General features: G+C 42.0%; 2 protein-coding genes across 2 annotated transcripts; one reads left to right on the top strand and one right to left on the bottom strand.

Annotated features, from left to right (window-relative positions):
* Nucleotides 1–71,880: 71,880 nt before the first annotated feature.
* On the bottom strand, nucleotides 71,881–81,248 carry CCDC122 (coiled-coil domain containing 122). Its single transcript, XM_009491127.2, has 4 exons — nucleotides 81,135–81,248; nucleotides 78,427–78,825; nucleotides 77,171–77,287; nucleotides 71,881–72,045 (listed from the first exon to the last, which is right to left on the bottom strand). Exons 1-4 carry the CDS (start codon nucleotides 81,246–81,248, stop codon nucleotides 71,881–71,883), a joined length of 795 nt encoding a protein of 264 aa, XP_009489402.2.
* A 6,557-nt stretch (nucleotides 81,249–87,805) lies between these two features.
* LACC1 (laccase domain containing 1) lies at nucleotides 87,806–93,276 on the top strand. Its single transcript, XM_009489074.2, has 5 exons — nucleotides 87,806–88,373; nucleotides 89,632–89,813; nucleotides 90,298–90,463; nucleotides 92,347–92,572; nucleotides 93,068–93,276. The coding sequence occupies exons 1-5, from the start codon at nucleotides 87,806–87,808 to the stop codon at nucleotides 93,240–93,242; spliced, it is 1,317 nt and encodes a 438-aa protein (XP_009487349.1). The 3' UTR covers nucleotides 93,243–93,276.
* The last annotated feature ends 50,903 nt before the right edge of the window (nucleotides 93,277–144,179 follow it).

Consider the following 144,179-nt stretch of genomic DNA (forward strand, 5'->3'; position numbering starts at 1 on the left):
GTGGGATCTCCATCCTTGGAGGTGCTCAAAATCCAACTGGACAATGCCCTGAGCTACTTGATCTAGCTGGTCCTGCTTTGTGCAGAGGTTGGACCAGATGGCCTCCAGATACCCATTCCAGCCTAAAATAGTTCTGATTCTATGATTCTGTGAGCAGAAAAAAAGAACCTTGTAGAAAAAAGGCCTGATCTTTTGTGGTATCTCTTTTTATCACTGAAGAAAAATTAATGTAAAAATAAAGCAGTGTACTGCTGCTAATATCTTTCTGCATCTAATATAATAGAAATGCACCTCTATTGCATAAATCATACATGACAGAACATTAGGTCTTTAAATAACATAGTGAACACCAGAGATCACGCAGCAAAGTCATCCTTCAAGCTGTTATTAATAGGAATCAAAGCCACAGTGTCCATCCTCCCACTAATTCCATTTGATTAGACATGTCATAAGCATACACAGCCCCTTTGAGCCGTGAAAAGGGGAAGGCCCCACTTTGTACATCCCTAAGCAGTTCAAAGAGAAAAATGACACAATTTCACAACTTGAGACTCCCAAGTGATGGCCAACACCCAAGACTGAGATGAAGCCTTTGGAGCTAAAAGCCGGTGTGTTACAAAGGAGCTAAAGGGCTGGACTTTATACATATAAGAAAGGAGATAAAAGTAGTTTATAATTATTTGGGGATCAGGTCCAGAAGAGAACATGAAACATATATTTGCCCACGGTTTACAATTTCACTTCTGTTTTATGCCACTTTCAAGAACCATGCTCCACCTAAAGTAACTTGGCACTATACAAAGGGCCTGAACGCCTCTGAGTCTGACTGTGGTCTCACTTTGCCATCATGTAGGTCCATGATCAAGGCCCTACTCCCCTCTTTAGACAGTAACATCAGAGAAGTAACTCCAGCTGTTTTCAATGTCAGCACTGTTAACTATTACACTGCTGTTCACAATAGATCCTGTGGTATTTCTCATATGTCTGCTGGCAGGCCAAAAGCCACAGTTGCCAAAACCGCAACGTTCAAACCCTCCCAGTGCAGTGGAATTTCTTTAGCATAACACCCACTTCTCCTAAGATCAAGCAAACCTAAAGTCTGGCACTGTGACCTCATCAGAACGATGTAAAATCAATTTATTCAAACGGAAAATAAATACTCAGAGATCAAGTATCCTAGCTGTAACACCACATCTTATATTTATGAAACCCTGGTATCATAAAATTCTAAAATGAGACACAATTCTCAGTCTGCCACATCAACGCATGGCTGATTTCTAAACCCTTGATAAGGAAACCAGTTTGAGCACAAGGAGTCCAGGTTAAGAGTTACAGGGCTCTTATTTGTGCTGTCACAAGTGCTGACTGGAATTACATGTGCTGAAATGGAACCGAAAGATCAAAGAAATAAGTTTTACAATGAAATCTGAAAGACAGCATTCCAGTCCTGTGCAATACATAAAGTTGCTGGGAAAGTCTCATCTCCAACACAAACAGGCTCCAGCATAGGAGCACTAAGGAGCAGAAACACATGATGCCAACTTACCATTACCACAACTGCTGTCAGTACCACCACTGCAGCAAACAGTGAAAGAAATTGCTAGGTCTATAAACAACAAGTTTTTTAACTCTTCGTATTTCCAGTAAGACATCTTTCTATTTTACACTTTGAAGATGCTAAAGAATTTGGCTTCCTTAGCAAGTGGGCAGCACTGTGTAAACAAGCTGATAGGAGTGGAGCTTATCTAATGAACAAGGGGAAAACATCTTTACACACTGATTGATTACATTAACTGAATTTAAGTCAGGATTAGTGTGGGTCAGAAAGAAATAACAAAATCCTGTGGGGATGTATGAAGAGGAGTGACGTTGAGAAGGGTCTAAAAGCTACTTGAAATAAACTAATTTAGAAGAACGTCTACCAAAGTTCTATGCACCTACAATATAGTATTGGAAACAAACTGGAGAAGCCAGATATCTAAAGAAACTACTATTTAATTACAGTAACAGAGACTTGGATAACCCATGTGTCTGAAATATGAATGTAAAGACGTACTGCTCTTTTGAAAGGACTGGCAGTGGGAAAAGGGTACTGCATTGTGCATCAAGAACATACACAATTGATGTAGTTCCAGGCCATAAGGAAATTCGGATCTTGGGGAAACTTCCATGTAATGATTACAAAGTTAGAGAAGAAAAAAGCAGGAATGCTCCCATGATGGGGATCTATTGCAAACCACCAAGCCAGGGAAATTAGGGAGAAAAGAGTTTTTGAAATGACTGGCAGAATCATCCAGAGTACAGGACTGGAATAACAGGTATTTTAACTACTCCCACATCTGGGAGTTACTGAAAAAGAAATACATCAGGACATTTTGTTCAGCAAAAATTCAGAGTAAACTGAAGTCAGCTTTTGATATAGAAGGTAAAGAGAGCAGCTAGTTAAGGGAGGAGGGGAACAGAATGGCTCTTCTAATGTCACTGTAAAGTAACAGAGTTCATAATCCTGAGCATGCAAAACCACAAAACAGCAAAGCATTTTTCAACAGCAGGCTTAAATAAATTATTAAAATACTAACATGGGTGCTGTCTAGTTGAAGAAACACTCAGAAAACAATTGCTGCAATCACAAAGGAGCAACATATTGAGTAGGGCTCCACAGGGTTGTGTTTCAGGTCCAATGCCATTCAATATTTATAACAATGGCTTCAACAGTGAATAGGAGGTATGTTTATGAAATTCACAGATGATACTCAGCTCTAAGAGACTGCAAGTATCTTGGAAGGCAGGATTAGAATTTAAAATTATATGGGTAAATTAGAGAGATGGAATGGGATTCAGGTCCAGATTGTAAACAAATTATTTTTATAGTTAATGGAGGACAAATCAATACAGTCATTAGTGTTTGGGGACTCTAAGAAGACTCTTAAGCTGACCCTTAGAAAGACATGTCCAATTGGCCAGGCTCCATTGACTATTTGGGAATTTAGTGACCCCGCTAACATACAACGTACATTTAGGCACCTACATTCAGATGTTTATAACCTGAAGCTGGATCCAATCTACCTTTTGAGGGCAGCATACGAATCAATTAGTAGGAACACGTGAGATACTTGGGTATCTTGATAATTAACTAATGAACCACTTTTTCAGTTGCATTTCTGCAGGAGTGGATCTCGAGTAAAGAATACCTATCTTACCGTTGCATACATATAAAACACTGTGACAGAATTATGGCATTATAGGCAGTGAGACATGTGAAGGAATCCTCTCTAAACAGAGCAGTCTTACATTCAGTTTTGGGCATCACACTCCAAGAAAGATGCAGAACAACTGGAGAGACAGATTTCTAGAAAAAATAACCTATGAGGAAACATGGATAGAGTGAGGATTGTTTAATGTATGAAAAAGGACACCAAGAAGTACCTCTATAAAAGTTGTCATCTACCAAAATAGCTGCTGAAAAATAAGAGGAGACATCCATGGAAGACAGGATGATAAGTAATTTGTTCAAATTGCAGCAGGGGAAATTTTTACTTTCTAACAGTAAGAACAGTGCAACACTGGAATAGAAGGGGTTTAAGAACAAACAAGAGATTTACCAGAGTACAACTGATTTACCAGGCTTGGGACACCAGGATAGCCTAGGAGACCTCTGAATGTGTTTTCCATGAGTGCTCTCACAGGCCAACAAAATTCAGAGTTACTCATTGCTGGGTCAGATGCACGTTCATGTGTGCCAATGACGTTCACTAATTCCCAGGGCCAGTTCACAGAGGAACATCTGTCAGATTGTTTTTTTTCCCAGCAATACGTAAGGGTTAGAACTTGCGGCAGACACATGGTGACAGCCATATCTCCACCTAGTATGCCCTCTTGGTGTCCCAACACAGACCTCCAGAGCCATTAGCAACAGCAAAGGAGATGGGTAGGGTTCCCCTGAGCTCCCTTATGCCTTCTTGCAAAGGTAGAGAAGAAATGAGATCATCACTGGTCAAAACCATACCCACATGGCAGGTACTTTCTTCTTACTCATGAGTATCTCTGAAGTGAGACCATAACAATTGAATAGTGAGATTCTGGACCAAGTACCTTGCTGGTGCAGTTCACTTCTTTCACTAAAGCTGCACTGATTGAATAATCTAGCTCCCCTTAAAAGGCAGACACTGTTATTAATTCAGTGGTAATGGTTACCTCTCTCATAACTTTTATTAGAGGGATGCACAAGAAAGACTGAAGTATCAAATCTAACTCAAGCATTGCACCAATGTACATTACACTTAATTTTCCCATGATTTTCACAGTTAAATATCTTGGTCTACTGCTGTCAGGTGATGCATGAGAGACAAGTGAGACATGAGAAAACTTACAGAATTCTCACAATAACCACACTTTATTGACAAACAACAGCTGTCAAAATATGAAGTTTGTCTAAGTGTTTTCATGATTACTAATACACTTACAAAAAAAAAAAGGCAAATTATCTTTTTTGTGGTATCCATTATATGTACTTTAAATTTTATTGCAGTGTCCACACTATGCTTGCATGGGCAATAAAGATTTCAGAAATTAATCGAGTCCAATTAGACAGAGTTGCTATATTTGCCAATATCTGCCCTGAAGTAAAACTGTAGAACTCACCCATTTAATAGCAGAGAATGCAAATATCACCATAAAAATTTTACCTATTCCTAAAGCCAAGGGCAATTCTGGAACAGGAAATAATAGCTTTAATAATGTTTTTAAAAGAAGTCATATTTTACACAGACTGCTTCTGAGGAAACCATCCTAACAAACCTCATCTGGTCTTCATAAACCCTCTTGGATGCACTTTCAAGAACATTTGAAAAAAATAATCAGTTAAATTTTCACACAGTAAAGACAGATGACCATACATTGAAAGATCTAGATCAAACAGAGCGCTGAGGTAACCGAACTTGTCCTTACCCCAACTGTTTATAAAATGCAGGACCTAATGATTTACTCTCTTTTTTTCTCTGTATGAGCAAAAAATTTAAAGGGTCTTCAAAATTTACATTTGAGACTGGCAAACAGGGTCTTCTTCATTAACCTTATTTATTTTAAATTATTCACCACACTTCAAACGCTCCAGGATATTCCTGCTAAAGTTAAGTGGCTGAAATTTATACGGCTCCATATAAAGACACTGAAATGCCTCATTAACTCTTTTTCCTCCCCAGGAATGTTCTCTCCAACAGCTATATACATATCTATACATATCTCTCTATCTATATATAGCTGAGACTTTATTTTCAGTTTTCTTAGAATTAATTCAGTTCATTAACTTCTGAACAGCTCACACAAGCCCCTGCAAGCCACATAAGTCCTGCTTAGCCAGTTTGATGAAATTCATGCACTAAGGGCACAGCAGGAGGTCACTGTGTTTCAGGTGAATTTCATCATCTTATCATAGTAGTAAGATCTGGCCATGAAAATGTGAAGTAACAATTCAATCTCAATCAGCTATCCAGTGTAGTTTCTTCTTCCTTCCTTAGTCCCATGTTTCCAGACTGGAGATATTGAATAATTTCAGATGAAGGTCCCAATAAAAGATAAAAAGTCCTAAGAACTAAGAGGAGAAGATGGACTTCACATGATAAGGAGAGGGAGAATATCTTTGCACACAGGCTTTCTACTAAGTGGAGAAAGCTTTAAATTAGGTTCACGAGGGGATGGTACCTAAATACAGAAGTAAGTGAGGAAGCAGTGCAGATAAAGGGCAAGTGTATGTTGGAGGAGGCCATGAAATGGAGGGCGTTCAGACTTCTCAAAACCGCTGTACACCACTGCACAGAGCTTGAGCAATAAACAGACAGAACTGGAAGCCTGTGTGTGGTAGCAGAGCTATGGCATGATCAGAATCACAGACCCGGACTAGCATACATGGCCAGAGTATGGGCACAGATGCAGGCTGTTTGAGAAGAAAAGGCAGAGACGAAGAGGGAGCTGTGTTTTCTGTACAAAAGTTCCTTGACTGCACAACACTCCAGTGTATGAAACCATCTCATCAATGTACGTCAATGAAAGCTTGGGTGACCTGAAGTAGTGTTAGTAATAGTCCTGCTTTGAGCAGGAAATTTGACTAAAAACCTCCGGAGTTCCCCTACGGATAGCATTTCTATGAAGCTATGGGGAAACTCAGTCTGTTGATTTTGCCAGCAAGATCCATGGATTTTAAGCTTTCTTCTTCTCTTTTCGGGTTTGTTTTTTTTCTTTTTTGGCTCTTTGTTTCCTTCTTTTTACATATTGCCCAACCTCCGAATGTATGATTGACTCGTTTTGGCTGTACTGCAGGTGAGTTCAGTCAGTGGAGCAGAGAGAAGGAAATACAGGATGCTAAGCCACCTGCAGACCCCTCCTTTTCCAACCCTGAGGTTAGCCACACAGAGGGAAAGCTCTCGCAGAAAGCTAGAAATGCCAGCTTTAGCCTACTGATGGTCCCCTGCAGACTGTAAGTTTTCAGCTCTCCTTTCAGACCATATTCAAAAGGGCCCTTTTACACTGTTCTGCAATACTGACCAGGGTCTGGCCCTTCACAACATTCACTAATAATTCAAAATCCCTGGTACAAAAAATGAGACACAAAGCAAATACATACAATAAAATAAATGTGTCTGCATAACTCTTCTGACTCAAAGACTCCAGTTATTCACCTTTTTTTAATTAAAAATTACACTACTATTAAAGCAGAACTTATCAAAACAAATAAAAGAACAGCTGCATAAAGAACGTGGAATCTTATATTCTTTATCAAAGACATGGGTTTTTTTCTACTTACTAACTCAAAAAAGTTACCTTATCTTCCACAAATTACTAAGATTCAGCATAAATTCTGTTTTGGGTTTGGGCTTGTTCTTTTTCGAAGGTTTGATGCTTTTATTCTTATTTATTGTCAAAAATTATTTTAAAAGCATCATTGGAAACAACACTTAGGATTTTCTCAACACACTGAGCTGCCATTTTACAAATTAGAGTACTGAACAGAATTTACTTCCCTAGTCTATCCGTAATCAAGTCTCGGACTACAACAAATTGCAGATCTTATGCTCTAAGTTATTATTCCATGTATTTGTTTTCAGATGTCACTTGGGACCTTCTACACAATAATAAAAAAAAAAAAAAAAGATCTCTTAGATTTAAGTCTCACACAGCAAAAGAAATGCTCTGAGCAACCGCAACAGTAATTAGTTTGTTTTTTAACATAAATTGTGCTCCAAACACACTTTTTTATGTACATTGTCAGTTCTTCTCCACTCCATTTCAACAGCTTTGTGCCAGTTTACATAAACTGACAATCTAGATCCTAGAAATTAGTGAAATCTAAAAAAATAAAGTGAATTCTAATGTACTCCTTGTCTTCCTGAATACAGCTGAAATCCCAGAGGAGGCTGTGCTCTCTTCCCTATTCTTTGAAGTCTGCATCGCAGAAATCACCATTCAAGAGAGGAAAGAATAAGCGCTCATCACCTCTAAGAAAACTAATATATTTACTTAGCTACCAGTACGATTTACACAAAAGTTCTGATCTACAGTTATCTACAGTACAAGATGATCTGGAGAGAATTTCATTTTTTTGGCTTTCATGGTTGTCTTCAAAAGGTTAGAGCTTATTCTCATCTAAAATACAGCACCCCAAGTTTGTAATCTTCTGATATAATCATCATTGTTCCCTAAAGCACATGCTACTGCAAATCAGTTTTCAGCAGTCTTTTAAAAGTTGTCCCAACCCAAATGTTTTTGGTGATAAAGTCAGCTGTATTTGAAATTGTCTCCAGATATACTATATCCTAGGGTATCACATTGTAGATATGTGATAAAAAATATGTGAAACCTTCATGGTTATTTTATCCTGAAAGTCCTTCTTAATCCAACAAATGTCAAATATCAGGTGGTCTCCTCCTTCTCCCCCAGCTTCCTGTGGGGAACTCAAAGCAGATCTGTCCTTAATCTCCTTCCACCCATGTCTTATCTCTGCACATCAGCAATCAGAAATTCCCAGTGGATGATCCATAAGTCTACCATTTCTGCTCTTGGCTTGCCTTCTACTGTCCCCATTAAACCCTCTTCCTCCAACGCTAACATCCCCTTTGTAGTCCTTCTTCTTCGTCCCCCATGAGATGTCTTGCTCAAGAGCAGAATGAGTAAAATAAAGCAGGTAACATCTTCCTCTATCTCAGCTCTCCATATCCTCCCTCTAATCACTCTGGACAGTATCACTGTCTTGCCTGTCACACAAACCACAACATGGATGACATTTTCAACTCAGATATAATTGGGATTTGAGAGACTATGTCAGTTCAGTGGATTCATTCTACATAACCTCTCTGTGATATAGTTTTTCCTATCCATTCACACAGCTCATGTTCCTGGCCAAAGCTCTCATCATTACATCATTACAGGCATCCTCTTCTCTATACTTCTCTATACACACAGAGTCTTGCCTGCTGCAAAGGTTGTTTTCCTTTGTCATTCACTTTAACCACGCTGCTCCTCTTTGCTTTTGATGCATCCAATATAATTTGTTCTCACTTTTAAGGCTCTTTGCTGCTCATCTCACACCTGATGTATTTTCTTACTTTTTACGGCAATGTCAGCTCTTCCAATAATGCCAGCTTCCACTGTCTACTAGCTAAACATTTCCAAGCAGAGTCCACTAAAATATGTTTTGTCAAGATACCTCCAATGCCTCCAAAGTACTTTTTTTCTCAACGTGCTGAAAACTATTGCTTATCATGCTGGTCAATACTGTCTCATCATTCCCTTGTACTGCGCCAATCTGTCCATAGCCATCTGTTACCTCTTACCTCATACTCCTTTGGTTGCTTTCCTGAATGGCTTACATACATCTCTGTTTTGTGTCCACATAAAGAGAGGGCCGTCAGTCACAATTCAGGTTCCTAGACACTAAGGCCAGTAAATACTCTTGACAGTCTATAAGATTTCATACATAGGAATAAGGAAATGAGGATTACTATGTTTGAGACACCGAGAAGCAACCAGATGATAATGGTGGCAAAAGGCAAAACTGGTTTTGTTGATGATCTTCTCAAAGTCAACCAAATAGTTTTCTTGGTGACATGAAAAGAAACACATCCCTGAAATTCAGACCAGAGCAAGGAAGGTACATAATAGCTATACTGTACATGTAAAGTATTTTATAAAATACATATACTGTACACATATATACATATATTTTTGTGGCTACATACACATATGTAATCTCAGAAAAACAAAACCTAATTTATTTAAAGTATACTCTTGCTTTACATTTCAGCGTGTAACTTCTAAAGATGGCAACACATTTTCAAATCTCAGAAAGTGCAAAATCATCTCTACATTTAGTACCATTTCAGATAAGCTCAGTTCCAGCTCAAGCATAGACCGGCTTGTCTGGTAATGCACCACTTATGAACCAGTAGAAATTGTAGGGAGGTGAAAGAAATTTATACCACAATTTCATACATGACTAATTTTAAAACATTCTTAACCAGATTAAGTCTCATTAATTGCCAACTTGGCAGGTCTGTCTTAAGGCAAGTAGTTTAATGACTGGTCAAGGACCTTGCAAGAATTACCAGACCTGATTTTTATCTGCTCGCAGATGACAAGCAGACAATATGATCTTTAACTTCACCTTACTATCTCAGTTTTAACAATCCTGTCTTACACCTGCGTGCATATGTAGGTCTTCTTCCCTCACTGTCAGGCTGCAGTGAACGTGTCACAGTCTGAGCCCAGGTCACTAAGCAAGAATGGCATAAGCTACCAACATAAATTACATTTAACTGCACAAGAGCATGCATGCATAGTAAAAGACAGCATAGATTTAATTGGCTGTGTAAGACAGCCTGAGTTTAACTCTTTGCTTCATGAAGTAAATTCTCCCTCTACAAGGTACTAGGAAGCCTTCCCATCTCCCCTTGTTAGTTCCTTCTAAACCACTATTTTATATACAAGGCGGAAGAAGGCGGCAAAATGGCAAGCATCTAAGGGAAATGCAAAGTCTGGAACAATAATGGAAATTAAAAGAGTGAGAATAGGAACAAAATGCTGGCAGGTTTTTGTTCTCCCTGGAGAACATTCAGCACAGAGCAAGAGTATTTGAAATACTAAGCTAAATCCTGCACTAAAAGCCTTTAATGTTGTAGAGGTTACCTGTCACTTTCTGCCATGATATGCACTGTATGCCCACACCTAACACATGTATGCCCAAATGAACTACTATGAAATATTCAAAACACTGCTCAAAAAATACATAACCACCACATATAAGTGCCTCTGGTCAGACACATGCATCCTCAGCATTTACAGACTTCCTCAAACATGCAGGTAGTTGTTTTACTTTCCTATGTTTTATTGGAATCCCAAGAGAACGCCAGAAGGCGAACGGCTTTCGGGCATAAAGTGTTTCTTTTTGTTAAATCATTGCCATTGTGTTAAGCACTGTTTTTTTGGTATAAAGAACATCAGCCACATTTATAAACAGAAAACAGGGATCATCTATATGTATTCTCAAAATTGGCTGACGATATCAAGGTAGCAAGGTACAGGCAGATGAAGAAGAATACTGAAGTTCAATTTATTTTGAATTAAATTACTTTCCCAATCTCCAAAACTCATTTAGCAAAGTGCTCTGCTCCACCAAGTATATATCTAGATATGAAGTGGTTAAACATATTGAAAAGCATGACATTTAAGATTACTGTCTGGTAAAAAGATGACCTTTATGGAACAGTTACACAACAGAAGGTAGAGTTACTGAAGAGAAAAAAAAATATTTTTTACCATACAGTAGCAATGTAATTAATAACACACATTACCAGCATTTACAAGAGAGAAGCAAACAGTTGAATTTGTACATTCATTTTAACATGCTGTTTTCTTTAAAGAAGAATCAAAACTGGACACAAGCAGCATTTAACAGCAAACATTTCTGCTGTTGAAAATGACAGTGAAATAAAGCATGCCAAGAAGTTTTTTTTTTTAAAAAAAAGTCACTGAGTCAGAGAAAAATCTACATTCAAGTATTAATAGTTCGACACAAATCCACAACAGCATGCAACTAGGCAAATCAAAGGTAATGACAAATACTACATCTGACACTCTATCCTCAACTAACCCTATTATGCCTAAGGAAGTATATCATGCGTAATATGTAAGATCACACATTTTCTTGGACACTAATGTAATCACCACCAACAAAATAAGCTGAATAGTTAATTATAAGACACAATTTTCAATTTTAACTTCTGCTTTGCTTTTCTGAGTTTAGCCAAAGCTGCAATGTTGGTTATAACTGCTTTTTTTTGGAGGACAGAATAAAAGAAAAAAAAAAAAGATAAAAACAACACTGTACACATGAAAGAAAAAAGTGCTCTGTTGGAATCAGCTGTGGGCTTTCTGGACTCTCAATTAATATTGAGCAAATTCACAATAAAGAGATGTACAGAAAAGAGAACAAGGTGCAAAGATGGATGTATTTTGGAGGAGGTTTCTGGAAGACATGCAAATCTACTCAGTAGACATCCGGGGCACAACAATTTGGTTTTGGAACCCTTCTGACTCCTTATTCTCCACTTTAAGCACAGGACTGTTTCTGTACAGAGTACCATTTGCTATAAAAAGGGACAGAAAGCCTACCAGCGAGGACTGAGGAAATCGCCATCCTAAGCAGGAAGAAATGTTTGTGGTAGAGACTGGAACTGCTTGTGCCCACACTCCTGCCAGCTGAACTACAGAAGCATCAGGTTGCTCTACGCAAGGTCTTCAATAAACCCACATCTCTGAGACATCATGAAAATAGTCAGCTGCTGGCTGAAAAACTTTCTAAAGTGCAACTTCATGTGAAGTTCATTCAGGCCAAAAGATTGTCTGTTTAAATAATGGCCTAAAATCTCTAACAGGACCTTATGATATATACTTGAGGTAGTCTGCAACCTGAGGTACATCAGTGAGAGTGTCTAGAACCAGCAATATACCTATATGTTTGCTGAACTGAGCTCCAAGTCATACCCAGCCCATACACAAAAGAAGAAATATGACCTTATTAATCCTTTGAACTTCTCACAAATGCAGGTTTGAGCTTTGGTCTTGCCAGAAAACCAACCAAAAAAATTAAGACATCCCAATCCACTGTTTATATAGACACATTTCCTCCTGAACCTTCATTACAAAGGCCCTAGCAAGTGCATGAGGTATCTTTTGTAAGGTAATATGGAGACAAGCCCTGAGAATCTTAGATTCAGAAGGCCAGAAATGAGAATCTGGGGGGGTTCCTGGACTTGTCTACAGGCGAGGTCTGCTGGGCTTGCTCGCCCCTCATCCCTCCTTCTCATGCTCTAGCTGTGGTAGTAGAAACATTTCTAAATAACTGGATCCACACATCTGGCTTTCGCGAACTTCCCACTGAACCCACAGCTATGAACCACATTGCTAAAGTAGATAATTCCCTAGATTCTTTCCTAACATTTCATGGACAGTTTTTTCTTTCTCTTTGTGCATCACAGCAGCATTTTCAAACTTACACCAACTAATGTGGAAGAAGTACTATGTTCACCTCCCCTGGCAGTCACTAATACATGACATTTGCAATCAGTCACATAGCAGTTACAGAAGTGGCAAGGTTTCTTAGCTCCTCTAGACAAAGGAGCACGAGAAGAGGGCAAGATGAACTTTCCCTGGCACAACGTCTTTCAGGAAACTGCTGCTTCCAGGTTGAGGAAACCTAAGCTGAGTGTTGAGAAACAACACAGCTTGCATTTAACTTCTCCCTCAGCAGCTGTATATTGAGGCCAAAAAGAATTTGGAAGGCTGGGAGGTAAACGATGGAGATGAGAGACACACTGCAGAATAACCGCTTCTAGATATCTGTGCAGATTTTAACTGCGGTGGGAGGGAGGAAATCTTTTTTCAACATGGAGAAATGTATTCCTCTAAAAGCTTTTTACTCTCCCCTCTGGCAGTCACACCCAGTAGCTACCCAGCCTGGTGCTGGAACTGTTGAGATCATTTGCAGTAAAAAAAAAACCAGTCACTGCCACCAGGCTCAAAACTGGCAAAAATTTTAAGTTCCTACAGGATCAGTGGTGAGAGGACAGGGAGAGATTTCTGATTCTCCTGAGATCACTGATGTGCCATGAGATGGTTCTTGTGACCAACACCACGACTCACTGTTCATAAACATAAATTGTTTCTCAACAGCATGCTTACCACACCAGGTTCTCTCATATGTACACAGGCTGGACACACCCATGAGTGCTAGGATTGGGGGCTACCTCCCCCCCAAAAAAAACCCCCAAACTCACAACAGTTATCCTTTTATCAGGACTGCTATATATACAACTTTTAGACTACTTAATTTATCCTTCCAAATTTTAGTGCAACCATTGGCTAGGCTTTTGGATACAAGAAAAAAAAAACCAATATTCTGGATTCTATTTGATATACACATCTACCCTGGGCAGCCACAGAATGACATATGAACATGTCTACAAAGCTGAGAAGGAAATAGTGCAGCCTTGTAAAATTAGCAGCTGCTGACCCGTAACTAATTTGCAATAGCAGTATTTTTTCAACCTCATTAATGATGTAGGATATAGAAATACAAGATACTGCACAATAAAATGTTAAATACAGCAAAGGCAGCTTGCTAAGCAAATTATCAGGGCCCTGTTATGGATGCCCTGCCTAGAAACTTTGCAACAGACTGAAAGAACAGAAATGAAAACTTGTGTTATGAAGCCTGGTAGATTTTCATTACTTTCTGTGTACATCCTTTCAGCAGTAACTTACTAAAAGGGCATTTTATTATAAGTTGATGGGTCATTTTGTGAAACTGTGGCACATTAGTCAAAAATAACTCACTGAAGAAACAGCATGAGTAATAGAGCCACTTACCACACAAATAAATAGATGCAGATTTTTCCTGCAGTACCTAACCGTATCACAGAATACTTCAAACTTCATTCCACATATATACAGTATCACATCTTAAAATGTTGCTCATGTTTGTGCTGTTTGATCAGAAGTATCTATAACCGTAGGACTTTTGATTGACTCTTCTTTAGAGTGGTGAACAGTACTGTCAGGAACCATCATTATTAATTGCAAGAATTTAAGTCTTTGAATTTACGATCATTACTAGCTCTGGGCATCAAAAGTTCAAAGTGTTGCACATCTGCTGAAAACCTTGAACAGTGATTGACTTCTTAGAAAAAGTGCTTTGTGAAGACCGCAGGACATGGCTATGCTGGATTGCGCTCACGTACTCACCGCCAGTACTGTCCTCTACACAACTCCACAAGCTGCTTCTGTACACGATGTCTCTTCAGTACCGTTCCTGCTATTTTCTATCTCTGCAAGGACAGCTTCTCTGTCCTTTTGTCTCTCCAGGGAAGGATTTCTTTCCTTTCTTTCTTGAGTCTGGCTGGGCTGGAGTTAACTCTCCCCATAGCAGCCCTCATAGTGCTGTGCTTTGCACTTGTGCCTAGGAGGGTGTTGGTAACACACCCACGCGTTGGCTGCTGCCGAGCAGCGCCCGCACAGCATCAAGGCTGCCCCTCCAACACCCCCTACCCAAAGGCTGGTAGGCTGGGGGTGGGCAAGAGGCTGGGAGGGGACCCAGCCAGGACAGCTGACCAAAGGGATATCCCATATCATATGATGTCGTGCTCAGCAATAAAAGTTAAAGAGAAAGAAGGACAAGCAGGGGCATTCATTATTAAGGCATTTGCCTTCTGAAGCAGCCACTATGCGTACTGGGGTTCTGCTTCCCCTGAAGTGGCTGGACATCGCCTGCTGATGGGAAGTAGAGAATACATCTTTTGGCTTTGCTTCCACATGTAGCTTTTGCCTTTCTTCATTAGACTGCCTTTACCTCAACCCACAATTTTTGCATCTTATTTTTTTCCCTTTGTCCTGCTGAGAAGGCGGGGGGGGGTGAGAGAGCAGATGGGTGGGCACCTGGGTGCCAGCCAAGTTCAAACCACCACAACTTTCCTTTCCTCCGTCTTTACAGAGGAGATTACAGGCCAGGAAGGTTCCTCCTGTAATGCCACCAAGAGACCACTAAACATTTAATTGTTGGAGCTTCTCCACTTGTCCCAGAGATATGTCACACATTTTACAGTTGATACTGTTCTCTCCCCTGTGTGCTCTGGATGTTAAGTGTAAAGGCTGAGGAAAAGGGCAAACAGCTGCTGTACTGATGCCAGCGGTAGTGCTGATAAAGCACTGCTTTTCTAAACAGTGCTGGAAGACTCATTACTTCATTCTCCATGTTGCATACACTTGGAGATCCTAAGGCATGGCCTACTTTACCTCTGTGTTGCATACAGTCTGTTTTAATCCTAGGATGTTAGTGACAAACAGGTAGGCTAATATCTCGTGTACTTTTACGACAGTTCTCCAGCAGCACATTACCAAGAAACAAGGAACTTGCTCAACGGATTTACCAAACAGACCAGATATGTATCTATTGATCTACTTCCATAGAGATTATGAAAGTATTGATGGCTGAATACAGGTTGTTTGGAGAAAGCTTCTGCACATTGCAACATTCATGCTGGATTTATGCCAGGAGTATATTACTGCTTATTAATAATATGCCTTATTATCTCAATGTATTTTTTTTAAAAAAAAAAGCATATAATACTGGAAAATGTCCCCCACAATCAGATGATCAAATTTGCTCTGCTTTCCCCCCACTTTCTTGATGATTCAAAATCCTGTTTTTTAACAATTTTGAACATAATCACACTCCCTTCAAAGCAAAAATAGGCAACTGCAGTACCATAGTCTGACCTTGTGAAATAAGAGGGACAAGTTTCTCAGCAGGGAGAGGGTTGGGATGCAAAACAAGATTAAAAAGAGGAAGTTGCAATGGTTCTTTCATGGAAAGGATCTGAAATTTGCAAGGAAACAATTGTCACTGTGCTGAAATTGCCTGGCACCGATGAGTCACTTGGAGAACATAGAGGGTGGGAAGAGTAGAATGGCCCCACAAAAAAAAAAAAAATCCCAAACAAAATGACAAAAAAACCCCTTGTCATTTCTTTCTGTGGAAAAGGCAGTTGCCCCTGGGTATTTGAAACAAAATTTTGTTAGTCCTCTCCACACAGTCCTACTGCATTATCATGTATAAGGGCTTTTACTTGCAGTAGTGCCCTTTACAGCGCTGCTGTATTGTGTTCCCACTGGGTATCAGCATCTCTCTGTTCCCCAAAGTGGAGCCAGAGGAACTCTTGGCTTTTTCATGACACAAGGATCTCATCTTCTGTTTGATGGTGCTCAGGGACCATTGCATCTATAGTGCTTTCCCAGTGTGAACGACATACTGACCTTTACCAGTGCCTCCTTAGTAAAAGTTCTTGCTAGCTCCCCAAACAAGGTAAGTTTGGGGGGTTTTAGCAGGGACTACAAAGCTTCTGCTCTACTCAATGTGGATATTACAATGCTAACATAAGTATGCAATACCAGCTGCATCATTTTTACTTCTCCAATGAAAGAAACTTGTTGCAAGAAATAGATCTTCCCCTGCATGAACATGGAATTCCTGAGTAGAAGTCTTGTAGAAAAGAAAAATCCTTGGTAAACTGTGTTTTTCAATTGTAAGAAAAGTCAAAACCAACAAAAATAAAACAAAAATGCCCTAAATTCCATCACAAGATGTAGAAAACATTGCTTTTGCAGACATTACTTAGGGCTCTTTGTATAAATTCCTGGGCGCTGCACAGCAGTTTGCTTCGTTTTGTTATTTTCTTTCTCTTCCCTTTTCATTGTGGTCTTTTCTTTTTTTCTCCTACCTCATATATGGATATTTTTATTCCCTGAGCTCTATTAAACATTCACCTTGATTTTCAATGTTCCTATTTCGTTTCTTCTCTTTTCTCCTTGAACAACCCAACTCTTCTTTATTTTTTAATGTCTTTGCTTCCCGAAACACCCAGAGCCCCTACTAAAAGGAGCTCCAACCTATCTGTAAAATGGAAGGAACATCACCAGCAATTCTCTGTTGAAATTAATAAAGCTTCCCTAGGGACAAAAGGAGAAGGGGGTGGGGAATCACCTTTTCAGAAGAAAAATTTCCAGTAATTAGTAAGAAAGTTTAACGGGCAATATTATAATTTAATGGTTACCCCAGCTAGCTATTAAAATATAGTATCATATATTAAAACCTCTTATTAGCTAGTGCGATTTACTAACCAAAAAAAGCTGATTGCTATAGATGAACCATCACATCTAAGCAGCAGGATTTTGTTGTTCTGCTGCTGCTGCTGTCAGCTGTGGACAGAAGGGGCATCAGCTGTAAAATGGACCACACGCAGCATCTTTCAAACTGTCAGTTTCATGCTGCCAGGAGACCTTGTTTCCCTCTAACTTTTTTCCTATTAGTTCAGTTGAAAGAAAATACACCCCTACTTTAGTAAGCCACACTCTGGAAATAAGGAATTTCAGAGACAAGTGAGGGTCTGTGCACTTACTGTGTAGAAACTCCTATTCATTCCTCTAACTTTGAAAACAGACTCATCAAATTTAGCAGAATTGCCTCCGTGCTTTAAATATTTGTACATGTGTTTATAGATCTAAACTGTGTAGTGCTTTCAGGATAATCAAGATTGATGTACAGCAAATCTTTTCTACACCTATCTAACGTTCTGATTTCCCAGAAAAAGTGTTAAGTGAAATGGCAAAGCCCAAGCTGCAACAAGAACAAATTCACCACTATAAAATGATACAAATTATTACAATAAAACAGTTCAATTAAGGGCATATGAAATAGCGAACTCATAAAAACAAATGAGGAAAGAATCACCCTGGAAACAAAGTTATTTCAATTACAGTTTATTTTGATCCTTTTATGATGCATATACATTGTAAATTAAAAAACCAACAACAACAACAACAAAAAAAAACCAACCTTGCAAATTGCCAGCTGAAGAAAGTTATATCAAAGGCTTTTTTTCCATCCCTACTAAGTGACCAGAACCACATGTTTATAACACAGCACCGTTCTGTTAATTTAAAAGAAAAACGTCATTAAAATAATAGTGATAATATTCTAATTGCAGTTTATTAGAGAATCTTTTTAACTATAAAGTGAGTATCAAATAGTCTCCTACTAAAACAATAAACACGTTTGTAAGTATATTCTGTACACAAAACTGAAAGCCCACTTCAAGGTCCATTTCCTATTCATTTTCCAGTATTCATAAGTGTTCATTCTGGGCTGAATCCAAGATGGCAAGAGCTGTCAATGGGCACATTTTAACTAAGTTTGTGGCACTTTAAATGAGATTCTGTGCCTCTTGGTGCATGTTCAAATTCATATCCCTATGCTTGGACACTTCACTTGCGAATAATGGCCAGAAATATCTTTTCTTCATTACTACCTGGCAGAATTTCACCTGCTCCACCCAAATGCAGACCTGACCACAGTGATCCATCCCACTGACACTTCCATAATGTTTCCTACTTATGGCTGACAATGGAAGGTACAGCTTGTAAATACATGCAGCCGTATGTCTCCAAATTGGAGCTAGTGGTCATGGCGTGAGTAAAAATATATGTATTATATATATTCTTATATATATATTAAAAAATCACCTCTGTGTTGCATGCGTTAATATTCTTCTGTAACTAGTAGAGAATTAGGGTCTGACTATCCTATAAGAAATTGTCTTCACGCAACACTCAACCCAATGTTGATCACACTGATAAAACAGCTTAGAATACCTAACCTCAAGCTATTTTGCTGTGGCACTTCTACCGAAGACAACCAGAAAATCTGAGTACAAAATTCCCTTCTTTAAGAAGCAACACAAGATACTTACTTGCCATAACAGAAACCATAATCTCATAATTAGAAAGTTCATTTCCTTCTGCAACTAATCTCTCCACAAGGAAACATGATCAGTGCATGATGGTTTCTGCATAGGGAGCGGAAAGCATGGCCCTAAAGCAGAGCGCCTTGTGTATGCACCGTCTAGACTATTGTGCTAAAGACATACGTATAGACAGACCTCATCTGTTATGAATGCACGTGAGGAAGCTGCAGTCTGAAATCCAGCCATAAATTGCATGTAAAGCTACACTATTCTATGTAAAGCCCCTTGAATCTAAGCCAGCAGAGAAAAGAAATCTAGAGCTCGCTTTTAACCACAGACATAAATGTGTTCGTGCCAGCCAGCCAGCCCAAATCAGTAACTGGCAGTCAATAGCCTACAACAGCTGACATTTCTTTCTCTCTCTCAAGTGGTTTGCAAAGATATACTTGTGGGCAAGCCACTGCAATAAGCCACTCTGCAACAAATGGAAATATGTACAATGGTAGTAAGATCCAGCTTCACAAGAAACACTTGTAATCATGAAAAAAAACCAATGGAAATGGGCATTCATGACCAGTGCCCATGAGGACTCCAAAGAGCACCCACAAAATGAACACTCTCTGGAAGAACAGCGGGCGAAGTTGGAAAGCGGAGGGGAGGGGTGAGATGAGATAGAAAGAAACTCCCTCTCTCTCTGCCAAGCCCTCTACTTGTTTTAACAAACGAGCCATTAGCATCTCCAAATTATCTGGCCCAAGCTACAGCCAGCTCCCTTTCATCTAATCCCAGGCCCCAGCCAAACATTAGGAAATTACCAGCTGGGTCCAGTGCGAAGGCAGCAGGCCTGCATATCATCAGCACCACAGCATCAATGAATCCCAAGCTGCACTCTCCTTCACTCCCTTTGTCTATACATTAAATGCATGTGGCCATGGAAAGGAGCCTACTTACCCAAACCACTCACTACAAAGCCTGAAGGTAAATGATTACCCTCTAGGATTTCTCTGAAGGAACTGGGGAGCAGAAAGAAATAGAGATTCTTAACTATAATTGTAGGTACCCTTGCAAGAATTGTACATGCACATTGAAGGAGAGATCTGCATTACCCTGTGAATTAGTGTGAACATTAGCGTGGTCTTTTCTGAGAAGTCCACAAAATAGGCAAGAATGGTCTCTGTGGTTGCTCTGCAGACAGGTATGAATTTATCTAACACAGAACAAAGAAATGAAGCTTCCCAAATGCTGACAAATATTTCACTGTCACTTCTTAATCTCTTTGTCCCAGAAAGATAAAGTAGAGACAGGACAATTAATTCTAACGGTACATTAGTTTACCTGTTAACTAAGTGATGGTAATAACCAACCAGGCATGTAAGAAATTCTTTTTCCAAAGACCAAAGAAACTGAATATGAAAGTAGACATTTTTGCACTTCTTAAGCTTCTGCTCACTAAGACAGTCTCTTAGTTAGACATCTTGGTAAGACCTCATAGACATTAAATGTGGTGACTTCCTACATTTCGGGAAAGTAAGAGAAAAAAATGGACATATTCATATGCAGCGCAGTATTCCAGCTGAGAACCTCAGATTTTCTAAGTTACAAGGCCGTCGACATTACTTAGCTGTAAAGTGGTATACCTTTTATGACACCGCAGACTACATAGGACCCAGGGCAAAAGAAGCCCTCACATTAAAAACAATCAGATTAGCATAATAAGAGCAGAAAGCAAAGCTGCGGGAACATTTGGGGAGCTTTTAATTTTTTTTTTTTCTTTAAAGCATTTCAACTCCTCCAGCCAAAGTAAACATATCACAGATTAGTTCTCAGAAGCGCCCTCAGCCAAAAAGTACATTATTGTAATATGGGGAATGATACTGGGAGCTAAGCTAAGCTTTAATAGCCTCCATGGCATATAATAGATGTGGGGGGCTCAGAACACAGACTGAAACAAGCACATGTTAAAGTTTTCAGACCTAATGAAGACATTCAAAATACAGTAAGCTAGCTAGAATACCTATAATGCATACACCTCTTACTGCCATTGTGGAATTAAGAACGTATTTTGCTAGTTTTCACTCACACAATTCCTGTTGTAGAAAAGACCCCACACAAAACACAGCCCCCCTTGAACCCACTCAGCTCTCTCCCTGTTGCTGAACCTACATGGAACTGCAACATGTCAGCATCTTGGGATACTCATCACAGCCACGCAATGTCCTGTCATCTACAGATGATCAAAAAATTACAAGCCCCAGCCACTGAAAAATAGTGGTTTCTTTACAGAGATTTACAGGAGAGGAAAACAGGAAAAAGTGCTCTCAAATTCATTTTAGTTTGGAACAGACTTTAATATTTCATTCCTTAATATTGATTCTTAAAGAGATTTTCCAATTCTGCATCTTAACAACGCACCAGAATTGCTGTGCGGGACTAGACCAATATCCCACGGCCAGAAGTCAAACAACAAAGGAAAATACACAGATGAAGCTGTTAAAGAATAATCCGTCTACTTCAAGATAAGAGGAAGCTCCTCTTAGATGTTACACCCTCAGGCACAGTCCAAGCCTGATCCTGGTGGCTCTCTGATCTCAGGGCACCCCTGTCCCCCAGCCCATGCCTCCTGGGTCCTGGACCTCACCCGAGCGAGCTACCCCTGAGCACGGGGCAGGTTGACAGCATCAACCCCATCAACCTCTTTCAGACTTCTACACTTCTCCCAGGCCAGTGGAAAAGATGAGCCTGATTTCCAGAAAGGTCCTGCTCTGCCTGTGACTAGGACAGCAGAAACTCCTATCAGATATAAAGTAAATGATAGAAAAAGTGCTCACTCAGCTCCGATTATGTGAGAACGGCCTTCAAAGTCATTCCTAAATGTCACTGTGAGATGTATCCCAGAGGCAATTTTCTGCCCCTTGAATTAAGACAGTTGAACCTATACCCACCTCCTAGCTGCTTACATTCATCAGAGTTCTGGACCAGCAGTGTTTGTTTTCTGACCAATTTATTTTCCTTATGGTTTTCTCTAATGAACTCTAAATTACTCAAAAAAAACCTTGAGTTAACACCTGCTAATAAATACAAAGGAGGCCAGACACTTTAAAGGAAAGAGCTAGCAGAGAGTCTGAACTTGTGGACACAAGCTGTTTGGAGTCTGTTTCAGGGAGGTCCTCCAGAGACACTGGGCCCTACAAACGTTGCTAACTTGTAGTTAAACAATCTCCAGTTCCCATACCTGGTATTACTTCAGAGGAACAGAAAGATAGGAGAGAAGCATGGAAGGCATGTGCTTTGATCACACACCAATAGCATTATGCTCAGTGAACTTCATGCACTAAAGTAATGGTTATTCTGTGTTTTATGCAGTGATTATATGAATTAATTGTTAATCATATATGACTACTGCCCAGTGCATTTCTATTTAGTGAATAATGTTCTTCAATAAAATATTAGTAGTTAAATGATCAAAAGTATAATTTGCTGAACTTATAATAAAGTTGCTAATGAGCTGCTTTTAAAAAAATTCCAACTCGCTGCTATATGAAATATATGCACAGTACTGATCCCTCTGTAGAGTTACACCCAAATGCTTAACTGTATACCAAGCAAAGGTACCCCCTTTTATTCCACTTATTACCCTCCACAGTGCACCTTTGAGTGCACTCAAGAGGTTAAGTTACCTCTCTGGACTGTAACAAATCAGTGACATGTCTTTCCTTATTCTTCCTCAAAATGGAGTCATCATTTCTTCCAATGGAATTGGGCAGACCTAAAGCACCTGAACAAGCATATTGTTCTTCAGCCCTTAAAGTAACTCTCCAAAGTCACCTAATAAGTTTACAGGGAAGTAGTCACTTCACTGCTTGGGTCTCAGCTGTCTGCCCTGTACCTTCAAAGATTGACAGAAAAAGCATGAATTAGTTGCAGCCACTTCCTTTTCTTTCTTGTTTCTACTTGCAAAAGGCCCTTGGACAGTCAGCATTTCTTCTAGACCCCCACCTGTTCCTTTTGTCAACACAGCTGAAGGTTGATAATTAGCTACCTCGGTTGTGTAGGTAGTCCATCTATTTTCAAATTATTGCATGACAGTATATAGTTGGTGAAGAAAGGCTGGAAAAAAGCTGCTGTTCACCCCTCTCACAGTATCAAAAAGAGATTGCACTTAAATGTTGTTCCCAGCTTAAGGACCTGAACTGAGTATGTAACCACCCTAGATTCTTTGCCCAGTCAATGCAGAGAAATAGTTGTCTTCAGAAGATCTCAGCCATGCTAAGACCAAAATCTATACCTACAGATATAGACCTATAAAGGTATCTGCCTCTCTTCATTCAAAGGAAACTTGGGTGACATATGTTTCTAGAATAGACAGCCTTGTTAAACACTTTAAAAACCCAGGATGAATTCAGGCTACCCTTTCTCAAGATCCAAACTACCTCCTCATTTTCTCAGCAACATCAAAGACATCAACAGTATCTAGGATGCATGGTCATGTAGTTTACTAGACGTCTTAGGAACTGACACATATGACAGTTTAAAAAAAAAAAAAAAAAAACCAAGAAAAATATGAAGGCTGCAATGACATCCTCACACAGAGAGGCTCTCAGAAAATACACTGCCTCTTTTGCTACCCCCTCTAGTTCCAAAAAATGGCAATCTAGATTTTCATGCCCTGCTGCACACTGCACATATACAAGCAGATGATTGATGGGTTTTACACTATGGAAGCCCTCCTTGTTGGCAAATGCACACTTGAGAAAGAATTCCAGATCTCTGAGCCACAGCAGGAACTAACAGGGTCTGTAGACCATTTGTTTCAGATTCACATTTAGTATATGACAAACACAAATACCCTTTTATCTGGTTCTTAGTCAGAAGAATAGCTTTGGGTTACCCATAAAGAAAGTGCTTATCCTAATTCTTGGTGAAGTGGGTATTCAGGACTAGGTAGTATGAGTATAGAGTCTCCATCTGTATCATTAAAGACAGAATTTGCAGTAAAAATCCCTGCCTTTTTCTAAGGGAATTGATCTGCATTGGACAGCATATTTTCCCACATTTTCAAAAAGCTCGGGCAGAGTTTCCCAGCTAGACATTCAGTAAGCTGACTGTATTCAGGTCCCAATGCATTCAGCCAGGGTGTCCCTAAGCAACTTTTAGTAGGCAGTGTTTACTCTTTATCTGGCCCATGTGGCACACATTTTTGGGATAGCCCTCTTGTCCTTTAGCTCTTCGAAGAAATGTGATCTGGGCACACAAAGATACTAAAGACCCCATGCTATTGTCTTTCCCAGGGCTATGTTCTTATAGGCACTCAGGATTTATAGTTCAGCGCTAACACAATCAGTTTTACCTTACCTAGACCTGTATTTCTCTGCTTCCCGTTCCTAAAGTATGTTTACACTGAAACCAGAAACCTAACAGGAATACGGGATTGGCTTTTTTTCCCCACATAGGACTCCTCTACTGAAGCACATCATGTTGCCCTATCATCCACATAGGGCATTTCCTTCCTCCTAGGCTGGACAGTCAAGCAAAGCAAACTTCTTTCCTGCTGAAGCTCAGCAAGTTCCTCAGGGTCTTATTTACAAGCTTTCTTTGTTCTGCTTCTGGAAAAATACTGCATGTTCCCACTGCTTTCCCTGCAGAGTAATTTGGCTGAAGCCTCTTTTCCTAAGACTCCAGCACCAGTTGTTCCCACTTCAGTGGGCACCATTGAGGCTAATGGTCATCTACCACTCCTGCTCTGGGCTCCAACAACGTATCACCTGAGGTATCCCATGATAAAGCAACTGAACTAGAACTCATAAACTGGATGCTGAGATTCCATAAGTACAACAGTTTTCAAACCAACTCTCACTCCTTGCTCAAGGAGTTTCTGAAAAATCAAGCAAGTCCATCAGTCAATACAGAAATCAGCAAGTGGAGCCAGCAGTGTGCCCAGGTGGCCAAGAAGGCCAACAGCATCCTGGCTTGGATCAGGAATGGTGTGGCCAGCAGGAGCAGGGAGGTGATTGTGCCCCTGTACTCAGCACTGGTGAGGCTGCACCTCGAATACTGTGTCCAGTTTTGGGCCCCTCAATACAAGAAGGACATTGAGGTGCTGGAGCGTGTCCAGAGATGGGCAACAAAGCTGGTGAAGGGTCTGGAGCACAGGCATTATGAGGAGCAGCTGAGGGAACTGGGGTTGTTTAGCTTAGAGAAGAGGAGGCTGAGGGGAGACCTTATCGCTCTCTACAACTACCTGAAAGGTTGTAGTGAGGTGGGTGTTGGTCTCTTCTCCCAAGTAGTTAGTGATAGGACAAGAGGAAATGGGCTCAAGCTGTGCCAGGGGAGGTTTAGATTGGATATTAGAAAAAATTTCTTCATGGAAAGAGTGGTCAAGCATTGGAACAGGCTGCCCAGAGAGGTGGTGGAGTCACCATCCCTGAAAGTGTTCAAAAAACGGGTAGATGTGGCACTTCGGGACATGGTTTAGTGGGCACGGTGGTGTTGGGTTGATAATTGGAATGATGATCTTAGAGGTCCTTTCCAATCTTAATGATTCCTAGTTTTTACTTTCACTATAAACGATCGAGCTACCAAGCCAGGAGGTGTGGGGTTGCTACTCTACCCTTAATTGGTTTAGTGGTGGACTTGGTAGTGTAGGTTAATGGTTGGACTGGATGATCTTAAAGGTCTTTTCCAACCTAAACGATTCTATGATTCTATGATTCTAACTCCAAAGTGAAAAAAGTCTTGTGTTTGTGGCCTGTAATTATATCAACAGGAGAGTGAGCTAGCATCAAAAACACTCGTTTTCTTGTAACAGGAGAATCATTCTGGCGTTTTTCCACCCTGGATGAAGGTGTGTTGAACAGTTAATAGTCAAATAAAAGCAGAACAGCAGGAGTAATCTAATAATTAGATCACCAGGTCTTTTTGTCTGCATGGAAAAAGATTCCGTCTAACTCAGCTATCAGTAGTTTGGTTTAACCTTGAAATCAAACACAACCAGAGCTTGTCCTTCCTTCAGTTCTTTCTAAATCCTGCCAAATTAAGAGACCGAATTCCATTTTCAAATTTCCTGCATACAATCCCAATGGCATTCATGACGGATGTTCTTCATGAAGGATTTTTTTACCTCTTACTCTAGCGTGGTCTAAAATTCCTGTCAGATGCCACAGTAGGATCTACACTTCATTCTGGGAAGAAATTTCCCTGCACTAAGGCGCAATAATCTTCTGTGATATGTATACGACATGCAAGTTTGTGCAGCCAAACAAATGAGATTGGAAATCAAACCTTAGTCAGAATGATACTCTTATCACAATATAGCAGCAGTCTGAAGATACAAACTATACATTTTTTTTCCTCCCCTTGGATATATTTTTCTAAGAGCTTGTAAAAACAAACACCAACTTTTTTGATGTAAAGAACATTGAAAATTCAGTCAAAACACCTAAACACTGACAACAAAAATTTTAAACAGGAAAAAATAAGTACTCTACTGCACACTAAAGAAAATACTTAGACTGCAAAGTTCTTATGAATGCTATCAAACTTTCCTCAGCTTTCACCACGTGAAAGGTTCTCTTGTCCCTGACCTGGACTGGGGGAACGGAGGGACGAAAATGGAGGTTTTGAGGCAGGAATTAAAGAGCTGAAGTTGGGAAAAGCATCATGAAAAAGGACTTTCCCTCTTCTTTCCTTCTTTCACTTATGAAATACTGAAAATTGCTTTTGTGCAAACAGTTATTTTCTACTGTGCATTCTTTTTGTTGTCACTTTTAAGTCCCCTAGACACAAATCTATGGAAAATGAATACTCAAGATATATTTGAACAAATTCTCTCCAAAATGATAAATAGCAATTATCAATGACCTTTCCAGAGAGAAAGATCATAACAGACATCCACTGGGATAATTCTCCCATTCATATCATTTAAGGGAACGACACCACACACAGCACATAGAAGTGAAGTTTCACTATACATCTCTTTTCTGTCATTGTAATGACAACCCAGAGGAGTGTGTTGATCCTGTGAATGTTCTTGTCCTGATCTTGTTATTTCTGAAATGGAAGCTCAAACGTAGGGAAAGTAAGAACATTTTTTCAACACTAACTCCAACGCTACCATATTTGTAGCTTTAAAAAAAAAAAAAAAAAAAAAAAAAAAAAGAAAAGAAATTCTGCGGCCTAAGCAGAAAAACAAAAACATGAAACAAGGTTTAATAACCTAAATAGCAAAGCTAAACAAAGACAGCTTCACTATCCCCACACAAGCTTCTTTGCAAGGAAAATGCTATATATTTTAGCACCTGAGACTGTATTCTGACTTACACTCAAAAACGGCAGAAGGTACTATATCACACAAAATTAAGTACTACCCATCATGAAAACTACAAAGCTGTTCTGGTTAGATAGGTAGAGTGAACATTTTAGGACCTTTTATATGGGAATATTTGGTGTGACCCTCAGACTGGCTGAGGGCTCCTCAAAGACCAATCTTTTCTGCAATCACACCAGACCTGTCCTCTGCTAGGAGCATAGGCTTGGCTTAAAGCAGCTTCACGGTTATTCTGAACTTGCTCACTCTTTGCAAAGAGCAGTCTGATGGTTCCCCTACAGCAGAGAAGTTCTTGCTACATCTTTTCTCCTCATGCCAGGTCCTGACTTAGTTTTTCTTGTTCCAGAAGCTCCCTACAATGGAAATTCTCAGCTGGTCAGTTAACCTACTTTAGGTCCTTTTACACTGCCCTTGGGCCAGGCTCTAGCTTACGCAGGTTGTATACATCATGTATTATTTTGTGTATGAATACTAATGTTTGTTAGAAGCCCCAACACAAGATTACAGTTAGAGTTTAAAAAAAATTATGGAACTATTTCAAATACAGTAGAAGGCTTTATGGCATCCACTGGACAAAAAGCAGATACAGTTGCAGCCAAAGTCACTGCTTTGCCAGAAAATTACAGATCAAACTGAAACAGAGATCCTTGCCTGACAAATGGAGGAAAGCGCACACACATACAAACCCTGCCTTTTCTTCTCCTTCCACCTGAGCCCCTGTTGCTGCTAAGAGCCTAACAAGCATTGGTAGGGATAGTCCCTAACAAAGTCTCAGAATTGGTAAGGCAGTACACATGCCTTTTTGCAGAAAGGCCAGAGACCAAGCAATAAGCTTTTATAATTTCTCTTTTCAGTTATGAATGGAGGCAGATATGATGACAAATACATGTTTCAGCAAGCTGAATGTGTTGTTAGCGCAGAATACCATGGGATACCAAACATTTCTCTTTCCACCTCAGATTACATAAAAATACCAATACTCAGGATTTCCCACATAAATGGTCTGTTTCATTTTTAAAAGTCTGATTTTTTTATTCTTTTTGTGCTTTTTGTATTTTTTTTCCCCCTTATTGATCTTAACTGTTTCATCCCAGCGTTCTGTCTATGCTGGGATACATTCAGGTTTTTTCACCTTGGGGGTATGGTACAAAGACCATCTCTCTGAACAATCCCTGGCAGGGGATTGAAGCAAAGGAGGGTAAAATCTGTGCCATGAGAAAGTAGAAGGAGGATTTTAAGATGGATTGGACACATGGCTGGCAGTCAAATGACATATGGCAAAAGCCATGCCACTGCGCTCATTCTTGACTCCTTGCTTACGCACTTATACAGCAACAACCACTCCCACCTCAAACCATGAAATAAGGACATAAAGGACATATTACAATAATTTCCAATTGGGGGAAGCTACATACAAGTTCTCACTGAGCCAAGTCAAGCCTTCCTCACCCATTCCCCGCCCCCCCCCCCCCCCCAAGGAACAGACTGAAAAGCCTTTCTCGTCACAGTAAATAGTGGCAAGGCTTTCATTAGCTGGCAATTCTCACCGAGTACATGCAGAGATGGTGGATTCATAGCACACCTTGATGCAGACATCCCCATTTGGCGTGTACCTGTGTGAGAGCTACAGACACTGCACACTTCAGGAACCTGTCTCCACAGACCAAACAAAAACTTACATATGTGCTTTAAAAATCGAGCTGTTATTATTAGGAGCAAATGTGTTAGGTGCAGTGATGTTTTGGAAATTGTTTTTGTACAGTTAAATGATGAGAGTTGAGGGGTTTATATCCATCTTACAGAGATTTTCCAAGTCGTATTCTATTATCTCCTGATATGCAAAAAAATCCCCAGCCACATCCCCCCAAAAAATGCATTTATAAATTTCCAGAAACACATAGGTGATACATGTGAATTGATGTTAAGGTAGAAATAAAGCTTCCAGTCCAAAACTACAAATAATTTCTACTATTGTGCAAACCAAAGCAAGACAATGCTTGCATAAATCTTCCTACTATGCTCATCAATTTGCTTCAGTTACATGCATCCTGGTCTTAACATTATTGGGATTTAGAATTAATGACCCACTGAGATTTATAGGGCCAATTACACCTCTCAGCATTACCACTTCGGAGGCCTCTACAGCCTTAAACAGACATTAGAAGGTCACTCAGAAAACTCCCATTAAGTTCAACAGACTTCAAATGAGGCCCTTTGCCTTAAAAAAAAAAAACCCAAACCAAAAAAAACAACCCCAACAAAACTCTGATTAGGAGACGCTTTAAAAAAAGACTCCCACCTTTATCAGTATTTCCATAAAACTCACTGTGCATTTTTATTGACGGAACTGCTCAGTAGCATTTGCTAGTTGAGTCCAGTTGAGTCCCTTTGGGTTTCTTCCATCTCTTCCAAAAATATGGAATAAATACAACTGGATCTAGCACTGGTCCTCATGCAGTGGGAAACGACAGAATAGTTTATGTGTATTAATGCAAGCATGACAGATGTGACTATTGAGTGACGTCTAGAGGGATTTCTCAGTGTTTGTGGAACGGTGAGGAATTCACTTGGCAATGTCCCTAGTAAGCGAGACGTCCCTAAATTAATATTGCCCAGTTGCAGTAACTGAGGCAACTGAAATCATCTTTGCTCACAGACAGCATTGCGCACAGATTGCTCAACATAGACAATTCCATATGTTCTTGTGTTTCCTTTCCCCCTTTTCACAGGCATGGCTTTCTTTGAGCAACCCAAAGCGCTGAGAGTGATGCAAGTCATTGAACAGTAACCACATATGTTGCACAACAGAAGAAAGTTTTGAAATGAAGGAAAAGCATAGCATTTTTTTGTATGAAACAGACTGACATAGAAACAGATATGATCAAAGAAATTCAGAACTCAGAACTGGATTCTTCACTTAAGGATTTTTAATGAAGGGGAAAAAAATGCCTAAGTAGATAGCTGGTCAAACTTCTGGCTGGCATGAATTAAGCTATTCAAGTACACACAATTTGTAACAGAAACCCAACAAGCACCTTTAACTGCAGCACCACTGCCAAATACCACCATAATTAGGCTAGAAATGCTGGGCTTTGAGTCATGAATAGGATGTGTTCGGCCTTATTTGCTGTATAGGATCATGCCATCCAAGCGCAGGCAGCAACATTTATTGAGAAATTCACTAAAAGATAACAACTGATTTAAAAGGGGTTCATGTAAGTTTAGTTAAGGACCAACTTCAGAGATTATTTTCAATTACTGAGATAAAATCACGGCTTCTCTCAGGAGAAAAAAAGGAAAGGGTTTTTTTTTTTCCCCCATATACTACATAGAGCATATGAAAGCTTTAAGAATAGTCTGGTTTCACAAACAATATCAGCCTCCTACTAATATTCCTTAACTCTGCTTTTCCCTCCCTCAAGTCATTTTTCCAATTATTTTCAACATTTTCTTTGATCGATTAATAAAAAACAGCTTTCCTGCTGCAGATAACAGGTTACAGAATTCCCTTTTACATTGAATAGGTTTACCCTGCTCTCAAGAATACTAACTGATGGTTTTATTTTCTTTCACCAAATCTGCAGGGCTCTGGCCAAGCATTGACTTTTTCTGCACAGAACTCCTCATTGATTTCAGAGAGCATGAGGATGACAGCAAGGCAGAAGCACTAAGTTCCAGTCCTTTTAAACTGGCATCAGGAGCTGCAGTTAATAAAACCAGAAAGCCTCTGTTAACTTGCATTAAAAAAATAGTTTTACCAGCTTGTCTTGAAAGGCTGCAGATCTGGAAAAGAAGGCCCATCTTCAACTCCTCCAAATTCACTATCAAACAGGTCAGCATGCCTATTTAAGAAGTAACACACGGCATCCTCATCTGATGCAGAGGGGTCACATCTACACTGTCTACTTTAGACATGTAACTTTGCTATGACTTAACTTTGTAATTGTAGGGTTCCTGTACACTCGGCAGAGATATTCAGACACCTGGAGCAGGCAATCCAGAGCCCAAGGGGCTGCACTACATATACTATGCAAGTTCTTAATTCAGGCACTTGTGTTGCATGCCCAGAGTGAGTCTGTGCGGTCCCTGCACACATTTCAGCATGGTACCATGCTTCATGCACACTGTACGTATGAACCTGAGTCCCTTTGCTATTTCAGCCTCGCCGCATCACTTCACTACCTGCATCTCCATGAGTAAGAAGAAGAAATCTACATATGCAATATGCCTCTTCTACATATGCAATATGCCTCTTTGGGCAACAGAAAACCTCAGGAGTTAAAGGGCAGAATGTACACAGGAAAAAAAAAAAAAGAAATGAGATTTATTTTCTTTAGCAGTGAAACCTGGAGACATGTCATGGACATATATTAGCCCTCTTAAGACAACTACTCAAGATATTGATGGAGTTGACAGTGCAATCTCATCACACTCCCATCAGACCGCCATCGGACTCATGCACAGCAGACCTGCAGCACCAGAGCAGTTTAGCCCTTCTAATACGTCATCCGTCTTACAAAGCATATTTTATTAGTTGAAGAAAAAAACAATAATCCATACTCCAAATAGCAGAGTCACTGACAAGACGCAGATCTTTTGGAGGTAAATGTGAAAGCATATATGGCAGAATATTTAAGGCCTTACTAGACTGGGGAAAAAGCCCACCTCTGTAGAGAAAGTACTGCCATCCGTATGCCTTTAAAGACAAAAACAAATGTTTTCTAGTCATAAGCCATCACAAAATTATTGGTTGATCACCTGCTGTCTTGCATGTGCATCAAGCTGTTTTTCCAGCAAGATTTCTTCACTTACATTGCTCAAATGAATGTCTCTCAAAACAAAAAAAATAAAAAAAATTAGCCCATTGAAAATAACTCCCTAATCTGCCATCCTTTCAATAGAACTGAAGTGCTCTTCACACACATAGTACACAAGCATCTTGAATTAGCAGGGAACTATTTTTAAATACATGAAGGATAAGATACGAAATTAGTTTCATGGGGAATGAGAACCTTAGAGATTATTTACTTTCCCTTAATTACTTTGACTCACCACTCATTTAGCTTTCCAAGAGTACTACCTATTTCACACTCAAATTTTGATACTAAAGATGTGTGAGTGTGTTTTTTGAACATTTAAGATTATAGACCTCAATGACACATAACCACATTTCTCAAATTTACTTACCCCTATAAAAGCTAGATAAAGATACCATACGGTACAAATATTACTTTCCTTGGAACAACTGCCTCAAAGTAAGGATCTCCATGTAAAAGCAAACACCTTTCTTCATGCAAAACCATGGAAATTCTGACAACTGTACAAAACTATTACACTAGGCACAGGTAGCCTCTTATACTACTGATTTTATATAATGTAAGGAGTAAAACAAAGGTTGTCATTTAAAAATTATTTTTTGAGAGCAAGGAACTCAGGTGACAGGACAGCCTACCCGAGTCCTGAGCCTCAGAGAGAAGCTTGAGTTTCTAAGCCTCCAAACAAGAAGAAATTAAGCGTGGCCATACAGCACTGCTGGGCTATATCCACTACCCATCTTTACTTTGTATGACACAGGCACATTCCTGTCACTTGCAGAAGATACAAAAAAAAAAAAAAAAAAAAAAAAAAAAAGAAAAGTTAGAGAGATTAAATGGTATTCCAGAAAGAGAGCGCTTGTGGCAAATCTCAAATATACAATTACAGAAAAATAGTAATAAAAAAATAAGGTCTACAATCTTATCCCTGCAGACATAAATTAATTAGGATCTTTATGACAGAGCCTCATAATACAAAATAAAGTGGGAAAAGTAAATGGAAAGGATGAAGGGAGCAAAGAAAAGGAAAGTAATAAAGAAGACTGAATTAAACAGAAAATAGCAAGTCTGAAATATAAAAGAAATGGAGGCCACAGTAAAAAGACATGGGACAGACGGACACAAAGAGAAGGAGAAAGGAAGTTTATAAAAATGAGAGGAGAGAAGGCAAGACAAAAAGGGCTGGAGAGACAGACATACAGAAGGGACAGCTTAAAATTTTAAAAAAAACCAAATACACACCAAAAAAGAAAAACCAACCAACCAACCAAAAAACCCTACAAACAACCACAGCTCTACATTCCTTCCTAAAAATGACTCTAGAAACCAGAGCTGGAAGGAAAGTAAGTGAAATTCATTTCATTGGCTAACAAAGCTTCATTTGATGCTGACAGCTCGGGGCTCAGTCCTGTCTCTGTCAAGCAGTGCGACTTTTTGCCAGAACTTCTCAGCTCCCATGGGATTAAGGCTGAGCTGAAGCAATGCCTGAATGGTTTTCTGCACTTAAACACCTGAGACACTGCATACCATAGCATCAGCTCTGGATTTTTTTGGATGATTCGTCTTTACTAAGTAAGAGCATTAAGAGGTACAAAAATGATCACGGTGCTACACATAGCAGCACATACTACTGCCACCATGCATCTGAAATTATGAGTTTTCTCATTAAGCAGACTTATCAAACCATTTATTATGTTATAAAGTACTAATAATTATTCTATCAGCTGTCAATGACTAATTTATCAGAAAAAAAAAATTACGGGCTGTTAAAGCAATCAGAAAAGGAATCACTAGGAAATAAAGCAGATTTTCTGAAAATTTCCAGAGAGAGGGTGAGAAAGAAGCTTTGGGTTCTACTTTCCACCAGTGAATATCGCACTGTTCCAACAAAACAACCATTGCAGTTGAGTGAAAGAAGGAGGAGAGACCCTGAAAAGAATTTCTCAAATCACCTACTAGAATATAATGAATATTAACAATAGAGAGTACAAATTCTCTTGAGAATTGAGTATTGCTGGGTTTTGGATCCCTTCTTCTAGGCTGTTAAGGTTGCTAGGGAATTTCACAGTTAATGGTGTATTTCCATATGAATGTTTGAAGAAGGGGGAAGGGTTTGAAAAACTGAATCTTAAGCATGGAGTTTTGTTTGTGGTTCGGAGAGAAAAATCTGATATCCTTGTAAAACTGAAATAAGACACTTTCAAACTTAACTATACATTATCAAAGATTTTTAGAAAAAAAAAAAATTACACAGAAAATGTTCAAAGAGGCATTGTGAGGAAGAACTTGCTTCTCTTACTACGGTCTGTAACAATGCACCAGAGTTGTCATTATACACACTCTAAAGGCAACAAGCAGTCTACAAACCATACAAGCTTTGTTTTGCTTTAACAGATAAAAGCAACAAGTTTATTTTGTTTTAAACAGATTGTATGTCCATTTTTCATAGACCATTTAGAAAGCACATTGCTGTGGGCTTCCCAATGACAAATACACTGAGGCACCAGCAAGTGACAACACACTTTGTACTCCTTGACATGGATGAAAGAATTCAATTCAACTTTTCTTCTTTCTATCTGGAAAGAGAAATGCCAGAACAAAATATTTTTTAGCCCTACTGCCTGAAAACGAAGTGTAAATGATGCTCTGTCTGCATCTTCATCCGTTTCTCCTCCCTTCTTTTCACTAACTTTGGCTGACATTGGTCAAGAGTGACCAAAATTGACAGAAGGCAGTCCCTTCATTTTCATGAAAATCAGGGGCTGAATAAAGGAGAAAATTAATAAACATCCCATGGTTTGAACGGTAGGTACTCAACCTTGCATCAGAAAATCCACAGAGCAATCACCACCGAAGGAGAACCTGCGGAAAACAAGGCAAGGTTGGCTCCATGCTCACACCACCACCATTTATCTGGTTATTCTCCCCATCCTTTAGTATTCAAAGCATCCCAGCTCAGGCATCTCTTATTTACTGCAAGTATACAGTAAATACAGACATGTTTTCATTGGGAAATGCTGTGACAGTTGATCTTCACACCACAGTATTATCTTAATAAACTGTCTCTCAGCCCCAGGGTCTTTGTTCTCATGTAAGTGACCTACAGTTGGTCACCCTGGATCTTATACAAAGCATGACAAGCACAGAGGTTATATGAGTTAATTGCATAGTGGCTGCAAAAATAGTGTGCTTTCTTCCTTTCAGCAACGTGGTCTTTCTCTGCTGCAAACAATTGGAGTTACACTGTAATTCAAGTTAATGATAGAACTGCATATCTGGATAACTCTATCATTAGTTAATGTTACCACCACACAAGCTTGTCTGTATGTATTTGACAATGAAATTCAAGTTAAACAGCCTCCTCCAGATGAAGACAATATTGGATTAATTAGGTAACTTGCTACACATTTAGAAAATGAAGATGAATATCCCTTTTACAACCATATTAAAATCCTACAGAATAAGAACCAGATTGTAATCTGTTACTGTAGTGTAACTCATGAATATCTCTTGAATTACTCAACATTTAAATCACTGGAGATCAGAATCTGCTCCATACATCTTAAAAGAACATTTGACTCATTACTCACGTAAAAAGGACGCAATCTCCATCAACACATAATGCACAGGAACCAATTTGTTTCCTAGGAGAGTTCAAAATTCTCTGCCAAAAGAGCTCATATGCTGATACTCCTAACATGTTGATTGGTCTACATGCTAGTTTTGCTACCATCTATGGAGTTAACATTTGGAGAAAAGCAGAAACTGGGGTCCATTACTCAGTCTTTTCCTCACACACTTCCCAGAACTCAGGCAACTTTCTTCCTCTGACTGAAGACAGCCACTGGAAATACTATAAGAAGTCCGTAAAGCTTTTACTAGCTAAAACACAAACCACAGACTACCACATTAATTTTGTAACATGATCATTCCTCCAACATGGTCCAAAACTGAACGCATACAACTAAACAAAATACACGAAAATGTCATAGCTGAGTCACAAGTCTCTAAACAAGTCTACCATTCTTTTAGTCTATTTTTAGTTGTGCTTTAACAACTTGGGATATGTCTACATAAGCTTTTTGAAGACAGATGAGTTTTCTCTCTGCCTATGGTTTATGATGCTTCTGCACCAGCCAGGGCTTAACCACAAGTTGTGTTAGCAAGGCATCATGCGTGAAAAAGTGAATTTATCAAAATGTTTCAAGCCTTACAGTGCAACATGGCAAAATGCTCCATGTTGAGCTGGGCAGGGAAGAAAGTATTTTCAAGCCTGAAACATCTATGTTCAACTATGTTCAACTGCCCATGTCTCCTGTAACTCAACTAATACATATTCCAATATTCTGGCAGCTACAGGGATAACAGACTGATAATCTGGGTTTCAGTTTGAGTTATGAAACCACGCTCCTTCTGACTGTCCCACTTCCTTTCATCCCACTCACTTGTAAGGCTTGGCAAGAACCACAGACAAATAGAGCTGGAAACAACTATGCAATAGTGTCAGTTGCATCCTTGAAAGACTGCAACAGTATCAGTGGTATCCTTTAAAGACAACACAGTCATGGCTAACATGTTCTTGAAGACTTCAACCAGTAAAGGCCCCACAATGTTCACGCAATCCACTCCAGGACCCCTCTGTATCCTTACCACTAGAAAAATTTTTCTAAGCTTGTTATTTCTTGCGATGTATTCAGCCTATTACTTTTAGTCTACTCACTGTGGGAACTGCAGATTTTTTTGTCCTCGTATGTCAGACTTCTTCATTTTCTCCATCTTCATTCAAACCATTAATCTTGTCATTCAGTTTCTACAGCCGCTGAGGCCTCCTTCAATACTTTTCTCAAATATTTGGTGTTATTTGCAAGTTAGAGGAAGAAAGTTTCCACTTGAACTGGTGCATCATCAGGCTGTAGCTGGTCAAAATCCTTCTGAAACAATCATTAGTTGCCTTCCTAAGATTACCAATTCTCTGGGGAGTATAAAATTTTTTTACAAAAGTCACGTTCAATTTCAGTTCAAATAAACTTGCATTATTGAGGACCACAGAGTAGAAGCAAAAATAAAGCTAAGATCTTCCTCAGAGGATGTCCAAGAGTAACTGAAGGAAGGGAGCATAAATACTCTTTTTTCCAGCCAACTCCTAATTACACAGATGGTTCTTTCTCACAGAGATGAACTCAGCATCAGGACAAACCTACTTCAGAAGTTCTCATTTCAATTTGTTTCTGCCACTACTATGCTACGCTTGCTCCTCAGGCACTTACAGAACACCTCCTTGTCGTACACTCATCCCATGGCATCCCTTAGAGACATGGCTGAGAGCATTACAAAGGTCTGCATTTTTTGTTGCACAGATGCTTATAGCCACTCTCTGAACACTTCTCATATTCACTGAACCACCTTGCATTAATAGAAGTGCTGTTTATTTTAGGTTTGGGTTTTTAGTTCTGCTTTTCCCTTTTCCTTCATCCATTTAACAGCGAACTAGTGAATATAAATGTCTTTAAAAGGGCAGTACACACAGACTTACATCTCACCCTATACTGCTCATTCTGTGTTATGTTGACAGCAGTGTTAGCATGAAAGCAAGTTTCTCACCAAGTTCGAAGTCTTCATTTTCCTAGTGTTTAAAATAGGAGTGGCTATTGCTCTTTGTCTTCCCTGATAACAAAGACAGCACGATTCCTCTAAAACGAAACGACATTGAAGAGCCACTGAAACAGCTAGAACAGTGACTTCAGTGATCATCACAGATATATTTCAATGATGACAGGGTTGTCAAAGCATCTCATCTTCAGGATTATCAAATTCAATCTTCTGCTTTCAATTCAATATCCAGTTTCATCTGACACTGAAGAACCAAAAAAAAATGGATTTTTTGCATGATTTCAAGGTGACCACTAGTCTTTTCTGTCTAGCTCCTCGTGCAACATTTATACTTTAGGTATAGAAGACTGTTTGATTACAGTGGGTTGACTGAGTTGCTTCACACTACCCCCTTTATTCTCAGGCAAGATGAGCCTGAAAATTATTACTTTTATCATTTCTATGTTATTTGTAGTATATAGTACCAAACACAATCAACTTTATTATTATGGAAAAGGTAAATCTAGGTGCGAGACTGGCAAGCTGGCCTTATACAAAGCTGCCCTGTCAGATATGCTGCCTACTTCCAGATTTGAACAATTGAAGCCTGCTCTGACTGCGCAGTTCTCCATTCTCTTCCTTCTCATCACTATCCATGGAGAGTGGATTACATTAACCAGCTACTCCCTTCTTTCGTTATCAGCGAGCCTTCTCTTTCCTTTTCCCCAGAGACTTTATGCAGTTACAAAATCTCTCTTCATTTTTTCCAAGAAACTTAAAAAGAAATTCCAATTTTCAGCCTTTCTCTTCTACTTAAAAAATGTTAATAGTTTCCTTCCCAGGCTGAAATTACAGCCGCCTTCTATTTTGCAAGGAAAACAATAGAAACTACACATTACGCAAGTTCTGCAAAATGATACAGAAGTTAAACAAATGCATCACGAAATATAAAACCACAAAACCCAACTAATGACATACGCGCCGCACCTGGTTGCACATGTTTTTCTGTAATAGTATTAACCTTAGCTATCCAGTTTCTTGCTAATTCTCTAAGTAGATTGGCAACAGTACGCTCCAGGTGAAAGCCTTGGTGTATCAGCTCAAGTTTAGCCCAGCTCCCTCTAGGAGCTGAAAACACATGCTCTTTCACAGGCTGTTGATGAAATAAAATGGTAATGGCTATCTGGTTCATACAGAATGGGAGATTACATTGCAGAAAAAGAGTTATCAGCATAAACAGTATTTCCTCTTACTGTTAAGATATGAGTAACGTTGAACCAAAAAAATGGCCAAGGGTGCCTTCATTCGCTAAAATGAAATTAACCTAAGAGATGCTCATTTTAGGCCAGCTAATGAAAAGGCAACATAAAGAAGATTCTAAATCAAACGTATTTTCCAGCACCTTTAAGTCTTCGGCTTTCAGATGTAACAGCCTGCCACCAACACCTCCATTTATGCTCTATGTGAAGAGGGTGGAAGCCAGATGTGTGCGTGCAGAGGAGGCATGAAGATACATGAATAGACCACCCATTTACAGCTAGTGAATCCATGCAGAGTGCTTGTTCACATCCAAGTGCCTGTCAAACTTATCTGCCAGCAGAGGACCATAAACACACACTTTTTTCAATGTGTCTATAACCATACTATCCTGGGCTGTGATGTCAGCAGATTTCACTGCTAAGCGAGGGTCACACTTCCGAGGATAGTTCTCAATAAACTAAAAGTGGATCACTTACTCTGTAAATGCAACTCTTTCTTCTGAGTCAGTGTTGAAGTAATGCCAACATCCATCCATAAGTCATCAGAACAGATTAATCCATGGATCTTTGCCACCAAAATACAGGCCTCTACCTCTGCAGAATGAGAGGGAACTGCTTCACTTGGTAGAAAATAGCAAGCTCTTATTCTATATGCAGAGGAGCCACTGAATTAGGATATAACATAATTTCACAGAATGTCACACCAGCAAAATATTAGGAAGCAATCTGCTCCTTTCAGATGAAACAAACTTATTTGTCATTGCTGAAATACTTCTTAGAAGGGCATGAGTACCAGCGCCCGTTCTAAGAGTATGCTCTCATTCTGGTTATTGCATTCCACCTCCCTAAATTCATCCCATGCCTTTATCAGTTACTTCTGTTTCATTTCTTCTTTGCTCCCCTGTCAAAATGCTTCCTAACAAGGATGCGTAAGTCTAAACAGAGTTGTAAAAAATACTGTTAAACCCTCCCCTCATTGTATTCTACCCCAGGCAGAGCCGTTACATCCCGAGGCATTTTTACGCTCTGTGTAGGGCACAGACACCTTTAAAATCTACATAAAGCCAACCTGTCATACCAAAATAATTGTATGTTATCCACTCTGGCCATGGAGGGACTATTCGTCCTCATGTATTGACGAGATCTAGTATACCAAACCCCACATCCTAAATGCTGACATTATGTTAAAAGTACCTGTATAAAAATGCTTTAAAGTCTCATTTAACGTAACTCTAAAAATAAAGATCTATTAACAGAAACAAATTGCGATTAAGATTGTTGTTGACCTAGCTTCTCCCTGCAAAGGCAACAGAATAATAATCTGATATTTATACAGTAGCTTTCAGTCTAAAGGATTCCATCCAACAAGTCTGATCTTAGACATACTTACACAGAAGAGCATTATTAACATAAACGAGTAATCCTAAGTAAACCAATCTACCCAGTTTCATTACCAGCAACTACCTAGCTTGATCCACTCAATTGTACAGGTTCTTTTTATCTACCTTATCCATCCGTCAATAAATTATTCACCCATCAAAAAAACCTGTCCCTCTAACATCAGCAATGCATTGGCAACAACTTCAGTCTTAATCCTTATGTTCTGCCTAAAAAAACCCTTCCTCCAGCTTCATTCAACCTCTTCTCAGACCTCCATCACCAACATTATCAACCAACACCCTAGAGACAAACTCCAGCAAGGGCTGAACGTGGCTTACCTGTCAGAGGATTTGTTTTTAAGCAGTCGCCTGTGGTATATTGAGAGTGTACTGCTTTTTAACAGATAGACCAACTTTTTCCATCTTATTCTGCACACAGAAGACCTAAACCTGACTTCCACAACTTCAAAACACCTCTTTCTTGCACAATCAAGTACTTAAACCAAAGGTCAGTCTCACCAACCAGCTCTACCCCAGATCAGGTTTCACTTGTGTGTGGTACTCCTGCAAGATCGCAGTTTTAATCATTATCACGCAACAAAGGGTTATTCCGAATCATTTGTTTTTACCTTATGGTTATCAAAATAGGCCTTGTTTGAACAGTTGGCTGTCAGGTATCCACAAAGCATGGCAAAGGGAAATCCACCTCCTCCTCTGCAATTGGCATGGCTGTTGGAAAACATTCCCTGATGATACCAGGCTGCACAATGATTTTTTTTTTTTTCCTGAATACTTGCTTTGAGTGAAATGAATTGCAAAAAAAGAGTGTAATAACATCATTCCAGGCAAGGGTTCCTCAAGCAAACTGCCACTACACCTTGAACCTGCATCTTCCCTGGCTGACTTGTCTCCCAGTCTGAACAGATGAGGGAGCAATGGACCTTGGGCAAGGTCATCCATATGTGTCTCCTCCTCTCTCAGCCTCTTCCAGAAAACATGCCACTGATGGCAGTAGTCATCAGGACTTGCACTACACACAGACTAGCCACATCACAGAAGGCAGCTGTTATGAGCCCACAGCATCTGATGGGGGCACAAAAAGGAAGCAGTAGTATCTACTATCCATCATTGCTACCTGATGGCAGTAAGCTTCCTTAGAGGATCAAACGAAATGCTGCAGAAACTGTCAACAAACAAGAAGCTGTCACCTCTGTGTCCTCTACACTACCCCAGCATGCCCATTTTTTTTCAAAAGGGAAAACAAACAAATGAATAATCCAGAGCCGTTTACTAAGAAAAAAAACTACTGTAGCCGATCCTTGCACATCCACCATCCCAGCATTGACTCAACCTGAGCCCATATGATGACCCTGTTCTGAGTCATGAATTTATAAAAAGCGTAAAACCCAACTGCCTTGGCACTGGAAACTGCTTGGCCAAAGTACGAACGCTCCAGTTTGAGAAAAATAAAGTCAAGGATGGTTGGCCCAGTATCTGACCTAGTTTCTCTCATAACGTTCAGCTAAAACTAGAGTGAAACAGAGACATGAAAAAGGGCTGTTAGATCTTGTACTCCATCTCCTTGAAAATGCAGAATTGCTTCCTCCAGTACATTTGCTAGTGACTTACCTACTCTTATTTTAAACGTCTGAAGAGGGATGGGGGGTTCTCACTGCACCTGGACTAATATAGGCTCTGATACATTTTTCTGTCACGAAGTTTTCGCCCAGAATTCATCTTAAACTTTTATTTCCTCAACTTCTCCATTTATTCCCAGGTATTTTCCCACATAATGCACAAAAAAAAATCAGATTCCTTTGACTACAATACATTTCAAATATCTACATGTAGTTAACCTATCTCCCCATATTCAGTGCCAGCCTAGAAATATCTCTATTCTTTAATATCTGCCCTCATCAAATTCCTCCAGACCCTCAAGTATTTTGTTGCTCTTCTCTAAGCTTCGTTCAAATTGTTCAAATCTTCCTGTTGATACAATATTCAGAGTTTTCAGATGTGTTCACAACAGATTCTTATAAAAAGGGAATCCCACCTCTTCATTTGCAGACATGGTACCTTTTTCTTGTCAGCTCAATCACAAACTGTGCTGTTCTATAATCAAGTCACACTGCAGACTCATGTATTAATTCCTGCTTGGTCTTAATTCCAGATCCCTTCCAGCATCGCTATTACCCGTTAGTACGTTCCCCATTTGAGACCCCTGTGAATTTGCCTTTTCCCCAAACTTGTTCCCTTCACTCTACTATCCTGTAGGAATTCTCCTTAGGTCCTGTTTACTCAAAAGCAAAGATGTTAGTTTCAAAGGTTATAGGTTTTGCCCGAGGCCCCTATTCAACAAAGCATTTAATTACATGCCTAACTTTAACCATATGCTTAAATCCAGTTGATCTCAGCAAGTAGAGATGAGCTTAAGCATACATTTAAAAAAAAAAAAAAAAAAAGTTAGGCATGCAAGTCAGTGCTTTGCTGAACCAAATCTTCAGTTTCTGTAATCACTTGGATGGTTTATTTTCCATATTTGGCAAGAATTGACAGCTCAATGCTTTTATCTTACAGGATTTAAAAATGAAGCTTCAAGAGAGTCCAAAACTGACAGCATGCTTTTGTTTCTTTCTTAAAATAAGAATAGGAAATAAATACCTAAGTAAATATGCAACAGTACAGTAATCATTAAGTCTATAGGATTTAAACATGCAGCAAGTAACTACATTCTTGTTACTGCAATTCCCTCTTGGACAACAAAAAAAGCCCTGTGAAAAATTTGAAAAAGCACATGTATCTCGGTAAGATATGCAGCACGTTCCCCATTAGCTCATCAGCCACTACCATCATTGCGCAGTTAAATGGAGGGAACAAAGCTGTCCATTTCTTACTTCATGTCTACTGAATACCTTTAAATGCAATGGACTTAACTCACTGTGCCATGAAAGATGGATTTTTAGGGGGGAGAAGTGGGAAGAAGGTACTAGTCTTTGGTTTTGGTCATGAGTTGACTATTTCCATCAGTCGCCAACCCACATGACAGCAGATGTAAGATTTTACATTCATCACCAGCAACAAATGCAGTTGGCATAATGGGAATTTCATGGAGAATATTTAAAATCACTTCCAAATGTTGTCCATTGTTTACAGGCAGAATACTTCACGACCTTTCTCTCCCCCTTGTTTTTTGTTTGTACTTTTTGTTTTCTTTGCCTGCCTTCGTTCTGCTGCCTGGTAAACACAGGCAGAGGCTAAGCGGGGACTGCAATTAGGCAGCCACACCAAGCCTAATCTGCGGACTACCTAATTGTAAGATTCGAGGTTTGGGAGGAGTGCCATCTGAGAAAGAAATGGAGAAGAAAAATTGGAAAATGACTACTTCCTCCCAAGCCGTAAAGCCTTCCAAAATTCAATTAACATGTTCTAAACGAAACCATACACACATGCTATGGCACTAAAATGTGTGATTTCAAATACAGACAAGAAAGTAGCTGCTCATTGATATTTATCAGAATTCTAATAGTCTCTGACCATTCCACTTCCACCTTTTCTGTTGAAGTGGCATCTGTTGTAACACTTCTGTACCTCAGTACCTGAGATGAACCAGAAAAATACCTATAGGCAATATAAATAAATTGTACATGACTGCATATTGGATCTGTTAAATAACGCTGTGAACCCCAAAGTCACTCAGAGAACGCCGTTCCCGCGCCTAGCACAAATAATGTTGTTTAATAATGCATACATGATTAAGTTCGCTGTCTTCCCCACAGCAAATTTTTCTTGTGATCTGATAGTTTCCCAGATGGAAATACTACCTTCACTGTCGCAGATTCACTGGTGCAACCAATAGGAAAACTACCACTGTGTTTACTTACAGCGTGACCGCTGCAAATACCGCCGGACAGCGAAGACCTGTAGGTAACTCTGTGAACAACTTCTTGCCACTTTCTCCGATAAAGGAAGGAAAGGTGGCACGGAGGCAAAAGCATAGAAACTCCTCTGCTGCATTATCCGTACAAGTACTCATCTGTGCCTACTCACCTCCTTTCCCTACTGCAGCTCAGCATCTCCAGCAGCCTTCTAAGCACTAACACCTGCTGGAAGGCTGAAACCCGACAGGCAGCAAGCACCGATACCAGCTTAGATCCACAGCTTGCACTAATGGATTTTTTCAGATAGATGGCAGTGCATAAAGTGCATCCGAGATTGGTCCAGGGTCGAGATGCCATTTCAATGCTCAGTCACTTTAACTAAGGGAATTACTGCATTATCAAAAGCACTTTTAGAAAGATCATGGCTTAGGACCCGATCCTGCTGCACTGTGATAGCTCTAGCTCTTTTGAAGGGGTGAACTTGGTGCCAAGAACGTAAACATGGCAAAGCAGCACTTAGGATTTTACTTCCCATTCCTGTGAGCGCAAAGGATTTTTCTTTCAATACATTCTGCCAAACATAGTTTTAAAACACAAAGATAAAGGATATCTAACGAGACAAAGTCCAAAAAGATATTGCATACCGGACATAGGGGATGATAATTCTGATTTTCAAGGGTCTGTAATAGCATAGATTTAGAAATAGTCCAGCAATAAGAACAGGTCATTTCAAATCACTCTTATTGGCAAGAATTCTACAGCTACTACTTAATTTTGTGCCCTCTTCATTCTAACAGACATTGTTATCAAGCTAGGAGAGCAGAGTGAAATTTTAACCATTTAACTGCACTTACCCCAGCAAATCCCTTTCTCACAAAAGGAAAATACTAACAAAGCAGCTGAAACAAATAGGAGCAAATCTCACTGCACAGTTAGTTGTTCTGTACCTACTACTTGGGGGTTTCGACATACAGCTATCATGATGTGGACGCATCCACCATCGTTTTGTTTTCTGTTCGCAGCAGGGGGTTGCTAGGAAACAAAATACTATTGTCTGATTTCATGATCTATTGCCTGGTTTGCCTGGCAATAGAGTCTTCTAAATCTATTAACAGATTATTTTATATTTTACAGCGAGATTAAGACTAACATTAAAACACATGCACGCAGAGAGGAACAGTAAATAAATGCTTCAAAATTCAGGGAAAAGGATGTATATATTCCAGGTCGAGGAAGAGAAACTATCCTGAGGAAAAATGAACTTAAGCAGCCTGGTGATATTTATATACACACGCGCTCACACGTGTATCAAGCGTTCCACGACTGTATCTGTAGTTTTGCCGACTTGTCAAAGACTCTTGCTTCTGAGGATACAAAACGTTCTCTTACTACTGGAGAGCTACTGTACGCTGCAAGTTCTGTAAATACCACATGCTGCAGAACGCCTGGTGTGGGCGAGCACACACGCTGGAGTCATTTTTGTTCTTGGGATTCAGCTCAGGGTTGTTTCGGTGCCTTAATTTCTTTATGTAATCATTTGTTTGCACATTCAGACAGATAGAAGAGTCGGAAACAATCCCCTACTTTCCTCCTCCCCCCTTCGGTTGTGACATAAATAAATAAATAAACAAATAAACAGATAGATAGATAGATAGATAAAAGCACCAGGAAAAGAGATCTAAAATTGAAAGCCACAATAGCGATTTTCATCTATTTTTACAGTGACAAGTCTTTGTAAAGTGAGAGATTACAAGATTATTAAAACCAGACAAATGTGGGTGCCTATCAAGGCATCCCCACAACACGACAGGAGACCTCAACAGCAAAAAACAATCACACTTGAAAGCCAAGAGACAGATGAAGAGAGTTCGGCACAAAGCCATAGAGAAAAAGGTTTTAAATAAAACCTGCAGAGTAGTTATTACTCTTTTATGTATATCTACAATTTCACACCATGCACAACATGCACTATTTCAAAGTCCTTTCAACTTATTTATTAACGTCTATGCATTTTATCACTCCACTTTAAATTTGAAGAAAAAAAAAAAAATGAGGTACATTGCAAAAGACATCAAAGCTTTTGACAGCTTACAGCAGAACTTCCAGGGATTTTAAAAAAAAAAAAAAAAAAAGTAATAACATGCAACATAGAAAATACACAATTCACGGGAAGGATGTGAGAGCTTCTTGTCTCTCCTGCCCAGAGATGGATTTATTCAGCCTCTAACCTTCCTTTCCGAATCCAGGAGCCCTCACCAAACCCACATTCAGAATTAAAGAACAAAAGAGCAAAACGCAAGAGAGCTTCTTCCACCCCAGACAACAGCAAGCTACTTCTAGCGATTAGATCAAAGCAACGAGAGATGGACACGACCCAGGAGCAATCCCACGCCTCGCCAGGGCAGGATTCGGCTGTTCCCCAGCTGATAACCCACGACAGCAGCATTGCTAGTTCCAAAACGGTCCGCAGCGGTTCCCCTGTCCCTCACCGGTCGCACAGGGAGATCCCGTCACCTACAGCTCCACTGAAATCTGTTTCACAGCACTCGCTCAAGGAACAGGCAGAAAGAGGAGAGGGATGGGACAGTCACCTCCTGAGCTGCCACCAAAAACTGTTCTGCAAACTGCAGGGGGGCTGCTGCCGGGGTCCTGGCAGCCGCAGCCACCTAACTCTCGGGGGGGGGGGGGGGGGGAAGAGCGGGGTGTGCAAGCGGGAGGGACCCCGCCGCCCGACCCCGGCTGCCCGGGGCGCGCTGCCCGCCGGCCCACGCGTGTGCCCCGGGGGAGGCTGCCCGGCGCGGCGGGGCTCTCCCCGGCGGGGGCAAGGGCGGGCGTGGGGGCCCCGTGTCGTCGTCGTCCCCCCCCCCCCCCCCGCCGCCGCTGCAGCAGCAACTGCAATTAAAAAAAAAAAAGGGGGGGGGGGGGGAGAAAATAAAAATAAATAAATAAATAAATAAATAGCCCGCTAGCGGCAATGGGAAAATAAAAACCCACCCCAGGCAGGCGGACCCCAAACAACAACAAAACCCCGGCACCCACGAGAGCAAACTTTCCGACTCACCGGGGAGAGCCAGCGCCCGGGGGTGCGGCGGGCAGGGGCGGCCCCGCGGCGCCCGGGGAGCGGAGCCGGAGCCAGGAGCGGGGCGAGGCGGGGGCTGCGGCGGGGCCGGGGCAGCCGCCTCTCGCCCTGCTCCCGCCGCCCTCCCTCCCTCCCTCCTCCTCCCTCCCCGCCCGCCCCGTCCCTCCGCAGCGCCTCCCCCGCACCGGGAGCCGCCCGGGGCGGGCCGCCGCGGGTCCGCCGTACCTACCGGCTGCCGGTGCGGGGCCGCGGAGCAGCGGGAGCCGCCGCCGCCGCCCCGCCCCCCGGCCTTCGGCGGCTCCGGGTCCGGCGGCGCTGCAGCGGGCGGAGGACGCCCCGCGGCGGCGGGGAGCGCGGGGCCGGCGGCGCGGGGTGCGGAGAGGCGGCGGCGGCCGATGCGCAGGCAGCGCGGTGCCTCCGCCTGTGCGTGCGTGTGCGTGTGCCAGCGAGTGTGTGCGAGTGAGTGTGAGTGTGAGTGTGTGTGTGTGTGCGCCGGGGAGGGATGCTGCAAGGGACCGAGGGAAAATTCTCCCCTCCTAGCAAAGCCGCCGACAAATGGCAAGGCAGGTGTGCAGGGGAGGCAAGGCTCCCGGAGGAGGAGGAGGAGGAGGAGGAGGAGGAGGAAGGGGAAGAGGGCGGGGAGCGCGCAGCAGGGCGGCGGGAGCAGCCGCGGGGCCTCACGGCGTCCCGGCGGCAGCGGCCCCGCAGAGAAGGCGGCAGCCGGGCCGGCCCCCGCTCCCTCCCGGGTGCGGCCCCCGGAGCGGGACGCCCCGCGAGCCGGGGGGGAAGCTCCAGGCACCCCCGGCAGAGCCTCCTGCACCCACGTTTTCCCCGAGGCCTCCCCTCAAACGCACCCGGCCGCTGTTCCCAGCACTCTGGGCAGGTTTGGGGGCTGCGCCCCACCCGATGGGACTGGTGCTTCCTCTGCAAACACTCCCGTGAGAAGTAGTTGCATACCTTACCTGTGGAGGCTCACACCTCCCGGGCAGCCGTAACTTAAAAGCAGCACCTCTCAGATGAAACCCTTGCTTACGGGGTCTAGGGTTTTGGGGTGGTTTTGTTTTTTTGTTTTTTTGGTTTTTTTTGCTTATTCATCTCCCTGGCAGCAGACACCCCTCAAGTGTGGCAAGAACACCTGACCTCACCTTTCCTGCTCACTGCAGGGGGGTTGGGCTCGATGATCTCCCAAGGTCCCTTCCAACCCAAAGCATTCTATGATTCCATGATTCCTCCGCGAAGCCGTGGGGTGGGCGCCCAAGAACAGCTCTTCGCAGGACAAGGCGCTGGGCCCGCGGGGGCCGGCGGCAACAAGTGCTTCCCCAAAGCCAAGCGCTGCTCCTAGAGATGCCGCCGAACACCTCGGCTGAGCAGGGAGTTAAAGGCGGCTTTTGTGGCTGCATCTCAGGTCCCGCAGAAGGTGCTTGCTAATCTGAACTCTTCCTGCTATTTGAATGGGAAAAGCCTGCTCTTCTCCTGGCCTGAATTACCATGCAGGGCCGCTGTAAGAGGCGGTTGTGATTTAGTGCCGGAGAAAGCCTTTGTATGCCCATTTATAATACATTTCGGCACGCTTTTAGGTGACGATTAGTTGGTAAGTGAAAAGTGGCTGTGGCTGAAAGGTGGAAACTAACATCGGATATTAAATATTGCACGCAGCAGCTATGATTTCTAGTGGTAGGAAGAAAATCTGATAGAAAAATCTCCTGCCTCTCTTTTTCCACAGTACCTCTCTCACCAAAGCGGTACTGAATTACATCCACAGGTGTTGGGCTAGTTGTATACGCTCACCAGCCCATCCGTTTGGGTTTACCAGCAAGCACACTTACGCAACAGAAGCAATTTCCACACCACTGGGCTCATCTGATTTAAACAATACTGGCTTGCGTTGCCTCTGTGTGTAGCTTTTTTCCCTTGGCTGGCAGGGTTAGTGTCACAGCTTCAGTTTGAGAAGTGACAACAAATAATACTGACACAAATTATACCGAGTAATACAAGGACACACATGTGGAGGACAAAACAGGGAAATTAATGCACTTGTTTAGGTAAGTGTTGGTTACCTCTGCTGAAGAGCAGGAGCCACTCTTGGCCCAGCTGTGCGAGCGTGGATTACTTATTTCCTGACTGGTTCTTTGCTTTTTAGTGGCAATACGGGTAGCTGAATAAAGAAAAAGTTGCTGGAGGCATTTCTCTTAAATGTAGCCCTGATGAAAGCAAGGCGTAATTATAACTTGGGCATCCTCTTCCAGATTATTTACAGTAAAACACATCTTTTCAGTCTTTTAAAGCACAGGCCCTAAGCCTGTTCTTAAGCGAGCACCTTTTAAAAAGCACGCAGAAAATTTGCAGGGAAGTTCATGCACAACTCATACTTTGCCTACAGTGTAAATTAGCTTGAGAAATCAAGGACTAGTTAAAAAAAAAGAATCGCACAAACACCAGTGTCTGAATATATTTCTTAAGTTTGCTGCCTTTCTTTGCGTTGACTTCGCTCCTCCATCTCTTTCTCCTAACACTGAATGCAATTGCACTTAGAAACACACACACACATACAACACCACAGACAATTTACACACACTCCTCCTGGCTGTTGCATAAGCCTTGGTTGATATAAAACAGAGGTAAAAGAAAATATCTCTGCCAATATTGGTCTTGTTTAACGTAACTGACTGAAGCGTGAAAACACTTATTTAGGTTATTTCATTATGGCAATTTAGGGTTGTCCCCTCCTTCCCTCCAACAGACCTGCCTGGACAAGTGCATGCACACAAACACGCATGCACAAATCTGCAGAAGAAGGTGTTACCTCCTTTGCGTGATTTTCACAACACTTTCAGCATTTATTTGCTATTTGTAGGTCAGTACAGCGCCCGGTTCCAGCCAAGACCTCACTTTGTTATGTTCTGAATAGGTCTTGGGAAGTTGCTGGCTTGACCCTGAAGACTTTACATTCTAATTTTTTAATAACTGAAGGATTTTTTTTAATTTAAAATGGACTCATTTTAGCTGTCACATAAGCATGCATTATATCCCAAGACTTCAATTGGAGCTGCAGAGGCATATCTGAGAGCACAATTAGGCCCTCTGGACCTTTTAAATCTTCAAAAATAGTCATGTGTAATTCCTTCTTCTGTGGATCCTGCAAGCTTTAAGAGAATTTCTGAAAGCTGGAAATTCCTATTTATCCACTAAGAGGCTCACAGGCAATCTTCCCCTAATGGAAATAGAACTGTAAAGCCGAAACATTAATATACACAATATGATACGTTATGCAGAGACAGACTCGTCGGAGCCAACAAGAGGGCACAGCGGCCGCGCCGCTACAGAGCCAGAGCCAAGCAGGTTTGCTCCGCTTACCCGGCTTCCTGCACACGGGTTTCACTCTCTGATTTATATTAGCACTGTACGGTTCTCTCTTAAAAAAAAAAACAAAACCCACAACCCAACAAAAAAACCCATCTGACCTTTGAATCCCTCATCTGCATTGGCTGGCAGCCGGTATTGGCGAATCGGAGGGCACAGTTTGGTCTAATTACGAGACAGCTATTCTTCAATAACTGTGCTGTTAATATGCAAATCTCAGTCCTCCGTCGACTGTAATCTCCCGCCTCTGATTGGCTTTGGTGATGAAAAAAATTCAGGTTATTCGTTAGCAGGCAAAATACGCTCTTCAGGTTCCCCCTTAAGACGAAGCGTTATAAAGCCTTGACAACGTACATGCTAGAGACAAACAACAACAAAGCAAGACAGAAGCCAAGAAAATGGGATTAGAAACATGATGAAAGGGGAAATTGTGCATTTAAAAATTCTCCTGATTCCCTTTCTTCTTCCTGGCTTTCTCTCGGGAGTTTTGCCAGCGACTGCAGATGGGCCATTTTTTTTTATTCCTTTCTTTTTCAACCCTTGCCTTCTACATACGATGGTGTGCTCAAGTTTGCAGCAGAAGACTTGAATTTGTACCAAGAATGTCATGTCTGTACTGGAAAACATGCACGTGTCTGTCTTCATGTGTCAGCTTTGCTGGCCTGCAAAAAGAATGCTAGGAAGAAATATATCAATATATGTTGATAAATGTCTTGATATCAGAAATGTGGATGGAGCAACTGAGCAAGAAGCAATCTATGGTTCAACTCTTTAAAAGCCACTGCAAAAAAACAACCACCAATATCAGCACCAATATTGGTGTCTTCTTCACAGAAGGCCAGACTTGGCTAACCCCTGAACTTAGCAGGATGTTTTCTGCAAGACGTGAGCTGATGGGAATGCTCATGCCAACCCAACCGTCAAGACAAACATTTCATTTTCCATCAGAGTCCAATATGGCATGCAAGAGTAAGATATGTTCTCCATTACGTGGTATAAAAATTAAATAGTTCTATCAACTCCGGTAATGTTAAATTCTGAGGAACCTTCACAGAGCTGGGTTGGGCTTGGGGATCTCCAAAGCGGATGTGCAGCCACACTGTTCCTCCCTCTTTGGCTTTACTTTGTACATTTTCCTTCATTCCTGCAATTCACCTTTCCTGAAACGTAGCACCTGACAAGCGACATTGTCTTCACTCCTGTACAGATGTGGCCAGCTCTCCTGCTTCCTTCTCTGAAGTGGCAGATGAGATCAAGCTGGTAATTTCTTAGATCTATGTATCTGGGCTGAAATCGTGGTCTCAGTGAAATCAGTATTAATTTTATCATCAGTTTTGTCACAACTGTGATTTTGCTTCTCGGGATTGGCAGCAGAGTATTTTTGGAGGACTGGACATTGATGTGCCGATAAGATGAAGAAGGCCAGGTGCTGTTAGCGTACAATGAGTGACTCTTCTCTTTCCTCAGGCTTTTCGCCAAGGGGGAGCTAGATTATTTTGGGTGGGTGGACAACCACTCTGATGAAAAAGAAGCAGAGTTCTGAGAAGTAAGGTAATCTTGCCTGTGTTTCCAACAAAGCATGTAACCTCCTTGTACAAATTACTAAACAAAGAGTGAAACACATGCACCTGTGAGGAACCTGCAGTAACAGCCTGATAGGGTTACCTGACTGCAAGGCCTCGGACACCTTGGAAGGACGGAGGGCTCAGCTCAGAGGCGACTTCACACAGGGCTTTTGATTACCTTGCCACAAAGAGAGAAGTTGTAAAAAAAGATAGCTATGCTGCAGAGCTGCTTTCCTTTTCCGTCTCATGTATTTCAGATACAAAGATAATGGGAATAGCACAAACAGAAATGCAGGCAGATATCCGACGCTAAAGGTTAGAAGGAAAAGATTTTGACAAGAGCCAGATAAGCTTCCCACAGCAAAGGTCAAACTGTGACCTCCACACAAATTAATACCACTTCAGCTACTATAAAGGAACTTTAATACAAAAGCCTGAAAGACACAATAATGTGGTTTTTTTACAATCCATTTATTCTGTTGGTTTTTTTCCCCCAAGTGATATGGCCATCTCTTTCAAATATACCTAAGGATTCTCATTTAATAAATAATAATAAAGATAGGTAATAATTAACTCTTAAATATGTTCTCCCTGGTCTTGCTCTAGGGAAAAAAAGAAAAAAAAGTCCACATGCTTCAGCAGCCAGGGCTACAAGCACATCCAACCAGATAATTGACACAGCCATTGAGCCAGTACAGTGTTAACTCTGTTTTAAGCTTCCTCAAATCATCTAGCTTTAGAAACCATGTAACTTAATTGGATTGCTACAGACCTGACAGCTCCCGGTGTACACTGTGCTAACGGATTGCATCATTACTGTATGATTGGATACACAAGCTAATGCTGTCAGTCGTGAGAACTGTCACCAGCCCTGAAGCTCATCTTTCATCTTCCAATCACCATCAGAAAATGAAAACAACCATGTTCTCCCCACCCCCCAAATCTGAAAAATAAAATTTGGGAGAATTTAAAACCACCACGTATCAGAAGCAGAAGATTTGGGCCAAACCTCACATCCTTGATCACACAGGTGATTCTCCGCCATGTGGCCAGTTCTACTGAAACTCCGGTTAACTCAAGCAGGCTCATCAAAATAATCACTGTTACTTAGATAAGGAAAAGTCTGCCGAATGAGGTCTTTATAATCCCAAAGAAGAAAATATGAAGATAGTTTACAAGGCAACACTAGCTCAGTAAACAGATAGAGAGATGGTGTGGATAACGTAAGCTAAATAGCAGATTGCCAAATTCTAAAATGCAGTTTCAATATCCACCTTAATGAAGCAAAAGCTAACAATATTTGTAAGCTGGAGATGTCCCCAAGGTGCAAGTGACAGCTAGGTGCTAAATCATCATCAAAAGTGTGTGAGAATTAGATACCTCTCTGCCATCTGAGTCAGCACACACTTCCCTGGCTACAGAGATCTTTCAAAAGAGAAGATTGGTGTTTTGACCTTTATGCTGTCTCTTTGCTGCTGATTTCCTGAATGCCCATTATACTTTACCACTATTCTGCTCATTTTGTAACACAAGTTTCATTTCTATTTAGAAGTCACCCAAAGCAAGCATAATCCTTGTTCTTAACTCTTACATGGGCTATCCAGATACTATTGCCCCATTTTGGGGGGGGAAGGAGGTGCATTGAAAGCACAGAGCTGCTCAACCTTTCTCATGTTAATGTCAACAAATGATGAGTTAAGCTGCTACTGATTATTTTGTAGATAAATGTCTGTTTTTTCAAAAACACCATGGGTAATTTTCAAGACAGACAAAAGTAAACATTCTGGAAGAACCCATTCCAGTAGGCTAGTGCTATATTTTTTCTTTTTTTTTTTTTTTCTGGGGGGGGGGGGGGGTGTCTTTCTTTTTTTTTAACCCATTCATAATAACAGCTATGCCGAAAATTATGTACAAAATTACCATTTCCAGCCATGCTTCTCTGAGGTCGCTATCACCATTTTTTCAGCAACTGACCCTCTTCATTTTGCCTCAGGTGATGAGTAGTCCTCATGCAAACCTATCAGATAGGCTGTTAAAGGATTATTTTTCCCAAGCTATACCATTCTTTAAGTTAAAGACTCAGCTTGACCTACCTTGCTTGTGAAGATCTTCCTGAGACTACAAAATCCTTGCACTGTTCTTTGTCATAACCATACCACCATGCAAAGTTTCCACAAACCATTAACTGTCTATACAGTCCATCCATACCTTCCATGCATACTTTCATCAAGTAATCCTTTATTCAAGCAACTCTCACCCCCAACATTGCACTTTGATGTTGTAAATAGTCTAGAATTTTACTAGGAGGAGAGATCCCCGTATTTTTCCTACTTAGTTCAGCGATCACTGAAATGCAGCCACATCTGGGGTAGCTCTTTAGCAATACACAGCAGTGCTATATAACATGATGATCGGGAATGGAAAATAAAGACTAATGTATTCAGCTGAAATGGCAACTGAAATTTCCATAGGCAGAATATAATTACCTGAGCTGGCATTCTGCCAGGACACTGGGGTTAACATTATTACTCCTACAATACTCCTATTTATGGGCAATATGGAAAAAAAGTAACAACAGGATTTTTTAATTGAACCAGTGTGAACCCAACTACAGTAGGTTGCAGTCCAATTAAAATTGACAGCCCAGTGAAGCGGATACACATAACACACAGATAAATACAGAAAATCCAAGTTGTTCTTTTTTTCTTTGTCTTCCCTTGGTGGTTTTTTTTTCTGCTGGGTATTTCATTTTCTAAATCTTGTGATGCCAGGAAACTATCATTGACTGGAAACACTTACTAGCTTTTTGCAGACAGTTTTCATAACTTAAAATAAAGATGGAAAAATATATCCTGTTAAATGTTTCAGCATTGCATTTCTTTCCTTTTCTACAGCACACAGTATTAAAATTACATTGGCTGTGCAGCAGGAGATTAGAAAGAGCAACTGCTTTTAACCTTTAATAATAAATGACGCTGAAGTCACTAAATCTGTCTTTGAAGAACACGCAGTGCATGCACTACCAATTGGAAACTTGTAGCTAACCTACAAGCAAGCAGTCTGATCCTCTACCAACAATGCTGCAGAGGCTAACTCCTGAAAGGCAAAACTGCTTTCTTTTCTCTTTTTTTTTCTTTTGGGAAAAATGAATGCTTGAAATGGCATAAAATACATTACACTGTTTACTCGTGGCTCTGTAGTCTTCATTCACAGGAGTGTCTCTTTCTCAGATGCGTAGAACCACACAAGCACCCAGCGAGGTCAACAGGACTCCTGGGGAATTAATATTCCCTATCTGACAGAGGTGTTGTGAGGTATACTTCATTAGTGTTCTGAAGCACTCCAAGAGCCCTAGAAAACAGCTGCTATATGTTGTAAGAAAATAATAGTATTCATTATTACAGAAGAGCTAAACCATGTTTGTAATTGACTGTTGCCTGCATCTTTTCTGAAGTTATTGGGTTTGGAGATATGCCTCAAAGCAAATCTGTTATTTAATAGAACGAAGTAAGTAAAGCAGCAACGGGGTATGTTTTAAGAGCAAAACAGAAGAAGGCTCCCCTGGGCTGTAACCTATTGACCTCTAGTTCCATTATTGTTTCTAAAATGTTTTTCCATTTAAGGCACTGCCACTGAATCCTTCCCAGGAAGCCCTGGGAAAGGATATAAAGTGAGGTCTCTACTAAGCTTGTAAGTAACATCTCTAAAAATGGAGGGTTGATTTATGTTTTACTGACAGCCAGGTTTAAGGGGGAAAAACCCTCCAGGCTTTGGTTATGAATCTTCTATAATATAATAAATGGTGCCATCTACTGGCTCTCTTTTGCTTTTGATCAGTGTCAGGGTTTAATAGTACAGCATAGCTACTGCAAGAAGCATTAAAACACCAAAGAAATCAAGCCAACATGAGTGTAGCTAGCATACTTCCTGACAACGAGTCTTGGAATGATTTACAGGGGTTTCTGTAAAGCAAACAAGCCTAAAATGAAATAAGAGTAGTAGGAGAAAGAAAAATGGCAAGATGCAAGCAAGGGAGAAAAGGCAGGGTTCCAGCAGATATGTGAAACTGGATGAAGGGTCGATACTGAAGACAGATGCAGCTAAGCTGAACCAGATGCAGCCATCCCATAGGACAAATCAGTTGATGAGACTCCTTGGAGAGGAGAGCTTCTCCAATCCCTCCCAATTAATTTTCTGTTAGAAAAAGAATAGCCAATCATGCTGGTTTTTCCCTTCCACCCACTCCAGTTTCTACTATTTGAAACAACGAAGAAAATGTAAACAGCCTTGACAGAAGAAATACACAGATAGACAGAGAAGTTATGGGTCAATTTGTTTCTCAGAGCTAAATATTTTTCCTGATTTACACCAGGACCAAGATTTGACTCTGACTTATGCCTCAGAAAACCCTATGAACTGTGCCATATTCTACTCTTAGGTACACTAAGCAATCTTGGCACCTCTTCTGGACTCACTGAGTAAAGGAACTGCCACAGAATATTTTGTCTTTGTTGTTGGTTTTGTTGCTTTTAATGTATCTGGATAATTTGCTTGAAAAAGCAAAATCAGCTGTAGAGCTATTTTAGTCTGATTTCCTAAGAAAAAGAGAGTAGTGCAATCACAGCATCTGGCAAAGGGGAAACAGTCTCAAAAATACACAATTTTGTCAAGTGCTTCACAAAAAGCTGAGTGACTGTTAGTGATCCTTTGGAGGAAAAAGCATGAGCAGAAGCTCTTCTTAGACACCAGACAACCTCACCAGACGCAAATCCATAGGAAGGTGCTCTCCCTCAGTTCGGCTTCTCATAAAATATGTGCTTATCATGATAGTCTTCACCTGGTAAGAAACACATAAGCAGGACAGGATGGAAATGCAGGTTATCAGGGCTTTTATTGCTACAAATGGAACCTGCATCAGAGCAAGTTACAGCTTCTTGGGCTCCGGCTTCATCTCCTATCACTGAAGATCATGTTTATCTGTGCCTCATGGAGTGCTTTTAGACTTTAAAAGTACAAGAGATACGGAAACTGTATCTTGACACAGATACAGATTTCTCCATGCCTGAATCAGAAGTGCAAAGAGAGTCAGCAGCTCTCACAGCAAAGTCCCATCTCTACTCCTGGACCCCAAGTTAAGATTTTTATATAGCCCTCAGGAGTACGAGTTTTGGCAGCAGCCACACACTGACGTTTTTCAGGCAATTCAGCTCCATCTGGAAATGTGCTGGAAAGGACTGGGAACATTGGAGTTGCTGTGGAAAGCCTTTCATGCAGCCCTTAAAATGAGAGACTTCTGGAAAGTAGTATCACAGAACACAGGTTGAGAACCCTATTGTCACATGCGTAATCCAGACTTTCCAAAGGGGGTAACTGAGGGCCACAAAGAAGCTTATGACTGTGAAAGTGGTATGCATTTTGTGATTAGCATGCAGATCCAATCTAACTGACTCTGTTTTCATGTCAATGTGTGCAAACATTTTCTTCCCACTTCATTTAGTTTACCCAGTAGTTAATGGCCTGGTATCGCAAACCTGAAGTTCTATAGATTTGGTATTCTGCTACATACAGGATCAGTTTTGTAGCAGGCTTTCATTAGTCTCCCTTTACATTTTTCATCAGTCTCAGATTAGTGTAAGATTTTAACCTAATGAAGAGGATATTCAGCACATTGATTCCTTCCACCGGGCAGGACAGTTTCTGTCCCAGTATGAGTGTGAAAAGGTAAGAGCTCTCTTTTTGGCACCCACTCTAACATTCTGTCTTAAATGGACCCCAACTAGTCCGTAGTGGTCTCTTGAACAGCATTAGGAGAAGAGGCCTAGCTCCTGTAAGAAAGGTGCTGACAATAATTCCATTCTCCAGCTCCTATAAGTTGTTCTCCTGACGATGTGTAGCACTGGAGAAATTGGCTACCGCTGCTATGCATGAAACCCATGGCTTCCAGTTCAATTCTTGGCTCTGGGAACAGGCAGGGAGCAAGCATGACTCTAGGCAGCAGATGGGGACATTGCTAATTGCTCTGTTTTGATGCTGGGCCATCCGCTGACGGACAGCTCGCAATTCTCTCTTAGCAGTGATTTGCCATGTCAAAGAGCTACAGATATGGGAATGATAACAAAGAAAGTGAAAACAGCAATCACTTCAGGCAGACAATCATTTTTCCTCAACTGTGTAAACAAATTTGTTGCAGAACATTGTGAGGCAGCTTGGACTTGGCAGGCTCTTTGCAGACCAAAAGATGCGATTTGTCCTTCTTACAGTGTCAAATGGCAATTATGTTATGTGCATGCCATCATTTCTAATGCATTTTTGCTGCTTTCTTAAGAATCCTGGTGATCATCATAACAGAAGAAAAGCAGAATGGCCTACCATATATGCAAAAAAATACGCTGGGTGAAAACCACCATGAGCGCAGTGGTTCATAAACAAGGGATCAGAACTCGGTAAGGGTTGTGAGTGCGACAGAAGTTTTCTTGCAAAAGCAGGATTCACAAACAGAAGAAGGAATAAAAGACTGCAGTTGCAACTGGAAGAGAATTCAGGAGCATGCTGGAACCAGTGGAAAAGTTTGGGAGCTGTTCCATCAAACTGTTCCAGTTTAAAGAATGGCAGCAGATTACAATCTTTATACTATGTAAAACTTCAACTTTCACATTTTCTTCTTCTCCAGAGATTACTGGCTACAAATTTTAGTATTTTTGTGGTAAAAATTATGGCTTTGTCTTCTGTAATGTCCCTGTCATATTTTACATGTTCTGGGACAGTAAATGGCTGTTATTATACTGATTTGGGGGAGGTACCATATCAGAGATTCTGTCTGCCTTTCACTTTTGAGCAGAGTTGCTAAGTTCTCTGTGTTTTTTAAGGATTTTTTCTGTTTTTCATTAAAATGAAAGAGAATTAAACTACTACACTCATTACAGATCAGCCATTTACAATGCAGTAAAACAAACAAAATGTTTTTTGAATGGAAGGGATATAAAATGTCTTCGCAAACTATCAGTGCCTAAAAAGAAGGAACTTTACTGTCCATGTGGATCTGTTTAATTATCTCACATGGAAAAATGTCACCCTCTAGAGGGCCAAATTCTGTTCTTTCATTGCTGATGGAGCTGTATATTTCTAAATATAGGAGATCGTAATGGCAAATGCTGGCAGAATCATCAGTGAAGTACCTCAACACGAAAGGCAATTTGAAATTTAAAAGTAACTATTTTGCCTTGACTTTTCTGAATGTCACCACCTCTATCCCAGATAAACACAGGAAGAAAGACTGTCTGCTGTGGTATTTTCAACAGTAAGTGACCAGAAGTTACCTAAAATAAGTGGCGAAGATAGGCTAAGTGAAAATAGTGTCCTCATTTAAACCAGACACCCAGATTTTACATGGCTAAAAGTAAGCAAGTTGCATCTATGCTGTATTTTAACTGAAAGAATCTGAAGTCCAGCTGAAGATAATTATGTTGGTTCCTTCTGTAGCACATGGAAAGTCACATCCACAGGGTGATTCATGCTACCTCTAACAGGCATCAATTTTAGCATGCACATTGGATGTGCTTCTCAGTCCAAGAAGCCTAGATGATTAGCTTACATTAGCTAATGCTTAAATGGCTAAATATTAGACAAGATAAATTCCAAAACAGCCAAATGGAACATCTCTAGTGAAGGACATCACTGCAGGGCAATTCTGCTTTCTTAGAGCAATTAATTTCACCAAAAACACTTATTTGACGAGAGGGTGAATCACCTTCTTAAGGTACCTCTCTTTCACATAGGAAATCTAGCTTAGTCGTTTACATGCTTGGCATGGATAAGGTTAGGCAGAAAGAATTCCACACAGATTCAGCAAGCTTTGCTGCAAGTGGTCTTCTGCCTTGCTGTGCATTCCACTACCAAAGTAGTAGTTTGCCATGCTGGAGAGGGGGCTGATCAGCTAACACAACATCAAAGTGCAGGGTGTGGAGGGAGGTGTTTTGCAGATAAATTAGTTGGAACTCCAGCACTGAAGAACTGCACTAGTGTATCTACTAAGGAACATCATTCCCAGTTGGAGTTTTTTAGGCACATCTGCAAAAGTAAGAGAATTAACAGCTGTGAAACAGACTATTCACTTTCATGACCGCTAAATCCCCACTGAAAAGGTACTCCCATTTGGCTATTGATTCAAACTAACTGTTACGTTAAACAAACATGTCCTGAACTCTGCCCTAAAGACGATTGTCACATATGAATGAGGAAGAAATAAAGTGGACGCGTATTTCAGACTGGCAATTTGGACTCGATAGCCAAAATTTCCCTTTTGTTATCTCTAACAAGTATGCCTCATTTTCCATTCAGGAGACAAAAAAATCTCAACAAATGTATTTCCAATCAAACATTTCATCAGAATTCTCTGCTTTTGTATTGCACATTTCTAAACTTCTAATTTTAGTATACTAACACATGTTTTCTATTAACAGAACTTCTCTTTCTCATTTATACTTGACCTTCTACACTTCATTAATTAAAGTTGTTAGCATCACAATATGTCAGCTCTTCCTGTGTTCCATTGCTTCTAAAAACAATGTTACATTGCTGTTTTTCTTATCAGCTGCTCTTTTATGCTTTTATGACAGCTTTTGTGTTGTTTATTTCCCAATGTACATTATTTTCCACACTTACGTATTAAAAGCAAACATAATTATACTAAATGGTATCAGAAAATTAAAGCATTTGGGAAATACACTAATGAAAGTTCAACACCCCCTTTCTATGAGAAAATTAGCACTCTTGAAGGTCTAATAAGCATGGTTAAGAACGTCTCTGGTGCCAATAACCTAAAAAGTAGTCAAAATCCCCTGTGCCATCAGCTAGTAGTATAATGTAACACCAAGGAAAAAAAAAAAAAGTAAGTACCGAGAAAAAAGCCCAAACATTGCAAAGACATTCAAACGGAAAGAAAACCATCTGCAGCTGCCTGGGCAATATGAAGGCAAAGTGAGTTAGATTAAGTTTTAAAAGTGACAACTCAACTCCCTACAGGTGTAACTGCCAACGTATGGTTCCTTTTTCAACTCCAGACTTACTGAAGCGAGTGGAGTTAGACTAGACAAAAGCTGCAGTAAATCAGCAACTGATCTATTAGCTCCTACTTTTCAACAGAAAACCAAAAAGCCTTTGAAATTCTTAATTACTATATTTCTGAAAATGGAATAAGCATGCTCTGTAGCTTCTTTTTAGGTATAAAAAGAAAGGAGTCAAAACCACCAAAACATTGGGATTGCTACTGTAAGAACTGAAGCGGTGTTATAACAATTGCAATGAGTTACATTTGATTTCATACTTTGATCCCTCTTTGAGTAGTGAGGTGTTTCTTTGTTGTTGTGTGAGTGCTAATTGCTGCAGTGCTGTGTTAAATCATTGTTATGCTGGGTTTCTTGAGCAGCAGGATGGATAATTGAATAATTACAAAGAAGTAGTTCATTAAAATGGGTATGGCTATAGAAATGAGATTTTCCAGCAATTCAGTGAGTGTACAGTTATGCAAACAATCTGAAATTGTTTGAAAATTCAACAAATGAATGTTGAAAAACATTCTTTTCCTACTAGAAGATCAAATCTTTCGTGAACACAGCTTCTCTCAGAAGCAACCAGGAAATGACAACAACTGCACTGGGCTGACTTTCTTCTCCACATGCTACTGTGAGAATCCTTAATCCTGGTACGATTTGAAGTTCAGCCATAGAATTCCTCTGTTATTATGGGTAACTCACCAAAATTCAAATTCTGCATGTAAAAACAGATCTCAAATGTGTTAGAGGGGTAGGAACTACCATATACCACTGCAGAGCCTGCAGAATAACATAGAATGTCACAGAGAAAACTCTCTTCCACTTTGGACTTTGAAGCCATTTCTTTTCTAGTGCGGCAGACAGCAAAATATTGGGTTCCATGATGGTCAAATACACCTGAGCCATTAGAATCATAGAATCATAGAATCGTTTAGGTTGGAAAAGACCTTTAAGATCATCCAGTCCAACCATTAACCTACACTACCAAGTCCACACTAAACCATCTCCCAAAGTGCCATGTCTACCCATCTTTTGAACACTTCCAGGGATGGGGACTCCACCACCTCTCTGGGCAGCCTGTTCCAATGCTTGACCACCCTTTCCGTAAAGAAATTTTTCCTAATTTCCAGTCTAAACCTCCCCTGGCACAGCTTGAGCCCATTTCCTCTCGTCCTATCGCTAACTACATGGGAGAAGAGACCAACACCCACCTCACTACAACCTCCTTTCAGGGAGTTGTAGAGAGCAATAAGGTCACCCCTCAGCCTCCTCTTCTCCAGGCTACACAACCCCAGTTCCCTCAGCTGCTCCTCATAAGACCTGTGCTAGGTCACACAGTGGAGTAGCTGCAGCGTTGAGCTGCAACAGGATCTAGGTGCTACCTCTCCAGCTGCCATATTTACTGCCTTAAAAAATGTGAGCAGCTACTTCACCCTGTGAGGAAGCACTAGAGGTGCCATGAAGCAGAGAAAGACATTCCATAGGAAACTGAGCATCAAACAAATCTCACAGCTTAGTTCAAAGAATGAGTTAAAAAAAAATGAACCTTGTGAGATTCTACTGATACTTGTAGAGTCAACATCAGGATCAGTACTTTAGAGCTTTTGCACAGGTCTCTCTCACGTGAGTTAATGGACACTGACAATAACATAGACTGTGATTCCCCAGTGGCTGGAGCAAGATGAGATTATCTGCTGACTGTGGAGGATTTTTCAGACTTAGGTACCTCACGTTCCACTATGGACTCTGTAGCATAAAAAGAACACAGGCTTATGTACTACTGTTCTCCCTTCCCCAATTTCTTTTACTTCCACTCATTGCAGCCTGTGTCTGTCTCCCATTCACAATCCCCTGCTATGCGTCTCTAAGTTTATTACCTATGTTCCCAACTTCATCTTCATTTTCAAGGGACTGCTCAGCATTTTTCTGCTCATTAGATACTAATTTTAAAAGTCTAGGTTACAAAGAAGAGACTGGAAATTCTCACTGATGCAAGTATTATTGGCAACTGGTGAGACAGTTCACATGGCTGGAATGCTGAAGATCTTTAGATAAAATTTGTTTAGGGGAAGAGGTGAAAGTAGTGAATGATTTAGTGGTAGTACTACAAAGACGCTGCTAGCTGGTCTGTAAATCCTGATAATTCAGCAACTAATTGTCAATGTGCTAAAACACAAAAGACAAGAAGAGAACACAGCAGAGTGGGAAGGAGGGAGAGTCTTTATAGACCATGAAACCATACCAGAATTATTTCTTATGACTTGTCTGCAGTGAGAGGCAGACTGCGGGGGAGCAATTGTCTTGCCATGGGATAATTCAATTTCAGAAATGTAGCATGGAGGTCACACAACTTATTAGAGTTTCTAAAATTATTCCTTGTGATCCTCTAACACAGAAAGTATTACTGCTCTCAATACAGGGCAACTCAATTATGGTCTCACTACGATGGATAGAGCTGTATTAATTCCTGGCCTGGAGTTGGTGAGGGATAACTGGAGATGATAGACGGGATTTATGTCATGTAATTTTAATCATCCACCATGTGTTTAGAACTAGTTGCCGTGGACTCCTTCTGCAGGCAACAGAGGGAAATAGGCACTGCTAGAAGGCAAGTCATGCCACCTATCTTAGAGCCCTAGGACGTTTATCTCACCTCACCTTAGTTATCCAAAATTTCTCCCCATCCAGATCCCCTCCACAGTCAATGCAAAGGGCAAGGCACCACCAGAATGTGAGTTACTAAATTCTAAATAGGTGTCCAAGACAGGCAAGGTGAATCCCTGGCACAGTAGCTGATGCTTGCAAAATGACTAATTTCCCATGGCTGATGAAAATTGTGAGTGAAGTTGGCTGCGGAGAAGCAGATAGAAAAAAAGCAAATGAAAAATGGGAGTTCTACCACAGAAACTAAAAAGATGCTTAAAAAGCAAAGAGCACTCCATCAAGAAAGAGGAAATCATTAGCTAAAAGCCTACTCTGGTTCACTGGCAAATGGAAATAGCTGTTAGGATCAGCCTCCCACTGCTCCTCAGTGTAACATATGGAAAACATGACATTGAATGTAATATATAAATGAGAAGCTTACAGCCCAGAAAATCAATAGGGAAAGCTAGAGAAATACAAAGAAAAATATGTAGCCAGCAATAAGACAATAAAGGGAAAAAAAAAAAAAAAAGAAATTTTGAGCATTTACTAATGATGCTGTTGTGGCTGTGGTGTCTTAAGGACATAGGGCTTGGACACATCTTACCTAACTTTACACATCAGAATATAGTTATTTACATCTGAGCTAGTGACCCTTCACTTGTTTTACAGACAATTGAGAAAAACAGGACTTTTTAGAGCACAATTCCTGTCATCCTAACGCAACTGCATAAAGCAGTTCAGATGAAACATCACCGAGAAGTGTTTCTTTCCCTCCATGACTATAAAGGAAGAACCAACAGATATAACTGGGCAAAAACTTGAGATACCCAAGCTCTCCTTTGCTGAAATGTTTGCTTGTTTTTCCAACTGCATCAGTTAACCTAATACAAATGCATTAGAAATTAATGAAGTCTTAGCAACAGTATGAACTCATAATTTGAGAGATGGTAATAATTTTAGTAGAGATGCACAAAAGGTAGATAGTGTAATTGTACTGCACTGGAACAGGGCATTCCAATCCTTTAGTAACTGTGACAGATATGACAAAACCCGAGGGTAAAATTTTAATTATGGGGCCCAGATAACTTTTATCGAAGTTGGTTGGGAAGGCCGTTGGTCTACTGTTGTAAATTTTATATGAATGTTATAAAGTCAGGATTCAATAGATTGGAATTCTGTGCCAATACTGAAAAAGAGAAAGGTGATAAAAGTAGGTAATTACATGATGGTTAGCCTGAAACTGTCCTCCCTCTCCCCTCAAAAGCCCCTGCCAAAGTTCAATCCTTTGCTCCGGAGCATGTAGTCATAAAATAAACCTTTAAATACGGGTAAACAACAGACTGGCTTTGCTATTTCTGGGCTTATCTCACACAAAATAGGCATTTAATTGAGTCTTTTAAATTAAGAGTAGTTGCTCTAGATTCCTTTGTTGTGACTGAAAAGAGCCAGACTCTGCCATAAGGCACAGAAGAACTGAATCGGCTGCGGGATGCCTTTCTCTTGTCAAGTATATTGAGAGCCTCAAGCAATGACATTCGTACCTTATGTTTAAGCTTTCCAGAACACTGACCTTGAGACAGAACTGCAGTTTCAGGCCAAAAGGCTCCACGCAGGCAGAGTTATTTAAGAAGCCTGAACACATGGGTTTATATAAGATGTTGTAAATCCATAACTACCAGCTATCATCAGTTTTAGTCAGCTATAAGTCTGACCTAATCTTTTTGAAATATATTTTTCAGCAACAGCAGGAAGCCAATGATCTTAAACAGAATAGTTCTTACTAAGAAGAAAACAACCTAAGGAAAAGTTTGTAGAAGACTGCTTTTAGCTCACAAAAACATTTTTTTAAAATGATCTTTAAAAAAAAAAAAGTGAAGTCCTTCTATTTGTGGTGGACTTTACATTATAAGTCAGATTAGAACAGCAGGTCTGAGGAAATTTGCCGAATTCTTCGTCTTTTAAAAAAAGATCAGTATTTAAGAATAAATCATAGAATCCTAGAATCGTTTAGGTTGGAAAAGACCTTTAAGATCCTCCAGTCCAACCATTAACCTAACACTACGAAGTCCAGCACTAAACCAATTAAGGGCAGAGTAGTAATTTCATGTTTCCTGGCATGGTGGCTGGATTATTTTTTAATGGAAGTAAAAACTAGGAATCATTATGAGTCAAATCATCCAGTTTGCAGTTGTAAGAGTTAGAATACGCAGCATCTCCTTTTCATCCTGCCTTTTTAGAAATAAAATAGCATTCAGGAGTATTCATCATGTTCTGTAGGAATACTAACTATTCTCACGGTAAGTACTGATCTTCAAATCGAAACAAGTATGCAAGGTGCCTTTACCATGTACAAAGACGTTTCACCACTAGAGGGAACTATCAGACTTTATTGTCAGTGGGGAAAAAGGCAACTGCATTTCAAACTGTGGGTGCCAGTTCCACTCCAGAAAAGTCTTCATAACTTTGTTGAAAACACTGCAAGTGATATATTACGTTAATTAATACAATGTGTAGATGATAGAAAAACATTGAAGCTTTTATGTGACATTTAGTCAATAAGTATTGAATATATAGTATACGATATTTATAATAAAATGAGAGATTAAGAAGCTTGCTGCTCTTGGAAAGATTTAGAGAGAATTTTACTGAATTATGTAAAACTAGACTATGTGAAATTAAAAAGCTACTGGAAAATGTAGAAACTTTCATGTAATTTCCTAACAAGAGAAATCTCTGTTCAACACAGAGCACTGTCCTTTGCTCGCTATTGTAGCCACCATTTTCAACCAGAATTATATTTAGTGACATGATAAAGCTGTCTCCTCTGTCAGCTTTCACCCAGATAGGGAATGTGCAGTGCAATTATCTTTCTTTTTGGGGGTAGGCAGGTTAGAAATTTTGTTGGTTTAACTTGCTTTGTCCTTTGCAGTTTGTGGTTTATTTTTTTTCTTCATTTTGTTAGGTTGCTACACGGTGCTTCCTCTAAATGCTAGAAAAAGCCAAGTGAAAGTATTGAATGTGGTACTTTAAGCAGTGTGAGAATTGTTTTTGATCCACATTTGTGAGACAGCTCACTGCACTGCCTTAACCCTTCCCCTGAAAAAGCGTTTGCCTCCTGCGAAGTAGACCATTAAAAGAAAAATATCTCAGTACTGTTTGGAATTCCTCAAGAAGTCACTGCTCAGAGCTACATTCTGCAGCCACATTTCAACAAAGGGTCTAAAAATCACTTTGATAACAATATATTCATGCATTTCAGAAAATTGGGTAAGAGTTCTGAAAGCTTTTGTTTTCACCCTCAGCGGCATCACATACCATCGACGCACGGTGCGGCCACGATTTCTTCTTCCTCTGAAGCATCGTGTATGAACCATAGTGGAACGTCACGCATTACTTACTGTCACACTCATGCACAAGGCTCTCTGCAAGTGACTCTCCTGAGGGCCAAAGCAAACTCTGCAACAGAGGCAAAGCAGAGTAACACTGGTGTCTGTCCCCAACCCACCTTCCCTCTTCTGTTGTGTATCGCATGTAGCCTTGACGAAAGATCTTAGCAGGCACGTCTGTATTATCTGACACATTTCCTCTGCTGCAGCACCTGAGGCTGTAGGTCATGTGAAAGGGTTTCATGTGGAGCGTCAGCTTACAGCATGGGGAAATCTTTCCCTTTAGCACCCATCGGTACATTTGCTGCATCACGTGACATGATCCAATGGCTGTATTGTTTCCCTGTTGAGTGTGGAGTTCCCCCAATATGTTCCTACCCATTTACACTACATTGTTGGAATAAGTCCAGTTTCCTGCGCTTCAAACTTTTGCTAAGCAGTGGGTAGGATTCGTTGGTTGGCAAGTTTTTCCACACTTTATTTTTTTACGTGTCCGTTGCTGCTTGCTGTCTCTCTCACTGTTCAGAGTGGGCAGTCACTCCTCTTCCCGTTGCCTGCAGAGCACTGAAGCCAGAAGTTCTTCCCTTAGCCCCACACCCATCCTCAGAAATGACTGATATGGGTTTGGCAGCACGCTTCTCCAGCTGGGAGCTGGGAGAGCCTCATGTAGTAACAACACAAAGTGCATTCACTGAGTTATTCCCCGAAAATCATAAATCATTCTACTGTCTGTGCTTGCTTGCTAACGGAAAAAAATGCCCTGAGATCAACTTACTACTGTTCAGCATTGTACCAAGAAAAATCAGCCTCAGCAGGTTGCCAGGATTTGTTGGAATTAGATATTTTTATAGAAAACTACATACATTTCTTTTTTCATGTGTTGCACAGAATGCTGATAGTTTACAGAAGGCAATAATTTATATTTCCTTGTTTCAGCTGAGTTTTTTCCCAAATGAGGTTTTCTCCTGATTAACTGCAATTCACTAGTAAAGTGTTTATGCTTTCTTACATTTATTATCTGTTAAATATTGAATGCTAAATTTGAAATGCTGCACTGCTGAAAATACATAAATACTGTATGATACAAAGTTCTTTTTAATCAGAAGTGTGCAAAATGTATTTGATCCTGTAAAACATGGTGTTTAGCACATGGAACAACTGAACATAGATTTCAGGCATACTCATTGACTAAGCTTCTACCAGTTTGGTGGGGACTGCGGACAATCAAGGCTTCGAAGATTAGAGATGAATCAATTCACGTGTCAAGGCAGTTGAGTTAAACACACAAATAGTATCTTTATGTGGGATGAGAGATTATAATTGTGGCATTTAACTAGGACAGTGATGCAGGATGACAATAACAGTCAGAGTCCATATGTTATAACAAATTATTTCAGAGATGGAACAGACTTTTTGCAACATGGTAGACTTTGTACTAAACAACATCCGTATTAAAGAGTTCACACACTTTATACTCAGTAAAGCATAAGTAAAACGTATTAAGGACTAGCTAACACATGTCCACAGAAAATTGTTAAAGAAACTCCAATATAGGGGGTATTCATAGTAGAATTCCACAGGTATTGGTATTATGACCAACACTAGTATTTTTCTTTGATATGGAATTAAAGATAGTTCTAGCATAATTTCTTAATTAAATGAGAGCAGAACAGTTATACATAGCACAGACACACATTAAATACACTTGAACTGTAGCTACATTTTGTGGCAGGGAAGCTGAGGTGTACTTTAATTTCCAAAGCTCCCGTCATTCATGTGGGGATACAGCTAAACCATGCAGCAACTCCTTTCTGGCCTGCACAGCTGAGTTTCTTCTTGGGAAACCCAAGACGTGAATTGGAAGGAATCACAAATGGCCAGGGCTCTTCTTGAACTGGAGTTCAGCCATTATCAGATGTAGGGGAATCCTCTGTAGTTACCAGAGTATTTGAGACACAACTGAGATAAGCTTAGCCCATTTAAATAGGTATACTGAAAAAGCAAGTTTTACACTGAGGAAGAAAGAGGAATACACCTTTGATACCTGAGATCCCTTGAAGGGGTCAAGTGCCCCAGTAGGCAAGAACATGAGCTCTCTTGCAAAGTACAGAGCAAAAAGGAGAATTAGATAACTTAGGCCTTGGATGATAGGAAGGCCTCTGTGTAAGAGAAGGGAAATTTCCTCTGCATAAAACACTAATGGGAGTATTACATACAGCTCTTGTATTCACCCTTATAAAATTATATTAAACAATTTCAAAACACGTACAAAAGAACCATAAAAGTAATGTGAGATACTCAAACTTACTGAGATTTATGAAAAGCAACAAGGAAAATCTAAGTCCCAGGTATTTACTTGGTATGAGTGAATCATGCTGTACGTGTGTTGATAGGTAGAGACTGCCCTAATACCCAGAGAAATAATAATGAACATCTTCATTGGTCAAAAATAAAATTAAAGGTGTGATATTTTTGTTACAGGAGAAGGTTTGGATTGTTTGCTAGAGTTGTTTTCAACCAGTAATAAAGTGCAAGGTTAAACCGTGATATTATAACAATGGTAATAAGTGTTAAAGTACATTTGGTTGAAGTAATTTGTGTAGCTGACACAAAACATATCTTGATGCATTAATTATTCTGATTCAGAAATGATTAGAAACTAAATATGAAAACAAGACAGCATCAGTGATCAAAGGCACATTTAAGGGCACACCGTATTAATATTCTGAGAATTTTGAATGTTGTGCCACTTTGTGGGGGGTACATTAAGCTAAAGCTCTCAGTCAGATCTGACAGTCAATAACTTTGGAAGGCTTGATCTATGTAATTCAGCAAGAAGACAGTGCATAAGTATTTTTACGGAAACTACCTGATATAAAGTACACTCATTTCACTGGATGGCTGAATAAATTGAAATTAGAAATTATGCAAAACAAAAGAGCAGTTAATCACTGAATCTACCAATAACATGGTAAATTTTCCAATTTTTCAAGTCTGGATCCCTTTCTAGAAGATACACATGCGCTAAATGCAAGCTGTTTTGCTGTGTGTAGGGATAAACAGTTGTAATGTTACAGTTATGTACTACATACTTGATAAGACTCAATGTTCTGTTGGTGCTTTCTGGATTTGTTAGCAATGAATGTGTGAGTGACTTCAGAAGAGAAAGGTAGTTAAGATTAGGGGTTAGTTTTACAATGTCTTTCTTTGTCTTCTTTTAAAATAAATCAGGTTAGAAAAGTTCTAACCCAGCAAATTATTCATATCACATTACTGCTACTATACATAGGATATTGAGGTTTTCATTTCTACATTATTGTTTTAATGAAAGTAGCCTGGTTGATAATATTGCAAAGGAAAAAGACCAAGCGAAACAAACTTGAGAGTCTAACAATGCTGACAGAGAGCCTTCATGAGTCAGTATATTGCTTAAAATAACTTTATATGAAGTGAAATAACATATTAAAGGAAATGTAAATATACGTGAATATATGAATGTTCTAACACAAGTAATATTAGTATTGCATTTTAAACTTTGCTTTCCTAAGTTAACAATATATAGGCAATTTAACATTTTCCATGGTAAATGCACAATTTGCTTAAATCTTCATCTTATATTCAGAAGTAAAGATAAATCTAAATTATTCAAGACAACACCTCAAACGAAAAGCCACTTCCATAGAATAGATACATGTTACAGGTTATGTCCAGTCAGAAATATTAAGTGTAGGAATAGAGAAAGTACTGTAAATTCCTCAAATGCCAAGCACATAATAAAAAGAAGGCAAAGAAAAATGTCTGCTGTTCACTACTATTTTAACAAGAATTTTTAATAGGTCATCATTTATGTTAAGAATCATCTTACTGAACATTAAGCACTTAGAGGTTAGGCAGCTAGTACTAGTTAGTTAAGATCCTCTACACCGTAAGTTCCTCTATAATCAGTCATCTATAATGCATTCCTATTTCTAGAGGGTGAGTTGTTCCATTTTAAAAGCTGTCCAGATGCAGTACTCTCTTTACCCACTCATTCCTCTTTGCTAACGTGTATCAGACCAGTTGAAGTCAGATTATTTGAAGCCCAGTTCTGAGCGTACTTGTTCCTAAGCCTTTTACAGCTGGACAGCCTATGTCCTCCTTGTCCCCCATGCTAGGACATCCTGGCAGATACAGGGCAAACAGGCCGTAACATCATCTATATGAATTTCCCACACAGCAAAATACAGGCCATCAGAGCTTTCGGAGTTCCTTAGTAGGATGCAATAATAAGGGATGTGGATAAAAGATCTGGAATTTTGGTATCTCAAGAATGCAAATATAGTAATTTCTCTGTAGGAGAAACAATGTAGATCTCAATCTTCAGAGATCTAAACAAATAAAAAGGAACTCCACAAATCGTATTTGGTTGACTTCAAATGACTTTTTAGATAGAATTGGCACATATTTTGAAAACACCTGGAAATTTTAGTAACTTTCTCCCTGAACAGCCTCTGGCTACAGTAAAAAAAAGCAAAGTTATTCCACATCATTACAGATTGAGCACAGCCTAGTTTAGGCCACAGAATGAAAGGGAGAAAAACTTCAGAAAGAAAGAAATCACCGAGCCCTGGCCCAGCTATCAGGCTATTCACTATTTGTAGTATTTCCAGAAAAAAAGCTCCTCTGTCTGGAAAAGATTACCTACATTGTAGCTCTGTTAGGCTTGTTTTATACTCTACTTTGTAACTCCACTATTCCAAGACACTTTCTTAGTTCTGCTGCCTTCTTCTCCAGCTGCTGAATGTTCCAGTGCCATTGTCTTTTATTTGAATGGAGTTTGTTCAGTTGGCAACGCAAACGTTTTAGAATAGCATCGTATCTTTTATTCTGTACCTAATAAAATAGAATAAAATTCACTTCAAAATTTCTTTCAAGTAAAACTATTTATGGAGGTGGGTTCAGCTCAGCTAACTCTAAGTGTAGATTCTGACATCTGACCAAGTCATTCCATGTTCACTTTATAGCTACTGAAAAGACACAGACATCTAGGAAGCAATTCATCTGACTTATTTCAGATATCTGCTTTAGGACAATATGAATCTTGCCTCTCTTTCCCACTAAGGGAAAGAAAAGCTCTGTCCCACTACGAGCTTAAGTGAGTTGTTCCATGTGGATATCTGCTCTGCAGATGTCTGAAATTTAACAAAGTAAATCCCACCCAAAGAGTCAGCATCTCACAGCTGTGGCACCACTCTGCACATGGAAGATTTCAGGCTCCAGGGTGAGAGGTGAGAAAGGAAGACATTTTCATTCTTTGACAAGTGTGTTTGGGTATAAATTAGAATACAAATGAGGTAACCTAGTAGCATCATCACTGTTGCACTGCACTTAAAAGGGTATCATAGAATTAGAATCACAGAATCATAGAATCTTTTAGGTTGGAGAAGACCTTTAAGATCATCCAGTCCAACCATTAACCTAACATTACCAAGTCCATCACTAAACCAATTAAGGGTAGAGTAGCAATTTCATGTTTCCTGGCTTGGTGGCTGGATTACTTATAATGAAAGTAAAAGCTAGGAATCATTAAGATTGGAAAGGACTTCTAAGATCATCATTCCGATCATCAACCCAACACCACCAAGCCCACTAAACCATATCCCAAAGTGCCACGTCTACCCATTTTTTGAACACTTAGAAAGGCAATACTGTGGCCATGCAGTACTGTATCAATTTTGCCCTCATTGCTGCATCATGTGAAGAATGGCTGCTGCAGACAACCCTAAGATTTGCATTCTGAAGTGTAAAAGCATGAAACATTCATTATAATAAAAACGGAAATAACGGGTATTCACTTAATGAAAATTTGGGCTTACTTACCCTAGTTTGAATGGCATATGAGTGGTAGTGTATAATTATTCTTGTGTCTGCTTATTGAAACATTACACTGTATTTAACATAGACGTGATGGTGTACAGCTGCATCAGAACCACAGCATTGCCAGTGATTTCCTGTGAGTCTTGCTGCCTAAATTTCACGTGTAACTAACACCCTCGCTCACTAACATTTTATAAATTACACTGCCTTGTTTTACGGGTGATGGGTTGTCTTTCTTCATGTTGCTTGGCTCTTCACTATAACCCTTCACAAATTTTCAAGGGATGCTGTCAGATTCACTCATCTGAATGAGTGCTTGCAGGATCTGAACATCACCAGGACTGTGTTGTATGACACTGAAACATCTATGATCAATATTACCTGCTTTTTTAAAAAATGTGTCTCTAGCATCATTATTAGGAACTGTCTGGCACATCTGCTGAGGCAGGGAGCACTAATAGGCTTACTGGACACAGGGGAGGGAGAACATTTTGTTCTTTTCACTGGGCCTTGCGCATGTGTAAGTTAACCATTAGAAAAAATTGCCTGGGCATTCATGGAATCTCCACCACTGGGGTCCTTCAAGGACAGGATAGACAAGCACCTGCCAAGAATAATATAGACGCATGCTGATGTGGGGCAAAGAGGGCAGCAGGGGAATAGATGGGGTTTTGAGCTTTCTTTTTCATATTATTTTTACATAACAACCTATTTTCTAGTATTTGTGTATGCCTTATATTAGTCTTTATGACTGAAGCCTTGTCCCTACGCAGGTAACCACCCTGCTTTATTCTTGACATCCCTGTCTAAGGCTGGGAACAGGCTCTGCTCTTCAACAGATGGATGGTGGGGCTGGTGCTCAGGAAAGGGAGTGAGACAAGCTCTACAAGCTGCCTTACAGTCCATCAGTACCCTGCCTGATGAGAAGCATCCCAGTTATGACTTAATTGCAGGGTGTGTTAATTAGCAATGTCAGATCACCAACTTTCCTTGGAAAAAAGGAAGCTTAGGCACAAATTTTCTTGCAGAAAGGCTTTTCATTAATAATTTTAACTTTCCAAAATTCAACTGCTTTAGAAAGGTATTCCGAATTACATTCCCGTACAATGTGCTTAGCTGGGGAAATCTTTGTGGGAAACCAGAAATAATACTGAGATGAAGTGGGAGCACCAGGGCTGTGAGAGACAGTCCAATCTGAGTGCCAGCTTAGCCGTTAACGAGGCTTCAACGGGAATTCCGTAGGCATTTAAGTATAGGGCTGTATAGGGGCAGACTTAGATGAATGCTTAAAATCATTGCTGAATCAAGGCTCCAGAAGTCCTACAGCAACAGCAAACTCATTAATCAGATGCAATGACTTGCTTGTATCTGGAGGCTCAGAAACCAGGGAGCTCGCATACTCTTTGCAAATTTATGAATCACAGAATCACAGAATAGTTTGGGTTGAAAAAAGGACCTTCAAAGATCATCTAGCCCAACCCCCTGCCATGGGCAGGGACATCTGTCACTCGATCAGGTTGCTCAAAGCCTCATCCAACCTGACCTTGAACACTTCCAGTGACGACAACTTCTCTGGGCAAGCTGTTGAAGTGTCTCACCATCCTCATGGTAAAAAAAAAAATCTTCCTTATGTCCAAGCTAGATCTACCCTCTTTCAACCATTTAAAACTGTTGCCCCTTGTCCTGTCACTACAGGCCCTGGTAAAAAGTCTTTCTCCATCGTTCTTACAAGCCCCCTTTACATATTGGAAGGCCGCAATAAGGTGTCAGCAGAGCCTTCTCTTCTCCAGGCTGAACAACCCCAACTCTCTCAGCCTGTCCTTGTAGGAGAGGTGCTCCAGCCCTCAGATCATTTTTGTGGCCCTCCTCTGGACCCACTCCAGCAGGTCCATGTCCTTCTTGTGCTGAGGGCTCCAGAGCTGGACACAGTACTGCAGGTGAGGTCTCACCAGAGCAGAGTAGAGGGGCAGAATCACCTCCCTCGACCTGCTGGCCACGCTTCTTTTGATGCAGCCCAGGATACGGTTGGCTTTCTGGGCTGCAAGCGCACATTGCTGGCTCATGTCCAGCTTTTCATCTACTAATATACTCAAGTCCTTCTCTGCAGGGCTGCTTTCAATCAATTCGTCACCCATTCTGTACTGACATTGGGGATTGCTCCAACCCAGATGCGGAACCTTGCACTTGGCCTTGTTGAACTCCATGAGGTTATAAGGAGGCCAGTTACCTTTGGCCCATGCAGTGCTAGAAGCTGAGAATCCATGCCATATGTAAACGTCCTACGACAAGCGCTGAAGCCTTGAGGTGGGGTCCATCTGCAGATTAAGACACCTAGCTTTACAGGTGTGTGACCTACATGTCTACATTCCTGTTTTGGTCAATAGAGATCCAGCCAACGCATACCACGTAGTTAGTGATAGGACAAGAGGAAATGGGCTCAAGCTGTGCCAGGGGAGGTTTAGGTTGGAAATTAGGAAAAATTTCTTTACGGAAAGGGTGGTCAAGCATTGGAACAGGCTGCCCAGAGAGGTGGTGGAGTCACCATCCCTGGAGGTGTTCAAAAACAGGTAGATGTGGCACTTTGGGACATGGTTTAGTCTAGTCTACCCTTGATTGGTTTAGTGTGGACTTGGTAGTGTAGGTTAATGGTTGGACTGGATGATCTTAAAGGTCTTTTCCAACCTAAATGATTCTATGATTCTATTCTATGATTCTATAAAGCCTACAAAGACCAGATTAGGCAGCTCACCCTACTGTCAACCCCTACATATGGCCATATGGCCAACTGCATTGATCTCTAGAGTATATCAACTGCACTGACTACACCTCCAATGATTATAATGGGAACCTGTCTGACCCATGTGTAGTCACCTGCATTCAAACAACCACATTTAGGTGCCGGCAGTCTGTAGCTGAATCCCACCACTGCAGCTCAACGGAACCTCATCTATATGTCCAGCATCTCACTTTATTCCCATGCTTGGCTTAGTATTCTTTCCTGAACTGTGCTGAGGACTGCTGGGTGTTAATGTCTCTGCCTGTCCATTGTCAGTTTTTATATTAAAAATTGGATTGTTTTCCAGAGAGCTCTTAATAGAACACCCTGAATTATTCCATGTTCAAACCTGCTTCTTTCTGAGACAAAAAGATCATATAATCCAAACAACTGAAGAACAGGTTAACCTTCACTATTTAATTAAATTGATTTTGATAAAAGAACAGAAAATTATTTCTAGGCTCCCTAATTTCACTTTGGGTTTAGGAAACTTTCTTAGGAGGATGTGCCTTGATAATAAAATATTTTCTCAGATGCTGCATAGCATAGACCTATTCTAAAGTGGCTGTGTTTTGCCTTTCAGCTTAAAAATTCTCTGCTGTTCCCTCTCACATGAAAAATGGTTCTTTTTTCCTCCTACATTTTACAATGGGCAATAGAGCTAACCTTAGATCAGTTAATCTTTATATTACCAAGCTCTGCTCATTAAATTTTGTGTCTTTCATTTGAACTAACAAGACGAATGATGTGAAACTTCCAAACTAAAAACTATGTAGACATACAAAGTATTTCAGTAAGGAACAAAATGTAAAATATAGTTCAATTATTTAAAAAGAGACGGGTTTAACTATTTATCAGAATTTTATCTTGGCAGCTGATTAGGAGCTGCTGTGTTATCCCTAATATAATGTCAGCTCAAATTAGGGAGATTCATGGAAAGTCCATTTTCCTGGTTCAATTGATTCTCCCATTGATGAGTTATCAGGAACCATGAGACAAGTCATGAATAATCAAGTCAGAAGGGAAATTTGAAGTATTTCAAAAATATTACAGAAATAAAAAAACGTGCATTTTGCTTTGCTACCATTCAGTGACCTCTTTCTTTTCAGGACATCATTCCAGAAGTTCACAGCTGAACTCCTCCTTGAAAGACTTAAGAAAAAATGTTCTTAACTTCTATTTTTCTCATGATAGCAATTAAGTTCTGAATTTTAGAAAGGTTATCAGTATCAAGAATTTAAGATAGCATGGTTACTGCATATATTTGAATAATGTATGGCTAGTGTATAAAGTACCTCAAACTTCATTTGCACTACCTACATTCTGTCAGGAGAACTCCGATTATATTTTATTCAAATGACTTACCTCAATTTCTTTTCTAAGCTTAGCATGCATTTTTTTCTCTTCTTCCAGCACATCTGTTTTATTATTGATGAACTCTTTCAATGTTGTGATTTCCCTTTTTAAAAGTGTAATTTCTTCCTGCAGATGTAAGTCAAGATACAGAAATCCCCTCCTTAAAAAGTTGCACAGTACATCTATTAAACTTATTAAAAACATCACATTTTAACAGTCTCATTTCATTAAGAGATGAGATAAAGATCTAGATTAAACAATTTCACATTAAAATAATTAATAATTTAAGAATTTTAATTAAAATTAGTAATTAAAATAATTCCTAACATGGCTTTAGATACTTAAGAAGATATACTCTCGATCTGAAATATGCAAATAACTACAACAACAGAGGAATTTGAACTCATTTTGGTGGTCTTAAAATTTGTTTACAATGTAATTTACTGCAAAATCAAATAATATTTAATGCAATATCTGAGATAGATTTTTCTTTCTCATAGGGAAATACAATGTTAATGAGTATTTATTTATCGGTATTTAAAGACTTGCTTGTACAACCAAATTTTTATCAATTTACGTGAACAGAGTAACACCAGATTTTCAATAATGCAAGTTGCATCAGAGTTGAAACCTGTGACCCCATTTCAACTGCGTACTTGTGCTTGCTCATATATTGGTAAAGTTTTGTGGTGAAAAATTCCTACATGGTAGTTTTTAATAAGTGTTGCAATTAGGGTCAAGTAAAACCAACAGTGTTAGACTAGAATACCAAACCAAACATATTTTTCCTCTCTCCTTCTTTCTATCACCATCTCATCAAATCTACCTCCAGCTGGCAAACTGCAGTTTGTTACCTGACAGCAAAGTTAAAAGAACACTGTGCTCTTACATGAAAAATGTAACAACATGGCAATGTTCCACAGAATTCTGAAAAGTGCCCACATAAGTTTATCCAACAACCCAAAGAAACCCACAAGTAGTTTGGCAATGATATAGTTTAATTTACAGCTCTGTATTTTTTTTCATAGCTGAGTTCAGTCGATCGCATAGAATGAACCTGACTTTTACAATATACAGATAACAATGGCTGATGATTTGTTTTACTGCATAGTGAAGTCAAAATTTCTTCAATTAATGTAGCATTATAAATTATCTATATTCCCTGTAGTCAGTCCCTCATGAACCGTAAACATATTAGACAAAATATTAGCTATGCCAAATTTATTTCACACACAAGGAAAAGAATCAAAGAGGAAATACAGTACCTGCACTTGTTTTATAACAGAACCTTCTGGATTCTGGAGATCACGCATTAACTCCTCTTTCTTTGTCTTTAATTCTTTAACAACAGCTTTCTTTTTAGCAAGCTCAAGCATAATTGGCATTTTACTTTCCATCTCCTGAAAGAGATGTTTATGAGCCTTTATTTTTTCCCGATATTCATTATTTCTTGCAAATGTCATCTCAAACTCTTCTTGTACTGTTTCTGCATCATGCCTCAGCTTTAGATTTTCATAATATAGGGCTCTGACTTGGGCCTCCAGATTTTCACAGTGATATTTTGTCACTTCTATGGCATCATCTTGCAGATGTATTTCCCTTTCTGTCGTCTTTGTCTCTAACAGAATAGAATCCATTTCTTTTTCCAGTTCCTGAAACTTTGCCTGTAAAATATTTCAATGCTCACTTAAGAACATTTTTTGAAAGGATACTAGACATCTAGTTAAACACTGTAATTTATATTTATTCAACAGCCGCCTTCTTCACTTGTTTAATGTGGCTTGAATGGAAGATAATTAGAGTTCCATTTCCTAAAATCATCACCTTAGAGGCACAATGCATGAATACTATCTGAAACTTCTCCCCCTAGACTGAGACTAAAATATGAAATAAAGTATCCTTGAGATTACTTTAAATTCCTCATATTGGCAAGACACATAGGACGTGACAGATCAAACCCAACCCTAGTGTTTGTTTAGAGCGGAAATCTGGTTAAGCTCTAATCAGACTAAAAATAACTAACGATGCCAAAATCACTTAGAATCCCACACAAACACATAGACAGGTGTTCAGGGTAACGGAGCTTAACTAGCCTGTTCTACTGAAGTTTTTAATCCTGCCTTCATCACAGTAGTATTCGAGAGTAGTATTAATCCCAGCTATTTTTAATCCCCAAAGAAATATGCATCTAATCCTAAAAAGGCCTCTACATCTTCTCACTGAGAAGTGAACAACTCCAGGAAGTAGTACTTCAACCCATCATAAGAAATCACAGAATCATAGAATCACTTAAGTTAGAAAAGAGCTTTAAGATCATCCAGTCCAACCATAAACCTAACACTGCCAAATCCACCACTAAACCATGTCCCTAAGGACCACATCTACACGTACATCTAAGATGGGAGGGCCGAACTGCTGTCTCAGAAATGTTTATCTCTATTTGATGACTACTGAGGGAGCCTAGATGACTAACACAGGCTTAACATCTGACTCGTATATGATGTAAGCTAACTATGATGAATGCCACCCAAAGTAACAGCCAACAATAGTGCACTAAGTGAGAGAATTAGCATCATGATTTATGTCACCTATTATCTTTTCCTTAATGGAAGCATTACGAGTGCTATGAAATCTCTTACTCAATGTCTTGAACAAAAAGTTTCTGCGTAACTTTTAATTTGGAAATCTTGGGCTACAGTTTTAGCAGGATTTGTATCACTGCCAGCCACCATTTACTGAAGACAGGAAAGCAAAAGATCTTAATGCCAAACATCTTCAATTTTGGAAAGGAAATTATTGTTTTCCATGTCTTCTGTGACATGCACACATGGGAATAGATGTAAAGATGAAAAAGCAGTTCTGCATTCCAACTTTAAGTTCCTAATTCTTTAACTCTGCTGTTCTGCCAACATTAATGTTTGTATAGAATTTCCTAGGGTTTGGGCTTTTTTGAAAGAAAAAGGTGTGGAAGAGGAAGAAAATAAATGAGCTAACTTAATTACCTAGGGCTCTAAAGTTCTGTGGGTTTTTTGAAAACAGATACCCTTGTTTAAATTGCTTGACCACAAATTAATTGTTGCAGCATCATCATACTATATTATGGGATGGTATATAATTAGGAGAAAACTTCTTGCAAGGTGTGGCCAGTCAACTGACGTTCCTAAGCAATAAAAGTTTTCACTGCTCCATCAGAGAAGTTATCTTTGCACAAAATTTTAAACCTCAGTTATTTCAGTTGTAGGGCTATTCACACATAATAACTGGAACTCTACTGTTTCCATTTGCATTCTCCCATGCTCAAAATGCATGAATGCTATTGTGTCTTTCCTAAGACTTAAATGTAAGTCTCTCAATAGAAATTTGATCTCAAAGGTGAAATAATAATTGAAAGCTTAATAATTTCTGAGAGAGATTGGAACAGAAATGATTACAGTGTCTTCATGAAAACTACATGTACCCAGTGTTCTACAAAATATTACTAAATAAAACCAGTATTTAATGACTATTTAGGACACCCACTTCACGCACACAGAAAAAAGTATTTTGTATGAAAAAGATGCTAAGGAAAAATGATAGAGCCTGGTGAAAAGCTGCCAAAAAGGATGCTTTTAAAATCCTTTTTTTCTATTGATTTCCCAGGAAATCACTATGAAAAATTCAGAGAGCTCTAACTTTGTATTGAGTTTTTGGGGGGTTGATTTGGTTTGGTTTTTTCCAAATACAAAATAAAAGCTTCTGCTATAACCTGCTCTAATGAATTCTTAGCTATCTTGCAGCCTTACAAATAACAATACACACACACAGTTTTAGCTAAGCCTAAATGCACACACAGGAACAGAACAGCTGCCTTACACTTAAATGCAAACACACAGAAAAAATAAAGTACCATCAGCTTCCCTTGTTCATAGGAATACTTCCTTGTCTAATCAAAAAAAATTGAACAAACTGAACTACTCCAAACAAGGCTTATTACCTGCAATTGGAAAAGAACTGTTTTGCTTTTTTCTATCTCTGACACTTGTGAATGCTGCTGCTCTGCAACTTGTTCTACAACTTCAATTAGTAATGGAGAATTTTGCTTGGCCATTTTAGGCAGAAGTGCAGAACTATAACGACATAAAAAAGAAGTGAATTGTCTTATCACCATTCTATTTAATTCCTAACTGTTAATGAAAGAGAACAATATTAAGGCCTTTCCTATGGGATCCCTGATCAATACATTATTTCATTTGGTTCATTTTTTATTAACAAGAACAGGTTACTGACAGGTGGAAGCTTAAAGCAAATGATCAAGCATTACAACCCTTTCATGCAGAGTTTTATAAAATAAAGTATTGCAATGTTCTTCTGGCTTCTCCACAGGTCAGATCCTCAGTTTGTGAATACTCATAGCTCTTAAAAGCATCTTAAGAGCATCTTAAATGCATGAGAGCATGCTCTCATATTTAGCCCAGATATTTACATTACTGCAGTTACCATACTGCAGATGCCTCCTATGTTAATTATTAAACTGTCCTTAATGTAAGATAAACAATGTCAGAAAGCTGTCACATCGAAAGTCACAAAGCAGTATCACTGTAAAGATCACACACACACACACACCAGTGGTTAGAAAATATTTAGTACTCGTTTTGTATCACTTCGGATAGAGTAAGTTAATGAAAAAGATCTGTATTATCATGCAAAGTGACATCAAACTGTCACGAAAATGCAGTAAGTCTGGCACAAGCGCGCCTTCAGGCCCTCTATATTAAACGGCACTCGTATGACCCACGAACTGTGCCTGAAGGTTGGCAGCCTTGAGTAGGAAACCGCATCTATCACTTTACGTTTAGGGCCGTTGCAACCATCGTCCTGGCACCCCTCACTTCTCCCCTCCATCCCGCTCAAGCACCCCACACCACCCCCCCCAACCCCACGGAGGCCTGCCCCCGCGGCACACAGCCCCAGACCCCCCAAAGCAGCCCCAGACCGCCCCCCAAAGGCACTCTAAACGCCAACAGAGCAGAACCCGGCGCCCTGCCGCGACGGGGCCACCTCCCCTCGCTACCAACCCCGTCTTCGCTGGGCGAGAAAGGGAGCAGCGCCGGCCACCCCCCGCCCCGCCCCGCCCCGCCCCCCCCCTCCCGCCTCAGGGCCCGCCTCAGGGCCCGCCTCAGGGCCCGCCTCAGGGGCCGCCTCAGGGGCCGCCTCAGGGGCCGCCTCAGGGGCCGCCTCAGGGGCCGCCTCAGGGGCAGGAGCTGCAGCCCCCGCCCCGCCCCGCCCCCGCCCCCGCCCCTTCCCGCCCAAACCGCGGCGCGCGCGCGGCGCCCGCCCAAGGCCCAGGGAGCGTCGGGCAAGGGCCGGCCCCGCGGCGCGGCGTGCGGGGCTTTTAGGGAGCGTCGGAGAACTTCGGCGAGGGAAGGCGGCGTGAGGGGAGGCCGGCCGAGGGGCACAGGGGGGCCGGGAGCGGGCCGGGGAAGGGGGCTGTCCCCGGCAGGACGCGGAGGGGAAACGGAAGAAACGGCTCATCCTGTCAGAAATGGGTGGGTGCTTCGCGGTGGGGCCCATAGCGGTCGTGCAGCCTGGCTCGCCCTGCGGGCCAGGCACTTTTGCTTAGCTTGTTTTTTTTCCCTTCCGAGTTCCCTAATTCATTGTATCAAACCGCATTTTCTGTCCTAATTCCTTACTGTTTGATGTACGCTGCAGACAACCTGAGTTGTGGTGAGCACTACTGGGTTACAAGGAGGCAGAAACGCGGCCCAGTTCCCCCACTCCACACCGTGCCCTGTTCTACAGCCACGGAGTTGCCTAGTGCCCGCTACTATTCCTCTGAACTCCAGGTTAAGGAATTTTAACCCAAAATCCCACAGTTTTTATAATTTAATTGCTCATCTCTGCATACGATCTGTTTATTTCCTCTTTTTTTTTTTTTTTTTTTTTTGAAATGTCAGAAGCGGAATATAATACTTAAGCCGGAGACATCATATCAATTTGTCATTTTTCAATATTGTTCGTATCCTGGATATTTTCTGACCTTTTCCTTAACCTTTCTCAGCATTCTGCACCAGAAATAACCCCAGTAATTACTTTTTCTTAGTCTGGTTAAAGGAAAGAAAATGGTCGTGGTGGTCTCCCTCCGTCACATCCCCCCTGTTAGTTTTTAATGATCCAGTTCAGACCCATTTGATAGCGGGCTGGAAAGCCTCAAGAGGTAACTGATACCTGCAAACCTCATGAAAATAGATGTCTGGGTGGGGAAGGACAGGATACGCACATCAGTTCCCTTTGGGAGGGAGAGCCAGGAGGATTCAGTTCTCATCCCTCTGCCCAGGATATGCTGGAAGGGAAAACAGGAGGGAAAATGGTGAGGGACTCCCAAGGTGTGTTCTGGGCCTGGCAGAAATGCAGGTTTACTGGAGCTGAACGGAAGGGAGGACCTGAGGACATAGGACAGCAATTCACAGGAAATCTGATTTTATTAATTCATCTGTTCATCAAAAAATTACTTTTTTTTCCTTGTCCTTTAGTTGTCATATACTTATCTGTCATGACTGATTTTAGCACTGTTGAGAAAACATATTTATTATCATATGATTCTTGGACAAAGCGTGATACAAATCCCTAATTCCTCCACTTGCCCTTTGACCTTTGCATTTTCCTGTCAAAAAATTCAGACTTTTTTACAGAGGTCTGCAAAATTTCTGACTGCTCCGAGGAGAAATGGGCATCTTCATTTCGGGCCTGTGGCCCCGAAGACTGGCCCCTCGTAACCTCTCTCTCCGGGTCCTTCTGAACATACTTTTTCTTGACTGACTGCCAAATTCTTCACTGGAACATGCAGTTACAGCTCAGAAAAGGGAACTTTTTCAGCCTGCACAAGTTTTCCTTAAACTTCTTTGTGTTCCTGTTCTGTTTTGCTGTGCTGTATATTTCTGAATCTGTTTGAGATTGTGCAAAGCTGATGCATTGGAATGTATGATTACAGCAGCAAGTTACATGGCAGGGTTAATGCTGCTTCCGGGTTTAACACTACCCAGGCACTTAATCGTGTAGGTGCCTTTCAGTACAGTTTATTTCCTGTGGATGCTGACAGCAACAAAGGAGGGTCTCATCATAAAGAAGAAATACAGGTTCCCACTCCCCAGTCCAATCTTACCTAGAATAGGAATTTCCATCTTGTACAAATCAGCTGCAAGACTGACAGTGACAAGTGAGATATATAAAGCTGGTAGTGTGTGTTTATGTCAGATGATACCTTCCAAGAGGTTAGAAGGATTGCCTACCTGTGTAAGTAAATTCCTGTGTTTTAAACTTTGCGTTTGTTTGTGAAAACTGCACCTACTTCAATATTTTCATTGTAAGTGCTGATTTCTGTTTCTTCAACCTTGCCTGAATACCCCTAAGTTAAGAGAGGCAGAATGTTTTATTTTAATCCATTTTAAGAGGTTTTTATGTATTTCTTCCCTGCCCCCTGCTGCTTTTTTTTTTTGCCTTTGCTGTTGTTGAAATTTTATTACAAATGTGCTCTTATCCCTGTTAATTTGGGCTGCTTTAATGACCTGTTTTCTTTCTCTGTGCATCTCTCTCTGGCAGATGTTAAATATTTCTCACCTTTTTAATTTTTCCAAAATGATATCAGTTCTCTGAGTTTCTGTAAGAAGATAAGGTGACCAGTAGGATTCAAAGGTGCAGAAAATTGCCAGCAATCTTGTCTTGACCAACAGTGAGCTTTTAGAATTGGATTTCTGGGGGTTTTGAAAGTTGCTTTTTGGATCTTTTTTCTACCCTGAGCTGTCTCTTCTCTGCAGCCTGGTTTTGTTTCCTTCATTGTTTTATTTTCTGTATTCACTTCGCCCTTCTTTTCACTGTTGTTAACCTACTCACCTCTCCTCTCTTCTTGCCATCTATCATTTTCTTTGATTTTCTTTTTCTTAATGTCTGTGCAAGAGAATCTTTTTACCTTCCAAATGTTTGTCCTGACAGAGTTTCAGAGAGTGAGCAAAACAGCTAATGGGTGGCCTTGGCTTCAAGTTTGTGCAAGTATTTGCCTTGCATTGTGTACTGAAATGAGCAACTCCTTAATAAATGCACTTGATCTTTCCTGGTGCGGTTACATGCAGTGAAACTTTCTATGGAACACTGGGACTGTAGAACATGTTACTTAAAACCTGAGTAACCGTGAATGCATTTCTCATAAGCTAAAACATTGCTGTGCTTGGCAAGCCTGCATTTTGAGAAGGGTTTTGTTTGGGGGGCTGAGAAAGCAGTCAAAAAATTTTTTTATGCCTGTAAACAAATTTACTTCTGACACCACTGACCTCAGTAGAACTCTGTGGTGCAAAACTGGAAGGGTACGAGGGTGAATCAGCCCCATTGTTTCTTTCTGTACATCCCAATAATTGCCCCTGTGGACTTTTTGCAATACACGCACAACTTAATCACAGCGTGGGCAATTACCTCTCCCTCCACAAATGCTTTCTTTCCACCCTTTCTTTGGTGGTATTTTTCTGGAGAAGTGTGAGGACAGCAATGAACTCTACCTACCTTCCACTACTGACATATCTGAAGTGAAGCAATAATCTGTTTTTCCATTATACCCCTCTGTTGTACTGTCTTTGCGGGTGCTATTTCCTATACCTAGATTGGAATCATGTCGTATTCTTACAGGCCTCCCACAGAGAGTGTCAGGGTGGAGAAGGAAATACCCTGATTTCCCAAGTTGTGGTCTTTGACATGGGTCTGTTTTGACACTGTTTTCTTAGCAAGCTGTGTTCTCTAAAACCTGTTATCAGCTGTGTGTAAATAATACTGTGAGCAAAATCGAGAGTCAGAAATTCCTTGGCAGATGCTTTTATCTGCTGTCATATTTTGATACTTTTAGTTCACCTGTTTTGATAGTCACTAATTAATCTTTGTAAGCGTTCAACTTGCAGAAAGGAAAACATTATTTTCAGTCAGGATTATTTTTCTTCCAGTCTGGGGGAAAGAACAATGAAGAAAATACAGAATGTTTTCTGTAAAACCTACTCTGAATAAACAATCCGTTAAAACCAGAAAGGTCTTTGACGTCTCATTTGAGTACAGAAACTCTGGGAATCCATTGTCAACCATAAAATGCCAAGGAGGACACCAAGTCCACCATAGTGGTAGGCCTTAAGTACACACAGAAGCAGTATTTCTGCAGGATAATAAGTGCTGTGAAGCCAGAGCATGCATGTAGTTACAGGAGAATGAGGGCTTGGGGCAGGAAAATAGTGCCAGGCATTTTCTGATACAGTTAGTTCTGGTAGCAGAGCATTGATTTCAAAGACTTAAAATATTCTCAAGTCCTTTGGTCCTGCAAAGATATTTTCCTGCAAAGGAATTAATATTCATGCACTGTTTGGTACAGTGCAAAAAAAAATGGTGGTGTTAAGAAATACTCTAAATTATTATGGAGCCGTACAACTGGTGATAAAGCTGTATGTATTCCTCCTAGGTCAAGCACAGTGCTTAGTCATGAGATCTGAATGACCATCTGTTCAAGGTTCCCAAAGCAAAGGGATCTAGTCTTTTGTTCCAGACCTCCGGAGGCTTGCACTGGAAAACGAAAAATTATCTTATTTTCTTTTCCCTATCTCTGACACTTCCTAGAGGATAGGTAAAATAGGCTTCCATAGCAACAGAGAGAGGAAGAGACGGTTAGCCAAGTTTCCACAGGTAGGCAGCCTAGCTGGGCTTGGATCAATGAAGTCCAGAAAAGGGAAAAAAAAAACCCCACCAAAACTGGAATTACACCTGGACCACAAGACAAGCTGTGAACTACAGGATGATTTTGGATAAGCTTAATGTGTCTTGATTTCAGAGCAAAGAGTGCAGCTACCATAGTGAAAAAACAGAGGCAGGAAGTTGTGCACAGTATTATGTTATTTGCCCTTAGTTCTGTGTACTTCTTGCTTTACTAGGTAAAGTTTCAGTAACCTGCGCTGAGTTCTTGTGCGTGTTGAGAAGAACTATACCAATCCTGTGCTCCTCCACACAGAAGTCAGAAATTAGGAAGTTAATACTTTTGGTAACGCAAAAGGGAGAAGTGCAAAAAGTCTTGTGAAGGCCTGTGGGAAAGATGTTATTGTGCTTACAGCCCAGCACCCCTGCTGCCAGGAGGGGTAGTGGGCATGAGCTTCATCTCAATGATAAGTGTGTAAAATGTCTCCAAAAAAATTGTTACAGACACTCCTCCAGTCCCAGCAAGCTGAGGGACCTCTGTATTTGGTTCCCTTCATGGGAGCTGGAGGAGGGCCCAACAGTCAGAGGTCAAGAAGATCCATTAGGCTAATGTGGGTTAATTGATTCAATTAATCTAATGTTATGTACTAGCCTTTTATCATCCCTGACCTGGGAAAAACCTAAGGTAGGCGGGGTGGTAGGGAAATACCTAAATACTTAAATAAATACATAATAAAACCCATTTCCGCTACTTTTGCTGCAATTTCTTTTGATGCAGTGAGGAAATCCTAAGACAGTAATTACCACTATGCCACCTTCTGTACGCAGTATCACTGAATGTGTTGCCTTAATAACATAATTCTGTGTTGGAACTAATGATGCTGTCTTGCCTTTTTGTTTTTCCTGTTTTGTTACTGACTACTTGGCAGTTGTAGGAATCTTTAAATATCCTGGAATATGGTGGAAGCAGTACTGATAGATCTGTTCAGCCTACCAGCCAACTTGCAGAACAACATCCAAGGATTACTTCGTAATACGCTGGAAACTATTGAGAAATGCTCTTCCATCCCTGCTCCATTTGTTTATGTCATGTATTGCCAGAGGCAGGGGAGTGAAAGGCACGGTGAACAAGAGTCCTTGCTTCCAGCTCTGGGAGATTTTCAGGGTCTGAAGAAAAGACTGGTGGTGGTACCTGCTCTGACTACAGCTGCTGGTTTGTACACCATCAAACAAAGACTGGATGAAAAAGACCTAAGCATCATTAAAGTTTTTCTCCCTACCTTAAGAAAAGACTTAATGAAAGTATATATAGACCATCTCTTTACAGCAGTCTACCATTTTGAATTTGAGGATTTACAGGTGGCATCTGATTGTGAAAACCTACAGGTAGCTGAAACTCAGAGTGAAGAGCAAATGCTTCCTACGCAGGACGTGGCGTTCATCCGAAGTGAGATTCAGATGTACTTGGAAAGCCTGCCGAGCCTGAAAGGAGAACTCACCATCCTCAGATCTTCCCTGATCCCAGGTAAAGAGAATCCCAGCTAGTAGATTTTGCAGAGACTGTTCCCAAGCATGCAAGAAGCCTAAGGTTTGGAAATGTCTTCAGGCAGCAAATAACTCTATATGATGTTGCAATTGTGTATCATGTCTGTAAGAGAGAGAAGCGTTAATGGAGATGCAGCAAAAGAGTGGCAAGTCTGTTCCAGGCCTGGGGCATGATCAGAGGAAAGAGGCGCGCAGGTTTAGTGAGAGCATTACTGCAGACAGTGAAATCTCCTCCCCTCTGTGTGGGAATTACACACTTTGAGAGTTACCGTCATCTTCTGGAAAGGCAGGACAGGAGTTTCTCCTGGTCTGCAGCCTCACGCATGCCTGGTTAATCAGACCGATGTCTCGGTGTCCCTGCCATGGCATGACCCAGTTTACTGCAGAATGTCTCTCAAGCAGTGTGATTATGGGGTCCCATGATTCAGAGGATTCTGGGGAAAGCTGAGAGGTTTGCTACTGCAAAAATTTCAAACTGTCTTTCCCTAAAAATTTGTCTGAAATGATGCAGAGCCTGAAAGGAACGTGAGTTACTTAAAGCCATCTTTGCCTTCATTGTGCTTCAAGTTTTTGACTGTGACTTTGAAAGGATCACGTGGAAAGAGATTTTGAATCTCAACTCTGATTATGTCACTAAGCTTGATGGCTATTAAGATAGCAAAAATACGAGTTGTGGGACTATTTTTCTGTGTCCAACTTTGCCATGCAGACCCCCTCCCCCCTGTTGCCCCCAAAAGCATTGATTGCATTTGGTGCATGAGGTCACAATAAATGATCCACACTGTAAAAACAGAGGCTTTTTCAATGATGCTAGAAATTCTCAGTGCTTTCAGTGTACTTTAGAAAGATGTCTGAGATTCTGTGAAGTTTGAGGACTAGTACTTCATTTACAAAAAAAGCTTGGGAGATGCCACCTTAGAACATTTGTTTAAAAATCTATTCTTTTTCCTCAGTGAGCTGCCTCTTCTCTAGGGTTTGCACTACAACTCTGCAAAAGGTCAGGCTAAATCTGCCAGGACTCCTTCTTGCTCAAACCGCTCTACCTTGGCCTCAGAGGATTATGATTATGAGCAAGAAGGAAACTTAGAATCCTTAAATTTAAATGCCACAGCTAAGTACAAGGTAAAGCAATACTCAACTTGATTGGCTGACTCCAGGTCTCTTCAGTATAAAACCATGTTATATCTGGACTGGTCTTGTGTTGGAAGCAATTGTTTGTTGTCTTTTTGCCTTGCCAGATGATACCTTCCTACACGGTTTTACCACAAGGACAGGTGGCATCTCCTACATACCAACTCTAAGCTCCTGCAATCTCTTCAGCAGTTCCAAGCGGAGGGACCCACAAGTTGTTGTTAAAGAAAATCTCCGCAGGCTAGCTAATGCTGCAGGATTTAACCCAGAGGCTTTTCACAGAGTCAAGGTATCTTATCAAACAATGGATTTATGTAAACCGATCAGATCTTCCTTCGTGTATCACTGGCTAAAACTGTAGGCATTTATTCTTATCTTTCTCAGCAAGAGCTTGTGAGAAGCAGGACAATTAAAACATTTATGCTGGCAGTTTATCTGTGGGAATAGCCATCCAAACCATCAGCCATTTGGCACTATATGGAGAAGCAGCACTGTTTCTTCCGAGTATATTCTAACATTTTACTTACCACAGAGTAGAATAATCAGATAAATGATCAGAGCAGTTTCTCTTAAAAGAAAACACCACCACCACTTCGATGGTGGCTTTCTACTGATACACCTGCATGGCATTTGAACAAGGGAGTGCCTGATTTCCATGCATAAGCAGTTGGTGCAGAGGAGTGTTTCATGCCAAAGAAAAAGCCTTGCATTAGTCAAAACTGGGGTTTTTTTGCTGCTGTATCACTGTGCATGTTCTGGTTTTGTCTTGACAGATTGATCACGCTAATGCTGTGTGTATTCTGGGAAAGACAGAGCCTGACAGCTATGATGGAATAGTTACGAATCAGAAAGGTGTTACGATAGCAGCTCCAGGGGCTGATTGCATACCTGTGCTGTTTGCTGATCCTGTCAGAAAAGCCTGCGGTGCTGCCCATTCTGGTAGGAATTTTAAATCGAGGAGATCAACATAACTAGGGGACCACTGGAAGGGGAGTTTTGGACTAAGGATTACAAATTAGCAACCAAAGGAGCACTGAGTGAGAATGAATAAATGCAAGATCACATAACAATATAGACCCTGACCTGTGAAGTTTGTGTCCTGCCAAAACAAGATTAGTCTTGACAATAGTTTGTTTCCCAAGCTATGTATTTTTTTTATTTTATAACTGTAATAATTATTATTTCTGTATTTATACACTTATTTTTCTGATCTGGTAGCCAAAACCAAATAATTTTTTTTTGTGCTCTGTGTAACTTCGTATTTAAAAAATAGCTAGAAAGCTAATGTCCACAACAATCATTTTGGATCAGAAGAAATATTTGTCTGACTCAAACCAAATGAGAATAAAACTGAAGCAGGAATGGTTAGCACAACCTGGGGTTATGTCTGACTTCAGAAGATGTCCCAACTGTTAGGCTAGAATACATATCCTGTGGTGAGATTTTCCTGCTGGGGCTGTTTCATTTTATAAAAAGGTCTGTATTTATGAGGTCAAGGAGAATGCACAGCTAAGAGTTTCTCCTCAGCTTTGATGCTAGTACACCCCTTGACATGGTAGATGGTAGGAAGCTTCACCTCTGCCTAGAACTTGTGAATAGCACCTAATTCATACAATTCTTCATCCATTCAATAAATAAGCCAAAATAAATTCAGATTTGTGAGTCACCATAAGATGATCAAAACTTTGACTTTCCTTCAATAAAGTTGTGCCCCCACGCCGCCCCATGCCTAGCAAGCTTAGGTTAGAGAAAGTGAGAGGCATAAGAATTGTGGCACGTCTGTCTGGGAGGAAAGAGGAATGTTGTGGTTTTTAATGGGGAGAAAGAATGGAGAGAACTTTATCCCGTCTTGAAAGTTTTAAGAGTTTTACACTTTAAGTGTTCAAACCTAATTATTGTAAAATATTTACATCTGTAGTTGCTCCTTTCTCTGCTGCCTCTTCATTTATCTAGTCCCTGACGTACCATGCTGTTCCCCCAAGCCACACCGCTGCCTTCTCCAAGCTTACCTTCTGGCTCTAGCCTGAACTCCTACCTTACGTGTCCCAAGTTTTGGCCTTCATTGCCACATCACAGCCCTTGCTAGACTTCCAATTTTCTTTTCCTAAACCCTTTCCTTCCTGTCCAACCCCACCTCAGTTCAGTTTGACTTGAACACATGTTCCTATGTATACCTATAAAGACAATTAGGTATAAGGTCATCTCAGTCTTTGGATGTAGAAAAGCAGAGGAAAAGTTATTAGCATATCCTATCCTTTGGTACGATGCACTCCCTGTGCAATGCAAAGACTTCCTGGGACTCAAACTGAGATATGAGAACTCAAAGCTTGGCTTTCTTCTATCTATTCCAAACAATGCCTCTAGCTTGAGCCTCTTTTTTTTTTCTAAAATAACACTAAAAAAATTTTCAGCATATTATAAAAATACACTTCTGACTGTAACATATTTCTGTTGTCATATTCCCATTTAAACATTTCAAGCGCAGAGGAGCTGTAAGCTATGCTGTAGTTGCCCAAACCAGGACACTGGGGAAAAAGGAATTCTGGAATCCCAGTCTAAACTCTTCTCTCTAGTTTCCATCTCCACAAAATGATGATATCAGCAAACTGACAGTTGTTAATGTGTTGGGTTGGGTTTCAGCTGTTAATGTGTTGGGTTGGGTTTTTTAAAAAAACAATTATTTATTATTAGATATTTATATCTAAAAATAAATCATTATATATCTATTCATTTGTACCTTTAATAATAGTGTATATTTTAGCTACTATAAAATCAAAGAGACAATTTATACAATTTTCTTTTCAACCTCTCATTTCTTACAGGATGGAAAGGTACATTGTTAGGAGTTTCTATGGCCACAGTAAATGCTATGGTATCTGAATATGGCTGTAATGTGAAAGATATTGTTGTGGTGCTGGGCCCATCTGTAGGACCTTGCTGCTACAAACTTCCTCATGAATCAGCGAAAGAATTTCACAGAATTGATCCCAAGTGTGTGAGACTATTTGACTCTGCAAGTCCTTATATTGATATTAGAAAGGCAACACGGTAAGCCTACTGAGTGCATTTCCATGACATACACTTTTTTTTTGTGTGCTGAGTAGACTCAGCACAAAAGAACAAAAGGCTAATTCTACATTAGTTATCAATAATTATACTGATATTTCATTATCCACCATTATTATAGTGAGGGTCCTCACCATCTTAAAGTACTCTCTAGTACTTTGCAGATCAACAAATGATACCTTTGAATGAACAATATCTGCTCACCTTTGCTGGGTTTCAGTTATTATTTTACTGTTACAGTTTTAGTTTATGGATTTGTAGACAAATGTTCAAATTAAATGTGGTTTTATTGGTTGCTGAAAAGCAGTTGTTTTAGTCTAATACTGGAAAAAAGAAAAAAAAGAAAAGCAAATAAAAGTTACAACTACAATATTGGCACAGTTTGTTGAATTGGTACTTGAGGTGCTGTCTGAATGATAGTGTCTTAAGGAATGTGAGGATGTACAAAAAATATTGTTTTCTGTTTCTTTCTTTAAGGATTCTTCTTGAGAGCGGTGGGATTCTTCCTGAGAACATCCAAGATGATTCTGTCACAGACCAGGACCGAAATATCACTTTCTGTACTGCATGCCACCCTGATAAATTTTACTCTCACTTTCGTGATGGCACTAACTTTGGGACACAGATTGGCTTCATATCAATCAAAGACTGAGATAGTATCTCTTACTCTCGAACACTATTTAGATGATAAGTCTGGTGCATTGCCTGGCATCCTGCTCTCCTTGTAGAATTTCTTCCTCCTTCCTTTCACAGACTTGCAATAGGGAATTCATGGGTCTTGAGATTCTCTTGCTTCTTCCCTTCCCTGCCATTCTGAGGCAGGAAGAAATGTTTAGGGTGTGGGGCCAATAATTCTGGTGTGAGACGAAGTCTAAAGGAAACAAGGACAACCCACATAAGTGACAAAGCCTTTCTGCGAGACCGGATGCAAGCTCCCATTGTCTTGCCTTCTTGACCAAATATACCCCAGAAATCTCACTGTCTTAAGGTGGTGAAAGCACAAAAAACCAAAGTGTTCATTAGCTTCTGGATGAGACTTCTGAATGAAGTATGACATTACTGATACAGGAAGGGAAGCCTGTATTGCATGTTAACTGAGAACACCCAACTTTGGTAGTTTCAGCTGAAGGTTAGCCTTACGGAATTATGTGCCTACGATTATTTTTCTTCTTTGGATTAGTCTAAAGAAGAGCTCCAAAACACTTACAGGACTTTTCCTATGGAAAATAACTTGAAAGTGAGAAGCAGTCAAGATCCTTTGGGGCAGAGATTGAAAATATATGAACCCTTACCATTCTGTACTTTTTGATTGTAGAAAAAGTAGGAGTAAGACTCTTAATATAATATGACATGTATGTTGATATTTCCTTAGGATTTTTTTCTTTAAACTATTGGAGCTCCGCTAATGTCCATTGAGACAGTCTCAACAGTGCCCAGTTATTTAATAAATATCTAAAAAGGGCAGTGAATTTAGCCTCAGTTAATTTTACTGACCAATAGTTGACTTATCTGTCTTGTTAAGCAAATTCGAAGTGTGCACTGTTTTATTTTGGCCATATAAAATTTGCCTCTAGACATTGCAATAGACACAATAGTTCGACACACAGACAGTGAGAGCTTCCTAATAGTTCCATCCAACAGTCAAGTCTAAACCTATGCTGACTGTAGCTTGCAGAGTTGCCAAGCACAAGCTTTGGGACAGCTGTCCACATGATGTATTGTCTATTTTGAATGCAATGATCTTTACCAATTCTAGGCTTTTATGTCCACTAGAGGTCAGTGCTCCCTCACTCTGCACTTCCCTCCCTGGCTGCACTGTATATATGGGTTTTCAAACCATGCATTTTGCAAAGCACTGTACGGCACACGCTGCTACTTTTGCCTATATAATCATCTGCAAAGTTATTCTGGTATCTGTGCTTGAAGAGTAATGTATTTCTCATTTTGTTGGGCTGTGATTCAGGGTTGACCAAATTAGGACTTTCCTTGTCCTCCAGGAGAACAGACTTTTTAAAAAACTTTCTTTTACCTGTAAATGGTATTTCTCAGAGAAGAGCCTAGTTCTGAGCATGTTACCCTCTGACTGTAAGCATCTAACAAAAAAATACTTCTTCCAACTCTCCTACTTCTTTAGAAATATTATTACTCTTCTGCTGTAGTGCTGCAGTCCTTGACAATAAAAATTCTTACATTTTCAGTTACCTTCTAAAAACCTCACCGTTGCTTTCATCATTCTCGGTTTCTTTTGTAACTTCACTGTGGTGATGTTCACAGCTCAGTTCAAACTGGACATTCAGGTTCCAACAGGGGCAACACTCACACTCTTCAACTTCAGTAAGTTTGCAGACGACACCAAATTGGGTGGGAGTGTCGATCTGCTGGAGGGTAGGATGGCCCTGCAGAGGGACCTGGACAGGCTGGATCGATGGGCCGTGGCCAACTGTATGAGGTTCAAGAAGGCCAAGTGCCGGGTCCTGCACTTCAGTCACAACAACCCCATGCAACGCTACAGGCTTGGGGAGGAGTGGCTGGAAAGCTGCTTGGCCGAAAAGGACCTGGGGGTGTTGGTCAACAGCCAGCTGAACATGAGCCAGCAGTGTGCCCAGGTGGCCAAGAAGGCCAACAGCATCCTGGCTTGTATCAGGAATAGTGTGGCCAGCAGGAGCAGGGAGGTGATTGTCCCCCTGTACTTGGCACTGGTGAGGCCACACCTGGAATACTGTGTCCAGTTTTGGACCCCTCAATACAAGAAAGACATTGAGGTGCTGGAGCGTGTTCAGAGACTGGCAACAAGGCTGGTGAAGGGTCTGGAGAACAAGTCTTATGAGGAGCGGCTGAGGGAACTGGGGTTGTTTAGCCTGGAGAAGAGGAGGCTGAGGGGAGACCTTATCGCTCTCTACAACTACCTGAAAGGAGGTTGTAGTGAGGTGAGTGTTGGTCTCTTCTCCCAAGTAGCTAGTGATAGGACGAGAGGAAATGGGCTCAAGCTGTGCCAGGGGAGGTTTAGACTGGAAATTAGGAAAAATTTCTTTACGGAAAGGGTGGTCAAGCATTGGAACAGGCTGCCCAGAGAGGTGGTGGAGTCCCCATCCCTGGAAGTGTTCAAAAAATGGGTAGATGTGGCACTTCAGGATATGGTTTAGTCTAGTCTACCCTTGATTGGTTTAGGTGGGCTTGGTAGTGTAGGTTAATGGTTGGACTGGATGATCTTGAAGGTCTTTTCCAACCTAGACGATTCTATGATTCATGCTGCCAAGCATGTTACTGCACAGTAGCTAACTGTGCATGCTCTGTATATGTATATGCATATGTGTGTATTTAACTTACTCCAAATATAGGATAATGTAATTATATGGACACTGATAGGCTTATCTTGCTGCAGTAGGTAAAAAAACCCAACAACCTACCTTCACCTTTTAGTTCTGTCCCTTTGCCCTGGTATGTAAGTGTGAACCACTTTACGGGCACTGACTGACGTAGCAGCGGAGTAAGGTGTCTTTCCTTCTGCTGTTTCTGCTGTGGGGGCAGTAGCACCACGTAGTCTTCAGTCCCCGCAGCTGAAGCTCAGCCAAAGCTTGTCGGTCAGTGCCCTTCACTTAAGCCTCTTCCCTTGTGGATTAAGAGCATGCCGTCAAAAGCAGCTGAGTTACTCAGTTTTGCAAGGTACTGCTTGACAGCTGAAGCATCATAGGTGCCCATGTGCCTCTTGTTAGCCCATCGCACCTCAAAGATGGTTTTAAATTAATGTGTTTAACCCTGCAGTAAGTAGAAAGACCTTGCAGCCGTGCTACTTAATGCAGTTCAAATGCTCAACAGTGTATTATGTCACAGTAACATGATACTGATAGTAAGCTCTGGCTTGTTCATACCTGCTCAAGAATGACAGCAGAGACCTTCTGTTTAGAAAAATACCATTTACAGGTCACAGACTGTGCAAGTTGGAGAGCGTGTCAGAATGAGCAGGAACACCAAAGGCTTTACCTTTTAGAAGAGAAATTGTTAGCACAATCATTGTTCATTATTTCTTTTACATTGAATTACCTAGACTGTAAACCTGTCAAGACAGGAAGCAGCCTTTTGTACATGGATTACTGGGGTGGAGAACTCCACAATCAATAAGAAACTAATAATAATGTTCAGTCCCCAGACAGGGTAGACTCTGTATCATAGAGGGTTTCTTTCAAAAGTCCTTGCTACAAAGGTATTTTAATTCTGGTATTAAAAAACATAAAGTTTAGAGGAAGGGCATGATAAAAGGAGACAAGGCTGGTTTGCATCTCTATTTACTTTTCATTCCTGTTGCTCACTAAGGGAGCCAAGCAGATCAGCCCTGATTCACCACCTCTAGGGAAGCTCTTAAAATGCTTCATAAATTGTTCAGCTGTACCTACCTAATGATCAGGTTCCATTTATTAACCTCGCCTATGAATTTATAAGCTGCATTCTCCCTATTATTGTTATTAAAGAACATTATTAATTATGCTTGTGGTATGCCCTGAGGTGAGCACAAGACATGATCACTTTGAATGTTGTTTTTGATAGCTATTACTGTGCAATTAACATTTGTTGCTATTGTAGATTCTGAATATGGGCTTCTTCATTTACATTTATATATTTGAATGGAGTACACCAAGACATGTCTGAGAAAGGCTTTATTCACTGTTCCAGCAAAACAGGGCAGCTCCAACACAGACTTCTGGTTCCAGTGCCTGGGGAAGCAGTATGCAACTTCAAGAGGCATAGATCAAAGCCTGAGATAATTAGTGAAATGTTTTTCCAAACTGTGGCATTTATTGCCACAGGTATGGCAAAGGTGAAAAAAATTGAGGGGGTTAGATGAAAAATGTTTTTAATAAATTTGTAGAGGTTAGGTCCATCAGTGACTGCTAGGCTCTTTCTACTGACAACCCAAGGAGACAGGATGGGGGCTAGACAGTTGCTTGGTCTGATTTCTGCATTTGATGGCTGTGTTTGTGAGCAGCAGCAAACTCAGAAACCATGGGCCTGGACCTTCAGCAAAACATCTGGGCACATCTCGACTCACAGAAAATATACCATTCCTCCCAAATTACAAGCATCCGATTACAGGAAGGTGTCTCCTTTCCCCAGCCGTAACATAGTTTGCAAAGTGGTCATCTTTGCCTCCAGTCTTATTTTCCTCATGCTTATCTCTTGCGCATTGCTGTCTTTCTGTCCAGCACGGCTCACAATCACCCTACAAGACTTGGGAATCCAGTCACAGAGTGTTGGAGGAAACAGATGCCATTCTGCACAGAGCAGCACCAGTGTTGCTTTCTTTTGTGTGCACGTGCCTTTTTTTCTTTTAGCAGCAGTGTGAAACTTTTTGTCCTCAGCACAGGATCTTTATCAGTATCGTCCAACCCATTCCCATTTTACAGGTTTCCACAACAGCTCCCTATTTGCGGCCTACACAGCAAAGAAGTCAATATTCCTAGATTCCCTCATTGCTGTCCTCATTTCCACTCCATGCTCAATTTGCTGCTGGGTGATGCAAAGAGGGAGATGAGCTGCACTCATTTGTCCTGAGGCTCAGAGGGGGTGCGCGTGTGCGCTTGCCTTGATGTCATGTGTGCGAGGCTTTTGTTCTCTGAGTACCAAAGTCCTCCCTGAACTCCAGCCTCTTGTGCAACAATATGACAGGACGGTGCACTGACGAGAGCAGTAAATCCTATATGTGACAGAGGAAATAATGTATTGACCTGCTGAGGGATTTATATACCTCCAAAGACTGGCAGCAAGCTCTGTCTGTAAGGCTGCCTTGTTCTACTTTCCATTTCCAGCAGGCACTATCCAGTGTTTCCAGTTGAATGATTCAGATAGAAACGTACGTAGATTTAAGACCTGTCCTAATCAGGTATATTCTTATATCCAGGATGTTACTAATTGTTATCCAGTGTCACAGCTTTTTATAAGACTAAGAGATTTTGCTGCTCGGCTTGCTTTAAAAACACAGTGCCTGTGGCTGTGCTGCTAAAGAGCATGATTATGTATTTCCCAAAGGCATGCAGAGAAATAGGAAGCTAGCTTTTTAAAGTGATCCCTCTGATCTTTCATTAGTAAGCGTTTAATTTACAGTAGCATCTCACATTACAAATAGTTGGCTGGCTCGCTTTGTCTGCAAGCTCTCGGGGGTCACAGGAGGCTCACAGAAGAATTTTGGGAGCGCGGTCCCTGGAGGACAGAGGGGCTGAGGGCTCTCTCTTGCCCTTCTGCAAATGTGGCGTCATGTCGCCAGGGCAACCTGAATTCTGACAGTCATGGGAGCAAGGACACAGCATGGATTTCCATTTGATTCCTGCAACAGAAAAGAGATCTGAGACAAAAATCAATATGTGACTAAACTATGAGAATTCATTTTCACAGTTTATTCTATGTAAGGGATCATTTCCTCTCTCCTTGTGCAAATGTAATTCACAGCTACTAGCTACACCGTTTGTTTTTCTGGTGTTGCCTCTTCTACATGTAGTAAAGGCCTAAACATCTGAAATAAATAGGTTGCAACACAAAAATTTGGGATGTGCCTACCATAAAATCAAACAAGCATTTTATAGGGGAGGCTGAAAGCAATGTTTTCATTTCAAGATGTATAATTTCACTTTTTCTCATGTGATGCAATATTTTAGGCAGCGATTCTTATTTCTGGTCAGATGTTTCAGTTCAAAGTGGTTTTATCAATGACAACTATAGAAAGCTGTGCCTATCTGAAATAAATATCTTAGCATTTCTCTTTGAGGCACTGAGCTCTATCCTAAAGGAATATTCAAGCATACATCGCTGCTAAAGGAAAACATTTCTGTTCTGCTTTGGTTTTCTTTGTTTGACAGCTGTGAGCTTGATTTTCCTGCACAAGAATGAATCACATGAATCACAAAAAACTCAGTTGTACAAAGAAAGTTGTGACAGGTGGCTCAAACCCTTTTGGTTGGTTTTAATAGGTGCTTTTAGTAAGTGCTTCATAAAATTAGGATTAAATAAAACAGGATTATGCAGACAATTTTATTGTGACTCTCTGCTTTCTTCTCTATGTCATCCCCATAAAAAGCTTTCAGAACATGAAAGGTGAGCAGAGTAAGAAGCTCGTTAGAGAAGCTCCTTTAGGCTTGCAGATGTTTGTTGCTACATTTGATGCTTAGATCTTCCTCAGTTCCCTCAATTACCCTGCAACTTTGATCCTCAAGTTCCCCCAGCACTGAAACATCCCGGCTCACGTAACTCTGTGCTAGCAATGGCAGAAAGACAGATGTAGACTTGATAGTGATGTTTACGTTGTAGCATTTCTTCAGCCTATCTGGTGCTGGCATAAATGACATTGTGGTAAAAAATATTATGCCACAATGGTGAGATATTTTGAGAAAGAACTCCTGAGCAGCCCTGCGTTTACTTGAGATTTTAGGGGCTGTAAGTCAGTAGCAATTTTTTGCTTTTCACAAGACAGAGAAAGTTAAAGACAGCTTTGCGCACTCTCCTTAGCTAGTACATGTCTTCATCAGAGCAACATGGTTTGGATTTTAGAGTCTTCTCCGGTGTACAATTATATTTCTGCAATTTCCTTTAAGAATGGCTTCTTAAAAAGAGACTGACTGCATATACATTGGCCAGGAAATGCAACATTCAGCTGACTTCTCTTCATCAGTTTATATTACTATTTAACATAAAAGCCTGTCAGAAAATGCAGGTGCCACAAAATGGGGAAAACAGGCTGCTCGAGCTAAAATGTCCTCGTAGGAGAAAAGGTAAAGATTCAGACAAAGCTAATGGCTAGTTTCAACATCTTCAGGATGACACATTTCAATCTGTCTTTCGGAACAACTTCTTATTTCCTGTTTTGAATATTAAGAGCAATCTGAAATAAGCCATTTAAAATGGAAGAAGTGCCACTGCAAATTAAAACACATATTGAAATCTCCTGTCTTCCACAGAGCTCATCTTACTATTTATATCTATCTGCATGAGCCAGTCCTCTGATTTCTTCAGTAAATATTTCCTTCATAGATTGTAGATTGTTAAGTTCCCTTCAGTAAATGTTTAGCTAAGTTTTACATGCAATATTTAGCTCCATTAGTCTTTCCTCAGATGATCCTTCCAGCTCTTAATTCTCTAAATTCTGCCCTATTAATGTCAATTAGGTGATAATCAGTTTTCACTTACATGCTGTTTTAGGAGGAGAGTGACATTTGAACTTTGTAGAGGGACTGTTTTTTCTGATAGGCTTGCAATGATGTGCTTCTCTGTACAAAAAAAGCTTGAAGCAGCTGTAATTGAATAACCTTGGTCTCCATCTATTCCCTTTTTTTTTTTTTTTCAAAAGAGTCATAGTCTATTGCACTTCAATTAGGATTTATTTTAGGCTTCCTAGCTACAACTCATAATCCATCACATTGTTCCAGAAGCAATCTTTGTGAAGGAGGCTCAACTCAGAAGGTGAAAAATAGTTGGTATTTTTGAGGCTGACACAGGATTCTATGATTCTATGATTTATGGTAGGAGAACATTTTTAACTTAAGTAAAAACTTTTTAAAAATCTGATGTTGGAAAGCTGTCTCAAGGAAACTAAAATATGGAAATAATTTCACAGTTTTTGCGGGGGGGGGGGGTGAAGTTTAATTATGTGTGAAAGCAAATATTCATCCCTTGAATCATATTCACATCAGGACTGGATGCCTTTGTACCTACTGATTTATCCCCAGTAAACTGGGCTGAGGCTGGAAAAGGGTGAGGTTGTTTGCCCACTGTAATAAATGATATCAGAAAAGCAGCATTCCTTTTAGCAAGTGAGTTAAAGAGTGCTCAGGCTAATGATGAACCACTTTCTACCGAGCCAATATCTGAGACTGAAAAAACAGCCAGTCATTCCTTGGCTCTGCAGCAGTCTTGGAGGCTGTTATAAACAAACAGAAGCAGGGAACAAAAATCTCCTTTGGGATGCAAATAGCCTGAAACAGATATCCATGGTGAGACACTGTTGGATAGAAGAGGCAAAAAAAGACAGTGTCATGATGATGAAGACATTTCTACACCTGCTCATTAAAGATTTAGTGCAAGAAGAGTTTATCCATGTGGAAACATGGCCCCCTACCATATTGTCCAAGCGGAGAGCAGTGCTGCCAAGCATCTTCCTATGTGTAGTCATTTGCCAGAGTTACTACAGCTATCAAGACTTTGTGCGGTCAGGATTTTTCCCCAGAACCTGGAAAGGTTGGAGTATTGAATGCTTATGCACATGTCCCAGTTCTCCTCTCTTCATCCCTAATTTAAGCCCTGCTATAGGCATATCACGCACTCACAAGCTTCCAATCTATGCAAGCAGGGGGAGGGCCACAGTCAATTGTGGGAGGCAGATGATGGCCACTGTATATATTATCTACGTGCAGGAATCTGGGACCTCACTGGGTCCAGAATAATTGCAATATGGGCAAACCTGCCCTTGCTCACTGCAGCTGTATTTCTGGACTGAAAATATGGAAGAGAAGCTGCTTTTTGAAATTTCACTCACCTTGGCTAACAGCCCAATTCTGCAGACTTGGAAGATTTTCTATCATAATATTTCTCTGAAGCTAGCTGTGAGAATAAATGGCATGAGGTATGTTTGGCTCAAGAGCTGAGAGTTTAAAATTTTTGAAGAATCTTTTCTTGTTTGTTATGGAGCAAATCCCAAACTTCTTGCTTAGAAGTCCAGGCTTCCTGCTGCTATGGGGCCCCATCTGAGCATCTTGACTAAACGGGAGAAGTGCCCGCCTGTGTGAATACTTACCATTAGCATTTCTACTCTCAGCCATACTAATTACTATGGCAGAAGTAATTGCACAGTGGACAGGGCTGATTGACCTCCTGGTCAATCTCCTAGGAGGGGAGAGAGTACAAGTGTCCTAAATATGGTGAAACTACTCCTTACTTATATGGCAGCCACCAGACTCTGGTCAAGGCTGCGATGCTGAGAAGAGGCAGATCATGAAGAGGAACGAACCAGTTATCTTGGGTTCTGCTAGAAACACGTGGAATAGGTCAAAGTAGATTTTTTTGCACAGTATCTACTGTATATTTTGCTGCAGTCTGTCCAGTGGGAAGTTACTGAGCATCCAACCCAAAGCATTCTATGATCCTATGATCCTGAGCGCTACTTCTTTTGGAGCAATAGAAATTTCTGGTATCCTTGATCCTACCTAGCTCTTGGGGAGAGGCTCAGACACATTGGTACTAGTAGATCCTTCAAGATTTGGAGTGGTCAGTTGAATACCCTGTTATTACCATAGTTCTCATAAGAAAGCACTAAGGAGAAACTTCTAATCTGTGAATTTACAGTGGTTTTATTCTTCTTTGTGGGCAATGCCACTAGTAGACACGGTAATGCCATTAGCATAGCTCACAAGATGGGCAACTCTGCAGGCATAGCACAAAGATCTGAAGGGATCCTCTTCTAGATATGTAAGATCTACAGACCAAGAGACCCGTAGGGTTGTGCCAAAATTCCAGGCCCTGAAAGTGCCATACCAGTATTTCAGAGCCATGAGACACATACCAGATGCTCTCAAAGCTGAGGAAGGAGAGAGGGAGATTTCTAGGAGACACCCAAAGAATGGAAATCTCATGGCTTTGCCTAAGATGTGTTTGGCCGCTAAGTTTTGGTCTGTCATAGGGCACCCCAAAAGCACAGCATCTGCAATGAAAAAACAGACCCTTTTCATGAGTCATAGGACACAGAGCTGGTTTGGGAGCTGTGCTGCAAGAGCCTGTGACCCTCATGCCTCTCAAAAGTCATAGCTCTCTACCCTTGGACGCTGTAATGACCTTTCACATTTTTAGACTGGCTCCAGCTGCTGTTAGAAGGCCCACTGTATGAAGTGCACACTTTTTTAAGGGATAGGAATGTCAGGATAAATTTTTGTTCTAGCAAGAAGCATGCTATGAAAAATGTCTTCTGTTAAGCAGTCAAAATTTCCAGCCATAGGTAAGGCCCTTTGTTTTGATAAAAAACAGTGTTGTTGCAATGATGCAGTACTTACATTCTGAGTTGCCATTTTCACAAATCATCTGGTTTAATGGACAACGCAAAACCAAGTTTGACCATTTTGTTCTCAAATTCTGTCTGAGTACACAGTTTCTACAGACCATCTCAGGAAACTTTGGACTGCTTCCTACTTCCTGCCTTATCCACTGTGGGAAGCAGCATTTTTATTCTTATTTATTTATTAAGTGAGCAGAGGGACCAATTTGAAATTGCTGTAACATTTTCTCTCCTCTTTGCAGATTGCAGTTTTCGTAGGTGTGTTTTGAGTTGGAGAGTATTTAAAATTTTAAGCTTTGAGGATGGATCAGAAGCAAATGTTTTGTGGAGGTCATTGTTTGTGTTTTAAATTTACTGATCAGCTGTGATTGATCGGATTAATCCTTTGTCTGAAGGAGTGTGAATTACCTTTCCCCATGTATAGCTGCTTGGGAACTGAAAGTGTGGTTATGGACACGAGTTCAAAAACCTCTTGATGGGAGAATAAGTGCCAACAAAAAATGAATAAAAGCTTGTGAAAACATGAACATAAAGAGTAAAAAGCATTACCAAAGAGAGTGTGTTTAAATATTGAAGTGAATAATCCCAGATAATTTGGACTGGAAAATTCACTTTGTTTACAGAGAGTGCAGCACCTCCCATAAAAACAGGAGGAGGATGGAGTATTGTTAGCCAAAAGCCTAATGGTGGCCTGAGGACCTCACAGGAGAAAGGCAGTGCTGAGCATTGTTCCCATATGGGTTTGCAAAAAGCACAAAGACCGCAGGACGCAAAGGGCCATTTCCTTTCTTCCTCCATGCAGAGCCTCATCTTAACACAAGAAGTGGAAAAGAGCACTAGTATTACACTTGATCCAAAAAGGGTTGGGGGTAAAATGTATTCTGGTCAAACTTGGAGGGCAGCATACACTCTCTTAAGGTACCCAAGCTTGCCTGGTGCTACCTCCTTCTACAGGAAACACAGACTCAGTGTGACCCCTTGGGTAGGTGGTGCAAATATGGCATTACTTGTACTAAATGGGGAAAAATGGAACTGTATGGGACCAAAGGCTGGTAGTTAATCTTGACTGAAAAGTCTTATAATTAAGTCAGCCAGGCTCTGGTCTTTCAGCTACCATGCAGGATGTATACTCTAAAGTTTTTGGTGCATTGGCTGAAGATTGGAGTTCATCAATTCCCATCAGAGACCTAATTAGGCTGAAGGCCATGAGGGACTTGTAAATGGACAAGAGGAGGGGAAGCTGCAAAATGAAGTGTGGGTTAAAAGACAAAAGCCACCTTCTGGATACTATCCTCCTGAGTTTGGCTAGTGATCTATGGGAGGAGAGATGCTTGCAAAATAAGATCCCCTTTTAAACACTCTTTTCTGCCCACAGAGGTTATCCAGGAGGATTCACAGACTGAGATGACTATTAAAAATGAGATTCTGATGAAAGTTTACCCTGATTTATCAGTTATACTGTAGAACTGCTGTACTGGAACTGCTTGGGAAATTGCTTCATACTGATAATTTAATGAAAGAAGCTTCCTTCATTTCCTATCACTTGCATGTCTAGATCAATATTTAGCTTCTAATTCAATGTACTTCTTTGTTTGAGAATAAAGTACCCTGATGTTTCTTCCATTTTTGTTTTACAGTGTCCTTAGTATTCCTATCTGTTAAGGCAAATTAGACCAATTAGTCCTTCAGTGTACATGCCTGTTTTCACATTTTGGCCTGCAGAACTGACAGTAACAATTACAATATTTTATTCATAATTGAGCATTGCCAGTGGTTCTGATCTTTTCTTACCAGAAACTCTAGCACATCACTCTGTTACATTTCCTTAACATTTTCAAAGTGCTCATTTTTTTCCAGCAAATGATCACAAAGAAATCTCCCAGAGCCTCTCTCTTGTTATTTCTTTCTTTAATGATGTGCATTGCAGTCTTCATTCGCCATTATCTAGTATTAATTTCTAATTTTTTTCAGCATATCTGGTATAAACTGAGATGATACTGGTTTTCACAGCTGATGCTGATTCAAGCATTTCACTGGTGATTTCACTGGTGGTGCTGATTCAAGCCACTACACTGGGAACTAGACCTGGATTTTGAAGGATGCTCTGTGAGTTGGACCTGGAAAACCTACTATTTCATCAGTCTATAGGGGGACACCTTCAAGAGGCCAAACTGTACTGCATACTGATTACTATAGTTTCTTAATACAATAAATTAATCCTGAATGAAAACAAGCATTAGTACTGTTGTGGAAGAATATGGCGGTAGGATCAGTATATGAAAATCTCACATGGGAAATATTTTGAGAGGGAGCATAGAATTATTGGCAGAAAATGTGAAACATAGCAACGAAGCTGAAGGTCTCCAGTATCTCAGAAGAGTTTGTTTTGTGCTTGAGAATATGCAGACAAGTCCAGGAAGAAAGATTCTTGGAATCTAAAGGAAATCATGGAACATAAAAATTTCTCTTCTCTTTGAATAGAGGTGCCAACTCATATGAATGCATATGCTTCCATCCATATTTTTTTCGCTTATTTACATGCATAGGCACACACTTCCAGCTATGCATCTGTGTTTAAAAATACACACAAAAGCCATGTACGACTCCAAGCTTGTTTTTGTTAATATATATATATATCAGGCCAGCCAGACAAACAGCAATAGTATTTCTCCTACTTGCTCATTCTTGGATGTCTCATTTACATATTTATGCAGCTCCTGTTTTCTTTTTAAAATAAAACCCTATGAAATGATCTGCCTAGGCTTTCACAAGGACACAAATCACCAAGCTTCTGAATTTTTGATTAATTCTATCCAATTCATTTTTGCAGTTCTGGACTTTCCTGAATGTGAGGCTATGCCATCATTCATTTGCCTTCAGCAAAGACACAACAGCTCAAGAATGAACTCTTAATTATGGTCAGCATTTATGTCAACACTGCCCATAACAAAACAAAAGTTGATTGAATATCAGCTTTTTTATATTTATCTTGTAGATCTGACTTACTGTACTATTATATGAAATTACCTGACAGAAGCAGGAATAAAATAGGATGAGTTTTGCATTGGTTTTATTTGTTCATTAACTTTCTTTAAAACAACAAGCAGATCACAAAACTGCTAGAAGAAGAAGAAAAGAAATGGAACTGACCAAAACAGGCTGTAATTTAAAATCTAAGTCAATTCACAGGATTCATTACACAGTCACAGCTGTGCAGTTGTGACCTATGTGCTCTTTCTATCTGCTTTGTACTCAGTTATGCTGTGCTTTATATAGACTGAAAGACCTACAGGGAAAGAGTTATATCCTGGATTGTGGGACAGCCTTTGTGCTATGCCTCCAACAGCAAAACACATGCTTGTACCAACATCAGATTATACCAAGAGGTGTAAATCCAGCTCAGCTATCAAAGGAAGGATGAACCCAAAATAGAAAATAAATTAGTGGCCTAGCATAAATCTTCCCACTTCAGAACTAGTGCTGGATGTAAATTTTCCGATGGAGAAAAAAGCTTTTCTGGGAAACCCCAGCATTTGAGCATGCAGTTCTTAATCTGACACATCTTGGGGTTTGCTGAGTTTTCAAAGAATACACAGATGATCATTGCCCCATGATCAGGGAACCAAGGATGGGATTTACTCCCACCTTTATAGCCCTCCTTAATGGAGGATTATAGAGTGTTGTGGTTTAGCCCCAGCCAGCAACTAAGCACCACGCAGCCGCTCGCTCACTCCCCCTACCCCGATGGGATGGGGGAGAGAATCGGAGGAGTAAGAGTGAGAAACACTCCTGCGTTGAGATAAGAACAGTTTAATAATTGAAATAAAGTAAAATAGTAATGATAATAGTAACAGTATAATAATGATAATAATAATAATGATATACAAAGCAGGTGATGCACAATGCAATTGCTCACCACCCGCCGACCAATACCCAGACAGTTCCCGAGCAGCAATCGCTGCTCCCCGGCCAACCCCCCACAGTTTATATACTGAGCATGACGCCATATGGTATGGAATAGCCCTTTGGTCAGTTTGGATCAACTATTCTGGCTGTGACCCCTCCCAGTTTCTTGTGCACCTGGCAGAGCATGGGAAGCTGAAAAGTCCTTGAGTAGCATAAGCAGTACTCAGCAACAACTGAAAACATCAGTGTGTTATCAACATTCTTCTCCTACTAAATCCAAAACACAGCACTATGCCTGCTACTAGGAAGAAAATTAACTCTATCCCAGCCGAAACCAGGACATAGAGAAAGACAGAGGCAGACTAACCCCAAGTGAAAGGATCTCATGCTGCACAGTGAAGGGACAAGGGGCAGCAGTCAGCAGTTATATCAAGGGAAATTCTGGTTGCATGTAAGGATTTTTTTTTTCCTTCCTAGTGAGGGTGTTGCCCAGAAAAGCAATGATATCTGCAGCCATGGTTATTTCAGAACTCAGCTGGACAAGGACCTCAGCAACCTGATCTAACTTTGAAGTTAGTCCTGCTCTGAGTAGGGCTTTGGAACTCCAGACTAGCCTAAATCATTCTGTGGCTCCTTGACTTCAGACAGATGAAATACTGGTATTTCCACTTGATTTAGTCAGCCAAGACCTCCTTTGTAGTCAGTAGAGAGAAGTTGGGTGCTGCTCATTTTCATCCTAAGCTATTTGGGTCTGACAAGTTGCACCTAGAAGGGCCTGTTTCTTTCCATTGGCTACATCTAAGCCACCTCGCTTAGATGTGGGCACCTAGACCACAGACAACTGCATTTAGACAAGAACAACAGCACCTATTTTACCTCCTAAGAAGATGTTTTGGCAATGGGGATCCAGAACTCACAGGCTGCTTGGCCTCAGAGGAACCTGGTTGTGGGATGTGGGAACCATGGAAGCCTTCAGCAGATGCTCAGTGAAACTCATATTCTCACTCACATACTCTGAATATTCATTTTTTATATCTATATCATGATAGATCCTGAAGGGCTCTGCAGAGGTCCTTTTATTGAATGAATTCAACTAAAACTGATGTTTTAACAATTAGAGTGAGCTGGTGCATCCTCTGAGGACTTTCCAGTTTGGTTTCAGTCTCATTCAAACAAAAAAAGTTTTAGAACAGAGTTCTCATGAAATTCTACTTTTTGGGAAACTGGCAGTGCCCAAGTGAGGATGGAATGCTGAAAACAGGTTCTTGAAGCTGTTATATTCATATTTGAGTGAGATGACCACTATGTTAGTCCTGCTACCAAGTCTGCAAGAAAGAGAAACTGAGAAAAAGAAGTATTTGCATCGCAGTCAATTTGTGACCCTGACTGAGAATGTAATAGCTAACATAGAAGGATCGCCCTGATTTGTGCATGGTTGAAAAAAGTCATTATATTTAGAGAGATATTTCCAGTGTAGTGAAAAGAAGGGTAGACTGTAAGTCCCTTTACCTAACAGATACCATGCTGAACGCGTGACCTACATCTGTTACCTCTGAAATGCTGTCTAGAGGGGCTTTCTAACCAAGCAGGTTGTGAAGGGTAAGGTTATTTTCTGCAGCCAAGGGACACTTCCAAGAGGGGGCAGAGTCCCTTTACTGCCTTTCCTCTGAAGTCTGTTTTGACTGTTTCAAATGTTTCGGCATTCACCAAGACAATGACAGTAACAGGCATTTCTTGTCAGCACCTGGGAACAAAGCCATTAAGATCCTTTTTTTTCTAGGAGGTACTGGTATGTCTCCCACAACTGTACACACAGTTTTAATTAAGATGTGATGTTCACTACCATTTTCTGAGCCAGAACAGATGTTGCGCTCCAGCGAAAGGCTCTTCCAAGATGACTGGAGAATTCAGTGACATATGGAAATTAATGGGATTTTTGTAGTCAAATTTATCTCAGCATCGCTTGCCACGAGGAGGTCTTGATTCATGAGTGCAGCCTTTGGGACTATTCCACCACATCAGTCCAATGGTATTACTAAAAGTAATGATAAAACCCACTTCTCTCAAGGTGCTTAGAAACATTAGTGACTATAAATAACACCTCCGAGTGGTGAAAAAACATCTTTATGACAATAAGTGAACTCTCTTTCTCCCAGGTGAAGGGAAGTTAACTTGCCCAAAGTATCGGAACAAGCTGGTAGGAGCAGCAGGAATAGTCTCAACTGGTATTTGAGCGTGGGTGGATTGCAAACCATGCACTTCCCACAGGTGGATGGGCTGAGACCTCCATGAGAGGCCAAGTCACCATGCTGCGCCCAGGCTCTCTATCCTTTGCTCCCTACACGGTTAGCCTGCACCAAAAAGCGTACGCCTTAGCTTAGCCTGGCAGCCTCCCTGTTGGTAGGACCAGTAGCAACTGTGATCTAAAAGCTGGGGACTGCATCAGCGTGGTGCTGAGCTCCAGCTCCCCGATCCTGCCTTCCAGCAGGACTCCTTGGGGTGCATGTGCCCTGGAAACGTGTGTTGGGGTCTCCCAGAGCACAGGTAGCATTGGCACGTGTGCACAGCATACCACATGTGCCCGTATCTCAGGAAACCTGCCAAAATCAGGGAAAATTTGGCCTCTTTGTGTGGACTCTGCACTGAAGGAAAAAACATTTTATGGTACTAGTAAGAACAGAGTTTGGTCCGGTGGTTCTGAAGCAGACAAATGTCAAATGTGTAAAACTAAAGCAGCACTTGTTTTGAAGACAGATCAGCTGCAAAAATGAATTGGCTTTGCTTTCCAGATCCTCCTACGAGTCCCCAGAATAGTTGGTGTGGTTTGCAGTTACACCACCCTACTTCTGAGCATGTTTTCCTCTCTTTTGTGCTGGCAAAAGAAAGTCCTCTGCAACAAGAGAAACAAGAGGCTCCCTGTATTTCATGTGGGTAAAATCAAAAGGGGAGTGTATGCAGGTATGACTGTTTTCACAGCTACATGCATCTCTGTTGCAGGATAAAGAGGGGTTTTGTAAACAGCCTGGTGTTCCTGTATTGACATTTCCTCTGCGGGCAGCGCTCCGGCTTTGTGCGGGCGCCTGGCACTTGCACACAGCTCTGCTCTGTTATGGAAAGCCAGGCATGCGTGAGCTGATTGCTGGAGACAAGCGAGGAAAAGGGGGACTTCGGTGAAGACGAGTCAGTTGGGGACAGGGAACACTGTGTCTTTTGTGGAGCGGTGTTAAGAGGGAGAGGGAAGCGAGAGCGATGCTTGCACGGCATCCCCAGGGTCCCCCCTCACTCCCCAAACCGGTGACAGCAAAAGGCAGACACGCCAGAGCACAGCGAAACCGTGCAGCGGGAAAATGGAAGCCTTGGGGTGAAATGTAACTCCCGTGCAATTGTGGAATAGAAGTCCTGGGGAGGAAAGGGGGGAAAACATCACGCTGTTGCTGCTATGGAAACCAAATCCTCCCCATCACAGGGAGGAGATGTGCCAAAATCCTGGCCAGCCTGGCTGCTGCTCACGTCAGAAGGCAGACCTCCCCCCCACTCCCCACCTCTCTATGCTCTCCTAAGACCTTAATGGTTTTGAGGCCTTGCGTACAGAAATTAAGGGTTACGAAGCTGCAACAGTGTTCAATCAACCTTCCTGGCAAAATATATTAACGTCTTTCTCTAAGAAATGCCAGAGGCTTTCCAGTTATTATTTGCTGTTACAGGAATGTGCAGATTTTTTTTGCTCCCCCCTGAATCAGATGGAGGATAAAAAGGGGGTTAGAGGGATCACCTGTGTTTTACGTCTCCCTCTGGGGCTTTTGCCACTGCCAAGGTTGGATGAGAGATACCGGCCAGAGAATTCATTTTGGAGTGGGGCTCCTGGGTACAAGTAATCTAGCGGAGGAAAACATGCTTCCTACCCATGTTATTTCTGCTGTGTCCATGTCTGAGGAAATGAGAGCAGGGTTTACTGGCGGAAGTGAGGGGGAGCAAGGACCGAGGAAGAGAAGGGAAAAGAAAAAGGGGTGATAAGGGCTGAGCAGGCCTCTCATTAACTTCTCTTGGTCTATGCCTGCACCAGGCTGTGGTGTATGAAAAATCATTGCTCTCCAAGCTCTGGATATAGAAATATCTTTGGGTTTGTTTGTGTTTTTTTTAAACAACAGCTGTGTTCATTATCGTGTGTGTGTTCATGGCAGTTTTGTATTCATCAGTTTTCTTACACCAGAGATGTGCTGCTCAGTGGGTTGCTGCAGATAGGAAAAGCTGGTAGCCATATATTTACTGCACCATCCATATACAAACCCTGTGTTTCAGAGAAACCTCTTAAACAGGCTGATCTGCAAGTATAGGTGAAGTAGACGCTGTGACATAAAATGATCATGGCAGAGCTTGAGACCTCTCAAGTCCTGGTACCTGCTAAGGATGAGGACAAGAGTACCTGCTGAGTTCCTCAGGAGGTAGAAAGACATTCCCTATATTAGGAGCGAAAAAGCCAGGTACTGCACCAGTGGCATGGGGTGTAACAGGAAGCTGGGAAAACACATTAGGGAGGTATGTCTACCCTATTCTTTTATTATTCCCTTTGTATCCATAATTAGCTGCTGTTGGAAAGCCTGGGTGTGACAGACTTGCTATAGCTGAGTACAGCTATTCCGCTAGTCTGACAGTTTCCTCTGCGAGGAATAGTCCTGCCGAACGAAACAGCACCAGTCATGGGTAGATTATTCTGAATTACTGGCAGGTATTTACAGGATTTTGACTTCACTGAGGTTTACAGGGCTTCTGCATTGGCCTAGCTCTTTGGTTATCAGGGGAGATAACCCATTTATTTTTTTGTGAATGCCAGTATCAAACCTGCTTGCTGCTACCAAAAGTTTCTGAGAGGACACCGGCAGGCCTGCGGTACATGTTGTAAGGCTGCAGCCTATTTTAACCACAGCTAAAAGAAAAAAAAAAAGCATCTGAAGACAGAAAGAGAGACCTGGCTGTGTCCCAGAAGAGGAGCTGGAGCTGGGAAGAATTTCACCGTTCTAATGATCAGCATTTTCTTCTAAGAAGGGAGCCGGAAGAATATGAAGCATTTGTCGTTATCTGCATCGTTCTGTGACAAGCAATTCACCTTCTGTTACGAGCCCACTTCAGTTACATTAAAACTCCTGCATGCCTCACTTAAATGATTTTCAGTGAAAGGTCAGGAGGGGGCGGGCACTGGAGCAGCTAATTCAGCAATTGTACAGTACCCGCTCTAAGATTCTTGGGGTTTTATTTTGTATTAAAAATAAGAAGCTGTTGTTTACTCCGGGATTACTGAATGGCCTCTGTTCCCATGATACCTAGAGGAGGTTGACAATTATTCTCCCTGGAGCTATTTTCTTTGCTGGCGGGGAGGAAATTGTTCATGTTTCATTTGCGCTACCGTTGTTCCAGCTGCCAGAGCAGGAATGTTTGTCCGCCAGCCTGCATCGGTGGCAGCGGCTCCCCTTCAGACCTGCCATCTGTTAGCGTTATTCCTATTATCATCTGCGCGATGGCAGCGCCTAGATGGATGTCCCTCTGCGCTAGGCACGGCTCCAGCGTGTCAGGAATGGCAGAGGGGGCCCAGCGGAGGCAGGTAGGGGACACAAGGGGCTGGAGAGGGGGGCTTGTTTGCTCCAGCCCTCTAGGCAAGCTGGGAACAGGGCCTTGAATTGAATGCTCCTGTCTCTGGCCCCTCTTGGTCTCTTGGTGAAACACCTCCTTAAATATCCACCGTAAATACCAGCTGCAGCGCATCATAAGGGTCTGCTCGTCCCCGGTTTACAAAACAAGGCTTCTTATAAACATCCTCATTCCAAATCCTTGTATCATCTGGAAAGATAACTAAAGGAGAGAAATTTTCACTTAATTTCACCCGCTGCTTAGGCGACTGGGATCCTCTGCAACACGGGATCCTCACTGCTCTGGAGGGTATTTTGTGGTTGATTGGCAGGGTCCAACAACGAGCCCTTTTAGGCCTGGATTTTCGGATGCTGCAGTCTCAGCTTGGGCCCCATCGTAAGAAATAAGACCCACCCCAGGCCTGAAACAGCCCTTGACACCTTGAGGGACTGTGCCCAGATACACCCTTGGAGCCCGGCCCTGCTGAACCCCCCGTCCGGAGGCAAAACGCCCGCCATTGCACCCCCGGCCTCGCCCCGTCCCTTCTCCGGAGCCGGGGAGGCGCCCGGGGCGGCCTTGCCCCGCGGGGCCTGCAGTGCCGCCGCTGCACCGCTGAGCGGCGCCCTCCGCCCGGCCACGCGGGGCCCGCCCGGGGACCGCACCCGCGCCCACCCCGGGACAGCACCCACAGCCACCCGGGACAGCACCCACAGCCACCCGGGGGACAGCACCCACAGCCACCCGGGACAGCACCCACAGCCACCCGGGGGACAGCACCCACAGCCACCCGGGACAGCACCCACAGCCACCCCGGGGGACAGCACCCACAGCCACCCGGGGACAGCACCCACAGCCACCCCGGGGGACAGCACCCACAGCCACCCGGGGACAGCACCCACAGCCACCCGGGGGACAGCACCCACAGCCACCCCGGGACAGCACCCACAGCCACCCCGGGGACAGCACCCACAGCCACCCCGGGGGACAGCACCCACAGCCACCCCGGGACAGGACCGGCACCCACCCCGGGACAGCACCCACAGCCACCCCGGGGGACAGCACACACGCCCACCCGGGACAGCACCCACAGCCACCCCGGGACAGCACCCACGCCCACCCGGGGACAGGACCGGCACCCACCCCGGGACAGGACCCATGCCCACCCGGGGACAGCACCCACGCCCACCCGGGGACGGGACCGGCGCCCACCCTGGGGCAGGACCTGCGCCCACCCAGGGACAGCACCCACAGCCACCCCGGGGCACAGCACCCACAGCCACCCGGGGACAGCACCCACAGCCACCCGGGGACAGCACCCACGCCCACCCGGGGACAGGACCGGCGCCCACCCCGGGACAGGACCCATGCCCACCCGGGGACAGCACCCACGCCCACCCGGGGACGGGACCGGCGCCCACCCTGGGGCAGGACCTGCGCCCACCCAGGGACAGCACCCACAGCCACCCGGGGACAGGACCCGCGCCCCTGGGGACAGGACCCGCGCCCACCCGGGGACAGCACCCACAGCCACCCGGGGACAGCACCCATGCCCACGCCCGGACAGCACCCACAGCCACCCCGGGACAGCACCCACGCCCACCCAGGCACAGGACCCACAGCCACCTGGGGACAGCACCCACGCCCACCCGGGGACGCCATCTGTGCCCACCCGGGGACAGCACCCACGCCCACCCGGGGACAGGACCCTCGCCCACCCGGGGACAGGACCCACAGCCACCCGGGGACAGCACCCACGCCCACCTGGGAACAGCACCCGCGCCCACCCCGGGACAGGACCCGCGCCCACCTGGGGATAGCACCCACGCGCCCCGGGGACAGGACCAGCGCCCACCCAGGGACAGGACCCGCGCCAACCCGGGGATGCCATCTGCGCCCACCTGGGGACAGCACCCGTGCCCGCCCGGGCACAGCACCCGCGCCCACCCCAGGACAGGACCCGCGCCCACCCAGGGATAGCACCCGCGCCCGCCCGGGCACAGCACCGGTGCCCACCCGAGCACGCCATCTGTGCCCACCTGGGGACAGGACCAGCGCCTTTGCCACCAGCACTGCCAGCCACCGCAGGGCTGCTCCGAATCAGGGGCAGGTGGCACCTCGTCTGGACACACACACACACAAAAAACCCCAACACCCAACCCAAAAAACCCAAAACATTTCGCCTAAAACTCAGCCCTAAAAGTCAAGGGGCTTTGCACACAAGTCTATGAAACACCAGTGTTTGCATCACCCATGTTTGTGAAGGGTGGGCTGATAACTCAAAACACGGCTACGCCATGCAGCGTTGCGTCCAAACACAGCACCAATGGCCAAGGATTTCGACTTGGTAGGAAGTGTTTTGATTTCCCCCCCACCCCCGCTCCTGACTTGGTTTTGGTTTTGAAATGACATTTGTGACTCCAGATGTTCAAATGATTCAATATTAAAATGTTCTCAGCAACCCTGTTTTGGTTTTTTTTTTTTTTTTTTGAGATGCAACTTGGGAGCAAAAGTTTTCAACTTTAAAATAATTAAGTGTTTGCTGTTTGCCATGCTCTGAACAATATTTCTAGCACATGGCTTTATACAGGTTGATATCTAAATCATGTCTATTTTCACTTTCTGAAAACTATGACTATTTTTTTACCTGGAAATCTGGGTATTTGATGATTAACAGTTATGTTTTTAAGCTAATTTAATAAGTCTTAGGAAGGATATAAAAATAAACTGGTAAAAAAAGAAACATTTCAAATCCTGTCAAACAGAAACAGGATCTGCACTTTCCATTAATTCAGTTCCTTCACTTTTTCACCGCACATCATGCCAATAGTCCTCCCAGTCCCGATTTGAGCACTGCTGTGGCTGGTGTGGGGCTACTTGGGGCTATGCAGGAAGACACGCTGGTGTCCTGGCATCATGCAGACTGGGGACCCACCTGCAAGATGCCACATGTCCTTTCCAGAAGAGTCTGAGGTGACAGGAATGACTGCAGAGGTGCCCCTCCATCTCACCCTGGTCACGATGTGCGAGTCCAGTTTCAGGAACTGGGAGTCTCCCAGATTTACCAGTTTCCGTGTGGCTATTCTGTCCGCTTTGCCTGGCGGAGCCATTTCCCTCCTCCACCTTTGCCAGCCCAGAACTGCAATTTCTGTCCTCATTTCTGTGTGTGTTTTGGAGAAGTCAGTTGGGCATGACGTTTTGCCATTTTGGAGAGCAGGCTTGCTCCTGCAGTCTAGCTCACCGCTGGTACATTTTTAAACAAAGGACTGTAAGTGCTTCAAGCAAGAGGAAGGAGGGTTTGCCAGTTCTTTGGTAACAAAATGGGTTTAGTTTACATACATTTGAAGAAGACAGTTTTGTGGTTGACAGCCAGAGCTAGAAGAAGCCTGAGGAATGTGTATTTCTGTTGCCAGATTACTTGATATACAACACACACACACCCTCCAGTAATCAATAGCTTTGTCAGACACCATGTTTGGAGGAGGGACTCAAAGCTACAGCATCTGGAAGAGACCCTCAAACCCAGCTTCCTAAAGTTATATAGAGTACCTAAATCCCACTGATGTCAGTAGCCCTACATAATCCATGGGGATCTTGCATGAAGATCAACTGCAACATTTTAATTGGTTTTGCTCTCTGTTTCAGCAAGTTAAAGGTGGACTGGGCCAGCCTGGCAGCAGCAGCTGCTAGCTGGGTGGACACCCCACAGGCACTTATGGGAGTCCATGGCTGCACATCCCTGCTGTATAATAATGTATGTTGTTTTTTCTGTCTTACGAGTTTTAAGGAAAAAAAAAAAAAAAACCCACCACAACCAACAAATAGATTGTGGTCTGCTTTCCCTCTCCTGTCCAGACCAGAGTCAAATTCTTGTAGCTCTGCCCTTCCTCCCTCAAAGGTCCTTGCCCCAAGACTGGTGGCACAACGAACAAGGCTTTTCTAAAGAAATACAGGCAGCAGAAAGTCCTTTTGCCAGCCCCATCCTTTCATTGGCTTTGAATCCAGAAGGGCTGCTCCCTGACAGTTGTCCTGCCAAGCCTAAATGAGCTTTGTCAGCTCAGGTTTGGATGCTTTCCCTCTCAGTCCCAGGCATTTTCTTCCACAGTTGTTGTAGGGCACAGGCAAACCAGGTAGCTGCCGAGGGGAGCTGATGGCCAGACCTGCAAAATGGCCCATCACCGCTTTGCCAAGGCTGCAGAGCCAGGTGGCCCGTTGCGGCCAAGGCCAAGGCTGCAGTGGTGAGGGCTGTGTTTGCACCTGGACGGAGAGGCAGCCTCTCTCTGCATGGCCCCTCATGCCCCCTGGAACTCCCAGGAGCAACCACCCTCTACCTTCCCCTTTCTGTGGCAGAAGCAGACCCACCAGCTACGCTCCTTGTTCCTCACTGTTAGAAAAGCCAAATGAATCCTCGTCTAACTTTTGACCAGCCTTGGGCTTGATGTCCCAGTGGGGACATCCTCCCTGTGATGCATCACACTGTCTCTGAAACAGCACTGTGCCTATCAGCACCCTTCACCTGCCTTGGCTTGCTGTGTGGAGGGTGAAGGCAGGGGAAGAAAGGTCAAAAAGATCAGATGAACAACATAGATACAGCCCCATAACACTTCATTTAGGGAAACAGCTGCCTTTTTTCCTGTGTGGTCTGAGCAATATGAAAGCAAGGACCAAACCACTTGCATGCTGTGGTGCTGGTATGAAAACAGCAATTGGCTGCAAAAGCCTCGCTTCCACAGGGATCCCGGTGCAAGATTTGGAGAGAGACAGCCAGCTGCATCCACCCCAAGGCTCCCTGTCTTCCTCATGCTCCAGCTCTCCATGGGGAAGGTGTGGACTCACCTCTCACACCCAAGCAGCTCGCTTGTAATGACACATGTACCCTTTCTGCCCTTGTATCCTGCATCCCAAGGGCTTCCTCCCAACTGAAAATAGAGGGCCAGGGAATGACCTACCTGTCTGTCCAAAATTACTTGGGAGAGGAAAAGCCCTTTGTATGTACTGTAGGTTTTTAGGATTTCTTTACATTTGTGTTGCTACATGGCTGACTGGAGGGCCCATTTGACGCTATATTAGGGGCTGTGCCGTCGCTTCATAAAAAGGTAGATGCGTCCTGAGGACCCTCACAGGAGTTAATGACAAGCGGTACAAATTGATGAGAGCATAGACAGGATGTCTAATAAAGCACACTAAAATGAACATCTGCTTTTTGGCAGGGGTTTACTGAAAATAAAGGAAAAATTGGTTATCTCCGATTTCTGCACAGTCATTGTTTCTTTTGCATATCACAACTGAGAAGGCAATCTGAGAGGGGAGGAAGAGCTCACTTCTAATATTGTTGCTGAAACCCAGCAGTAATAGTAGAAATGGATTGTCTCTCTCCTTAAATTTTCAGGTTAGGACTTGCTATCTTCTCAAAAGTCCAATGCAAGTCATTGGGCTCACCTGGAATTGCACAATCATGGGATAATTAAGGTTGAAAGTGACCTCACCAGGTCACCTAGTCCAACCCGCTGCTCAAAGCAGCACCAGCTACATCACAGAATCAAAGAATCATTTACGTTGGAAAAAAACTAAGATTGCTCAGATCAGGTTGTTCAGAGCCGTGTCCAGTCAAATTCTGAGTATCTCCAAAGGTGGAGATACCACAGCTTCTCTGGGACACCTTTACCAATATTTTACCACCCTCAGAATGATTTTTTTTCCTGACATATAGTCAGAATGTAACATGTTGCAACATGTCTTCTTCCTGTTTTTGCACAGCTCTGAAAGTCTTCTCTATATCTTCCCCTTAGGTTGTTGTAGTAAACTGTAACAGTCATTTCCCCTCAACAAATCTCAGCCTTTTCTCATATGCCACATGCTCCAGCTCCCTGACCGTCTTGGTTGCCCTCCTCTGGGCTCACTCTCATATGTCCAAAACTGGAGACAATGCTCTAGATGTAGTCTCACCAGGTTCTGAACAGAGGGTAGTGATCACTAGCCCTGACCTGCTGGCTATGCTTTTGTTGACAGAGCCCAGTATGTGGCTGGCCCTTTTTGCAGGAAAGGCACACTGTTGGCTCATATTCAACCTGCTCTCCAACAAATCATCGAAATCCTTCTGTACAAAGTTGCTTTCTACCCAGTTCACCCCCAGCCTATACTGGTGCATGGAGTTACTCTGTCCCAGATGTAGCACTTTGCTTTTGCCTTTGTTGAAGTTTGTGGTTCTTGTCAACTCATTTCTCCAGCCTGCTGTTCTCCTTCCGAACAGCAGCCCTTCCCTCCAGCTTATCAACTGCTCTCCCTAATTTGGTATCATCCATGAATTTGCTGAAAGTGCACTCTGTCCTATCATTCAGGTCATTTTGATAAAGATACTAACAGTGCTGCCTAGCCCAGAGGGGCACCATTGTTCCATGACCTGGCTGCCAGCTGGACTTTGTACCGCTCTTCACAAGCCTTTGAACCCAAAGGTCCAGCCAAATTTTAGCCCACCTTATTGTCCACTTACACAGTCAATATCTGACCAATTTGCCTGTAAGGATACTATGGGAGACTCCATCAAAAGTCTTCCTAAAGTCAACATCCGCTGTTGTCCCATTGTCCACTGAGCCAATCATCTCATCATAGAGGAAAACCAAGTGGGTGAGGCATGAGCTGCCCTTGGTAAATCCATGCTGGCTGTTCCAAATCACCCTCTTGTCATTTGTGTACCTGGAAATGTTCTCCATAACCTTTCCAGGGACTGAAAGGTGAGACCTACTGGCTTGTAGCTCCCTGGATCCTCCTTCTTGACTTTGTTCAAGAACACATTTGTGACATTTGCCTTTTTCCAATCATCAGGAACCTCTCCTGATTGCCATGACCTCTGAAAGATGATAGGGAATGGACTTCCAGTGACATTGGCCACCTCTCTCAGCCCCATCCAATGAATCACATCTTGTCCTATGGATGTGTGCATGTCTGATTGACTTAGATGCTCCCCCTTGCTGAAGGTCCTGCTGCCACAACTTTGCCACATTTGTTAACTCCATAGACTAAAACTAGCAACTGCTGCCTACCCACCCCACAGTCGTATTAACAGGCCATTAAAATCAATGGGATTCTTTCCTTCGCTTTCACATTATTTGGACAAAACTTCATGGATTAAAAGTTTTTTGACGTCTAACCAGGAATGAAATTTCAATTCTAGACAGCAGTGGGGAGTGTTTGAATTTTTGCCTCCCAAAACTACTCTATGGCCCAGTGTTCATTTTTTGTTAACTGATGTCCCAACTTTTTTTTTCCAGAAAAAAACCCAGAAAACAGATTAAATACCTTAGAACCATGGAATGCAAAATACATTCAACTCCTGGCTGAGTAAGGAGCCTCGTTGTCGGCTCCAAGCATTCTATCATGTCATTCAGATGCTCTGTGGACATGTCCCCAACCTCCATTGTCCTCTCACCCTGAAGATCAAGTAATTCTGATGCCAGTATGCTGGGTTTGAATTACAACATAATGAAGACAGGAGCAAATGGCTGCTAAAAGCACAGATATACCTGGGAAAAGAAATTAGTTGTGAGTTGTTAACAAACACACACACAAGATCACTTTGAATCTTCAAAAGAACACGTTACTTTCCTCAGAGTGGAAGTGAGATTGAATAGTTCTTAAATCCACACAGGATAGGACTCAGTAACACCATAAGCTCTTGGTTAAAATTATTTTATACTGTATAAAAAGCAAAACCATCCCACTGAAAGGAGACCTTGGACCAGTTACCCGAGTGCTGCTGAGGAAGTGGGAAATCTGATTTGGATTTCCTGACCCACCATAGTGTAAGTCACTTTGTCAAGATACCTTATCTGTGTACTTTAATAGCTTTGAGAATTTGGACTTTCACATCTTCATCTGTAAAATTATGATGTTGGTAATAACACCTCTGTGTTGTGAAATGCTTGGATACTGTGCTATCCTATAGGTAATCCTATCAATATCATAATACAAATTAAATAGAAATTAAATGGCTTTACTGCAGACTGCTGTTTCCTAGTCTAAATGCAGCCCTTAGGATCAATAGCTATTTTTGCTCATTTTTAATGTACAATTTCCTATTCTTTAGATTATTTTTTTCCTTCTTCCAGTAAATACTGCCAGAAGGGTCACACCGTAGAACCAGTCTCTTTAACTCTGAGGAAAACAGGACTTATCCTGCCACTCCCTGACTTTTTCCACTACTCTGACTATATCCGTGTAGAATAATACAGCTTTTTGATAAATGCCAGCAAAATATTATATTAATTTATATCACAGCTCAATGTCCTGACTGTATTTTACTATCAGGAGCATAAGTCTTTGTTCTGAAAATGAATTTCCAAAATTATAGCCACAGTACTGTTGGCCATGGTTGGCTATTAGCCATGAACATTGCTTGGCTTTTGAACAGGATGGGAACTATGCCAGGGAAGTAATTATTCCGAGTGAAGAAGAACTCGGCTGTTAAGAACAATTCCTATTGTAAAACTGCGTCTATTATTTCTATGCTGCTATAATCATGTAATGCAAAAGCCATGGTGTGGGATAGATGGAATAGGTGGTCAGAACATCTGGCTTCTGTTCCTGGGTGTGGTGTCCCTTTCTTCAGCTCTAGCATGGGCAATCACTGTTAACTTATCTCCTTAGAGGGATGTTTTTTTGATTAGCTGTGGGTGATGTTCTTGATGATGTGTGTAATCAGTGCTGAGGTACTTGATAAAAACCAGCCATTATTTCTCTTTGAGGCCTGTTTCAATCTTTGCGAAACCAAAGATCTGTCTTGAAGCGTGGTTTGTGACCAAAGAAAGTTCGAACATGGCTTGATTAGACAAGTTGGCCCGTTATTCCTGTTATTAAAAGTGGGTTCAGAAGCTGCTCCCAAACCTAATCCACTCCTGATATGGGGCTCCATGCTTCTGAGTGAGGCACACCAAGATTAATAAGGCATTATAAAGTCTATTTCTTATTCTCAATCATTACTTCAGTGTAAACAGATTGCAGTGCTTTGCATGGGGAGGAGTGTGAGCTTCAAGAACTGGTAAGCTATCAGAGATGATAATTGGAGTTTCTGGCTGTGGATAGAGACACACATAAATCCCCACTGCAAACAGAGTATAGCCTGAGCTGCAAATATGAATGTCATTGCTCCATGCTCATTTTCATTTCTAGTCAGTAAAATAATTCACTATGTCAATAGTACACGGGAGGCATAGATGCTAATTTACATTCCTTTGTAAAGGGTTTCAGATGATTATACTTCCCTTGCAGCCAATCCTATGCTAATGAGAACTCTCTGATTCCAAAACACTGCCAGAATTAATGCTCATGGACTCTGCACCAGGGTAAATGACCTGTGGCATAGCTTTAATTAAGGAAGACGGCCACATAATTAGAATAACAACGGCTTACTATCAATTTCTGCAGCAAGTCTCAGTCCCCGGGTGATACGTCATTTGTGTGCACCGCCTACATGTGGGTGGACTACTACATGAAAGGCCCAGAAAGGAAAGCTTTGTCATTTCTAAATGGATATTACATAAACTGCACCCTTTGTAGAATCCCTGAAGCAGCAGTTACAGCTTATTATTGCTAGAAGAGGAACAGAAACCAGCATTGCACAACACAGACTTGAGGAGAGATTTGTGTGAACTGATCCCTGCTCTTTTGGCCTGCCTTTTCGGGCAGATGTAGTAAAAGATTTGGTGGTGTTTCAGCCTAGGAGCTGGCAGCTCTGTGGAGAGCAGAGTACATGTCAAAATATCTGGGTGCCTAGCCCCACTCCCCTCCTCCATACTTCATATGGCACGTTTTGCAGTGACAGAGCTTACCCTGGGTATTTTAGGCTGAGATTTTACTTGCCAACTATAGAAATTCCTGTGTGAGCGGGGAGCTGGTTAGAAAAATAAGTCACCATTACCCATTAGCCATAGTGCTTTCCAGATAAAGCGTTGTATGAGGGTGATTGGCTGTCAACAGCCTGGTAGTGAAGAAATTGGATGTGAACCCATCTCTGGCAGTGACTAGCTTCCTTTTGCGTGTTTGCATGGCACTGTAGTCAGATAAAGGCCTGCTTTTCAAACATAGCCTGTGGACTCAAACCCTTTTACAACATAGATTCTTTAAAACTGCCTTTTAGAACCACCTCCAAGCCCCAAATCTGGTCCTATAGTAGCTCCTGTGGGCCTTTGCTGTCACCTAAGCTCTCCTGACATGTCATGACTACCCAGGCCCCAGGGCTCTGTTTTGGGGCCAGCCTTGTTTAATATCTTTATCTTTATCGATGATCTGGATGAGGGGATTGAGCGCACCCTCAGTAAGTTTGCAGACGACACCAAACTGGGCGGGAGTGTCGATCTGCTGGAGGGTAGGATGGCCCTGCAGAGGGACCTGGACAGGCTGGATCGATGGGCCGAGGCCAACTGTATGAGGTTCAACAAGGCCAAGTGCCGGGTCCTGCACTTGGGTCACAACAACCCCATGCAACGCTACAGGCTTGGGGAAGAGTGGCTGGAAAGCTGCCTGGCCGAAAAGGACCTGGGGGTGTTGGTCAACAGCCGGCTGAACATGAGCCAGCAGTGTGCCCAGGTGGCCAAGAAGGCCAACAGCATCCTGGCCTGTATCAGGAATAGTGTGGCCAGCAGGAGCAGGGAGGTGATTGTCCCCCTGTACGCGGCACTGGTGAGGCTGCACCTCGAATACTGTGTCCAGTTTTGGGCCCCTCACTACAAGAAAGACATTGAGGTGCTGGAGCGTGTTCAGAGACTGGCAACAAGGCTGGTGAAGGATCTGGAGAACAAGTCTTATGAGGAGCGGCTGAGGGAACTGGGGTTGTTTAGCCTAGAGAAGAGGAGGCTGAGGGGAGACCTTAACGCTCTCTACAACTACCTGAAAGGAGGTTGTAGTGAGGTGGGTGTTGGGCTCTTCTCCCATGTAGTTAGCGATAGGACGAGAGGAAATGGGCTCAAGCTGCACCAGGGGAGGTTTAGGTTGGAAATTATGAAAAATTTCTTTACGGAAAGGGTGGTCAAGCATTGGAACAGGCTGCCCAGAGAGGTGGTGGAGTCCCCATCCCTGGAAGTGTTCAAAAAACGGGTAGATGTGGCACTTCGGGATATGGTTTAGTCTAGTCTACCCTTGATTGGTTTAGAGTGGACTTGGTAGTGTAGGTTAATGGTTGGACTGGATGATCTTAAAGGTCTTTTCCAACCTAAACGATTCTATGATTCTATGATTCTAGAATCATAGCCTGCCAGCTATGAATCATACTCCTGCCAGCTCCAGTCCCAGTGACCCTCAACAACTTTACTGTTCTTCTGACCCTCACCCATCATCGCAGAATACGTCTGTCTCACTGCCTGACAGCCTGCCCAGCTATCCCATATAGTCACGGGGTCATCTAATCTTATCCCGTGGCAGCATCCACAATGATGTCTAACTTGCTCAGAGAAAACGTTATCTGCAGTCTTCCTAGAAAGTGTATTCCACTGATTCACTGTCCTTGCAATTAGGAAGTTTTTTCCTCATGTTTCAATGAAATTTTTGTTACTGCAGTTTAAATCTTGTCCTATCTAACACGAGTGCTGGAAGAAAGATTAATTCCTTTGTTATTTGCAGCAATCTTTCATGTGCTTGAAAATGGTTACCATGTCCCTTCTCGGATGTTTGGTCATTCTCTTTGTTCTCCTTCGTGTCTCTGCAATTGATTCATATCTTTTCTAAAGTGGACTCTTACCTGCTTTTGTTGCATTTGACTTCAGCTTCAAGTTTCCCTGGATTTTAGAATTCTTTTTTTTTTTTTTTTCCTGTCTATGCACACAGGAGCTTGTAGACCCTACAGAAATAAAAATAAAATGTTATTATAATTATAGCATATAGCTGTTAACAAGGACAAAATAATTATAGCAGCATCTTAGCTGTATAATAAGTGAACAAGGTGGTACAGAAATAAATGAAAGCGGTCAGGCTTTTCATATGATATCCAGATGAGTTGCCTCATTGTCAGGCCTTCGAACCTTAAAAAATAACATTTCAGAGATCTGGTTACAACATGACACAAGGCTGACTGATGTTCTAATTAGCCTGGTGGACAACAGACTTGTTCCTACAGAACAGGAAGCTAATTATTTTTGCTTATAATAAACTCTTCAGATTTCACTATTAACATCTGCTCTTTAGCACAAGCACAACACACAGACAATGAATAATTATGTTAACACCCCGATGTTACCAGAAGCGGGGGTTTATTCTAAAGTAAGACTTCATTAGTCAACACTGTAATAAAGAACAGAGAGTTAAGTGCAGTAAACTCAATTATGAGTTGTGTAACAGTGATTGCTTCATGCAGAAATTCAGGGAGCCTGTAGTTGGTTTTCCTGAACCTCTGTGATTGGGATAGTGTTTCTGCGTGAGTAGGACAGGTCTTCACTACAGAGCCAGCCCAAACTCTCAATCTCTTCTTGGCTTGTCTGTCTACCTAGCGTGTAGAAAACAAAACTTTGCTATGAGCATGGTAATCCTATATCAACAATATAGGCTGACAAGTAAGTTTTTCCTAAATGACGTATTATTGTGTATGAGCTGCCTAGTACTTACTGCCCTGTGTCAGGCAGTTACTCTAAGGCAGAGTCAGCAGTTTCACGATCTCAGACTGTCTTCTGTGCAGTGCTGGGTAAGAGAAAGGATACAAAAAAGTACCACAGGTCACGGCACCCATGCCCTTGCTTGTATATCTGTAATGGAAATTAAGATTAACTTACATGACTAGGCCTGAGTTAGAGCCAGAGCTCTGCTTTGGCTTAGTTGAAATCACCTCCTTTTCAGATCACTTGGGTGATGATAGCCCTGCTTGTTCTCTCCCACAAAGGACAGACAACTTCTCCTACGATTGCCTGGGGAGGACTCCTGCAGGAGTGGTTTCCAAATGTTTGGACTAGCAGGTCACCTGTAGCCTTCAAACTTCCATGAGTCTGTGGTCTATCCAATAGGAAAATTAGTAATATTTACTATTTAACATCATTCAGCAGATCAGTTACATGCTTTATGGGCTGTGTGCCATCTGTTCAGTTTGTGAGCCAGCACCCATAACCTCTCAGGACAAAAATCTGTGGGATGTGCCATGCACACACGCGCGCAAGGACAAAAGCAGAGAGGATAAGAGCTGGAAGGCTGTTTGCCACAGCCATGCTCACCCCTGCATTAGGCTGTATCAGATGTGAACACCCAAAAAAGGTAAATATGGCATTCACAGATGTTCAGTTGTTTGCGTACTTCTTACGCCAGAGCAAGGTGCCCTTCCCAAAGTGAAGTTTGGGGTTTTCTTTATTGGGGTGTGTGTGCCTGCACCTCTCTTCTCTTTGGGATTCCCCATCTTTCATCTCTGCTTCTTCCTTGCTTTAGGCCATATACATGACTAACCTGTCCTTCCAGCTCAGATATGTTAAACACAACTCCTCCCTGAAACCATTAGCTGCAGTCCTCAGACCTGCTGGGTCCTGTGTGTTTTAGCACAAAGCTCCCACCTGGCTCCCTCCCTATCCACCTTTGCTTAATGCCTTTATAATGCAGAGTGGTGGTGTCTCTCCCACCCCAGGATGTGCCATGCAGGTATAGCTGGTCAGGGGATCCTCTGATCTGCTGACAGCTGGAGTAAGTAGGACAGGTCGCCCAGGCACTGCTCTGTTGTCCCAATTGCAGTCTTTTCAAAGGAGCCCTCTTAGGGTGCATGTGATCCACCAGGAGCATCTGGAGCTCCTTGCCATCCTGTGACCCAGTGTGCCAGCAGGAGGAGAAGGGCTGTGGTGCCATCTCAGCTTGCTGAAATTCAGATATGTGACAAGTCAGACTTTGGGGTGGGAGGGGGTGGTTGGTTGAGGTGCAAGCATGTTCAGCCTCTTTGGTAGGCAGAGTTCACTGCCCCTGCAGTGCTTCTGGGAAGTGATAACAATGCGGATGGGGATTTGTGCAGGATATCCAAGTGTGGATCTCATTTATAGATACGTGACCCTGTCAGCAGGCTCCTTTAGTGCTAATTTGTGGTGAAGGATAGGTGAAGTTCAATGGATTATCTAAAAAGTGTTGCTTAGTGAAAGAAGATGTCTAATAAAGTAAAAATGATCTTATCTTCACTGGTATACTTTATGGAGATTACATTCACTGGAGGTTCACTATAGGTCTATCAAATGTTTTACCTCATGAGGATTAGAGAACAATTACTGCAGGTGAAAGACACTAAAAGTTCAGTTTGTCTCAGTCTGCGGAAATCTTTTACAATAAGACCAGGTGAACAGTGGCTTGGAAGGGCCCACTTCTTTCCATTGACTCTAAAGGGAGCTTAGTCTGACTGGCTCACGTGTATGGCAGAAGTTAAATAAGCTGAATCCCACACTAAAAGTGCAATAACCAAACCTAAATCTAGGATATGGATGTTCCTATGTCTCCCACTGCTGAACGAAGTGATATGGCGCTTGTGCTATGTCTATAAATGCAGTTTCATTTTCCAGTGCTGTATTTTTAATCTGCTTTGAATTAGAGATCAATACCCCATTATTCCTCCATCTCCAGATTCCCTGGCTTGTCAGGGACCACCATACCAGGGACCTGCTCTTCCTTCTGCCTGACCTCCTGTGAAAGCAGAAGGTCCTCGTACATGGCAGACACATTTCCCAAGCTCAGCCCCAAGACAACAAGCCAGAGGACCCCTGTTTTGCTCAGTTCCACAGGAACGTGCTGTGGCGAGGGAAGGCATTAAGGAAAATGAGTTCATGACGCCTATTTTGGAGATACTCAAACTAAATGAAAAAGCCCAAATGCCATAAAAGTCTTGCTTGTTTGTACATTTTAAAGCCAGGACAATGTCCGAACACATTTGTGGCGTTTGCTGTTGGCTTCTGTTCTCGGGTCCCCTTGGAGTCCGGCCATTCACTCCAGTGCAGTCTGGTGTTAAATGTCACTGGATCATGGGGGGAGTGTTTCACCCCCACTTTGTGCTGGGGTGGACGACTGCCATGGGGGAAGAAAGGGCCCCTCGGGCTTTTGCGTTGCTCCCACAGTTGACTCTGTTTGCCAGAGGAAAAAAACACCGTGCTGCTCTCGTACGTACAAAGTGAACTGACTGACCCCCACCACGATGAGACATCTCCATGTTTCCCAAAGCTTGGCAGCAGACTGTTTACTCTGAATCAGGGAAGATTTTGGTCTAATGCAATTGCTTCATGGGAAGCAGCAAAAGCAGACGAGGAATACACATTACCAAAAGAGGAGGATAAACTATGCTGGTATAGATTGTCTTTGCCCTGATTTCATTGATTCACAACAAGATGAATTACCTACCACATCAGTAAGAAAATCACTCTCCCTTTCCCTGAAAAAGTTAGTCTGATATTATGCTATGTGTGTAACAGGATCTGTGCCAAGATAGCACTGAAGAGGAATGTTGGACTTGTGATTTGTGAATCAGCATTTGGTACCTGGTGCCTTGTTTAAAACAGGCACTTTTTAGGAAACATATCTATGTCTATATTTTCTTCTACCCACAAAGAGAAAAAGAGAGTAGAAAAAAAAAGGATACCACAATATTAATCCTTAGGAACACCAAAAAACTAAATATAAGCAGCTGGAACTGATCCTTATACCTATTCCCTAACTGTCACTATTCTGCCATTGCCTGAAGACACCATTTCAACCATTCAGTCCAGAGAAATGTGGTGGGAAGAGTTTCGTGGGGGGTGGGGTTTCTTCACAGGGTAAGGGAAGCAGCCTCGCTTCTGCAGGTGGCAGTCAGGAATAAAAGCCCCTGTGAAATGGCAACCAGTGTAGGCTGTTTGGAGGATGTGTGTTCTTGCCCTGAGATGGAGCCAGGCAAAACCCCTTCTTCCTCAGTGACTCCTTTTCTCTCAGCTGAAATGGCAGTCATATGAACGATAAGGCAGGACCACACTGGAGATAAACTGGATGGAAGATTTTTTTAGTTTTTGTTGTTGCCAAGATGTGTGAACATCTTTTTCCTTGCATTTTATCCTATAGAATAGTGCAAAGGACTCTGAAACAGGTAGGAACTCTGTCAAATCAGAATGATGTTTTTTCTCTCATCCATTCTGAAATAAATCAGTCCACACAGAAACAGGGCAACAAAGAAGCAGTCCCACTTTCTAAAAATATTATTTTCTCTCCTTAATCTTGCATTACAGCATTGAATAAGAAATAAGCGTGCAGCCTTTCAGGATGGTAAGAGTGCTGGTAGGTGGCTAGCCTTTGGTCTAGCACCCTCCTGGTTTTTCTCTTTCCTTGGAACAGGATACAGTGCCAAAGTCATCTCTGTTTGAAGAACAAAGGACAGGATGATAAGCAATTTATGTTATGAGTACTTTTGCAATGCTTTCTCATCCCAATTCCCGACATCCCCACATGACTCATTCTGCCTTCCTGCTGTGAGTGCTACTGGTCCTACATGTGAAATTAAACTCTGGAAAGCGTTTCACAGCAAGAGGGGTTTGCTCTTTGACTTCAAGCTCTTCCTTTTGTTAGGAGGCATGTGTTCAGTTTGTGTTTAAAGGCTAACTGGTTTCACTTGCTAAACCTGCTCTTATTTATAAGCAAAGCTGCTCTTGCAAAATATGAGTCATCAAAGCTCAGAGACAGAAAGGGTAGATGAGGTTACCCACTCCACTCCTTTGTCAGGGCAAGCTTGTACACAGCTGTCTATTCTGTGTCCGGTGTAGTAAACATTTGAAGCAATAGGATATCCAGCACTTCTTTGGGAGACTTTTGGCTGAAGAATGAAATTATGACTTCTGTCACATTTCTCCTAGTTTTAACTTTTCAGATCCTGTAGCATCTGTATACACAAAACTTGATATCGAACCAGCATAAATATGAAGGTCACAAAGAGGAGAAAACAAATGGCTCAACAAGCTGTGCAGGTGCTACATTAGGTGTAATGAAATGGCTGAAAAGGCTGGTTTGTTTCTGGAGTCTACACTAACCTCTTATCCACTTACACCTCCCTGTCATTCTTCCATCTGCAGCATTCACTGTAGTTTGTTAAAATTAAATCAGGCTTTTTGTTCCTATGGTCTATCCATGAGGGATTTTTTCCTTCCTCTCTTAAATCAAATCTAACAGACAACTCATTTTACTTGTACTCAGATCAAGTTCTCCTTTAGAAAAGGCTGTCCACTAATGTGGGCTTCAATTTACTTTTGCCCTGCTCTGCTTTGGATGCATCGGATTCCCTCTCTTTCAATACAGCTGATTTAATCTCCTCCTCTTCCCTGCTTGAGGCATCTGGGAGCAATTGGAATGAATTTATACTCCTCTTTGGTTTCACACTTTTGCTTCATTTTCTGATGTTGGCTAGATGGACAGAGAGTTTTGTATTTTCTTTTCTAGAGCTCTTAGCACAGTGACAGCTTCAATTTTTGTATGTGCTGTTGGTGTGACTTAGGAATTTTGTATTTTTCCCCCATTAGCTGTCAGTGTCAATCTTTTCCCCATGCCAGAAATGTTCACTTCCTCTTATGACATTAGCTGTAATATATGTCACAGTTTGCATATTGTTTAGAACCGTGTTACAGCTTCATTCCCACTTGCTATGAAAACTCTGTTATCACATTGTGCTTTATGACTTCATTGAGCCAAGCTCTTATGTGTAGCTATAGATTTCAATACATGGTTACATTTGGATAAAACAAATGGTCTTAAACATACATTTAAATATACAGGTAAAGAAGCTTTGCAGAATTGAGACTGTACACTGTAGTGACAATAAATTGTTTAAAACACAGAATCATGAGCCTCATTTCTATTGTTGCTCATCCCAAGGCCCTTTCACAAAACGAGGACACTGTAAATTAGAATTTGTAATCCTTCATTTTAGCTTGAGCATAATCAAAAGACTCAGAACAATAAAATCAACCTCACACATCCTGGGCAATAGAGATGTACAAAGCAGCATTGGTGAGGCAACACCAGGTGGAGTTTATTAAACTGTGACTTCTTATTGAGGTCTGGAGCAATTAGGTGCTCTCAGCAGAGTGGCAGGGCTGGAGGGGTTTTTTTAGCTGATTTTTTTCCCTGTGCTGTTTATTAAATCATAAATCTACTGACTGGGATCGTAGAAACGTGTGCAGCTTTCACCACATTCATTGCATCTTGGTTTGCAAGGGAAGGTCACCAATGGCTCTTACACACAGAATTGCATTGTACAGGAATATGCGTTATTAAATGTAGTCTGAGAGCATTTTAAAGCAATTTGCATTAAGAAAAACATGCCTGCAGTAACTTAACTACAGAAATACATACATCCAGTAAATATATGCAAGCATATATGCAAGTCTCATAATGCTTTGAGAGAGCGAGTCTCTATCCTTCTCTTCTGTTGATATATGAGAAATGTAACTCATATTTAAAAAGGGCTGATGTGTCCAATTTTGGCCATGCTGGATTCCATAGCATCCTGCAGACATAGATGGATTAGTGTTTGATCTCATTCTGTTTTCTAGGTGGCACTGGCAATCTATGCTATAAATTCATGTGGTGCCTGGAGGGTCTCTTTCATTTTATTCATTTGAGTTTCTCACTAGCAGTTCTGGTTCAAGCTACAAACCTGCAAAGCAAACCAATTTGTAACCTAGACAAACTGCAGAACTGACATTCCCCAAAAGGACCCCAGGAGGTGGTGACCATATTCTGAAGCCCTGAAATTAAAAGAAGAGCAAAGAAAGAAAACAGGCTTAAAAAATATAAAAATGTTTAATTTCTTTTAGTGCTATCTTAAAATGGAACCAGTCCCACAGCTAAAATAAAACTATTAGAAACGATTAGTCCCACAACGGGGTATACCATTTATCTGCAACTGTTTAAGGTTAGAAGCATTGCCTCTGTCTGCTTTGTAACAGATAGGGACAGAACCATGTTATTCATTGGGAGATTGTCTATATATATTTATATAAGTACATACATGCATACACATATGTATGTGTATAAGTGCAAATGTATGTGTGTGTGTATGCATGAGTTTATAAGTGTACATGATTTAGGTATGTCCTGACATGTATGTTTATATATCTAAGTCAAGTAAAATAAATTTGTGTGTGCACATGCATGTATATGAAATCCAAATATATCATTGTATATCTCTTCTTACTCTCCCTGTGGATATTCCTGTGCTTATTTTCCAAGATACAGTGTCAGTTAAAATCATAAGGGTTGGCTCCTCTTCTCTTAAAAGTAGGAGCAATGGCTTGATGCTGGCTCTGATACCCTATGACAAATGTGGTGGTGTATCCCTGGAGGAAGCACTCCAAATGCTGGAGTATGAGATAAAGAACAAGCAAAGATACCACCATCCTTAATCATGCACTTACATACTAAAACTGTGTCCACTTTTGTAAAACAAAAAGCGCAGCAAAGTACCATCCAATCAACCCATCCAATTGTGCTGGTTTTGTCTGGGATAGAGTTAATTTTCTTCATAGTAGCTAGTATGAGGCTATGTTTTGGATCGGTGCTGAAAACATACAGGGGTGTTTTTGTTATTACTGAGCAGTTCTTGCACAATCAAGGCCTTTTCAGCCTCTCACCCCACCCCAGCAGTGAGTAGGCTGGGGGTGCACAAGAAGTTGGGAGGGGACACAGTCGGGACAGCTGACCCCACCTGACCAAAGGGATATTCCATGCCATACGATGTCATGCTCAGCATATAAAGCTGGGGGAAGAAGAAGGAAGAGGCGGATGCTCGGAGTGATGGTGTTTGTCTTCCCAAGTAACCGTTATGCGTGTTGGAGCCCGGCTTTCCTGGAGATGGCTGAACACCTGCCTGCCGATGGGAAGTGGTGAATGAATTCCTTATTTTGCTTTGCTTGCACACACAGCTTTTGCTTTACCAATTAAACTGTCCTTATCTCAACCCATGAGTTTTCTCACTTTTACTCTTCTGATTCTCTCCCCCATCTCCCTGGGGGGGAATGAGTGAGTGGCTGTGTGGTGCTTAGCTGCCAGCTGGGGTTAAACCATGACACCAATGTACCACCAACTGGTGGCAACTCAGAACAGACATAGCTCTCTGTCCATCCTCCACCATGTCTGTACAGCTGGGTAAGCAAAACAAAAGCTACATAACGTAAATTCTGCTCCCTTCAGTACTGCCACCCTGGGTAGTTGCCCAGACCAGCTTAGTCCTGCCTGGAGGACTTCCCAGCCTTCCAAAGGCACAACTGCTTCTCAAAATCACCCTTCTCTGTGTTGTCCTCACATTCACAGGGTGAGGAGGTCCAGAAAGAGCACACTCCTAGCCCCATCTTCATGCTCATTAGTCAAGATGTATTTGCCAGCCTTACTCAATCATACAGGAGAGAGCTGAGTCAGAAGCTGATAGCAAAATTACCAGGGAGTTTCAGAACATCTATTCAATCAAAGGTTTATGCCTGAGTTTGCAGGGCTTCAGGAACTGAGAGAATTTTTCTCTGTAACACCAACTAGCTTTTTGTCATGACACTTAGCTGGAAATACAGCAACAGCATAGATGCGACCCAGAGCTATCAAAGGATTAGCAATAGCTTACATACAGCCTTGAACTCCCTGAGCAAGTACAAGCCCTGGCTACAGGAGATAACACTAGCAATATTTTTAATTTTAAAATGGCCTTGGTGGTGTGACAGAAATTCTCACTGGTAGTGCTGGTGTGTGATGTACTTTCTGACATTACTAGTGGGAACTGGATGGGCAAAAGGGCCACCCATTTTGAAGCACTGCCATTAATCTCCCAACTGTAAGCGCCCATCTAATATTTGATCTCTCAGCTGGAGTTGCTCTGTAAGGGCGAACTCACTCCTAGAATCGTTCAGCTTGGCTCAGCTCCATTCAGATTCTGGACGAGCATCAGCATATTGGAAGGAGCATCTGGCTGATATAATAGTTCAATGAAAAAGGATTTTCTCCTGTGACAAACTAGGCTGCAGGATAAGCTAAATAGTGTATTTAAAAAACTAGAGCCAGAGGAAAGCAAGCCAGCCAGGTGAAAGTCTCAAACTCTTGAATGTAAATCAAGTCTCAGAAGGTGAGAAGAAATAGTGGCAGAGCTGGAATCTGCAAGGGATGGTCATTATGGTAATTGTGTGGATAAGAGATGGATGGATAGCTGCATACTGGAACGATTTCTTTCCACTAAATACCCTTTCCTAATACTGGGACAAAGTCTATTAACATCAAAGGAAAATTTCCTGTTGACATAATGAGCCTCAGAACAGCCTTGTCATTACTATCTATGGACAAGAATTAAACTTCAAGCCTGCACTAATAGTAAAGAGACAGTACAGTTGTCTACACTGATGTAGATAAGTACATGAAATCAGACGTCCCTAGAGTCTGAAGAACTGTCAATTCTTTGCAATTATTCTGTCTGCCATTAGAAATTAGTTTCATTTCATCAAATATCCTTTGGAGGGACAATCCCAGGGGTCTATTTAATCAAGTCTCATGAGTTTCCAGGGAAGATGAAACTACATGGAAGACAGAATAGTCTTGCAGCTGGTTTCTAAGACATAACCCAGAGGATCAGCTCTGCTGAATGCTAGCAGGGCTCAGTACTGCTCCATTCTGGATTTTGGGGCTGTGCAGCAAGCTGCTCCTTTGCCGTGGGGCTGAGGGTGAGCAGATGTGAGAAGGGCAGTCCCAGTCCCTTCCCAGGAAAAGTTCAGCCCATCTTTATTTTCAATTATTCCATCAACCTTCTTTGTCCTTTTGGTGGCCCTCCTTTTGGGAAATGAAAATGGAAGCTGCTGCCTCTTTTGAACCACGCCATTGGTGTCTCTCAATAAATAGTCCCTTCTACAAGTGCCAAATATCGTAAGAAAGGGTTATTGTGAAAGAGCCAGTCAAGGTGAGATCAGGCACCCTGGCTTAATTGCTGCTCCAGCTTTGGAAAGGCTCTCCTTACAATTGCAAGACTTGTTTTTAAAGCAGGGCAGTAGCTAGGAGGAAGGACTCTCCCGCTCATTTTCAGGAAACAGATGGAGGACTGGGCTCATACTGTAGTCCTTGATAAATTGTACAGGATACTGCTGAATGCTCGGCTCGTGGACTTCATTAGCCTTGACAGATCTCTCTTTCCAACAGATGATAACGCAGAGCATAGCATCCCTGCTCTGCTTTGCTAAATCATTTCCTCAGGAGGGGAAGAAACCCAGGAGAGCTGGCAGCAAGATCCTGACTACCAGGGAGCTCCAGCGGCTGCCATGCACACTACCATGCAGGTGCCCAGGGCTGCACATCTTCCCAATACTGAAGCAAACCCAAGGGCAGGCACTTCTTGTCCTTGCAGCAAGGGCCAGAAACGGTCTGTAGTGCACATCACCCCCATCCTCAGCTGGGTGGTTTCTTCTTGTGGTTATGAAGGATGATTATATCTCTTATTATAATGGAGGGTGGAGACACTTTTGAGATAGGCAGGAGGTTATTGTTCTTTAGGTTGGATAAGAGGCCCAAATTACATCTGGGCCCCTGTAGGCAGTATCAGTGCAAAGGGACAAGACAGCACCTGCCCCAAAGAGTTCATGGTATTTGTGACGGTTAGAGGCTGGGTGGAAGAAAGGCTGTGCTGCTCCTAGCAAGTGGAGGCACGAAGATCTCCTGGGACCCTTGCACTCAAGGTTTTCTTTCATCAGAAACTTGGACTGGGGAATGGAGAGAGGGAGAAGGATGTGGAGGCCTGTGCCCCATCTGGAAGAGGTGCACAGCTGGGGGCACACCTGGCCTGGGGAACCAAAAGCCCTTCTAGGTCCTCCCTTTTCTACAGAAACAACCAGAGGATGAGGGAGCTGCCTCAGGGGACTGGGACCTGACCCAGGTGGCTATGGCCAGTTAGTGGTACCTAGCCCTTGTACTGGTGCTTCCAGGGGTTTCCCATAATTGCTACAGGGATGTGCCCTTTGCAGCTTATCTGTCCCCTCTTGCCAGAGGGTACTTAAAAATGCTCAGATCCAGATTGGCAGTAATGTTGTATACCCTCATCTCATCTCATCTCATCATCAGGATATCTGAGAGTTTCAGCCCCTCATTTGGCACTATTTGTTGTGACAATTTAATAAAATACTACAGTAGGTTTGGTTTTGTTTTTTTTTAATGCTTGTAATACTCTGCTCTGGTGAGACCTCACCTGGAGTACTGCGTCCAGCTCTGGGGCCCTCAGCACAAGAAGGACATGGACCTGTTGGAGCGGGTCCAGAGGAGGGCCACAAAAATGATCCGAGGGCTGGAGCACCTGTCCTACGAGGACAGGCTGAGAGAGTTGGGGTTGTTCAGCCTGGAGAAGAGAAGGCTGTGAGGAGACCTTATTGCGGCCTTTCAGTACTTAAAGGGGGCCTATAGGAAGGATGGGGACAATCTTTTTAGCAAGGCCTGTTGTGACAGAACAAGGAATAATGGATTTAAACTAAAGAAGGGTAGATTTAGAATAGACATTAGAAAGAAATTCTTTACAATGAGGGTGGTGAAGCACTGGCACAGGCTGCCCAGAGAGGTGGTGGAGGCCCCAACCCTGGCAACATTCAAGGTCAGGTTGGACGGGGCTCTGAGCAACCTGATCTGGTTAAAGCTGTCCCTGCTCACTGCAGGGGGGTTGGGCTAGATGACCTCTAAAGGTCCCTTCCAACCCAAAGCATTCTGTGATTCTATGATTCTATGATTGAACATGCTGAACACAAGTGAGAGAACCAAGATGTGAACTCAAAGGAAAAGTTCAGAGGCTAAGAGCAGCTTTTAAGCCTTAGGAAATGCTGAAATGGAAACAAAGCAGGAATTGTCAAACATGTAGGACATAATTTCTGCTTCAAATTCATTGAAGACATTGGAATTACTCCAAAGAGGAGCCGGTCCATTAAATCACATAAGAGCGGCTGCACTGAGTCAAATCAAAAGCCCATCAAGACAGTATCATGTCTTTGACAGTTATCAGTAGCAGCTGCTGAAAAAGAATAAAAGAAAGAGGACAACGAGAGGGGACATACCTAACCGCTAATAAAATCTGTACGTTAGGGACTTCTGGAGCTATTCTCCACAGTACGTCCACCTTATCCTTTCAGGCCAAATGTTCACAATCTTTTTCATTGACCTGTTTGCACTTTTGGCATTCCAAAAGCTTATGGTGGTGAATTTATGGCAGTGAAAAATTTATGGCAGTGACTCTCCTCACTGAATTATGGGCTATGTGAGTGTTCCCTTTAGTTTGCTTGAAATGTTCTGCCTGATCATTTAATTCAGTGTCTCCTGCTCCTCTCCTGCAGTGAGCAACTGCACACTTTCTGACCTATCTGGAAAGCTGCATGATTTTAGATTTCACCTCATTCTCTTTTCCAGACTGAAGAATTCCAGCCTGTTTACTTTCTCTGTAAATAGGAGGTGATCACCTTTTTGTCTCCATCTATGCCTTTCCTGTAGTTTGACTGTAAGGCCCTCAAGAATATAACAAGAGTCCTGCCTCATCCATACAAAGTGCCTTGCATGTGAGTGTTGCCGCCTTCTGACCTGGCTGACATTACGGACAGTCAGGAGGAAAGTGCAAAAGGAAGAATTTCTGTAGGTAGAATTTATGCAAATGGGTACAGTTTCTGCATTGCGGACTGGAAAAAAGATAATTTTGCGCTCTCTGCCACTCCACCAGTGATATCATCTATTTCTAGTTACCACAGACAATGCAGCAGCCTGGTGACATTGCATTGTTCAAGGTTGGACAGGACAGAATTAATAGCAGAAGACACTTTAATGAAAACTGAGCACCAGGAAAGGAGTGATATGTTTGGATTTGCTTTATAGGCTAAGATGCAAAACAGGTAGGAATACCCTGGACCAATTCCAGCTATATTGCACAGCAGCGTCCAAAGATATCAGCACTAAAGAGCCCTTTTATTCTCTGAGCCATGCCTCAGTAGTCAGGAGAACTTGTTCAGTGGGCCTGAAGCCAAAAGGCCCAACCGTCTGACTTTCCGAAGCTGATGTTTACTGTCCCTTGTATCACAAAGCTGCTGCCTGGAGAGCAGCTGGCCGGAGGTGTCTGGAACAATCCCAGCCACGGTTTCATAAGAAACTCTTTCTATGTCTCTGCTTTCCCACAAAGGCTCATATTTTATGATTGCTGGTGGGCAGGAGGCTGATGAAATGCATAGCTGATCTGAAAACATAAAAAGGCAAGAGGCAAGATTTAAAAATTATACCAGTCATGGTTAGGCCTGTGAAATAAATAACACACATAGTCATTGTGCAAGGAGGAACAACAAATTCACTGCCCCCTCCACCAGCTGGTTTCCTGTCTGTGGTGTAATGGGTGGGAGTCTGGGTGGTAAATTTACACCTCGCTAAAAGCCAGATTATAAATTCATTGTCCTTTCCCTTCCTCCCCCTCTTCCACGTCCTCTCCAGAATTAAGAGCTGGATTGTACCAGAATCATTTTAACTACACAGATATTTTTAGAAAGCATCAAACTTCACTTTCTTGTGCCTGAGAACTAAGGTTTTCTGAAGCAGAATCCCCCTTTGGATCATAAATGGGGTGAAATGCAGTAGTGTCAGCTTTGACACCCTGGAAACTGTGAACTCTACCTCTCTCCTGGTGGTCCCTTTCAGTTCGGGTGGAGGAGCTCAGGAGTGAAACCAAATGAGCCAACACCTTGCTGGTTCCCAGTCCTCATGGAGAAACGTGGGATTTGGATCTCCCATGCTCTCAGCCTGGCAGACAAACACCCTCCCAAAAACAAACTGAAAAGCAATGAAAGCTGGTGAGTCAGTGATTACTCATCCTTGTCAACATCAGCCACATGCATGCTGCCATCTCTGTGACACCTCCTTTGCCCCTAGGTCATGGGTCAGGGAGGGCTACAGACCTGCTGTGCATCCCTTTCACCTCTGCTGATGGTAGCCACCATCATATGTTCTCTATAGCCCACATGTGCGGATTTGTCTGAGGATGAATGCCATGGCTGCCCTTTCTTTCCACACATGTTGGTATTGTTGCCTGGGGGTCAGTAGTGCTCAGGCATATCTTGAGGCTGACCTGAAGGAAAGCAGATTACAAAGGTGATTTCAAAGGCCTTGTTGTGAATGAAAGGCTGGCTCCTTTCCCTCTGACGCTTTTCCGATGCTCACAGCCCATGCCAGCAAAAAGAAAAGTATTGCTTAAGCTCTGAGTCCCAGTTGTACAAAGGCCAGTTTATCCAAATATGTTTGTTGAGGATGCCTCAGCTTGCCAACAAAAAATCTCTAAATGCTTCAGAGCCACACATCACATAATACATCTCTCAGAGAGCCAACAGGAAGGGAGAGGGCTAGTAGAGGTTCCATTTGCTTTTTACCACATTGGGGTAGGTGCAGGTAGGACACAGAGATGCTGTATTTTCTGGATCACATTCTTCACCACAAGAGATGGAGAAGAGCCAGCAGCCCTGTGCCATCACAGGGTGGAGGCATTTATATGGAGCAGATTCAGCTTGGAAGGTAGGTCCGAGCTACTTGTAAGCCACCCTCACCTGCTGACCATCTTCTAGCAGATGAGAAAAGGAGTTTAGCATGAACAAGACCAGAGTCCCATTTTGCTAGAAGGATTTCCTCAAAAATTCCCAATTATGAGGAAATAGGACAAATGAGGAAAAGACAACATTTTAGAAGAACTTCAACCTTCAGGGGCTAGCTCAGCTACCTGAATATTGCCGTGCATTGCAATGGCGAGGCAGTCGTCAATAGGGTTGCTCCTCAGAGGCAACAGTGCTTATTTCAGTTATGGTTATGGGGGTAGTCTGTATATATGATTCATGACAGATATGCTTATCTACTGGGAACTTTTCTGAGTAGCTAAAACATTCATTCCACTTAATACATTCACTGGTGATGATAAGTATAAAGGGAAAACAAGTGCACTATTTTTATTCCTCTCTGAGTACTTGTGTTTTCTACATAAAGAGACATGAAGATGCTGCTTTTCAACCTTCTCTCCTCCCGGGGACAGGATGATAGTACAGTTGCTTTTAATCGAGTAAACCGTTGTCAGTGCGCAGTCCAGAAGTCTCCAGCTACCCTGGCAATTAGCCAGACAAACAAGATTGCTCCATTTTGAGCCTCAAGTGTCATTGAAGTGTGACATATTAGCAAGAATAGCCTTGGATGGAAAATATACCTCGACCTGTGACTCAGCAAGCTGGGCAGCAGAAGTCTCTCGCTCTGTCTTCTTGTTTTTATAGTCTGGGTGAATCTCTGTTTCTGATAGCATGGCCTCATCTCAGCAGTGAAATTGCTGTCTGAGCAACCTCCCTAATCATATCACATACAGTCCTCTGCTCCCTTTCACTGATAATCACCCAAGCACCTTGTGGCTAACAAACAGATGCAGTTTTTGCTTCTGTGGGAAGCACCGTTAGACAAGTATTAACATACTTTGGCTTTCTGTAATATAATGAGGGGTTTTATTGTTCTTTGTATAAAGTTGACCATGGACGTCTGCTTTTATTTTGTGTTTCATTCCAGCCCACCCATCTGTTCTCATTCTCTGCAGTGGAAATAAAAGGAGGTAGGTTGGCATCTGATTAGCCAGTGCTTCACAGACCAGCACTGGCTCATCTCCAGTTTCAGGATTCTTGTTCCTGTACACAGCCTTCAGATGTGTTCAGTGCTATGCTATGCTATAGATTCATAGAATAGTTTAGGTTGGAAAAGACCTTTAAGATCATCCAGTCCACCCGTTAACCTAGCACTGCCAAGTCCACCACTAAACCATGTCCCTAAACACCACATCTACACGTCTTTTAAATACCTCCAAGGATCAGTCCTCAACCACTTCCATGGGCAGCCTGTTCCAATTCTTCACAACCCTTTCAGTGAAGAAATTTTTCCTAATATCCAATCTAAACCTCCCCTGGTACAACTTGAGGCCATTTCCTCTTGTCCTATTGCTTGTTACTTGGGAGAAGAGACCGACACCCACCTCACTACAACCTCCTTTCAGGTAGTTGTAGAGAGCGATAAGGTCTCCCTTCAGCCTCCTCTTCTCTAGTCTAAACAACCCCAGTTCCCTCAGCTGCTCCTCATAAGGCCTGTGCTCCAGACCCTTCACCAGCTTTGTTGTCCTTCTCTGGACATGCTCCAGCACCTCCATGTCTGTCTTGTACTGAGGGGCCCAAAACTGAGTACAGCATTCAGGGTGCAGCCTCACCAGTGCTGAGTACAGGGGGACAATCACTTCCTTGCTCCTGCTGGCCATACTATTCCTGATGCAAGCCAGGATGCTGTTGGCCTTCTTGACCACCTGGGCACACTGCTAGCTCATATTCAGTCATCTGTCGACCAACACCCCCAGGTACTTTTCTGCCAAGCAGCTTTCCAGCCACTCTTCCCCAAGCCTGTAGTTGCATGGGGTTGTTGTGACTGAAGTGCTGGACCTGGAACTTGGCCTTGTTGAATCTCATGTAATTGGCCTCAGCCCATCAATCCAGCCTGTCCAGATCCCTCTGTAGAGCCTTCCTACCCTCAAGCAGATGAACACTCCTGCCCAACTTGGTGTCATCTGCAAACTTACTGCAGGTGCACTCGATCCCTCATCCTGGTCATTGAGAAAGATACTAAACAAGATTCGCCCCAAAACTGAGCCCTGGGGAACACCACTTGTGACCGGTCGCCAACTGGGTTTAACTCCATTCACCACAACTCTTTGGGCCCAGCCACCCAGCCCATTTTTTACCCAACAAAGAGTTCGCCTGTCCAAGCCACGAGCAGCCAATTTCTCCAGGAGAATGCTGTGGGAAAAGGTATCAAAGGCTTTACTAAAGTCTACATAGACAGTGTCCACAGCCTTTTCCTTGTTCACTAAGTGGGTCACCTTGTCACAGAAGGAGATCAGGTCAGTCAAGCAGGACCTGCCTTTCATAAACTCGTGCTGACTGGGCCTGATTGCCTGGTTGTCCTGTACGTGTCGTGTGATGGCACTGAAGATGATCTGCTCCATGATCTTCCCTGGCACTGAGGTCAGACTGACAGGCCTGTACTTCCCCAGATCCTCCTTACGGCCCTTCTTGTAGATGGGCATCACATTTGCTAACCTCCAGTCAACTGGGACCTCCCCAGTTAGCCAGGACTGTTGACAAAGGATTGAAAGTGGCTTGGTGAGCACCTCTGCCAGCTCCCTCAGTATCCTTGGGTGGATCCCATCTGGCCCCATAGGCTTGTGTGTGTCTAAGTGGTGTAGCAGGTCACTAACCATTTCCCCTTGGATTATGGGGGCTTCATTCTGCTCCCCATCCCTGTCTTCCAGCTCAGGGGACCGGGTACCCTGAGAACAACTGGCCTATTAAAGACTGAGGCAAAGAAGGCATGAGGTACTTCAACCTTTTCCTCATCCTTTGTCACTATGTTTTCCCTTGCATCCAATAAAGGGTGAAGAATCTCCTTAGCCCTCCTTTTGTTGCTAATGTATTTATAGAAACATTTTTTATTGTCTTTTACAGCAGTAGCCAGATTAACTTCTAGTTGGGCTTTGGCCCTTCTAATTTTCTCCCTGCATAACCTCACAACATCCTTGCAGTTCTTCTGAGTTGCCTGCCCCTTCTTCCAAAGGTCATAAACTCTCCTTTTTCTCCTGATTTCCAGCCAAAGCTCTCTGTTCAGCCAGGATGGTCTTCTTCCCCATGGGATCATCTTTGGGCACATGGGGATGGCCTGCTCCTGCACCTTTAAGATTTCCTTCTTGAAGAATGTCCAGCCTTCCTGGACTCCTTTGCCCTTCAGGACTGCCTCCCAAGGGACTCTGTCAACCAGCGTCCTAAACAGGCCAAAGTCTGCCCTCCGGAACTCCAAGGTACCAGTTCTGTTGACCCCTCCTCCTTACTTCTCCAAGAATCAAAAACTATAATTTCATGATTACCATGCCTCCAGCCATCACATCACCCACAAGTCCTTCTCTGTTTACAAACAACAGGTCCAGTGGGGCACCTTCCCTTGTTGGCTCACTCACCAGCTGTGTCTGGAAGTTATCTTCCACACACTCCACGAACCTCCTAGCCTGTTTCCTCTCTGCTGTATTGTATTTCCAGCAGATATCTGGTAAGTTGAAGTCCCCCATGAGAACAAGGGCTAGTGATTGTCAGACTTCTCCACACTGCTTATAGAATATTTTGTCTGTCTCTTCATCCTGGTTGGGTGGTCTATAACAGAATCCTACCATGATATCTGCCTTGTTATCCTTCCCCCTGATTCTTATTCATAAACCCTATTGTCACCATCCATCATGAACCTCTAGACAATCAAAACTGTCCCTAACTACCCCACCGCCTCTATTTCCTTGCCTATCCCTTCTGAAGAGTTTATAGCCATCTGTTGCAGCACCCCAGTTGTGCGAGTCATCCCACCATGCTTCCATGATGGCAACTATATCATAGTTTTCCTGCTGCACAATGGCTTCCAACTCCTCCTGTTTGTTGCCCATGCTGTGTGCATTGGTGTAGACACATTTCAGTTGGGCTATTGATCCCGCCACCCTTTTGGGGGGAGAAGTCCTAATTCCTATGTGACCATTCTCAGGTGCTTCTGTGGTTTCTAACACATCAATAACCCTTGAATCTTTGCTGCCACATGGATCTTCATCCCCTGCCTTCACTGAGACAGCAGACAGCGGGACCTCGCTAGCACACCGTCCCTGAAATATTGGTGTGCTGCCCTCAGGCTTATCTCTAGCAAGCCTGGTTTTCTCCCTTCCCCCCCCTCAAATCTAGTTTAAAGCTCTTTCAATGAGCTTTCAATGTTACATTATGCTATGCTATGCTATGCTATGCTATGCTATGCTATGCTATTCTATTCTATTCTATTCTATTCTATTCTATTCTATTCTATTCTATTCTATTTTAATTTTCTCGCACTTGCCTGTGTGTCAGGGCAGATGATGTGAACTTCAGACGCTGTAAATCAGATAAATCAGATGTCTGTAAATCAGATATTCCATAAACATGTTCACCATGGCAAAAAGCCTCCTCTTCTTTCCCACCCCCTGACTAAGGCCTCATCTGGAGCGCTCGGTGTCAC

This window comes from Pelecanus crispus, chromosome 1 (genome assembly GCF_030463565.1).
Source record: "Pelecanus crispus isolate bPelCri1 chromosome 1, bPelCri1.pri, whole genome shotgun sequence".
In the NCBI taxonomy this organism is placed as follows: Eukaryota; Metazoa; Chordata; class Aves; order Pelecaniformes; family Pelecanidae; genus Pelecanus; species Pelecanus crispus.

Excerpts from the sequence above, each read along its gene's own strand:
- CCDC122 (XM_009491127.2), bottom strand. The coding sequence starts at position 81,248 with ATGGCCAAGCAAAATTCTCCATTACTAATTGAAGTTGTAGAACAAGTT. Across the intron at positions 77,288-78,426 it reads CTGTTATAAAACAAGTGCAG|GAAGAAATTACACTTTTAAA; the intron begins GTACTGTATTTC and ends TTACATCTGCAG. Across the intron at positions 72,046-77,170 it reads AGCTTAGAAAAGAAATTGAG|GTACAGAATAAAAGATACGA; the intron begins GTAAGTCATTTG and ends CTATTTTATTAG.
- LACC1 (XM_009489074.2), top strand. The coding sequence starts at position 87,806 with ATGGTGGAAGCAGTACTGATAGATCTGTTCAGCCTACCAGCCAACTTG. Across the intron at positions 88,374-89,631 it reads CAGATCTTCCCTGATCCCAG|ATGATACCTTCCTACACGGT; the intron begins GTAAAGAGAATC and ends TTGCCTTGCCAG. Across the intron at positions 89,814-90,297 it reads AGGCTTTTCACAGAGTCAAG|ATTGATCACGCTAATGCTGT; the intron begins GTATCTTATCAA and ends TTGTCTTGACAG.